Below are 144179 nucleotides of genomic sequence, written 5' to 3'. Positions count from 1 at the left end.
CGAGTCGACGTTCTCGTAGCAGAGGCCGCAGCAAGTCGAGATACAATAGCTCTTAAAAGTACTGCTATTTTCATTTTCGTCACGGCTAAAACTGCAGACCTGAGGAGTGTCGATGTTTTTGTTATACCAGCGTCCCCCAAGAATAGGGTTAAAGAGGCAGACTACAAATTTTATGTTGCAAATGGATCGGAGATTAAAACTTACGGATCAAAGTTATTGATTCTTGATCTGGGTTTAAATAGCAGTTTTGAGTAGCCTTTCAATGTGCCAACGAACATCACAATTGATAGTCTGAAACCTGCCTATTGGCAGCAATTGAGAGTTTTATACCAAATAAATTAACGAACGACGGAGCTGATCCTCCTTGGTACACAAAACTGGTTAGAACACTGTTGCAGAAACAACGAAACAATCATGCCAAATTTAAACAGACGCAAAATCTCCAAGATTGGCGATCTTTTACAGAACCTCGAAATTTAGCGCGGACTTCAATGCGAGATGCCTATAAGAGTTTCCACAACGAAACTTTGTCTCGAAACCTGGCAGAAAATCCAAAGAGATTCTGGTGTTATGTGAAGTATGTTAGCGACAAAAACAATCCTTGCCTTCTCTGCGCGATAGCAATAGAGATACTATCGAAGACAGTGCTGCCAAAGCAGAGTTACTAAACACAGCCTTCCGAAATGTTTTCACAAAAGAAGACGAAGTAAATATTCCAGAATTCTAATCGAGAACAGCTGCCAACATGAGTAACCTAGAAGTAAATATCTTCGGAGTAGTGAAGCAACTTAAATCACTTAATAAAAGCAAGTCTTCTGGTCCATACTGTATACCAATTAGGTTCCTTTCGGAGTATGCTGATGCATTAGCATCATACTTAACAATCGTATAAAACCGTTCGCTCGACGTAAGATCCGTACCCAAAGACTGGAAAGTTGCACGGATCACACCAATATTCGAGAAAGGTAGTAAGAGTAATCCACTAAATTATAGGCCCATATCGTTAACGTCGATATGCAACAGGATTTTAGAACATGTATTGTGTTCGAACATTATGAATTGCCTAGAAGAAAACAGTCTATTGACACACAGTCATCATGGGTTTAGAAAACATCGTTCCTGTGAAACACAACTAGCTCTTTATTCACATGAAGTGTTGAGTGCTATTGACAAGGGATTTCAGATCGATTCCATATTTCTGGATTTTCGGAAGGCTTTTGACACTGTACCACACAAGCGGCTCGTAGTAAAATGCGTGCTTATGGAATATCGTCTCAGTTATGTGACTGGATTTGTGATTTCCTGTCAGAGAGGTCACAGTTCTTATTAACTGAAGGAAAGTCATCGAGTAAAACAGAAGTGATTTCTGTCGTTCCCCGAGGTAGTGTTGTAGGCCCTTTGCTGTTCCTTATCTATATAAACGACTTGGGAGACAATCTGAGCAGCCGTCTCCGGTTGTTCGCAGCTGACACTGTCGTTTATCGACTGATATCAAAGTCATCAGAAGATCAAAACAAACTGCCAAACGATTTAGAAGATATATCGGAATGGTGCGAAAAGTGTCAGTTGATCCTAAATAACGAAAAGTGTGAGGTCATCCACATGAGTGCTAAAAGGAACTCGTTGAACTTCGGTTACACGATAAATCAGTCTAATCTAAAAGAGGTAAATTCAACTAAATACCTAGGTATTACAATTACAAACAACTTAAATTGGAAGGAACACACAGAAAATGTTGTGGGGAAGGCTAACCAAGACTGCGTTTTATTGGCAGGACACTTAGAAACTGTAAAAGTCCTACTAAGGAGACTGCCTACATTACGCTTGTCCGCCCTCTTTCAGAATAATGTTGAGCGGTGTGGGATCCTTACCAGATAGGACTGACGAAGTACATTGAAAAAGTTCAAAGAAATGCATTAACTTTTTGTATTATTGCGAAATATGGGAGAGAGTGTCACAGAAACGATACAGGATTTGGGCTGGAAATCATTAAAAGAAAGGCGTTTTTCGTTGCGACGTAATCTTCTCACGAAATTCCAATCACAAACTTTCTCCTCCGAATGCGAAAATATTTTGTTGACATCGACCTACATAGGGAGGAACGAACACCACGATAAACATAAGGGAAATCAGAGCTCGTGCGGAAAGATACAGGTGTTCATTCTTTCCGCGCGCTATACGAGATTGGAATAATAGACAATTGTGAAGGTGGCTCCATGAACCCTCTAACAGGCACTTAAATGTGAATTGCAGAGTATCCATCTAGATGTAGATGTAGATCCTTGTGAACTTAGACACCAGTGGTCTACAGGATGACCTATAGAGAATTTCACTTGTGCATGAGCTACCCACACCTCCAAAGATCTCATCAAAGAAAGTTATCCGGTTTGGTCTAGCTGCGAATTTCCACAAAAAGTGCAAGTAATTGAATAGATATTGAAGGGGGAATGATGGAAGCTACGTTTATGTTCATAACCTGCATGTCTATAAATAATTCTTCTTTGTGCTGGCTTTGTTTTTCTTCGAAAACAAATGTCGTTTTGAAATATGCAGAGTATGAAGTCTAGGTATCAGTTGTTGAGTGTGTGGTATTTGGTTTGTAACAGATAGGAGTTTTCAAATAATATTTTCGAATCTAGAATACTGTGTTTTGTGATTAGTTGTACAACAAGGCCAAAAGAGACAATGATTAAGCGAGAAAAAGGTAAAACAATATTATGAGAAGGAAAGTTTCTACTCTCCATATAGCGGAGATGCTGAGTCGCAGATTTGGGCAATAGCCTTTGTCAACAATAGACACACATACTCGCGCGCGCACACACACACACACACACAAACACAAACACACACACACACACACACACACACACACACACTCGCTCACGCAAACACAACTCACACCCACGACTGCAGTCTCAGACAACTGAAACCACGGTTCTTTCTTATAATATTGTTACATTCCATTCTGGATTTTCCATTGTTTGAAAAATGTAAAACATTTATTTACAGCATGCTTAAAGTGTCTTTATGCCTTGACTGCGTGTAAATTGCGATGTGGAAACTGATTTCACTATTTAATGGATTGTTAAAAATAATTTTGTAGTAATAAAACATGAATTTCCATCATTGGAATTGTAATTACGTTTTCTGATAATTGGACTTCAGTTACCTAGCATAGCGCTCACTGGTAGTGAAAACAGGTAGAATATTGGAGGGTTAGAGATGGTCGATCAGAGGAATTATCATACGTGTAACATAATTACAGAGGTTCTGAAACGTTACTAGAGTCACAAGTTCCTCCATTGCTAACGCCTTTCAACTAACACAGTCCAGGAGAACCTTCATGTACACTGTCAGAGAACTACAACGGATTAGCAGACTTGGGTAAGAGTCTGGGTACAAATACTGCCTGTATTTTTCCGAAAGCAATTCACTGTCCTCAGCTGCAGGTCGTTAACGGCACTGACACACAGCTTACGATTCCGGCGCCTATTTGCTTCCTCGTAACCTACCGTAGCAGACACACACAGATGGGACATATTTCGAGAGTATGACACATATACGCATAGAGAGTGCAGACGGCGCCGAACGGGTCTTCGCTTCCCAGGTGGGAGTAGTTCTGGTTTCAGCCGGAGAGATGGCATCAGAGTAACTGCACGATTTCCTGTATCTTATCTGCTCTCGCCGTTATTTATCAGCTCCTGACAAACGAACAACCACGTTGGTTTGGCGCCAGTCGCGTCTGCAACACTCAGTTCATCGGAACCAAATACTGCAAGCTGTATCTCTGGGACACTACGTCACAGCCATGAAAAAGGTACCGCCTTCACTATCGTGCAACTGAGTTACATGTGTCTGTCTATTTTCAGCGCTTCCACAGTTTCACGGTCCCCTTCTCTCTAAGATCCCTTGTAATTTAAACATTAGTTCACTTATGCAAGAAAATAATAAGTATTATGTACAATTTTATATCTGTATATACTCTTGAAATGATACACCATATTCGACAGATTTCAGTGCGAATTCTAGTTTTGAAGTTTTAGTGTTTCCCAATAAGGGTGATGAAACTTATTGACCAAGTTACCACTGTACTGTTGGTTACGCGATGCTCAGAATGTTATTCCTGTTTATAGTATAACGTTATTAAAAAGTACAAAACACCAAAACCGATTGTTCTACTAGTGTTTATTTGCTTGAAAAACGGTTTCTGACTTATTCTGGCATAACACGTAATAACTGACAACCATCCTCAAAGGCGCCACTGTTCTGCGAAACCAGGCTTTACAGATCACAGATATTAATGACTGCATAGACTCTTTGGCAGTGGTGCAGTAAGCCCGACGGAGTACCTGGGTGGGAAAACTAAAAGAGGTCTTTGTCTGCTTTGAAACTGATGTGTTTGAAGTGCACATTTTGTAAAAAATGAATAATATAGTTGCAACGGCTGATAAAAAAATATCAACGTAAAGTGTGTACACTACTCTCTAGTAATTGTAATATACATACTTAAAAGTGAGAAACGTAGAACACTAATCAGCATTTAACACAATAACCGTCAGGTAAAATGCAAAGAATCAATAAAGAGTATAATTTCATGGAATAAAATGGACAGATCGGCTAGTCGCTATTAATTTTTCGTAGAGCGCAGACAATTTTTTACGAGTTTCATTGCAGGAAAACTAATCTCGCATGTTGCTACGGAGACACAAATGGCCAAGAAGTGTTGGACGATAAGTGATATACAGGGTAATGACTCACTGAAGTCCAGTTTCCTTATAAATTGTAGGTTTTCTTGGGCTTCCCATCTAGCAGCTACGTCCACACTCGTTTCAGATGCACTTAGATGCCTACGATAACTGTTTATTTCTTACTGCATCTCCCCTTAACAGACTTACCTTGAATTTCTGCCAGATTCTCCAGTGTTACAGCCTGAGCGTCATCGGAACCTTCAAGCACAAAGTTTGTTTCAACAATTTAGAAAGCTTTGGTGATTTTCTTCACGGCTGTGTATCGTCGTGAGAATTCTTGTATAAATCGGTCTGTGCATTCGAACGTTGATCGATGAACTTCTTGAACCGATAATCCATTGTAATGAGGTAGTTCACCCGCCGTTGTTTTATTTACCCGGCTCTAGCTTTTTCATACAGAAATTTATGGATATTTAGGAACCACTGAGGTGATGCCTCATCCTGCTGGGATATGTCGTCAGGCCGAAAGCGTTCCAGTACTGGTAACGTGCTCAGGTAAACAGCATTGCTCACAGTAGAGTCGCGAAAAATTATGAACCAAATGAAGTAATTCTGCATCAGTCCAAACCACTCATCGACCTTGGTACTGCCTCTTTACATGTCACGTGTAACAAGAAAACACTCCGATCCTCGTGTGCAAATTTTATGTCAGTTTAGTTTACTGTAAACACGAAAAGCTGTCTCATCGCAGAAACAAATCGCCATCAAAAAGTCGTTGTCTGCATCAGTCTTGGTTAACATATCCACTACAGACTACTCGCACTGTGGTTCGTCAATCAGCTTTAGTGCTTGAAACGGCTGCAGCTTGTAAGCATAAAGACGTAAACTCTTATGGAAGACTTAGCGCACTGTTGATCTGGGATTTCGAACTGTCTCGCCGCCGTGCGCATTGATTTTGTCAGACTCTTTGCAAACGCCTGCCGTACCTTGTCAACTTCAGTGTTTGAAACATATGGGCAGTTCAGCCTCTTTGTATAGAGAAACTATTTCCATAACTAACGTATGGCAAACCCGATTTTTTTTGTTGCATTTGTTTATCAGACTTCTTTTCTATGAACTAGGCTACAGGCTGAAATTCCTCCTGTGTCATCCACATTTTTCATCAAATTTGCGGCACCTGAAATAGAAACAATAAATTTACGAGTTACCTTGTCAGATGTTGAAAACCAAGTGTTTTATTTAATATAGTTTTAAAGTAGTCTAAAGTTGTAAAGATAATGGACGGATACCCCATACATATTTCACAAAAAAATTAGTACGCTTGGGTTTAATGTTGATTCCACAGATCCTAAATAAAGTTGTCCTCAAATACATCTATCAAGCAAAAAAATTAAAGTTCTTGTACATCTGAAACTGAATAAAATAGCTGTCGTCAATATTACGCTGCATAAAATACTTCCAACGTTTATGCATCCAAACGTTGCTCACCGACAAGTGAATACAGTGTTTAAGTAATATGCAGATGACAAGCTGTGCCAAATTTACACCATACAATAGAACTAATAATACATGCATCAGTTAGCTCTGCTGAGAAACTCGTCGACGAAATAGAAGGTGTTGGCTACCAATAAATCCGCCACGTTCCTCTAAAAATGTTGCTAACAAGTTGCTGAAGATATGTGTTCCAGAATAATGGACACCATTTTTCATGAGAACGACTGACATTTACGCGCGGTGACTGGAAGCACCTACAGAATGGCACCCATTGCCTGGAGTTTACCTGGGAAAGTAGAAATGAGTCGTTTGAAGACAATTATATCACCGTAAACAGAAACTTGCCAAACGCAGAGGAAGCTGTAAGCTACCGCAATAGCATCGTTTTTCGAAGTAAAGAACGGCACATGTATTTCGTGAAATTCGAACACGTCACATTCATGTTGCAATTCGGTTATCCACGGGCCCTGCGTGTCTCTCGAGACTTCGGGTTATTAGCTCCTTCGAGAGTGTGACGCCATGATAAGGAAGTGACTCACTGGTTTCTGGAAGACAGGACAACGCTCAGTGTGCTACAATCAAGATGTCGAATCCGTCAGCAGAGAGGATCGGCAGGTCGTCGGTAAATAAATGTTCTATTGTCAATAAATACTACCAAAGTGTAAATCAATATTTCTTTAGAAAAAAGGCAAAATCTTATACTCAGCAGAGTTTTTGAAGTGATTAAATAAATCGTGTGGAGTAGGAATATGTCAGAGATGCAATAATCATTCGGAAATATAACTCAGGCTCTAGCTCTTCGAACTTCAGTAATGTTGATTTAAAAGCTCCGTGGTTTTAATGCTTACACTGCCAGGTCGATATACACTTGTGAGCGAATACGTGATGTCCACGTACATTATAGCGTGTTGGTCCATTTCAGCACCGGTACAGCTGCAATTCTGTGTAGCATTATAGCTTCCAAAAAGTCCTTGGTGTGCGGCACAAGATATCAACGTGTAGGTCACACAGTTACCACAAATTACAGACCGGTGGTTTCAGGACTCAGCGCTGACTCAGGATAACATCACAGATTTTTCCATCGATTCCAAGTCAGGTGAATTTCGCGGCCAAAACATCAACGTGGGTTCTCCTCAATGAACAATAGCATGATTCTGGTCTTGTGACATGAACAGTTATCAACCTGGGAGATGCCACCGTTGTCAAGCTATACATCAAGTATGAAGAGAAGCAAATACAGTAGTTCGAAATAATGTTCCCTGGGAATCCAAGGTGAACGTCTCCCACAGCACAATACTGCCCCCACCGGCCTGCGTCCTTGGCGGTGCACTTGTTTCCAGCAGCTGCTCGCCTGCATAACGGCGCATTCGGACACTACCTGGTGTAACAAGAACCTTTCCTTCAACATTGTTATGTAGTGTCCCGCGGATATCTGGTTTTGTGCATGAGTGTGATGAGTGTTTATACAGTGTAGTGCCGCAATTGTTGATATGCTTGTGTAGTTTAATGCGAAACTGTGTGAGCCAGACACGGGTCGAGTCCGCGCACGGGTTAACTATCATTGGTCTGGCACACTTGCCAGGAAGAGTGTCGTTTTTAGATGGTTTTCCACGCTCGTTTAGGCAAATGATTGTAGATGCCCAATCCCTGCCTCAGAAAGTACGATACAGAAACAGGTGTAAGTGGTACTAGACAAATGTTACGAAGGTTAAGAATGGCGTTCTACAATACACAGTTGTACTACCTTATTTTTATTAAAAATAAACTTTTTCTGTCCAGTAGCAGACCATCTTAGACTCTCCAACAACAAAAGGAGAAAGCCAGATAACATGTGTGTACAATTCTAACACAAGCCGTTATGCGTCATGCGTCTGTAGAGCGTCACACATTTATGTATTACAGGGTGACCTACTGGAGATAATACATCTCCAATTAGCCACACCGCTAAGATGTAGAAGTGCTTGCACTATCTACGGCATCTGATCGGATCTACTTAGTACGCCATTCAGTTCACTTTGGTACGTTGGTTAGTTCAGATGGATACTGAGGCAGTGGAGGACTTGTGTCGCGTGCAGAGCGTTGGGGCAGTCCAACGCCCACTGCATGTTCCAGAGCTAAGGACAGTATCAAGAAGGATAAAAAAAGTAGCGTGAGACGGGTTTTGTAACCAATGTGACGCATGAGGGACCTAAGATAACAATTCGGACGGCGGGAAATATCTAACGAGTTCATGCAGTCATCCAATCAAGCCCGTAGCGGTGCACCAGTCACCGTTCCAGGACATTGCAAATCCTTCGCACGTCTTTGCAGAATACTGTGAAACAAGATTTAAAATTTCATCTTTATAAGCTGCAAGTGGCTCAACAACAATGCTCGGCAGATTAAGCGAATGGACGTAATTTCTGCGTAACATTACTGGGCTGTATTGACTTGAGTGACGCGTTTCTGACATCTTTTGATGTCTGGTGAGACAAGCGGATCTGTCAATAAAAAAAATTCTGGTATTGCTCGGACACAAATCCGTTGTTCATTCACGAAAAGGCATAGGATAGCACAAAGGTCGTTGTCTAGGGTGCTACTGGACAGTTCATTGGAATCGTTAGGCCAATTTTTTTAAGAGAATGGTCGGCCAGTCAGTGAGAATTAAGCGGTATGTGGCAACGATTAACACATGACTAGCAATTTCTTTCATTCCACAGCTGTAGGGACATTGCCGACTAAACGCGATATGGTTACAGCAAGACGGTGCCACATCACATAAGAGTACGGCCCATAATTCAGTTGACTACAATGAGGCGTCACATTCCACATCGATTTCTCTCAAAAATGGTTCAAATGGCTCTGAGCACTATGGGACTTAACATCTATGGTCATCAATCCCCTAGAACTTAGAACTAGTTAAACGTTCTAACCTAAGGACAGCACACAACACCCAGTCATCACGAGGCAGAGAAAATCCCTGACCCCGCCGGGAATCGAACCCGGGAACCCGGGCGCGGGAAGCGAGAACGCTACCGCACGACCACGAGCTGCGGACCGAGTTCTCTCACGGTTCGGTGATGCCCCATGTCCATCGAGATCACATGAACTTCCAGCCCCTGATTTTTATTCTTTAGTTTCGCCTCAAGAACACCGTTTTTTCATGGTGATTCCACAATACTGATAAGTTGAAAGCAGCAATAAAGGAAGAGGTAGACGTCATTCCTCAAGAAATGACTGAGAACATAATGAGGAGCATCCGCTAATACATTGCCAATAATGAATTTTGTGATGTATTTTTTCAAAAATTAACTTGTGTTTGCCTTTTCAGAAATGCAAATGTGTGTAAAATAGGTATCCATAAATTACATTGGTGCAAATAGACACTGAATCTCGTAACAACCAAGGGATATTTATTTAGACCTTATATTGGCTGAAAAATTAAAAGTATAGTGAAAATCCGGTGAAGTTTCGTGCAGATGTGCTGGGTAGTTTCTCTAGCATGACTGTCTTTCGAGTCACGTCGCACTTCTCAGTTCTGAGCGAACAGAGAGATGCTAGAAAATAGTCGCTCACGCCAAATGTGAAGTCCTGCTGAGTTGTTTCGCCTCATTTCATGCCGCCCACTTAAAGTAACTCTCCTACATTTCCTTCTTCATGACAACTCTCGGCTGCATATTGCAGGTGCAATGAAGACGCTACTGCAGCCTTTTTAATGGGGAGTGTTTGATCGCCGACCGTACAGCCTGTACTTGGCTCCCTCTGATTTTTATCTCTTCGCTCACATGAACCGCTTGCTACGTGGGCAGCATTTTGGCAGAGACTATCTGCAGACCAGCGTAGGGAATTGGCGGAAATCACAGACGCTTCTATCACGATGGTACTGAAAAACTGGTACAATGCTAGGCAGATGTCTAACTCAGAGCGGCGACTACTTAAAGAAGTAGATGTAAGGTGCAACTGAAAGTTGCAAATAAAACTTTTTTATTTTCGCTGTGGTTTCCATCTCGTGACAGATTGGAGGTTCAAAAAAAAAAAAAAAAAAAAAAAATAGCCCTCGTAGTTCTCTATAGGATATTGTACCCCCGTTACCTTTTTTCTCCTATTACTGAAGGGGAAACGAATGTGGTCTCATTCGTACCGAAAGCGATTGTCTGTAGTCAGAATAAGGTATTACAGCTGTGTATTGTACAATGCAATTCTTAGCAGTTTACACGATTCACTGACAGATGGCTGACGTGACTTCCCAACTTTAGGTTAGCTCACGACTGTGGCGGCATAAAGTGTATCCGGTCACAAAGTTAAAATGAAATAAATTTGATACACGACGAAAACAGCGGACTCTGTAGGACATGATAAAAGCTAGGAAACAGAGTATTGTGATTGTGTTGTTGTGGTTGAAGGGGAAGGAGATGATGCAAAATCCCAGTGCCTATACACAGTTTACTGGTGTCGAAAAGCACGGAGGGGCCGCTGAGTTCAACATCCCTATCCGACAGATAGATCAGCATCAATAGGGTCACCTATAATACAGGGTGTTTCAAAAAGAATATGCGTAATTCGAATGCATATATTTATTCAACTTTAAGACATTCGAATATGAAACTTTACACACGTATTTACGAACCTCTCAAGTTCAGATTGCAGATGTCCAATATGTCCTCCATCAGCAACACGAACAATATCACATCGACACTCAAATTCCTCCCATACTCGGGCAAGCATGTCCTTCGTCACTGATGTTATGGCAGTACGGATCCGGTTCTTCAACTCGTCCAGGTTCTGTGGGAGTGGTGGTACATAAACGTTGTCTTTAACGAAACCCCACTGGAAGAAGTCAGAGGGTGTCAAATCCGGTGACCGTGGAGCGCAGCTGAGACTCGCTAAGTCGCCAGCTCCTTGAAGTAGCCATTTTAAACACATGACGGTTTCCAAGCAAAACAGATGACAACTGACATCTAGCGGCTATTAATATAAACTAGCCTATGTTTTCGTTTCTCCAATAGCCGAGCCGAGGCGTAGTGATCGATAGTTTGGACAAAATAATACTTCGTTATACATATATTCTTTTTGAAACACCCTGTATACTGGGTGTCACAGGATGAATATCGGGGTTTAAGGTTTGTTGCGTTTATTACATTCAACTTACTATTGTAAATAATACATCAGATGAGAGAAGAACTCAAACAGTTTTGTTTGTATACCCGTGCACATGCACATGCACTGTTTCTTGGGTGCTCCATTAGGTAGCGCTGGTAGCAAAGATGGCTACTTGTGAACGGAATGCTTTTTGTATTTTTATTGTTTGCAAGGGCAGTAACTTTTGTTACAGTGCAACGTAGTTCCATATTAAGTTCCATTGAAATCCACCAAGTGATAATAACATGGTCTCATCAGTTTTAAACTACCTGCTGGCTTTGCAAATAGAGGAGTATGGCACGACCAAGAGTGACTGTAGGACGTGCTGAACGAGTGAGAGAGTCTTTCATGCGTAGCCACAAGAAATCACTTCAGAATGTTAGTGTTGAGTTATCTGTTCCAGTGACGTCCTTGTGGAGACTTTTAAGAAGAGGGATCACAACTACGTCCTTATCGTCTGCAGCTGTTACAAGCTCTAAAGCGCTGGATGTGCGTATCTGGGGGTCAACAAATCCCCATGAAATGGTACAGTTGCAACAAGATTCCCTTCAAAGAAACGTGGTCGAGGGGTAGCATCTTAGACAAATAATCAAAATATTCCGTCTTCGATCCAGCTGTTGCTTAAATTTTGAATAAAAATCAGCAACAATGGCGGCCAAAGACTTCCGGTGTCAGAAGTCACGCTCGTTCTGCAGACGTGCTTGACAAAGAGCACGGAGGAGCGGACAGGGTTCAGGCATTCCATTGGCCTTGGTGTGGAAAACTGCCCATAAAATGCGAAAGAATCAGCAATCATCAACGGCATGAGGATGCAGTAGGGAATGGAAACCCCTGAATTAAAGATACGTAATGTGTATCCACAGGACATGTGGCCTGTAATTCAAAAAGTGTCATTATGATTTCCCCATTGGCAAAAGATTCCGGATTACTCCCATATTCGGAACTCTGGGAGGGGACTGCCACAAAAAAAAAGATGGAATAACCAACGATGGGATGACATTCCACGAGTAGGAACTTGGAATTTCAGAAGTTTGGACTCAATAGGAAAGCTAGAAAATCTGAAAAGGGAAATGTAAAGCTTCAGTCTACGTACAGGGGAGTGAAATGGGAAGAAGATACGGATTTCTGGTCAGACAAATGTAGGCTAATATCTACGGCAGCAGAAAATGGTATAACGGGAGTAGAACTCGTTGTGAATAGGAAAGTAGAGGAAAGAGTGAGCTAACGTGAACACTACAGTGATAGGGTTGTTATCTTCACATTCGACAGCAAACCGACACCGACAACCATTGTCCAGGTATACATGCCGACGTCACAAGCAAAAGATGGACAGATAGAAAATAATATATGAAGATATTGAATGGGTTATTCATCATGCAAAGGGAGATGAAAGTCCAATAATCATGAGGGACTGGAACGCGGTTGCAGTGTAAGAAGTAGACGAAATGGTTGCGGGAGAATCTGAGGTTGGCAGGATGAATGAGAGAGGAAAAAGACAGAGTTCTGAAATAATTTGCACATGGTAATAGTGAACACTCTTTTCAAGAATCACTAGAGGAGATATACTTGGAAAAGACCAGGAGACACTGTAAGATTAGGTTAGGCTCTGAGCACTATGGGACTCAACATCTTAGGTCATAAGTCCCGTAGAACTTAGAACTACTTAAACCTAACTAACCTAAGGACATCACACACACCCATGCCCGAGGCAGGATTCGAACCTGCGACCGTAGCAGTCCCGCGGTTCCGGACTGCAGCGCCAGAACCGCTAGACCACCGCGGCCGGCACACTGTAAGATTCCAGCTGGATTACATCATGGCCAGACAAGGATACAGTAACGAGATACTGGACTATAAGGCATTCCCAAGAGCAGATACGGACTCAAATCAAAATTTAGTAATGATGAAGACTAGACTGAAGTTTAAGAGAATCGTATGAGAGAATCGCTGTGGCGTACGGAATTATTGAGAAAAGAGGAGTTTGAAGTTCGCCAAGGATATGGATATTATGATAAGGAATATTACAGTGGGCAGTTCACTTGCAGAGGAGTGGACGTCCGCTAAAAGGGCAATCACGGATGGTGGACAGACAAATGTAGATACAAGGAAGAGAGCTGTGAAGAAAGCTTGGGTAACAGAAGAAGTACTTCAATTGACACCAAAATATTCAGGGAAAGACAGGAATGCAGCAGTACAAATCCTTCAGAAATGAAATAAATAGGAATAGCAGGGCAGCCAAGGCGAAATGGTTGTAATAAAGGTGTGAAGAAATCGAAAAAGAATTGATTGTGGGTAATACTTAGCATATATAAAAGTGAAAACAACCATCCGCAAAGTTAAAAACAGGTGTGGCAACATGAAGGGTGCAATGAGATTTCCACTGATGAATGAAGGGGAGACATCGGATGGGTGGAAAGAGTACACTAAAGGCCTCTATGAGGGAGAGGATTTGTCTGAAGTGATAGAAGAAACTGGAGTCGATATGGAAGACGTATGGGATCCAATATCAGAGTGAGAATTTAACACAGTTCTGGAAGACTTGAGATCAAATAAGGCAGAAGGAAATTCTGAAAACTGGAACTAAACGAGTACTCATGTTGGGTTGCAGAATCTCTCAGACTGGCAACGTACCATCGGACTTTCAGAAAAATATCATCCACTAAATTAGGAAGATGGCAAGGCCAGATAAATGCGAGATCTGTCGGGCAAACAGCTTAACGTCACATACATCCAAGCTGCGGACAAGAATAAGACACAGAAGAATGAAAAATAAAATTGAAGGTCTGTTAGGTGACGATCAGTTTGGCTTTTAAAGGTAATGGCACCAGAGAGGTGGTCCTGACGTTGTGCTTGATAATGGAAACATGACTGAAGAAAAATCAAGACACGCTCATAGGATGTGCCAACCTGGAAAAAGGGCTTGCCATGAAAAATGGTGCAAGATGTTCGAAATTAGGAGAAAAGTAGGAATAAGCTACAGGGGGAGATGCGTGATATACAGTATGTACTAAAACCAAGAGGGGAAAAGAAGAATAGATGATCAAGAACGAAGTGCCCGCATTAAAAAAGGTGAAGAAAAGTCTTTCGCCCCTACTTTTCAATCTGTACACCCAAGAAACAAAAACGGAAATAAAAGAAAGACACAAAACGGGTATTAAAATTCACGCTGAAATTATATCAATAATAAAATTCGCTGATGCCATTGGAATCTTCAGTGAAAGGAAGAATTCAAGATTTTGTTGAATGGAATGAACAGTCTAATGAGTATAGAATAGATTAACCGGAAAAAGAGCAAAGTTATGAGAAATAACAGAAATGAGAATAGCGATAAACTTAAAAAATGATGATCACGAAGTACGTTAAGGAGTTCTGCTACCTTGGAAGCCAAATAAATCATGACGGATGAAGCAAGGAGGACATAAAACGCAGATTGGCTCGGGCAAAAAGCGCATTCCTGGCCAAGAGAAATCTACTGTTATCAAGCATGGAACAATTTGAGGAAGAATTTTCTGAAAATGTACATCTCCAGCACAGCATTCTACGGTAGTGAATCACGGATAGTGAGAAAACCGGAACAGAAGAAGCTAGAAGGGTCGGAGATGTGGTGCTAGAGTAGAATATTGAAAATTACGTGGACTGGTAAAGTAAGGAATGAGGAGTTTCTCCACGGAACCGGCGAAGAAAGGAAGACACTGCCAAGAAGAAGAGATCTGCTAAGACACCATGGAAGAACCTCCATGGTACTATAGAGAGATATAGAGAGAAAAAACTGTAGGGGAAGAGATTGAGAACGTAGGCTGCAAGTACTAGTCTGAGATGAAGATGTCGGATCCGGAGAGTAATTAGTGGCGAGCCGAATCAAACAACCCAGAATACTGATTACTCAAGAAAAAGAGTCATCATATGTATGTTCCTCCGCTACCATCTACCCGACTTACGAAACACGATTGACGTAGTTGTTGCATCAATTACTCCAGAAATAGTGATCAAGGTTTAGGAAGAAGGAGAAAATTTGGAAAAGGAGCTCAAGCTGAAGACAAAAGCAAAACACTGAATTTTGCCGATGAAACTGTAATTCTCTAAAACCCTGCAGGAGACTAGGAAGACTAGTTGGATGCAACAGATAGTGTCATGAAAAGAGGTTATGATATGAATATCAACGAAAGTAAATTAAAGGTAACATAGTGTAGTCGAATTAAATCAGGTTATTCTATAGGAGATTAACAAATGATATACTAAAAGTAGTATGAAATTTTTGCCAGTTGGAGACCGAAACAACTGCTTGAAAAGTGTACAATGAAGCCTGGCAATGGGAAGGAAAGTATTTCTGAAAAAGAGCAACACATTAACATCAAATATAAATTTAACTGTAAAGAATTATTTTCTGAAGTTCTTTTTTTTACGTGTAGCCTTATATGGAAAAGAAGAACAGATACTTTTGAAATGTGGTGTTATAGAAAAACGCTGTATAAGGGCAGATCGAAAAACTAATGAATAGGAGAAAAATAAATATTGCCAATTTAAAAGAATGGATCGGTTGATGGTACACTTCCTGAGGCATCAAGGAATGGTCAGTCTGGTAATGGAAAGAAGTATTAGGGGTCAAAATTGTTGATGGAGACCGAGACTTGACTACAGTTAGCATGTTCATATACCTGTAGGTTCCAGCAGCTATGTGGAAATGAAGAGGCTTGTACAAGACTAGCTTGAGGAGCTCCCTCAAACCAGCGCGAGACAACAATGTTGTTGTTGTTGTTGTGGTCTTCAGTCCTGAGACTGGTTTGATGCAGCTCTCCATGCTACTCTATCCTGTGCAAGCTTCTTCATCTCCCAGTACCTACTGCAACCTACATCCTTCTGAATCTGCTTAGTGTATTCATCTCATGGTCTCCCCCTACGATTTTACCCTCCACGCTGCCCTCCAATACTAAATTGGTGATCCCTTGATGCCTCAGAACATGTCCTACCAACCGATCCCTACTTCTGGTCAAGTTGCGCCACAAACTTCTCTTCTCCCCAATCCTATTCAATACTTCCTCATTACTTATGTGATCTACCCATCTAATCTTCAGCATTCTTCTGTAGCACCACATTTCGAAAGCTTCTATTCTCTTCTTGTCCAAACTATTTACCGTCCATGTTTCACTTCTATACATGGCTACACTCCATACAAATACTTTCAGAAATGACTTCCTGACACTTAAATCTATACTCGATGTTAACAAATTTCTCTTCTTCAGAAACGCTTTCCTTGCCATTGCCAGTCTACATTTTATACCCTCTCTACTTCGACCATCATCAGTTCTTTTGCTCCCAAATAGCAAAACTCCTTTACTACTTTAAGTGTCTCATTTCCTAATCTAATACCCTCAGCATCACCCGACTTAATTCTATTACATTCCATTATCCTCGTTTTGCTTTTGTTGATGTTCATCTTATATCCTCCTTTCAAGACACTGTTCATTCCGTTCAACTGTTCTTCCAAGTCCTTTGCTGTCTCTGACAGAATTACAATGTCATCGGCGAACCTCAAAGTTTTTATTTCTTCTCCATGGATTTTAATACCTACTCCAATTTTTCTTTTGTTTCCTTTACTGCTTGCTCAATATACAGATTGAATAACATCTGGGAGAGGCTACAACCCTGTCTTACTCCCTTCCCAACAACTGCTTCCCTTTCATGTCCCTCGACTCTTATAACTGCCATCTGGTTTCTGTACAAATTGTAAATAGCTTTCCGCTCCCTGTATTTTACCCCTGCCACCTTTAGAATTTGAAAGAGAGTATTCCAGTCAACTTTGTCAAAAGCTTTCTCTAAGTCTACAAATGCTAGAAACGTAGGTTTGCCTTTCCTTAATCTTTCTTCTAAGATAAGTCGTAAGGTCAGTATTGCCTCACGTGTTCCAGTATTTCTACGGAATCCAAACTGATCTTCCCCGAGGTCGGCTTCTACTAGTTTTTCCATTCGTCTGTAAAGAATTCGTGTTAGTATTTTGCAACTGTGGCTTATTAAACTGATTGTTCGGTAATTTTCACATCTGTCAACACCTGCTTTCTTTGGGATTGGAATTATAATATTCTTCTTGAAGTCTGAGAGTATTTCGCCTGTTTCATACATCTTGCTCACCAGATGGTAGAATTTTGTCAGGACTGGCTCTCCCAAGGCCGTCAGTAGTGCCAATGGAATGTTGTCTACTCCGGAGGCCTTGTTTCGACTCAGGTCTTTCAGTGCTCTGTCAAACTCTTCACGCAGTATCGTATCTCCCATTTCATCTTCATCTACATCCTCTTCCATTTCCATAATATTGTCCTCAAGTACATCACCCTTGTATAGATCCTCTATATATTCCTTCCATCTTTCTGCTTTCCCTTCTTTGCTTAGAACTGGGTTTCCATCTGAGCTCTTGATGTTCATACAAGTGGTTCTCTTATCTCCAAAAGTCTCTTTAATTTTCCTGTAGGCAGTATCTATCTTACCCCTAGTGAGATAAGCCTCTACATCCTTACATTTGTCCTCTAGCCATCCCTGCTTAGCCATTTTGCACTTCCTGTCGATCTCATTTTTGAGACGTTTGTATTCCTTTTTGCCTGCTTCATTAACTGCATTTTTATATTTTCTCCTTTCATCAATTAAATTCAATATTTCTTCTGTTACCCAAGAATTTCTACTAGCCCTCGTCTTTTTACCTACTTGGTCCTCTGCTGCCTTCACTACTTCATCCCTCAGAGCTACCCATTCTTCTTCTACTGTATTTCTTTCCCCCATTCCTGTCAATTGTTTCCTTATGCTCTCCCTGAAACTCTGTACAACCTCTGGTTCTTTCAGTTTATCCAGGTCCCATCTCCTTAAATTCCTACCTTTTTGCAGTTTCTTCAGTTTTAATCTACAGGCCATAACCAATAGATTGTGGTCAGAGTCCACATCTGCCCCTGGAAAGATATAGAAAGATATAGAGAGCAAAAAATGTAGGGGAAGGCAGAGATTGAGAACGTAGGCTGCAAGTACTAGTCTGAGATGAAGATGTCGGATCTGGAGAGTAATTAGTGGCGAGCCGAATCAAATAACCCAGAATACTGATTACTCAAGAAAAAGAGTCATCATGTGTATGTGCCTCCGCTACCAGCTACCCGACTTACGGAACATGATTGACGTAGTTGTTGCAACAATTACTCCAGAAATAGTGATCAAAATTAAAGGTAACATTGTGTAGTCGAATTAAATCAGGTGATGCTATGCGAAGGAGATTAACAAATGATATACTAAAAGTAGTATGAAATTATTGCTAGTTGGAGACCGAAACAACTGTTTGAAAAGTGTACAATGAAGCCTGGCAATGGAAAGGAAAGTATTTCTGAAAAAGAGCAGCACATTAACATCAAATATAAATTTAACTGTTAAGAGTTATTTTCTGAAGTTTTTTTTTTTAGGTGTAGCCTTATATGGAAATGAAGAACAGATACTTTTGAAATGTGGTGTTATAGAAAAACGCTGTATAAGGGCAGATCGAAAAACTAATGAATAGGAGAAAAATAAATATTGCCAATTTAAAAGAATGGATCGGTTGATGGTACACTTCCTGAGGCATCAAGGAATAGTCAGTCTGGTAATGGAAAGAAGTATTAGGGGTCAAAATTGTTGATGGAGACCGAGACTTGACTACAGTTAGCATGTTCATATACCTGTAGGTTCCAGCAGCTATGTGGAAATGAAGAGGCTTGTACAAGACTAGCTTGAGGAGCTCCCTCAAACCAGCGCGAGACAACAATGTTGTTGTTGTTGTTGTGGTCTTCAGTCCTGAGACTGGTTTGATGCAGCTCTCCATGCTACTCTATCCTGTGCAAGCTTCTTCATCTCCCAGTACCTACTGCAACCTACATCCTTCTGAATCTGCTTAGTGTATTCATCTCTTGGTCTCCCCCTACGATTTTTACCCTCCACGCTGCCCTCCAATACTAAATTTGTGATCCCTTGATGCCTCAGAACATGTCCTACCAACCGATCCCTTCTTCTGGTCAAGTTGTGCTACAAACTTCTCTTCTCCCCAATCCTATTCAATACTTCCTCATTACTTATGTGATCTACCCATCTAATCTTCAGCATTCTTTTGTAGCACCACATTTCGAAAGCTTCTATTCTCTTCTTGTCCAAACTATTTACCGTCCATGTTTCACTTCCATACATGGCTACACTCCATACAAATACTTTCAGAAATGACTTCCTGACACTTAAATCTATACTCGATGTTAACAAATTTCTCTTCTTCAGAAACGCTTTCCTTGCCATTGCCAGTCTACATTTTATATCCTCTCTACTTCGACCATCATCAGTTATTTTGCTCCCCAAATAGCAAAACTCCTTTACTACTTTCAGTTTCTCATTTCCTAATCTAATACCCTCAACATCACCCGACTTAATTCGATTACATTCCATTATCCTCGTTTTGCTTTTGTTGATGTTCATCTTATATCCTCCCTTCAAGACACCATCCATTCAGTTCAACTGCTCTTCCAAGTGCTTTACTGTCTCTGACATAATTACAATGTCATCGGCGAACCTCAAAGTTTTTATTTCTTCTCCATGGATTTTAATACCTACTCCGAATTTTTCTTTTGTTTCCTTTACTGCTTGCTCAATATACAGAATGAATAACATCGGGGAGAGGCTACAACCCTGTCTCACCCCCTTCCCAACCTCTGCTTCCCTTTCATACCCCTCGACTCTTATAACTGCCATCTGATTTCTGTACAAATTGTAAATAGCCTTTCGCTCCCTGTATTTTACCCCTGCCACCTTTAGAATTTGAAAGAGAGTATTCCAGTCAACATTGTCAAAAGCTTTCTCCAAGTCTACAAATGCTAGAAACGTAGGTTTGCCTTTCCTTAATCTTTCTTCTAAGATAAGTCGTAAGGTCAGTATTGCCTCACGTGTTCCAGTATTTCTACGGAATCCAAACTGATCTTCCCCGCGGTCGGCTTCTACTAGTTTTTCCATTCGTCTGTAAAGAATTCGTGTTAGTATTTTGCAGCTGTGGCTTGTTAAACTGATTGTTCGGTAATTTTCACATCTGTCAACACCTGCTTTCTTTGGGATTGGAATTATTATATTCTTCTTGAAGTCTGAGGGTATTTCGCCTGTTTCATACATCTTGCTCACCAGATGGTAGAGTTTAGAAGTATTAAATATGTATTTCATTGTTATCAGTCATACTCCGAACAAATAGGATTACAAAAATACAGCTTGAATATCTAGATTAGGCAGAAAAAAGAATTAGATATGTTAGGAATGATACTTGCACCAAAGCAAGCAGAGCTGTTGAAACTTGCTACGTCTCGAAGTACATCTTATTAACAGTTCTAGACTATCCCGACAAGCAGGGAACCCCCGTGCTGTATTTCCTTCTTCAACCGGCCGTGGCTCAAGGGAGAGAGCGTTCCTCAGTAGTGAAAGCGTGGCGTTGTCACCCACACCACACGTCTCGCCAGGTGAAACATCGCACGAACGGCTGTTCGATAAGGAGACGCGTCGTGTTGCAATCTGCGTGATTCAAACGCTGCGTATCAGCAAAGGTATCTCCAGTGTGACATCTGAGTTAGAGAATGTCGCCTTCCTGTGAAAGAGGACTCAGTGTGCTTCACGTGTGTGCAGTGACATTTCTCTGGGCTGGAAGACCTACGGTAAGAGCGTTTCAAACCAACAAAAGATACACATGCTTAGTAAATATTCATGACAACTGTCACATACGGTTGCTTTTAAATCCTATACTAGCAACAGAAGAACCTTAAACATGTTAATGTATGTCACAACAAATTTCTTACTGAAAGTATTAAATAAAACCAGTAAGAATTTTTACGTTAAAGATTGACAATCTTCGAAGTCAAGATCACAAATAAATTTTTACTTTGATTGCTAGTTTCAGCGACACAAGAGCCATCTCCAGGTCATTAAAATATTCTCTATTAGCATAATTGCCATAACGGTTCAACACATCGTTCAAATCTTTTTTTTTAAATGACAACATCCATACAGAGCATATAAGTAAACCAAACACTTATCAAATAAAAAGAAATTTTTTAAAGTAAAAACTTTTCTACATCTACATCTACATATATACTCCGCTAGCCACCAAGCGGTGTGTGGCGGAGGGCACAATTCGCGCCAAAGTCATATTCCCTCTCCCCCCCCCCCCCTCCTCCTGTTCCACTCGCGGATCGCGCGAGGGAAAAACGACTGTCTTAACGCCTCAGTACGAGCTCTTCTTTCCCTTATCTTTGAATGATGATCACTACGTGATTTCAAAGTTGGTGGTAATAATATATGCTCTACATCCTCGGCGAAGATTGGATTTCGGAATTTAGTGAGCAGTCCCTTCTGTTTAGCGCGTCGTCTATCTGCAAGTGTGTCCCACTTCAAACTTTCTATGACATTTGTAGCGCTCCCGCGATGGCTAAATGTACCAGTCACGAATCTTGCCGCTCTTCTTTGGACCTTCTCAATCTCTTGAATCAGACCCAACTGGTAAGGGTCCCATACAGACAAACAATACTCTAAGACTGGACGAACTAACCTATTGTAAGCTATTTCCTTTGTTGAAGGACTGCATCGCTTCAGGATTCTACCAATAAACCGCAATCTAGAGTTCGCCTTACTCGTTACTTGTGTAATCTGATCATTCCATCTGAAATCATTTCGAATAGTCACACCCAGATACTTGACTGATGTTGCCGCTTCCAAAGACTGACCATTTATTTTGTATTCATACATTAATGGGGATTTTCGCCTTTTTTTAGGCAGTAGGTTACACTTACTAATATTGAGAGATAACTGCCAGTCATTACACCACGCATTTATTTTCTGCAAATCCTCATTGATTTTGTTCACAACTTTCGCGTGATACTACTTTCCTGTAGACTACAGCATCAAGGTGGGAATTTAAGGAGATGGGACCTGGATAAGCTGAAAAAACCAGAGGTTGTACAGAGTTTCAGGGAGAGCATAAGAGAACAATTGACAGGAATGGGAAAAAGAAGTACAGTAGAAGAAGAATGGGTAGCTCTGAGGGATGAAGTAGTGAAGACAGCAGAGGATCAAGTAAGTAAAAAGACGAGGGTTAGTAGAACTCCTTGAGTAACACAAGAAATATTGAACTTAATTGATAAAAGGAGAAAATATAAAAATGCAGTTAATGAAGCAGGCAAAAAGGAATACAGACGTCTCAAAAATGAGATCGACAGGAAGTGCAAAATGGCTAAGCAGGGATGGCTAGAGGAAAAATGTAAGGATGTAGAGGCTTATCTCACTAGGGATAAGATAGATACTGCCTACAGGAAAATTAAAGAGACCTTTAGAGACAAGAGAACCACTTGTATGAATATCAAGAGCTCAGATGGAAACCCAGTTCTAAGCAAAGAAGGTAAAGCAGAAAGGTGGAAGGAGTATATAGAGGGTCTATACAAGGGCGATGTACTTGAGGACAATATTATGGAAATGGAAGAGGATGAAGCTGAAGATGAAATGGGAGATACGATACTGCGTGAAGAGTTTGACAGAGCAGTGAAAGACCTGAGTCGAAACAAGGCCCCAGGAGTAGACAACATTCCATTAGAACTACTGACGGCCTTGGGAGAGCCAGTCCTGACAAAAGTCTACCATCTGGTGAGCAAGATGTATGAGACAGGCGAAATACGCACAGACTTCAAGAAGAATGTAATAATTCCAATCCCAAAGAAAGCAGGTGTTGACAGATGTGAAAATGACCGAGCTATAAGTTTAATAAGTCACAGCTGCAAAATACTAACGCTAATTCTTTACAGACGAATGGAAGAACTGGTAGAAGCCGACCTCGGGGAAGATCAGTTTGGATTCCGTAGAAATGTTGGAACACGTGAGGCAATACTGACCTTACGACTTATCTTAGAAGAAAGATTAAGGAAAGGCAAACCTACGTTTCTAACATTTGTAGACTTTGAGAAAGCTTTTGACAATGTTGACTGGAATACTCTCTTTCAAATTCTAAAGGTGGCAGGGGTAAAATACAGGGAGCGAAAGGCTATTTACAATTTGTACAGAAACCAGATGGCAGTTATAAGAGTCGAGGGGCATGAAAGGGAAGCAGTGGTTGGGAAGGGAGTGAGACAAAGTTGTAGCCTCTCCCCGATGTTATTCAATCTGTATATTGATCAAGCAGTAAAGGAAACAAATGAAAAATTCGGAGTAGGTATTAAAATCCATGGGGAAGAAATAAAAACTTTGAGGTTCGCCGAAGACATTGTAATTCTATCAGAGACAGCAAAGGACTTGGAAGTGCACTTGAACGGAATGGACAGTGTCTTGAAAGGAGGATATAAGATGAACATCAACAAAAGCAAAACGAAGTCGAAGTAGAGAAGATATAACATGTAAACTGGCAATGGCAAGGAAAGCGTTTCTGAAGAAGAGAAATTTGTTAACATCGAGTATAGATTTAAGTGTCAGGAAGTCGTTTCTGAAAGTATTTGTATGGAGTGTAGCCATGTATGGAAGTGAAACATGGACGATAAATAGTTTGGACAAGAAGAGAATAGAAGCTTTCGAAATGTGGTGCTACAGAAGAATGCTGAAGATTAGATGGGTAGATCACATAACTAATGATGAAGTGTTGAATACAATTGGGGAGAAGAGGAGTATGTGGCACAACTTGACAAAAAGAAGGGACCGGTTAATAGGACATGTTCTGAGGCATCAAGGGATCACAAATTTAGCATTGGAGGGCAGCGTGGAGGGTAAAAATCGTAGAGGGAGACCAAGAGATGAATACACTAAGCAGATTCAGAAGGATGTGCGTTGCAGTAAGTACTGGGAGATGATGAAGCTTGCACAGGATAGGGTAGCATGGAGAGCAGCATCAAACCAGTCTCAGGACTGATGACCACAACAACAACAACAGCAGCAGCATCGGCAAACAGTCTAAGGCCGCTGTCAATACCATCAACCAGACCGTTTATGTAAATCGTAAAAAGCAGAGGACCTATTACGCTGCCCTGGGGCACACATGAAATTACTCTTGTTTCTGTTGAAGTTACCCCGTTGAGGACGACATACTGCTCCCTGTCTGTTAGAAAACTTTCTATCCAACCACATATGCCATTGGATAGACCGTAAGCGCGCACTTTTTGTAGCAAGCGACAGTGCGGAACTGAGTCGAACGCCTTTCGAAAGTCGAGAAATATGCCATCAACCTGGGAGCCGGTATCTAGAGCTTGTTGTATATCATGCACAAAGAGGGCCAGCTGTGTCTCGCATGACCGCTGTTTCCTAAAACTGTGCCGGTTTCTGCAGATGAGCTTCTCAGAGTCTAGAAAGGTCATTATGTCTTAACACAAAATATGTTCCATGATTCTACACTGCAGTCCGGAACCGCGGGACTTCTACGGTCGCAGGTTCGAATCCTGCCTCGGGCATGGATGTGTGTGATGTCCTTAGGTTAGTTAGGTTTAAGTAGTTCTAAGTTCTAGGGGACTGATAACCTAAGATGTTAAGTCCCATAGTGCTCAGAGCCATTTGAACCATTTGAACCATGATTCTACAACAAATCGATGTCAGTGAAATTGGCCGGTAATTATGTGCATCCGATTTTCTACCCTTTTTATAGATTGCTATGACATGGGCCTTCTTCCAGTCCCGTGGAACTTTCCGCTGTTCCAATGATCTCTGATTGATGACGGATAAGAATGGTGCTACCTATTGGCAAGTTAATGCCTAGTCCGCAATTTTCCTATCACAATTAAATTCGATAACTAGTTTCGGCTGCTCTCTCGCAACGATCTTAAGATCGTTCAAAATATGAAAAGGCGGTGAATAAGCATATCGTTAGCTGTAGTCATGCAACAACATGCATTCATAAGTACCAAAACAATAACAGTACGTAGTTGAAAATGTCACCGCGAGAAAGCCGGGTTGTAGACGGTAATTTCGCAGGTTGACGGTCACGTAGGAAATAGTCCAGTTGCATGCCCTTACACATCCTCCAGACATTCGCTACCCTTCCCCCCCCCCCCCCCCTCCTTCTGGGGTCCACATTTCTGGGGCTCTGAAGAAAGACATTCACGGCGCCGTCGATTTGCTTCCGACGCAGAGGTGCCCGCCTGGGTACAGTCATGGATCCAAAGACAAATGCAAATGTTTATCCATGAATTAATAATGAATATCTCACAGCGGAGTAATGAATTAATAATGAATATCTCACAGCGGAATAATTGTATTAACAGTTGTGGTGATTACTTTTGAAATAATAAACAATTACCTTGTTTTTTTTTATCTGTCTCGCATTCATTTGACTGCCCTTACGTGATAACACGATTGCAGAACAATCGCTGGAAGCAGTCACACACATAGGAGTCGTCAGGAAATGTAGTCCACCCACAAAGGAGGTAGCTTACACGCAACGGTTCGGCAAAATTTGAATATCATTTAATATATGCAAATCTTCCAGTCCGGATTGTATACCAATTAGATCATACAAAATTGATCGTCGGTAAAGTAGATGCCAGACTGAGATTCATTAGAAGAATCCTAAAGAAATGGTTCAAATGGCTCTGAGCACTATGGGACTTAACTACTGAGGTCATCAGTCCCCTAGAACTTAGAACTACTTAAACCTAACTAACCTAAGGCCATCACACACATCCATGCCCGAGGCAGGATTTGAACGTGCGACCGTAGCGGCCGCGCGTTTTCCAGACTGTAGCGCCTAGAAACGCTCGGCCACTTCGGCCGGCCCCTAAAGAAATGCAATCCGAAAACAAAGGAAGTAGGTTACAGTACACATGTTCACCCACTGCTTGAATATTGCTCAGCAGTGTGGGATCCGTACCAGATAGGGTTAATAGAAGAGATAGAGAAGATCCAACGGGGAGCAGCGCGCTTCGTTACAGGATCATTTAGTAATCGCGAAGCGTTACGGAGATGATAGATAAACTCCAGGGGAAAACTTTGCAGGAGAGACGCTCAGTAGCTCGGTACGGACTTTTGTTAAAGTTTCGAGAACATACCTACCCCGAGGAGTCAAGAAGTATATTGCTCCCTCCTACGTATCTCTCGCGAAGAGACCATGAGGATAAAATCAGAGACATTAGAGCCCACACAGAGGCATACCGACAATCTTTCTTTCCACGACCAATACGAGACTGGAAATGAAGGGAGAACCGATAGAAGTACTCAAAGTACCCTCCGCCACACACCGTCAGGTGGCTTGCGGAGTATTGATGTAGATGTAGATTCCTTTCAGAGTATGCTGATATAATAGCTCCATGCTTAGTAATCATACACAGACGCTCGTTCAACGAAAGATGCCTAGCTGAAGACTGGAAATAGACGAAACAGGAGTAATCAATTGAATTACAGACTCATAGCACTGACGTAATTTGCAGTAGAATTTTAGAATATGTACTGATTTCGAACATGATCAATTATCCCGAAGAAAACGATCAATTGCCATATAGAACGGATTCAGAAAGTATCATTCCTGTATAGCACAACCAGCTCTTTATCCACATGAAGTAATGAGTGCTACTGACAGGGGATCTCAGATTGATTCCATATTTCTAGATTTCCAGAAGGCTTTCGATACGGACCCTCACAAGCGGCTTCTAATCAAATTGCGTGCCTGTGGAGTGTCTTCTCAGTTGTGTGACTGAATTCGTGATTTCCTTCCAGGAAGGTCACAGTTGGTAGTAATTGATGGAAAGTCATCGAGTAAAACATAAGTGATATCTTGCGTCCCCAAAGAAGTGTTATAGGGCCTAGCGGAGAAGCCTGATGGTGCTCAAGTATTTATTTATAACTGTGCGTCCACGCCCGTACCAAGCATCGTCTGGCCTTACGCTTAATGTTTATGACGCCATATCTTCTGAACTATGTGTTGTACAATTACATAATATTTTACGTACATTCAGCAACATATGTGTATACTGTCTGCGAAATTTGTTGCTCGTAGGGTTAGTAGCAGAGAAGTAATAAATTTAAATGTCATGCATGGTGCTGCAGTTTTTCACGCAGCTCATTGTTTGTGAAGACATATCTCCTGAACTATGTGTTGTACAATGATACATTCAGTGACAGATGTGTATACTGTATGTACAATGTGTGCGAATACAGTTAGTAGTTAAGAAGTATTAAATAATAACATCCACCTACGATGTTCTTTGGCTGCATGAACAGCGAGAAAGTACTAATCGATACACTTCTTTTTTTTTTTTTTTTTCAACATTCTGCAGGGGTTGTCCGCGTCAGCGAGAAGAATTTTTATGAAAGTTTTAAATTATGTGTAAAGTTAGTTGCAAGTCGCTAAGTGCTCTCATTTTCAAATATTGGATGAATGAAATCTGGGAATACACGGTCGCGAGCTACGAATCTATTTCACCCTCATCCACATCGCTTCGACAGGCAGGTGGTTCTTATCCCCCATAGAGATTGTTCTGTGACACTGAGGTATATGCGTAACAAGTGTGGTTGAAATCGGTTAAGTGGTTTAGTAGGAGATGTGGAAAACACACACACACACACACACACACACACACACCACACACACACACAAGCGCGAGCGCACACACACACACACACACACACACACACACACACACACACAAAGCGCGAGCGCACACACACACACACACGCATAAGTACGCACGAACACAGCCGTTTTTATAATACATTTGGATTTAGAAGTCAGTCAGCCACATAAGATTTTTTTTGCAGATGATGCTGTCATTTACCGTCTCGTAAAGTCGTCAGATGATCAAAATCATTTGCAAAATAATTTAGACAAGGTACCTGTATGGCGCTAAAAGTGGTATTCGAATCCTAAATAATGAAAAGCTGACGTCATCCTCATGACTACTACAAGAAATTTGTTAAATTTGGGTTGCGCTATAGATCACATTCATGTAAAGCTTGTAAATTTAACTAAAAACCTAGGGATAAGAGTTAAGAACAATTTATAATCGAATGGTCACTTGGATAATGTTGTGGGGACTAGGTTTTATTGACAGAACTCTTAGAAGATTCAACAAATCCACTATAAGAGATTCTCTACGCTAGGCTTGTCCGTCCTCAGCTAGAGTTTGACTGTGCGGTATGGTATCCTTACCAGATAGGACTGACTGAGGATATCGAAACAGTTCAAAGAAAGGCAGCTCGTTTTGTTCTATCGCGAAACAAAGGAGAGAGTGTCACGGACATGATACGCGAATTGGGGTGCCAGTCATTACAACAAATGCGTTATTCGTTGCGGCGAGATCTTTTCACGAAATGTCAATTACTAGCTTTCTCCTACTAAAGGTAAAACATTTTGTTCATGCCTACCTGCGTTGGGAGAAATGATCATTGTAATGAAATAAGGGAAATCAGTGGTCGCACGGAAAGGTTTGAGTTCCTTTATCCCGCGCGCTGTTCGAGAGCGAAACGGTAAAGACGTGGTGTCAAAGTGTCTGTATTTATTGTAGAACCCCTTCATCTCTACCGCATTATTTTTTTTTTTATAAGCTCTTATTTTTCAGACGAATGTGGCAGGACTACCGATTGCTTATGGCGTCGTATCGTTTAAGTACTGTAATCCTAAAAATTAGAACCTGCAGACTGATTTCTACGAAATCCGAACTAACCACAATTTGCCATCACACTTGTGATGTGTTTTACCCGAGCCAAACTTTATTCATCCATTTCCTATTTTTTGACGTTTTAAAATATATTCTCACTTTGCTATCTGCCAAGGATTGGTTCAAATGGCTCTGGAGCACTATGGACTCAACATCTTAGGTCATCAGTCCCCTAGAACTTAGAACTACTTACACCTAACTAACCTAAGGACATCACACACATCCATGCCCGAGGCAGGATTCGAACCTGCGACCGTAGCAGTCCCGCGGTTCCGAACTGAGCGCCTAGAACTGCTAGACCACCGCGGCCGGCATAACGAAATCGAAAATGAAGTTAGTCAGATTGCGTTCTTCTTCGTTTACGGGCCAGAATTCAAATAAAGGGGAATGTTCAAAGCACTGAAAACGGGGCTTATACTCTCTTATGGACTCACTGTTTAAATAATAGTGACAAGCATCAACTGAAACAGAACAAGACAAAACAGCTTCAGAACAGGACGACTATTACAAACATGTGACAAAAACCATGGGATTACCTTCCAATATCGTGTCGACGTCCTTTCGCCCGGTCGTAGCGCAGCATCTCGACGTGGCATGGGCCTAACAACTATTGAAAGTCCCCTGCAGAAATATTAACTCATGCTGCCCCCTACCAGCCGTTCATTATTGGGAAAGTGTAGGCGATGAGAATTTTGTGCACAAACTGACCTTTCGATTATGACCCATGTAGGGCGACCAGGGAGACCAAATCATTCGCTCAAATTGTCCAGAATATTCTTCAAAACCAGTTGCCTAACAATTGTGGTCCGGAGACATGGCGTATTGTCATCCTAAAATTCCATCGTTTTTTGGGAACGTGAAGTCCACGAATGGCTGCAAGATGGTCTCCTAGTAGTCAAATATCACTGTTTCCAGTCAATCATCGGTTCATTTAGACCATTCACTGTAAAACGCAGGCCCACACCATTATGGAGCCAGCCCCATCTTGCACAGTGCCTCGTTGACAAACTTGGGGTCCATGGCTTCGGGGCGTTGTGCGCCGCACTCGAACCCTATTATTACCTCTTAGCAACTTAAATCGGGACTCATCTGACCAGGTCACTGTTTTCCAGTCGTCTAGTGTCCAACCGATGTGGTCATGAACCCAGGAAAAGTGCTGCAGGACGAAGTAGTGCGTTAGCAAAGGCACTCGTCTCACCCGTCTGCTGCCATAGCCTGTTGTTGTTGTTGTGGTCTTCATTTCTGAGACTGGTTTGATGCAGCTCTCCATGCTACTCTCTCCTGTGCAAGCTTCTTCATCTCCCAGTACCTACTGCAACCTACATCCTTCTGAATCTGCTTAGTGTATTCATCTCTTGGTCTCCCCCTACGATTTTTACCCTCCACGCTGCCCTCCAATACTAAATTGGTAGATCCCTTGATGCCTCCAGAACATGTCCCTACCAACCGAATCCCCTTCTTCTGGTCAAATTGTGCGCACAACGTTCCTCTTCTCCCCCAATCCTATTCAATACTTCATCATTAGTTATGTGATCTACCCATCTAATCTTCAGCATTCTTCTGTAGCCACCACATTTCAAAAGCTTCTATTCTCTTCTTGTCCAAACTATTTACCGTCCATGTTTCACTTCCATACATGGCTACACTCCGTACAAATACTTTCAGAAATGACTTCCTGACACTTAAATCTATACTCGATGTTAACAAATTTCTCTTCTTCAGAAACGATTTCCTTTGCCATTGCCAGTCTACATTTATATCCTCTCTACTTCGACCATCATCAGTTGTTTTGCTCCCCAATAGCGAAACTCCTTTACTACTTTAAGTGTCTCATTTCCTAATCTAATACCCTCAGCATCACCCGACTTAATTCGACTACATTCCATTGTCCTCGTTTTGCTTTTGTTGATTTTCATCTTATATCCTCCCTTCAAGACACCAATCCATTCCGTTCAACTGCTCTTCCAAGTCCTTTGCTGTCTCTGACAGAATTACAATGTCATCGGCGAACCTCAAAGCTTTTATTTCTTCTCCATGGATTTTAATACCTACTCTGAATTTTTCTTTTGTTTCCTTTACTGCTTGCTCAATATACAGATTGAATAACATAGGCCATAGCCTATTAACGCCAAATTTCGCCGCACTGGCCTAACTGAGACTTTCAGTGTTACGTCCCACATTGATTTCGGCGATTATTTCTGAGCCGTGCTGTCCTTCCGCAGGCGCATCGCCAGAGGGAGTTACGATGCTCAGCGTCATCGCTGGCGGCTTTCGGTGAGAGAGGACGTAGTAGCGTACGGGCAGTTTGTGGACGGCCGCCTTCTGCGAGCGGGACTGTATGGTACGGTGAGCTGTTTTGAGGTGGGAAGCCACGCGTCGTCGCGTTGTGTTGCGACTCATCCAGAAGGGCAGTGAGGCGCTGAGCCTGGAGGCATGGTGTTCTGTCATTTGTATTATCAAGTCCCCCGACTTCTGGTGGTAAGATTGCTCTTTCCTTGTGCATTGTACCACCCCCCCCCCCCCCCAAATAAAAAAAAACAGGACGTGATAGTTTAAAACGTGTACGTTGGTCTGTGAAACTGTGGCCGTTGGTATTCGTAGCTGCCTCACGCAGACTCTTAGTTGGTAGTATGTGCTGTTATTTGCTGTTTATTTTGCTGCTCGCGAGGTTGCACCGATGAGTTTGCCTCCTGGCAGAGCGACAGAGCGACGCTCACTGTTTGACAGTTTGAATCTACCTGTGGTCGCTTGTGAGTGTTCACCGTTAAATGCTAGATGGTCAACTCGATCTGCAAGTTTGCATCTTGCGGATTGGTGTCGAGCCAGCCGTGGTGGCCGAGCGGTTCTAGGCGCTCAGTTCGGAACCGCGCGACTGCTACGGTCGCAGGTTCGAATCCTGCCTCGGGCATGGATGTGTGTGATGTCCTTAGGTTAGTTAGGTTTAAGTAGTTCTAAATTCTAGGGGACTGATGACCACAGCTGTTAAGTCCATAGTGCTCAGAGCCATTTGATTGGTGTCATGGCTTTCTTGTAGTCTTCTCTGATGCTTCTGTTGTCGTTAATGTACACCCTTGAAAGACAGTTTGTTTAACGGCAAGCAACAAGTGGAGCCTTTCGGCAGAGCGACGTTGAGTGTTCAATGAAGGTACAGTTCAAATGGCTCTCAGCGCTATGCGACTTAACTGCTGAGGTCATCAGTCCCCTAGAACTTAGAACTACTTAAACCTAACTAACCTAAGGACATCACACACATCCATGCCCGAGGCAGGGTTCGAACCTGCGACCGTAGCGGAGGCGCGGTTGCAGACTGTAGCGCCTAGAACCGCTCGGCCACTCCGGCCGGCAGGTAAAGTTGAAATCACTGTTATTACCAAATACGTCGTTGCTCTGTGGTTATTAAATACTGTTGGCAATATTACTACTTTCAGACAGAGCGCAGTTGATACTCCTGTTGTTAACGTGCACCGTTGAATGACAATTTGTTTAACGGCAAGCCACAAGAAGAGCCTTTCGACAGAGCAACGTTGAGTGCTCAATCAGCGTACAGTTGAAAATACTGTTATTACTAAATGTTTTACAGCCACTAGCAGTTGTACTCTGCGCTTGTGACTTGGTTGATTACATAGTTTTAGTTTTTAAATATATATATATATATATATATATATATATATATATATATATATATATATATATATATATATATATGTTGTTGTTTAAGCGCCTTTTATCTTTGTGTGTGTCGGGTCGCAGCAGGTCTCGCGATTAAGTATTACTGTTGTCAGTAACACCTGCTCCTTGTTGCTTCAACGATTATCTTGTTGTAGTCCTTTATCCATGTCTGTTAATATTTAAAGGGTAAAATAATTCTGACCATTTAATAGTCTTACCCGCAGCAGGTTTACCTGGTAGCTTACGACCATCAGCTGTAGTATTCTGGATTTGTTGCTTGGTTGATTACGTTTTTCTAGTTTAGTTGCGTACGTACTGTTATATGCTTGGTCGCAACAGGTCTGATAATTAACCTATCATTATTGCGAATTGTGCCCCGGTTGTTGGTTTGATTGCGTAGTGACCATAATTTTGGTATATCCTTTTATATATATTCTTCCGACTTAAGGTTGAGAAAGACAAGAAACGTCCGTAGTATGATCATTGCAGGGTCGACATTGGTTTCCGATGTTCCGCACCCAACCGTGATCCTATACCCTGTACCTTGGGCGCGTATTTGGGTTGAGAGAGCTGCCTATTCTGAGGCTCGCCACTCGCTGTCTCTGTCGGAGCCTGTACTGCTCGATCCCCCGGAACATGGCCTGGCCCTCCCCCTCCCACTCCTACTTAACGATAAATCCAGACTTGAGTAGGACCATATCAGTTTCAAGCAGTGTTATTTGTCTTTTAGCACTGAAAACCCTGCGCAAACCCCACTGCTCTAGGTCGTTAAGTGAAGGCCGTCGGCCACAGCGTTGTCCGTGGTGAAATTTGGTACTCTCGGCCCGCTCTTGACTCTGTAGATCTTGGAATATTGAATTCTATAACGATTTCCGAAATGGAATGTCCCATGCACCTAGCTCCGAGGCCGGCCGTGGTGGCCAAGCGGTTAAAGGCGCTACAGTCTGGAACCGCGCGGCCGCTACGGTCGCAGGTTCGAATCCTGCCTCGGGCATGGATGTGTGTGATGTCCTTAGGTTAGTTAGGTTTAAGTAGTTCTAAGTTCTAGGGGACTGATGACCTTAGAAGTTAAGTCCCATAGTGCTCAGAGCCATTTGAACCATTTGAACCTAGCTCCGACTTCCATTACCCCATAAAATTTTGTTAATTACTTTCGTGCGACCGTAATCGCGTCGGACAAATTTTCATTTGAACCACATGAGTAAAAATGACGGGTCCGCCACTACCAGTTTATACCTTGTACACGTGGTAATACCGTCATCCGTATATGTGCATATCTCTATCCCGTGACTTTTGTCAACTCATTGTATTTCCCCAATTGTAAAAAATCGAGAGAGCTACAGCGACTTCTCAGACTCCCCGTATATACCACTTCATCTACATCTACATCTACATTTACACTCCGCAAGCCACAAAACGGTATGTGCCGGAGGGCACTTTACGTGCCACTGTCATTACCTCCCTTTCCTGTTCCAGTCGCGTATGGTTCGCGGGAAGAACGACTGCCGGAAAGCCTCCGTGCGCTCTCGAATTTCTCTAACTTTACATTCGTGATCTCCTCGGGAGGTATAAGTAGACGAAAGCAATATATTCGATACCTCATCCAGAAACGCACCCTCTCGAAACCTGGACATCAAGCTACACTGCGATGCAGAGCGCCTCTCTTGCAGAGTCTGCAACTTGAGTCTGTTAAACATCTCCGTAACGCTATCACAGTTACCAAATAACCCTGTGACGAAACGCGCCGCTCTTCTTTGGATCTTCTCTATCTCCTCCGTCAACCCGATCTGGTACGGATCCCACACTGATGAGCAATACTCAAGTATAAGTCGAACGAGTGTTTTGTAAGCCACCTCCTTTGTTGATGGACTACATTTTCTAAGGACTCTCCCAATGAATCTCAACCTGGCACCAGCCTTACCAACAATTAATTTTATATGATCATTCCACTTCAAATCGTTCCACACGCATACTCCCAGATATTTTACAGAAGTAACTGCTACCATTGTTAGTTCCGCTATCATATAATCATACAATAAAGGATCCTTCTTTCTATGTATTCGCAATACATTACATTTGTCTAAGGGTCAGTTGCCACTCCCTACACCAAGTGCCTATCCGCTGCAGATCTTTCTGCATTTCGCTGCAATTTTCTAATGCTGCAACTTCTCTGTATACTACAGCATCATCCGCGAAAAACCGCATGGAACTTCCGACACAGTCTACTTGGTCATTTATATATATTGTGAAAAGAAATGGTCGCATAACACTTCCCTGTGGCACGCCAGAGGTTACTTTGACGTCTGTAGACGTCTCTCCATCGAGAACAACATGCTGTGTTCTGTTTGCTAAAAACTCTTCAATCCAGCCACACAGCTGGTCTGATATTCCGTAGGCTCTTACTTTGTCAGGCGACAGTGCGGAACTGTTTCGAACTCCTTCCGGAAGTCAAGGAAAATGGCATCTACCTGGGAGCCTGTATGTAATACTTTCTGGGTCTCATGAACAAATAAAGCGAGTTGGGTCTCACACTATCGCTGTTTCCGAAATGCATGTTGATTCCTACAGAGTAGATTCTGGGTTCCCAGAAACGACATGATAAACGAGCAAAAAACATGTTCTAAAATTCTACAACATATGGAAGTCAGAGATATAGGCCTATAGTTTTGCGCATCTGCTCGACGACCCTTCTTGAAAACTGGGACTACCTGTGCTCTTTTGGAACCTTCCGTTCCTCTAGAGACTTGCGGTACACGGTTGTCAGAAGGGGGGCAAGTTCTTTCGCGTACTCTGTGTAGAATCGAATTGGTATCCCGTCAGGGACATGAAAGGGAAGCAGTGGTTGGGAAGGGAGTGAGACAGGGTTGTAGACTCTCCCCGATGCTATTCAATCTGTATATTGAGCAAGCAGTAAAGGAAACAAAAGAAAAGTTCGGAGTAGGTATTAAAATCCATGGAGAAGAAATAAAAACTTTGAGGTTCGCCGATGACATTGTAATTATGTTAGAGACAGCAAAGGACTTGGAAGAGCAGTTGAAAGGAATGGACAGTGTCTTGATAGGAGGATATAAGATGAACATCAACAAAAGGAAAACGAGGATAATGGAATATAGTCGAATTAAGTCGGATGATGCTGAGGGAATTAGATTAGGAAATGAGACACTTAAGTAATGAAGTTTTGCTGTTTGGGGAGCAAAATAACTGATGATGGTCGAAGCAGAGAGTGTATAAAAAGCAGACTGGCAATGGCAAGGAAAGCGCTTCTCAAGAAGAGAAATTTGTAAACATCGAGTACAGATTTAAGTGTCAGGAAGTCGTTTCTGAAAGTATTTGTATGGAGTGTAGCCATGTATGGAAGTGAAACATGGACGATAAATATTTTAGACAAGAAGAGAATAGAAGCTTTCGAAATGTGGTGCTACAGAAGAATGCTGAAGATTAAATGGGTAGATCACATAACTAATGAGGAGGTATTGAATAGAATTCGGGAGAAGAGGAGTTTGTGACACAACTTGACTAGAAGAAGGGATCGGTTGGTAGGACATGTTCTGTGGCATCAAGGGATCACCAATTTAGTATTGGAGGGCAGCGTGGAGGGTAAAAATCGTAGAGGGAGGCCAAGAGATGAATACACCAAGCTGATTCAGAAGGATGCAAGTTGCAGTAGGTACTGGGAGATGAAGAAGCTTGCACAGGATAGAGTGGCATGGAGATCTGCATGAAACCAGTCTCAGGACTGAAGACCACAACAACGACAACATCCCGTCAGGTCCTGTGGACTTTCCTCTGTTGAGTGATTTCAGTTGCTTTACTATTATTTTGACACTTATTTCGATGTTGGCCATTTTTTCGTACGTGCGAGGATTTAGAGAAGGAACTCCCAGAAGATACCGGTAATAATGTGACCCGGCAGTGTATGTTCTCCTCACAGACTGGCGATCTTTAATGTACCGCCTAAACTAGTGCCCGTGGATCTGAGGTGTTGGTTTTGTTCGGTTCGGCAGACGGTGCGGCTGCAGTGCTGGCTGGTGTGCTGGGTGCTGGTGGCGGCCGCAGCTGCAGCTGGCGGCGCAGACGCCGGGGCGGCGGCGCCGTGTCCACCCTGTGGGCGCTGCCACTGCTGCGAGGTGCCGGCGGGTTGGCCGCCCACGCTGGGCCGGGAAGCCTTCGACGAACCGTCCCTCATCCTCAACTGCACGCGCGGCACCGGCCGCACCAAAGTCGGCGGGGTAAGTACCCACTGCCACACCATAAATTAGCTTTTTAAAGTAATTACCACTGAAATGGAAGCTGATCTGGTTGGAATTGACGGGCTAAAGACGCGAAATTTAACCGACAGGAAGAAGATCCTGTGATATGCAAATGATTAGCTTTTCAGAGCATTCACACAAGGTTGGCGCCGGCAGCGACACCTGCAACGTGCTGACATGAGGAAAGTTTCCAACCGAATGCTCATACACAAACGGCAGTTGACCGGCATTGCCTGGTGAAACGCTGTTGTGATGCCTAGTGTGAGGAGGAGAAATGCGTACCATTACATTTCCGACTTTGATAAAGGTCGGATTGTAGCCTATCGCGATTGCGGTTTATCGTATCGCGACATTGCTGCTCGCGTTGGTCGAGATCCAGTGACTGTTAGCAGAATATGGAATCGATGGGTTCAGGAGGGTAATACGGATCGCCGTGCTGGATCACAACGGCCTCGTATCACTAGCAGTCGGGATGACAAGCATCTTATCCGCTTGGCTGTAACGGATCGTGCAGCCACGTCTCGATCCCTGAGTGAACAGATGGGGACGTTTGCAAGACAACAACCATCTGCACGAACAGCTCGACGACGTTTGCAGCAGCATGGACTATCAGCTCGGAGACCATGGCTGCGGTTACTCTTGACGCTGCATCACAGACAGGAGCGCCTGCGATGGTGTACTGAACGACGAACCTGGGTGCACGAATGGCAAAAAGTCATTTTTTCGGATGAATCGAGGTTTTGTTTACAGCCTCATGATGGTCGCATCCGTGTTTGGCGACATCGCAGTGAACGCACATTGCTAGCGTGTATTCTTCATCGCCATACTGGCGTGTCACCCGACGTGATGGTATGGGGTGCCATTGGTTACACGTCTCGGTCACCTCTTGAATATGAACGTCCTATCTCCAGTCGTTCAGCCGGCCTCTGTGGCCGAGCCGTTCTAGGCGCTTCAGTCTGGAACAGCGCTACCGCTACGGTCGCAAGTTCGAATCCCGCCTCGGGCATGGATGTGTGTGATGTCCTTAGGTTAGTTTGGTTTAAGTAGTTCTAAGTCTAGGGGACTGATGACCTCAGAGGTTAAGTCCCATAGTACTCAGAGCCATTTGAACGAACCATTTTCTTAGCTGTCGTCTTCAGGTCTGTAAGGAAATGCAATACATGAAATAGTCTCATAAGTTAAGCTATAACATTTGATATAAAATTTTTAGTCTGGTATTATAAAAAGCCGGAAGTGGACCTGTACATTCACATACCTTAAACATTTTTTTGTAGTAGAACATTTTCATTTTACGCTGGATCTGATGTACGAGATACCAAGTAGATTTTTTCTTTTTTATTGTAATTACATTCCCCTGCCTCACACTATCAAGTAGATAAAACTCAGCACATTATAAACGTTTTGTCATCGCTAAAATACTTAAAAATACACAGCACCTTGTACAAAAGGCCTTGGCCATATACACATTGCTCACAGGTGCTTGTTACATGATACAGATACGGTACACAATAACACATCTGTTTACATTTGCTGGATACATACTAAACAGTGCGAATCCACTTTAAATGGCGTATAAGGTACAACTGATAGATATTATTGCAAAGATAACTTTTGTATAGTGTGTTTCAGCCACTAGATGGCTCCTGCATTGGAACTGTGTAACAGATCGCAAATACTTCTTTTGTTCATATTTAACATTACCTTCTTCAGTGAATGGCCCTTCAGAATAGTAAAAATAACAAAATTGTACTTAACCAACACTTGAAACCCATATTTGATACTCACTCTTATTACAGCATGCATAATAGGAAAATTACATTGTTTATTACATTGTTGTTGTGGCGCAGACGCAAACGCACCGCTGCAGGCGGGAGGGAGGCGCCGGCCAGCATTTACCTTGGAAGACACTATATGTAGCAAGCTTTTTTGTAAGGCTCTGTCCAACTGTGGAAACTTCTATAGGTGTCGCGCTTTGTTGGTGTCTGTTGATTCTGAGCAATGCGAATTTTGCTTTTGTGTTGCCTTGGTACAGGTTTGCCGTCGCCTCCCCCCCAACTGCGGAGGTGTGCTTGCCTGTGCGGCCCTCGAATTGGCGGTGGATGAGCGTCACAACAACAATGTAATAAACTATTGCTGAAGAAACGCCTTAATTTTCCTAGAATGCATTCCGTAATAATAACATGTAAAGGAGCGTATGAGAATCAAATATGTATTCCAGGTGTTGTATGTGTGTATTGTGTATTAAACCGGGTACCTAGAAACGACGGATAGGCTTTGTCCCGCCGTAGACCTCAGTTGTTCACAACCCCATAACAGGCCACAGAAGTCCACCCACCCCACCGCCGCCCCACACCGAACCTAGTGTTTTTGTGCGGATCGGCCCCAGTGGACCTCCCCGGGAACGTCTCACACCAGACAAATGTTTGCGTGGTAGAGTATTTATGGTGCACGCGTACGTGGAAACGGTGTTCCTGCAACAATTGCCGACATAGTGTAACTGAGGCGGAATAAGGGGAACCAGCCCGCACTCGCCGAGGCATATGGAAAACCTCCTTAAAAACCATCCACACCGAACCTCGACACTAATCCGCTAGGCGGATTTGTGCCTGGGACCGGCACGCCTTCCCGCTCGGGAAGCACCGCGTTAGACCGCGCGGCTATCAGGGAGGGCTTATTTCAGGTATTAGTAAAGTACAGTTTCGTTATCTTTAATGTTCTCAAAAGCCCCTCACTAAAGTAGTTAATTTTAAATACGAAAATCTCGTGGTCGTGCGGTAGCGTTCTCGCTTTCCACGCCCGGGTTCCCGGGTTCGATTCCCGGCGGGGTCAGGGATTTTCTCTGCCTCGTGATGGCTGGGTGTTGTGTGATGTCCTTAGGTTAGTTAGGTTTAAGTAGTTCTAAGTTCTAGGGGACTGATGACCTAAGATGTTAAGTCCCATAGTGCTCAGAGCCATTTTAACCATTTTTTAAATACGAAAAGAGAAGTATTTACGATCTGTCACATAGTTCCGATGCAAGAGCCACCTAGTGGGTGCAACACACTGTAAACATATTATCTTTGCAATAATACCTGTCAGTTGTAAGTGGTTTAGTATCTATCCAGCATATGTAAAAAGATGTGCTATTGTGTACCATATTTGTATCGTGTAACAAGCCTCTGTGAACAATAGGTATATGGACATGGCCATTTGGACAAGGTCCTGTGTGCTTTTAAGTATTTTAGCGATGACAAACGTTTATTATGTGCTGAGTTTTATCCACTTGACATCTTGTACATGAGATCCGGAGTAAAAGAAACATGTTATACTACCAAAAAAAAGTTTAAGGTTTGTAAATGTACAGGTACACTTCCGGTTGTTCGTAATTCCGGACTAAAACTTTGATATAAAATATTACACTTTAATTTATAAGATATATTGCATGTATTGCATGTTCTTACAGACCTGAAGATGGCAGCTAATATTGTTGGAACCGTTTGTGTTGGAGAAACTGTATTTTGTGTCATCTTGGTTTTTGAATGGTTTTTAACAGTATATTGGAAAGTTGAGTCTTTTGTTTCCGTCTATCCGCTGTCACAATCCACGATAGTCAACGACGGCCTCTGTCGTCAACTGCTCACGGTCATTTTGGTAAAGGCAGGTTTTCTCAGATCAAAGTACTTGTGATAGCCGACATACGTATCACGTGATCATCTGGAGAGCTCAGTTTCTACTCGGCCATGGGATCTCCGATGCGCTGGACATCCACTGTTCGACTGTGGTGCAAGCTCTCGAATGTAAGATCTGTAGAGAAATTTTTGCAAAAACAGTGGAGAAACGTGAAGGCTAAGAATCCAAGCTCCGTTAATCGATATTTAAACGATACCAGTTACAGAACTAAGCTTTGTGTCACGGTTTCCACTCACAATAAAACCATTTTCTGATCGTATCGTGGTTTTGCCCATCTTGTGCTCGATAGTCATGCCAATAGCCTCTCTCTCTCCCTCCCCCCCCCCTCTCTCTCTCTTTCTTTTTCTCTCTCTCCAACACAGCGGCCGTCGTAAAGGGAGTCTCATCTGTGAACAGGATGGATGGCAGAAATTCTAGTACCATGGTGGCCTGTGGGACGCACCAACGACGAAACTATCGCCATGGAGGCGTTTTCTACTTTTATCTTATCTGACGGTAAACAGCTGGCGTATCAGTCTTTGCCGATATTATCGAAGCATGCCTGGCCTACGCAGGTATGACACATTACAAGGTAACACCCGGACGGCAGGAAATCGTGTCGCCTGTATACGACCGATACCGAGAGCTAAAATTATTTTTCAGGCAGCAGTACCATCACAGTCTCCATTTCACACTGTGACTAGAGACACCACTACCTAATTTTAAAGAAGAAATTCGCGTTACCACCTTAATAAGCTGCTTCTAGTGAATAATGCTTTATTGACAACAATTTTCGGTAGGAAGTGCCATTAGTAAGCAGATATAAAAAATTATAATACACACGTTACTGAAAGAATAATAAGGGATCTAACAGAATTTAAATCTGACCCTCAGAAAGACTATCTACCCTATCAGTCAGCTGCAAAAGCAAATAATACACACTTGTTAATCGCCAAGCGCCGCAAATGAAGAAAACAGGAGAAATCCGAAAAAAAATCAAATGGTTCTGAGCACTATGGGACTTAACTTCTGAGGTCATCAGTCCCCTAGAACTTAGAACTACTTAACCCTAAGGACATCACACACATCCATGCCCGAGGCAGGATTCGAACCTGCGACCGTAGCGGTCGCGCGGTTCCAGACTGTAGCGCCTAGAACCGCTCGGCCACCCGACCGGCAGAGGAATCCGAAAAGTACAGAATAATTTTGGGATCTTTTAGAAACTGAGAAATCCAAACTACCGAAGATGAACATTATATTGCTTTTGGGTGACTTCAGTGTTCAAACAGGAAGAGAAAACAAATTTAGAAACGTAGTAGGACGTTACCCAGTCCACAAAAGAAACAACACAAATAGTATGAAACTGATCAGCCTATGTCAATATTCTCACCCGAAACTAATGTCGACCTTCTTCAAGCTCTCAAGAAAAGCCAAAATCTGGATATCACCAAACCCGATGTCAGGATAATTTAAGTTAGATCATGTAACTGTATTTCAAAAAAGTGCTAAGGAAATTACGAATGTGAAAGTAGGTAGGAATAGTTCATTTGATTCTGATCGCTGAGTAACTAAACTCCGTCCGAACAGGCCTCGGAAGACCCAATAGGACAGACCGATGGCCGTGTCATCCTTCAGCCCATAGGCATCACAGGATGCGGATATGGAGTGGCATGTGGTCAGCACACCGCACTCCCGGCCGCTGTCAGTTTACGAGACCGGAGCAGCAACTCCTCAGTCAAGTAGCTCCTCAATCGGCCCCACAAATAGTGAGTGCACCCCACTTGCCAACAGCACTCGGCACACCGGAGGGTCAGCCGTCAAGCGCTTGTCAAACCCGACAGTGCTTAACTTCGGTCATCTGGAGGGAACCGTTGTTAACCACTGCGGCAAGACCGTTGGCGATTCTGATCACTACTTCTCTAACATGTCCGCCCCCGGTAGCTGAGTGATCAGCGCGGTACAATGTCATAACTAAGGGCCCGGGTTCGATTCCATGCTGGGTCGGAGATTTTCTCCGCTCACGGACCGGGTGTTGTGTTGTCCTAATCATCATCATTTCATCCCCATCGACGCGCAGGCCGCCGAAGTGGCGTCATCTCGGAAGAACAGTCTACCCGACAGGAGGCTCTGGCCACACGACATTTATTACCTCTCTAACATTAAGGTTAAACTCATACTTCAGAAACGAAAATCACGGACACTAAGAAAATATAATACAGACAGACTTAATATACCAAAAGAATCAATTCTAATATATCAAGACGAAATTAGAACAGCTGAACATGTTAACTGGCCAGAAGTATCTAAAGAAATTGGTAACGCTGCATAGAAAATATCTGGTCAATCAGCAGTAAAAAGAAATTATGGTGGAACGAAATATGTGAAGTAGCTTTAACAGAGACGGTTAAAAATGAAAAAGTGGATATGCTAAGCAATTACTGAACTAAGTGATCAGTTTAAACAGCGAAGAAAATCAGAAGAACTAAAAGAGATTATGAATAGAGAGAACTTGCAGAAGTTTAGGAAAACTTGTAAAAAATAATCCCTTGATTTGAATCACTTTTAAGGACAGGCTAATGGCATATCAGATCTCAAGTGCGTGTTTGATAAATGAAAATGGCAGATTTGGTTAAACAACACTAAAAATTGCGGTATACTTACAAAATATTTTGATCAGCTTCTTAATTGTTCAGAAAAAATCCATAAGCTTTAGTTCTCAAACAGTCATGAAAATCTAGAAGTGATTTACCTCTGATTATCAAAGAAATTAAAGAAGTAATGAAAACGTTAAAAACAATAACAGTATTGAAGAATATTGCAGCTGAAGGTTTGAAATGGTGTCTACCAAAAATTAAAGTATGAGTTAAAATTAATCCTTGAGGTAATCAGAAAAACAGAAAAATATCCCAGAAGAGTAGAAGTTAGCCTTGATACATACACGACATAAGGATGGTAATAAACAAGAAGTTAACAACTATAGAGGAATTTCTCTGCTACCAGTTACAAATAAAATATTTTCCAAGACCTGTGTCTTTCGTGACCATTTGCTCTGCCGACTGAGATGCTTAAGCACGACGGAAGACTCCTTCACACACCTTTACTTCCAGCAATACGTCATATCCTATCTTCCAAATTCACAGAAATTCTCCAATGAAACCGTGAGGATAGCTCATGCGTCGTGCTTGGGTAACGCAGTCTGTAGAACGCTTGCCCACGAAAGGTAAAGGTACTGAGTTCGAGTCTCGGTCCCACATACAGTTTTAATCTGCCAAGGATCTCATATCAGTGCACACTCCGCTGCAGAATAAAAATTTCGTGCTGGAAATTTCGTATTACGTGAGTTAACATGTACGAGGGTAGACCCAAAAGTAAGATCTCCTATTTTTTTATAAGTACAGAACTCTGTGTGGCAGTTGGTCACACTGTTATGAAGAGTGCTTCACGCGCTGTGTGTAAACACGCGCACGCCGCGCTGAGGCGCTCAGTCTTGGCTTGGCAGCCGTTTAGAATGGAGCTCCTGTTGGATATTACCGCCAAGTGCGAATTGCGCGCAGTTATTCGGTTTATGAACGCAAAGGGCACTGCGCGGTTTGAAATCCATTGCTAATTGACGGAAGTGTATGGTGAGTCGTGCATGGCTGTCAAAAATGTTCGTAAATAGTGTGGAGAGTTTGCAGCTGGTCGGACCGAAATTCACGACGGACAAAGGAGCGGGAGACAGCCAGTTTCTAAGGAGACAATGTTGAAGGTTGAGCAAAGGATGCGTGAAGATCGGCAGATCACCCTGGATGATCTCTGCACGTTGGTTCCTGAGGTTTCCCGAAGCACCGCTCACAGAGGACACATTGAACTACCGGAAGGTGTGCCCAAGACGAGTGCCACGCATGCTGACTGAGGACCACATGCGGCAAAAGTTGATGCTTCCCGCGCATTTCTTCACCGCCTTGCAGCCGAACAGGACATCTTTCTGGACTCAATTGTCACGGGTGACGAAACCTGGGCATACCACTTTACACCTGAGACCAAGCAACAATCACGCCAGTGGCGGCATCATTCTTCGCCAAAGCCGCGGAAATTCAAACAAACACGAACTGCCGGTAAAGTGATGACAACCGTTTTTTGGGATCGGAAAGGAGTACTGTTGGTCGACATTATGCCCACTGGGACCACAATTAACGCTAACAGGTACTGTGAGACTCTGAAAAAACTCAAACGGGCAATTCAGAACGGGAGAAGAGGAATGTTGAGCAAGGGCGTACACATTCTCCACGACAACGCTCGCCGACACATCGCTCGGCAAACTGTTGCTCTCCTGCATCAGTTTCAGTGGAACGTAATCACCCACCCACCCTATAGTACTGACTTAGCGCCCAAAGACTATCACCTGTTCCCTAGGTTAAAAGAACATTTGGCCGGAAAGCGATTCAGCTCCGACGACGATGTGAAAGAAGAGGTTCATAACTTTCTGAACAGAATGGCGGCGAGCTGGTATGATACGGGCATACAAAAACTGCCACAGCGTCTACAAAAATGCTTCGACAGAAATTGTGATTATGACAAAAAATAGCTAAAAGTTCAAGCTGTAAACTGATGTAAACCATTGTAGAAATAAACAGGTGTATCTACTTATAAAAAATAGGAGACCTTACTTTTGGGATTATCCTCGTATAACGTCATATTCAAGTCAATCGCTGTATTGGTTACACGGAACACCAAGACAATTATTAAATTGGAGATGGCGTATTACATGTCAACCTATCGTCGTAAATAGGCGTTTTTATTATAATGAATTTTTACGTCGACCTGAAAATGCTGCTTCCTTTCACAAGTAATCGTCAATGAAACATTGTTCGCTATAAGCAATTTATGGTGGTAACATGAAATAACGGAAGGTATTTCTGACAACACAAGAAAATTCTGATTCTAAGTAAAATCATTAAGTGGGTCGAAGGCTTCTCTCCAGTCGGTCCAACAGTCTGGTGTGACACTAGCAGATAGAAAAGGAAAAGCTTAAGTGTTGATTTCGCGTTCAAGAGATCAATCACAGGAGAGAATTGTACAGATATAGCATCGGTTGACCGTCGCACAGACTCCAGTATGAAGGAGAGAGAAACAGGCATCCCTGGCGTAAAGAAGCAACTGGATGATCTGAAAACAAATAAGTTGCCAGGTTCGGTTTTACACAGTTCGGTTTTTCACAGCGTACCCTACCGCATTAGCCCCTTACGTAACTTTCATTTAACCCGGATCTCTCGCCCAGTGCAAAGTCCCGCCAAGCACCTGGAAAAACGCGAACGTGATTTTTGTGTATAAGAAGGGTGAGAGAATATACCAGGACAACTACAGGCCGATATCCCTAATATCAGTTTCCTGAAGAATTCTTGGGCGTGTTCTACGTTTGAATGTAACAAGTTTCCTTGCTTATGCCCACAAATCAGCACGGATTCGGAAAGCATCGTTCACGCCAACGTCAGCTTGCCTTTTTCTGACACGATATCCTGGAAACGGTTGCTGAAAGCCAAAAGGTGATTCAATATTCCTATATTTCCGGAAAGCTTTTGACACGTTGCCTCAATACCTACTGTTAACAAACATGCCAGAATAAGGAATAGGTTCCTAGATACGGGAGTTGCTCGAAGTCTTTTTTACCTAATAGAACCCAGTACGTTGAGCAGGACGGCGAGTGTTTGTCAGAAACAATCGTATCGTCAGTGGTGCTTCAGGGAAGTGTGGCAGTATCACTGTTAGTCTCTGCATACACACATGATGTGATGAATAAGGTGCGCAGCAATCTGCAATGATGACGCAGTAGTCCTCCACACACCATTAGGTGGCTTGCGTAGTGTGATGTAGAACTATCGTCGCTGTGTGGCTGTAGGAGGATACAGGATGACTTAGAATTTCTAGTTTGTGTGAGAAATGGTAGCTTGCTCTAAATGTGTACTGGTATCTACGGTAAAATTAAAACAACAAACCGCTATTTCCGCGTCTGGTGCCTAATCCACGATATAATCATACTAACTGTCAACCACATGTCCGTAAAGTCGTGCTCTGCACGGAAGATGGCATTCCGGCCAACGGATAACTATGCCAGCGATGACGTCAGGGCACCTATGAAAAATGGTTCAAATGGCTCTGAGCACTATGGGACTTAACATCTGTGGTCATCAGTCCACTAGAACTTAGAACTACTTAAACCTAACTAACTTAAGGACATCACACACATCCATGCCCGAGGCAGGAATCGAACCTGCGACCGTAGCGGTCACGCGGTTCCAGACTGAAGCGTCTAGAAGCGCACGGCCACGCCGGCCGGCGCACCTATGAAACGAGGTAGTGTTTGCCGGTTAGCCCCACATCCACAATCGCTGTGTACACAGTCACAGATGGTGTAGTGTGGCACAGAGAAGACGTCTACCAGACTCTCTGTGGTGGAGGGCCATCGAAAGAAAGGAAGCAGACAGTCGCAAACAGATTTGGCCCGATGGCTTAATGTGAATCGTTCTGTTGTTTCTCGGATGTGGCGACAGTTTATAGAGACCGAAACTCTATCCCGAAGGCCAGTGCAGGGCCGGCCACTTGTGACTTTAGAAGAGGGGACCGTCATTTGGCGCGACATTACCGCCTTAGTTGTGCACTGCATCTGGCATGTGAGCTCGCAGCATCCACTGGACGTGTTATATCGAGGCAAACGGTGTGCAGAAGGCTGCGGCAGAGTGGCCTTTATTGTCGGAGACGTGCTGTATGTCTACCTCTGATGCGTGTTCACAGACGGGAACTTTAGAGCGGTCTAACAGTGGGCCAATGTTGTTTTCACAGATGAGTCCCGATTTACTCTGGAGAGTGATACTCGGTGGATTCGCGTCGAGAGGGACACGATTTCGGGACCCAAACATTCTGGAATGATTCCAGAATGAGATTTTCACTCTGCAGCGGAGTGTGCGCTGATATGAAACTTCCTGGCAGATTAAAACTGTGTGCCCGACCGAGACTCGAACTCGGGACCTTTGCCTTTCGCGGGCAAGTGCTCTACCAACTGAGCTACCGAAGCACGATTCACGCCCAGTACTCACAGCTTTACTTCTGCCCGCGAAAGGCAAAGGTCCCGAGTTCGAGTCTCGGTCGGGCACACAGTTTTAATCTGCCAGGAAGTTTCATATCAGCGCACACTCCGCTGCAGAGTGAAAATCTCATTCTGGAAACATCCCCCAGGCTGTGGCTAAGCCATGTCTCCGCTATATCCTTTCTTTCAGGAGTGCTAGTTCTGCAAGGTTCGCAGGAGAGCTTCTGTAAAGTTTGGAAGGTAGGAGACGAGATACTGGCAGAAGTAAAGCTGTGAGTACCGGGCGTGAGTCGTGCTTCGGTAGCTCAGTTGGTAGAGCACTTGCCCGCGAAAGGCAAAGGTCCTGAGTTCGAGTCTCGGTCGGGAACACAGTTTTAATCTGCCAGGAAGTTTCATATCAGCGCACACTCCGCTGCAGAGTGAAAATCTCATTCTGGAAACATCCCCCAGGCTGTGGCTAAGCCATGTCTCCGCTATATCCTTTCTTTCAGGAGTGCTAGTTCTGCAAGGTTCGCAGGAGAGCTTCTGTAAAGTTTGGAAGGTAGGAGACGAGATACTGGCAGAAGTAAAGCTGTGAGTACCGGGCGTGAGTCGCGCTTCGGTAGCTCAGTTCGTAGAGCACTTGCCCGCGAAAGGCAAAGGTCCCGAGTTCGAGTCTCGGTCGGGCACACAGTTTTAATCTGCCAGGAAGTTTCATTCTGGAATGAGGCTGATATCGAGAAGGATCCCTGATGGTGTGGACAGAGGTTATGTTTGCCACTTGGACCCCTCCTCATGAAATTCTACGGGTGAATCGGCAAGATTTAACTGCTGTCAGGGATGGTGACGAGATCTTGGGACATCATGTGCGGTTGTTTCGAGGTGCTGTGGGCCCAGACGCCGTATTGGCGGATGATAGTGCTCAACCTCATAGAGCACTGGTTATTGATCTTTTCTTGGAAGATACTGCACGCATGGCGTGGCCTACTCGCTCTCCCGATTTGAGTCCCATTGAGCACGCCTGGGATGCCCTAGGGAGACGGGTTGCATCCGGTCAACGTCCACCAACCACTCTCCTAGACTGCGAGCAGCTCAGCAAGAAGAATGGGCGTTATTGACTCAACATGAGACCGATGACATCATTCACAGGATGTCCCGTCCTTGTTAGGCCTGTATTGCAGCCAGAGGTGGTCACGCCCTATACTGAGCACATCAGCCAGTTGTCGGAATGTGTGTGCAAATCCATTAAGTTGGAAAAAACGAAGAACAATTTTGTCTAGCGTTACGCATGTTGCGGTTGTTTGCGTTCTGTATTCACATGACATTGTTTCTAGTGTACTATCATCTGTTAATTCTGTTTTGTGGCAAAATAAAGGCAACCTTGCACTATTTCCTTTTGTTGCTTTAATTTTAGACGCCAGTGCAGAAAAATATAAGTTAATGCAGTTAAATAGAAAAAACAACGCTGTGAACTTCGAATACAGTATTGGTAGTGTAGTGCTTGGTACAGTAACGTGGATTAAATATGTAAGTGTAACGTTTCAAAGCGGTATGAAATGGAAAACGAGAACTTCAGGTCGGTTTTTTAGGAAAATTTATGGAAAGGAGACAGCTTACAGAACACTATTGCGACCCATTCTTGAGTGCTGCACGGTTCATGATGAGTATGAGAGCTTCAGCTGTATGATAAATCTTTATTTTTGATCCAGCTAGTTTAGCCACATCTTCAGGGATACTCACTTGTAATTTACTCCAAACGAAATGTTGTAGATGTCCCAGCACTCTTAGTTCCATTGTGATAAAACTGTTTAACCATCAAGAGGGCGGTAGTTCAACGTAGAATAAAGCAGAAATTGACCTACCGACCTCTTGACTGTTAAAAGTTTTATCACAAGCGACAACGAATGTTGAGTCATATTACTTATCGTTAGGAATAAATTATAAATCTATAACCATGAAGAGTCGAGGGGCATGAAACGGAAGCAGTGGTAGGGAACGGAGTGAGACAGGGTTGTAGCCTCTCCCCGATGTTATTCAATCTGTATATTGAGCAAGCAGTAAAGGAAACAAAAGAAAAATTCGGAGTAGGTATTAAAATCCACGGAGAAGAAATAAAAACTTTGCGGTTCACCGATGACATTGTATTTCTGTCAGAGACAGCAAAGAACTTGGAAGATCAGTAGAACGGGATGGACAGTGTCTTGAAAGGAAGATATAATATCAACGTCAACAAAAGCAAAATGAGGATGAAGGAATGTAGTCGAATTAAGTCGGGTGATCCTGAGGGAATCAGATTAGGAAATAAGATGCTTAAAGTAGTAAAGGAGTTTTGCTATTTGGGGAGCAAAATAACTGATGATGGTCGAAGTAGAGAGGATATAAAATGTGGACTGGCAATGGCAAGGAAATCGTTTCTGAAGAAGAGACATTTGTTAATATCGAGTACAGATTTAAGTGTCAGGAAGTCGTTTCTGAAAGTATTTGTATGTAGTGTAGTGAAATGTGGACGATAAATAGTTTAGACAAGAAGAGAATAGAAGCTTTCGAAATGTGGTGCTACAGAAGAATGCTGAAGATTAGATGGTAGATCACATAACTAATGAAGAGATAGTGAATAGAATTGGAGAGAAGAGAAATTTGTGGCACAACTTGACTAGAAGAACGGATCAGTTGGTAGGGCATATTCTGAGGCATCAGGGTATCACCAGTTTAGTATTGGAGGGCAGCGTGGAGGGTAAAAATCGTAGAGGGAGACCAAGAGATGAATACACTAAGTAGATTCAGAAGGATATAGGTTTCAGAAGGTACTGGGAGATGAAGAAGCTTGCACAGGATAGAGTAGCATGGAGAGCTGCATCAAACCAGTCTCAAGACTGAAGACCACAACAACAACAACATCCCTGAGGATGTGGCTCTAACTCCGCGAGACCAGTTGGATCAGAAATAAGGATTTATCATACAGCTGAAGCGGTCTTATTCATTGTGACTCAATTCTACAGCTGTGGATGCACACAGTACAAAGGTTGCTACTGCCTGAGTGTTTGGTCTTCCAACTCCGTGCCGTACTGCCACATTTGTTACCGGTACGTCCGATTAACATGTGAGTATTGCGGAGGATTTTTTGAGAACTCAAATGGCAGGCCCTGGAAGACAGACTACATCTTTCCGCGAAACACTACTGACAAACATTGAATAACCGCCATTTACGGCTGACTGCCGATCGATTCTACCGCCGCCAACGTACATGTCGCGTAAGGAACGCGAAGACGAGAGAAATTAGGGGTCGTTGGGTTGGGTTGTTTGGGGAAGAAGGCCAGACCGCGAGGTCATCGGTCTCATCGGATTAGGGACGGATGGGGAAGGAAGTCGGTCGTGCCCTTTCAGAGGAACCATCCCGGCATTTGCCTGGAGTGACTGAGGGAAATCACGGAAAACCTAAATCAGGATGGCCGGACGCGCTCACATGCTGATCACAAGGCTGGTAACGAGTACTTATGGTAGGGCGTTCCATCCGTCCACCTGCACGGTTTACAGCTGCTGGACGGTCGCTGGTGAATGCGGACGTGCTGCAGTACGTCTCCCTAACGAATCTCACACGTGCTCGAAGGGATTTAAGTCGGGGAAACGGGCGGGCCAGTCCATTCGCTGAACATCTTGTCGTTCAAACTTGAGTTTTGAGGACCGAGTGCACTCCTGAAAAGCTGCGAATGAGGAAGGATTACAGCGTCATAATAGCGTTGACCAGTGAGCGTACCGTGTTAAAAGTTTTGGAGGCTAGTAATACAACGTGATGCCTTCCCACATCATAACACATATACCACCAAAACGATCATGTTTAACAGAGCTGGACGCATCCTTATTTGGCCAGAGGTGCGAACGGTAATGCACTCAGGAACATTGTCAAACTTGGGGCATCTATGATCGCACGTGGGTTACAGGCTGTCTATCTTCAGCACAGTAGCCGGGATTGATTGTGGTCCTCTGGTTTGGAACAAAGTGAAAGCTCCATACTAAAGGCTCAGGCGACTCTGCGACGTATTGAACAGGAATTTCTGACCTCTGCTGTCGGGTGAATTGTAGGGTTCCCCTCAACAGGTCAGGCGTGCACTACACGCAGGAAGCGGATACTAGAGTAGCAGAGTACATGTGGCGTGCACATGGGAATTTTTTCGGTTATAGAAGCTCTCCCTTGGTATCAAACACGATTTGCCTGATAAATTAGTTGCCTGATAAATTAGCCACAGTGTCCTCAGAGAATGTTCGACCTCGCAGATAAGAGATATAAAAGTCACGTCGATTAAATATTTGGCCTTAACATTGCAGAGCGATATGAAGTGGGACAAGCATGTAATGGCAGTTGTGGGGAAGACGGATAGTCGTCTTCGGTTCATTGGTAGAATTTTGGGAAGATGTGGTTCATCTGTAAAGGAGACAGCGTATAAAACACTAATACGACCTATTCTTGAGTACTGCTCGAGCGTTTGGGATCCCTATCAGGTCGGATTGAGGGAGGACATAGAAGCAATTCAGAAGTGGGCTACTAGATTTGTTACTGGTAGGTTTGATCATCGCGCGAGTGTTACGGAAATGCTTCAGGAACTCGGGTGGGCGTCTCTGGAGGAAAGGAGGCGTTCTTTTCGTGAATCGATACTGAGGAAATTTAGAGAACCGGCATTTGAGGCTGACTGCATTACAATTTTACTGCCGCCAACTTATATTTCGCGGAAAGACCACAAAGATAAGATAAGAGAGATTAGGGCTCGTACAGAGGCATATAGGCAGTCATTTTGGAGTGGAACAGGGAGAGAAGATGCTAGTTGTGGTACGAGGTACCCTCCGCCACGCACCGTATGGTGGATTGCGGAGTATGTAAGTAGATGCAGAATATGATTTTAACAAACCGTAGATGTATCCAAGGAATGATCCCGGAATAACTGTCGCTTATTGAAGGTTATAATGCACACGCTATCGGGAGAGGAACAGGATTGGCGGGCAAACACGATTTGCCTGATAAATTAGCCACAATGTCCTCAGAGAATGTTCGTCCTAGCGGATCAGAGACAGAAAAGGTTAACATGATATTAGCAAACTACAGGAGTATCCAAGGAAAGATCCCGGAATAAGTGTCGCTTTTTGAAGGTTATAAAGCACACGCTAATCGCGAGAGGAACAGGGTTGGAGGGCTCAGTTTGTGGCACCTTTATGTGGCTTGTGGAGTATGATGGAGGTGTAGATGTAGATACAATCCCGCTACTGCCAGGGATGGGGACAGGAATGGAGGCACTCTGCCTCGCGACGCCAATTGAGGAGCTACCTCATCGACTAGCAGTGGCTTCGGTCACGAAAACTGGCAACGGCCGGGAGATCGGTGTGCTGATCCACACCCCTCTCTAACCCATGCAATGAAGCCATTGAGGGAGGATGACATGGCGCTCGGTTGGTGCCGATGTGCCTGCTAAGGCCTATGGAGGGAGCTATTATAAGACAGAGTAAATAACGTGCCTTCCATTTGAGGGAACATAGACTGTAGCTCATTACAGGTCAGTAATGATTCGTTAGTTGTGTCTCATTGCAAATGCGACATGTGTGCTACAACATGCAGCTGTATATCAATGCAAAGCAAATAAACTTGAGAACGGCCATCCTAAATAATAGTGCTGACTTGTGTGCTTTATCTCAATGGTTTCAGAGCTAAGAGTACAAACCGTGATTGGTAATTCAGGCTCTTTAGCCTAACATACATGACGGATACAGGCATTAGTGAACACAAGGTCATTGTTGCGAGGCTCAAAACCATATCAACCAAAACCACTAAAAATAAACGCAAAATATATCTATTTAAAACAGCAGATAAAAATTCGCTTGATGCCTCCTTAAGATAGGGTCTCCTTTCCCTTCAAGGTTGGTTGGTTGGTTTTGGGGAAGGAGACCAGACAGCGTGGTCATCGGTCTCATCGGATTAGGGAAGGATTGGGAAGGAAGTCGGCCGTGCCCTTTCAGAGGAACCATCCCGGCATTTGCCTGAAGTTATTTAGGGAAATCACGGAAAGCCTAAATCAGGATGGCCGGACGCGGGATTGAACCGTCGTCCTCCCGAATGCGAGTCCAGTGTCTAACCACTGCGCCACCCCACTCGGTCTTTCCCTTCAAGCTAGCTAGCAGACCAGATATGGCTCAAATTCAAAGATACAGTATCGACATCAATAGATAGATACATACCGCATACGTTAATAAGAGACGGGACTAATCCACCATGGTACACAAAACACGTCGAACACTGTTGCAGAAGCAACGAAAAAAAGCGCGCCAAATTCAGAAGAACGCAAAATCCCCAATACTGGCTAAGTTCCACGGAAGCTCGATATTTATTGCGAACGTCAATGCGAGATGCTTTTAACAGTTTCTACAATGAAACATTGTCTCAAAATTCGGTAGAAAGCCCAAAGAGATTCTCGTCGTATGTAATGTACACCAGTGGCAAAAAACAGTCAATACCGTCACTGCGCGATAGCGATGGAAATGTTACCGATGATGGTGCCACTAAAGCGGAGTTATTAAATACAGTTTTCCGTAATTCCTTCACGAAAGAAGACGAAGTAAATATTCCAGAATTCGAAACCAGAGCAGCTGTTAGCTGTCAGAATATGCAGACACAATACTGCCTTTCTTAGCAATTGTATACAACCGCTCACTTGACGAAAGGTCTGTTCCTATAAGTACTGGAAAGTAGCACAGGTCTCACCAATATTCAAGAAAGGAAATGGGAGTTACTGAATTACAGACCCATATCACTGACCTCAATTTGCAGTAGGATTTTGGAGCATATACTGTACTCGAACATTATGAATCACCTTGAAGAAAAGGACTTATTGATACATAACCAACACGGATTCAGAAAATATCGTTCTTGTGCAACACAGCTAGCTCTTTAATCCCATGAAGTAATGAGTGCTGTCAAGGGATCTCATCGATTCCGTATTCCTACATTTCCAGAAGGCTTTTGATAGCGTTCCTCACAAGCGACTATTAATCAAATTGCGTGCATATGGAGTATCTTCTCAGTTGTGCGACTGGATTCGTGATTTCCTCTCAGAGAGGTCAAGTTCGTAGTCGTAGACGGTAAATCATCGAGTAGAACAGAAGTGATATCTGGCATTCCGCAAGGTAGTGTCATAGGCCCTCTGCTGTTCCTGATTTGTATAAATGATCTAGGTCATAATCTGAGCACCCCCGTTAGATTGTTTGCAGATGACGCTGTAATTTACCGTCTAGTAAAATCACCAGACGATCAATTCCAATTACAAAATGATCTAGAGAGGATTTCTGTATGGTGCGAAAAGTGGCAATTAGCACTAAACAAAGAAAAGTGCGAGGTCATCCACATGGGTACTAAAAGAAATCTGATAAATTTTGGGTATACGATAAATCGCACAAATCTAAGGGCAGTCAATTCGGCTAAATACCTAGGAATTACAATTAGGAGCAACTTAAATTGGAAAGACCACATAGACAATATTGTGGGGAAGGCGAAATAAAGACTTCGTTTTGTTGGCAGAACACTTAGAAGATGCGACAAACCAACTAAAGAGACAGCCTACATTACACTTGTCCGTCCTCTGATGGAATATTGCTACGCGGTATGGGATCCTTACCATGTGAGATTGATGAAGGACATCGAAAAAGTGCAAAGAAGGGCAGCTTCTTTCGTGTTATCGAGCAATAGGGGTGAGAGTGTCACGGATACGATACGCAAGTTGGGGTGGCAGTCACTGAAACAAAGACGGTTTTCTTTGCGGCGAGATCTATTTACGAAATTTCTATCACCAACTTTCTCTTCCGAATGAGTAAATATTTTGTTGGCACCCACCTACGTAGGGAGAAATGATCATAATACTAAAATAAGAGAAATCAGAGTTCGAAGGGAAAGATTTAGATGTTCCTTTTTCGCACGCGCCATTCCAGAGTGGTACGGTAGAGGCACTTAAGTGTGAATTGCAGAGTAACCATGTAGATGTCGATGTAGATCTCCAATCCATTCGAAGTCCTAAATTTTTCTTTCGGAGCAAGGAGTCCAAGAGTAATATTAGGCGAAAATCAGACACCGTTTGTAAACTCACACACAACAACTTATTTGAGTGTCATGGTGCTACATTATTAATATTTAACTATCAAGTTAAAGTAAATAATTTAACAATAGCCACAGTGTTAACAGTTCCTTTCTCAAGTACAGACAATCGATAGCAGTCACTTTTATAACGAAGTTCGTATCATCGTTGTAGTTCATAATTTCAGTCTTTCAGGTGTAATAACATCTTTAACTGTTTCGTATCTACTCTGCATTAATGCAGGGTACACTCGCGTTTTGTAATAACGATTTCTCTCTTCTCGTACTTTCGATCTCTTGATTCTTCGTCTTGATAATCTTCTGTCTTCTGCACAATCCACTGCTGAATGTTCTATCTCGAATCTTGGCTCTAGCGAGCTTGTCTCCTGGTCTCCTCTATTCGTTGTTAGTTAAAAAAAATAGTGTTTCTTCTTAAAATATAGTAGCTCATTACAAGAATGTCTTATGACAATCTGCTCTCTAAAACTTTTTCCGCCATTTCCGTATTATATTTTTCTTGTCCATCATACAGCCTTCTACTATTACTATTAGTAAAACGGTCTCCTTTCCACTGAAATACTACTCTTTACCCCTTATAAAACGACAAGTCCCTTCTGCCCAACATTACACAGCCACGTCCCAGCTTCAGCTAACACGCTTTAATTTGTCGCCTCCATCTTAACAAAATTAGCACAGATTAAATTTTTCCTGTAGGACCAAAGCATTCTCCTTTTCCATAAGCATTACATGGAAGTTATACAGAACTTTGGATACAAAGGTTTATGGTACGTGGAACATAATAACATCTTTACAGATTACAATGAATTTGTTTATACCTAAAAAAGAATTTATGTTGTAAATAACATAAAATCATTACTGCATATATCGTTTATCACTGAAATCTACACTCTATGTCAAATAGATGTTAATGACATAAATGACTGGCTGAGGAACGGCAGTGATGCTGGCGACGGTATGATTATTGCTGAGGAAATAATCGCCATTTGTTTGTCTGGAGACAATGGCGACAGTGTTGAAGGATTAGCTCACGAAGTTGGCTCTTTGTCTGAATACACTATGACACATACAAGAGCGCTTATGCAGCTTGGAAAAACAGTGGCTATTTGGAACCCCAGGCGGAAGCAGTTCGAACTAATGCTGCTGGGACCCTTGTATGAACGTTTTTCCCATAAACAACATACGAATTTCGCTGAGGAGAAATTTAAAGTTTATTTCAGTGTACAAAAATCACTGTCATTTATTTCCTTTTCTGTTAAAAATGTCTGTGACATCGAATGAAACAACCAGTTTACTGTTACCAGTCACTGTTTATTTATCTTCATGACGCCTTTCAAAGGTTTAAGCCTCTGTCATCAGGTAGATTTACATTTGTTAGTATGACATATGTATCTGTTGTGTTATAATTTTTGGAGGAACTTGTGGCACTGTCTAGTAGAGAAACGAAACATTGTTTCAAAACACGGTTTTGTTTTTTCTTTTCTTTTCTTTTTTTTTTTTTTTGAAAAAAACTAAACGTCTATCTAAAGATAAAAATAAAATAAGTAGCATAGAATACCTCCAGTGGTCACAGATTGCTTTCACTGTCGTAAGGCATCATATGTATACTGACATATTTTATAAACAAAGATGACGCCTGGAAACTATTAAGTGCAAGGAACATATAACCAAACAGAAACATTACCAAAAAGGACAAAGTATATACAACATAACAACTTTATTATGGAGTAAGTTTTCAAGGGTTTTGGAGATCTTTGTTTTGAGATGTTGAACACATGCATTGGAATAAATATTTCATGTGGTATATAAATCCGCTTCTGTTAAGTTTATATAGCTTAAATTTCACACTAATTTATATAATGAGGTGACATGTTGCAAACTTGAAGTTCAATAATTATGTTGGCTACATTGCTGAAATTATACATAAATAACAATTTTGGTTGGGATTCAGAGATAGGGATGTAAGATTGGAGGCAGAGGGAGAGGTAAGGAAAGAGAAAGAGAGAGGAAGAGAGAGAGAGTGGAAGAAGTCGTTGGATAGAGCAAATTTTCCGAAGCAGGGGGTTCTAATATTACGAGTGTATCTGTTACATGTAATAACTAATAAAGGTTGGGGTAATACATTGATTAAAGCTTTAAAATATGCAGTAGATATACCATTTGCAGCATTATTTGATATACATATAATTTCAGGCTGACAGGTGTATATTTGCTAATGAGGTCAATCCATTGTAGATTTGGGAGATGTCATGCTAACATAACTAATTATTTACGGTAAACATTAAGGTGTGTGTATGTGTGTGTGTGTTTGTGTGTCTGTGTGTGTGTGTGTGTGTGTGTGTGTGTGTGTGTGTGTGTGTGTGTGTGATGTGCATTGTAAGTTTAATAACGTAGGCAGTTGCTGAAAACAGAGATGATCCTATTGTGAATATCGTCATTTTTGTCATTTAATGTAGATTCAGATTGTTTTGTTTGGTGTTTATATATTTGGAGTGTCTCAAGGATGTTTAGTTTTTTGCCTTTAGGTTGGCTGTGCAGGATGCTGATACATGTGATGTTAGCCTAGGGTTTTTGTTTCATAGTGTTTCAAGGATGTCTAGTTTTTTGCCTTTAGGTTGGATGTGTAGGCGGCTGATACTTCTGGTGTTAACATGGTGTTTTGTTTCATGCAAGTGGGTGGCTAATGCTAATGTGTTGTATTTTTAGTATTTTGTGCTACCATGTGTCCTTTGAATCTAATCTCAAATGATCTACCTGTCTCGCATATGGCGACGCAGTCGCAGTCCAATCATTCAATTTCGTACACATCTGTGAGATGAAGTGGATTTCGTGTATTGCTGTTGTGAGGTAACTTTAGTCCAATTTCGTCGTCTGTGGTGTTTTTTTTTTTTTTTAAGAGTGTTTATGCCTTTTCGTTTGAAGACACTGGCAGTCTGATATGAAATATAACATAGGAATGGGATTGTATGAAAGGTGTTGTCTTCTTTTATTTTTTGTGATGTAATTTCTTTGCCACTATTGAATGTTTTACATGTACTTCGATAGCTCTGTCGATCGTGGACCGGAATGCTGCCATTTTGAGGGTTGTGGGGCGACAGGAGGAGCTGTGTGTTGTAGTACGTGTTGAGGCATAATTCCAATAAATTTCAAACTGATATCTGTTATTCTTTCTTCTAATAGTAAGGTCTAAAAAATTTTGCGGTTGCCTATAGGACCACGATTGTACTCAGGCGTATACGTCTTCGTCTGAAGCAAATCAAAGTCCACAACTGTCTTTCTTCAGGGCTCAAAAATATGGAAGTCGCATGGGGAGATATCGAGTGTGTGTGGAGGATGTGTAAGGACTTCCCAGCAACATTTCTGAATTGTAGTCGAAACGACCTTGGCAACATGTGGGCGGGCACTTTTTGCTGGCGATTTCCATATTTTTGGAGCCCAGAAAGACATTCGTGGCCGTCAATTTGCTTCGGATCAAGACGTGCACGTGACGGTGCGATCATGGTTCCGTAGAGCATAGGCAACCACAAACGTTTTCCCATGAAGTCATTAAGCCTCTCGTCACATAGTGGGATAAATTTATTAACAGTTAAACAGTTTATTTACTTTTTTTCTCATCTGTCTGGCTTTCATTTGACTGCGCCTTATAATAAGTGTACAGTACTTAGTTCTCGCTTCCCACGCCCGGGTTCCCGGGTTCGATTCCCGGCGGGGTCAGGGATTTTCTCTGCCTCGTGATGGCTGGGTGTTGTGTGCTGTCCTTAGGTTAGTTAGGTTTAAGTAGTTCTAAGTTCTAGGGGACTTATGACCACAGCAGTTGAGTCCCATAGTGCTCAGAGCCATTTGAACCATTTGAGCCAGTACTTAGTATTACAAGTGGTGATACTTTCGACCAAGTACTCCATGGCCACTGGCAAGTAGAATGAGTGCTGATGGGCTGCACTTACGTCCTTAGACACTCTAGCTGCAGGCTGTGACGTCACTGGGGTCTATAGCATCGCCATATGTGGGAGTCAACGTACACCCTTATACACTCCAGGACACACACAAAAAAAAAGAAGCACCACGAAGGAATTATCCAAATGAGACGGAAATCGGTAGCTGTGGTGAACATGTACAGACAAATTATTACAGTTTCAGAAAAACTGAATGACTTATTCAAGAGAATGACCTTCACTAACTGAGGAAGCCAATAACCCGTTGGTCCATCTCTGGCCCTTGTGAAAGCAGTTATTTGCCTTGGCACTGATTGACAGATGTGCTGGATATCCTCTTGAGGGATATCGTGCCAAATTCTGTCTGACTGACGCTTTAGATCGTCTAGCCGCGCGGTTTGAGACGTCATGTCACGGACTGTGCGGCCCCTCCCGCCGGAGATTCGAGTTCTCCCTCGGGCATGGGTGTGTGTGCTGTTCTTAGCATAAGTTAGTTTAAATTAGTTTAAGTAGTGTGTAAGTCTAGGGACCGATGACCTAAGCAGTTTGGTCCCTTAGGAATTCACACACATTTGAACATTTTAGATCGTCTAAATCCTACGGCTGTGCAGGACGTCTCCAAACAAATCTTGAATCTCATTAACTTCAGTGATGAGTCGTGCTTCGATTTGAGCCCCTATAACTAACGAAAAGATGTATGGAGACGCCGTGAAGAGCTGTGGGATACCAACCTACCGCTCGCCATACGGCCCGACCACTAGGAGCGATGGTCTGTGTGCCATTTCTTTTCATGGCAGGACCCATTTGGTTATCGTCCGCGACACCCTTACAGCACAGCGGTACGTCGACGATAGCCTACGGCCCGTTTCGTTGCCCTTCATGGCAAGCCATCCGGGGCTTACATTTCAGCAAGATGATGCCCGCTCGCAAACGGCAAGAGTTTTTTACTGCCTGTCATCCCGTTTGCCAAACCGTACCTTGGCCAGCAGGATTGCCGGGTGTCTCTCCAATTGAGAACGTTTGGAGCATTATGAGCAGGACCCACCAAACAGCTTAAGATTTTGACGATCTGACGCGCCACTTGGACATAATTTGGCACGATATCCCTCAGGAGGATATCCTACAGCTCTGTCTATCAGTTCCAAGACAAATAACTATTGCATAAGGGCCAGAGATGGACCAACGCGTTACTGACTTGTTCAGTTTGTGAAGCTCTTTCTCTTCAATAACTTGAAACCTTCCCGTCTCCTCTATATCTCTTTTGTTACGCAACCTTCCCTTTTACAATAACCTATGAAACCTTCCCTTAGGTTTTCTATGTGTCGCTTAATAATAACAAATGAAATCTTCCCTTTGAAATTTATTCTCTTTCTCAATCTTCGCATACAAATTTAATTGCTGCTTATTAAAAGTGATTTCCGATGATTTCGACGAAACATTGAATGTGTCGTCGTCGTGACCCTCAGTCGTTACCTGCAATAACCCAAAACTGTTCCTTACCTTTTTTTACTGTTACTGGATCGCCACCTGACTGCTACATCGAACTGCGACATGAATGTACTTACTCTGTTTTACTATACTTTATTAGCTGCTGGTGGGCTGTCATAATAAGAGGCGGTATTTATCACCAAAGCTGGCGTTATTCTTTAATAGCAAAGCTGACGTTATTCTTTAATTAATATTCATAGTTAAACTTTTTCTTGAGAACAATAAAATTTTGCAAAGTTTTACGTTGATGGTTTTTGGGATGGATTATAATCAGTAATGCAATATTGCTGGCAAAAATTAATTATATTCTGAATGAAATGATTTTACAAACGTTCAAATGGGACTTACTTTTTACAATAATCTTACAACTAGCATTGCGCAAACATACCTTCAGTAGTCTTTGAGTTTCTCAAAAAAATATTTCAATAATATTAGTGCCTCTTATGATAATAATTAGCTGATGTCTCTGTACCTCCGTTTACAATATCTTGTAAATCGTAGCTGGTGGCTGGCAGGCACACCGCTCCTCTCAACCTCTCGCTTCAGACCTGCTACCGACTCGTTTCACTTCTCGCTTACTACTGACTTCCTACGAATGCCAAAGTGCGGTCTCTCCCGCCAACTATGCTTTCTGGAGCTGACAATCCCTGCTACCATTACAAAATGTATCAATGCGCGGTCTTTCCCGCTCTTTTCTTAAAATGTATCCACACGCGGTCTCTCCCGCCCTTTTTAAGATTACATAAATGTGCGGTTTCTCCTGCCAACAATACTTTGGTGCAGACATTCCCTGCTACCATCATTATTTACAACATGACAAATATTAATTATTCCTACTTAATCCTATTAATAAAATATAAACATCTTTCATAAACTGTGGTTTGACAATAGACAATAGAAATGTACACGTCTTACAAACTCATCCATTTTTTTTCTGAAATTGTAATTTTTTTCCTGTGCATGTACATCACATCTACCGATTTCCGTCCCATTGGGATAATTCCTCAGTGGTGCGTCGTTCCTTTTTTTTTTTTTTCTTAGAGTGTATGTTAGTATACAGTGACTTTCATTAAATGGCGATGTTGGAAGCTCTAATGACGTCACAGCCGGCAGCTAAAGTATGTAAGGGCGTATGTGCAACAGTCAGTCCACTTGCCAGTGGCCATCGAATGCTCGGTTGAAAGCTTGCTGCATTTCAAACATTTGACGTGGCGGGAAGCTGGAGAACATTTTATTGGATGTTACCACCACGAGACCCTGTACTCTTATTGCAGTGGCTTGCCTGGAGTTGTCATGTGTGTGTGTGTGCTGTTCCGACAGGAGACGCAGGCGGACACGTCGTCGTACTCCAAGGCAGGGTTCCACGGGCGCCTCCTGTGGGCGACGTACCGGCTGAACGGGCTCACCATGGTCTACCCGCTGGACCTGTACGAGGTGCGGCTGCTCGACCTGTCGGACAACCGCATCCGCTCCGTGCACTCGGGGGCCTTCTCCAACATGCGCCAACTGCAGCGCCTCTCCCTCGCCCGGAACATCCTTACCGAACTCAACAAAAAGGTCTGTCTCTCCCCCTCCCCTCAAAATAAATAACGCCTCGTCCGCTGTAGCTTAAATACCGCGTGTTTCAAAATGTTTCATCCAGGTTCACACGATTGTCTCCTCTACGCTTTGTTACTAAGCAAATAATTTGAAAAATTTATGGATATGACGTAGATCTCCACTCCATGTTTGTTTATTTTAAATAAGCTTTTAATAGTATCTACAGGCCAGCACTTAACTGAGCACTAAAAGAACTGGGCACCTATAACAGGATAAGGTTAGTTGCATTACTCGTTTCATATCACTTATTGTACACTATATGATCAAAAGTATCCGGACACTTGGCTGAAAATGACTTACAAGTTCTTGGGGCCCTGCATCGGTAATGCTGGAATTCAGTATGGTGTTGGCTCACCCTTAGCCTTGACGACAGCATCCAATCAACCAGGTGCTGGAAGCATTCTTGGGGAATGTCAGCCCAATCTTCACGGAGTGCTGCACTGAGGAGAGGTATCAATGTCGGTCGGTGAGGCCTGGCGCGAAATCGGCATTCCAAAACATCCCAAAGGTGTTCTTTTGGTTTCAGATCAGGGATGTCACTGTTGTGTAACCACTCCGCCACAGTCCGTGCATTATGAACAGGCGCTCGTCGTGTTGAAAGATGCAGTCGCCATCCCGGAATTGCTCTTCAACAGTGGGAAGCAATAAGGTGCTTAAAACATCAGTGTAGACCTGTGCTGTGATAGTGCCACGTAAAACAACAAGGGGTGCAAGCTCCCTCCATGAAAAACGCGACCACACCATAACGCCACCGCCTCCGAATTTTACTGTTGGTACTACACACGGTGGCAGACAACGTTCACCGGGCATTCGCCATACCCACACCCCGGCATCGGATCGCCTCATTGTGTACCGCGATTCGTCACTTCCCACAACGTTTTGCACTGTTCGATCCTCCAATGTTTACGCTCATTACACCAAGCGAGGCGTCGTTTGGCATTCATCGGTGTGATGGTCTGGATAGATGTCTGCCTATTACACATTACGACCCTCTTCAGCAGTCGGCGGTCTGTGTCAGCCAACAGATGACGTCGGCCTGTACGCTTTTGTGCTGTACGTGTCACTTCACGTTTCCACTTCACAATCAGATCGGAAACAGTGGACCTATGGATATTTGAGAGTGTAGAAATCTCACGTACAGACGTATGACACTAGTGACACCCAATTACCTGACCCATGTTCGAAGTCCGTGAGTTCGCGGAGCGCACCATTCTGCTCTCTCACGATCTCTAATGACTACAGAGTACCTGGCAGATGGTGGCAGCACAATTCACCTAAAATGAAAAACGTTTGTTTTTACGAGTGTCCGGATAATTTTGATCACATGGTGTACATTTAAAGATACGCTGCCTAATATTTTAAAAGCAGGTCGCACATTTTACAATTTTATATATAACACTACAGTGTTCCACATAACTAGCAAAAGTTGTTTTGAGCAATAAAAAGAAGAGTTGTAACAATGAGTTACAAAGAAAATTAAAGTAGGTGAAGGAAAGGGACGGTTAAAATAATAAATGTTAGTAATTTAGAAGAAAATAATAGAAAGATGAACTATCTGTTGATTTTATTTACTGTTAAAACGAATTATAATGTATAAATTATGGTTTGTGGTTTTGCTATCCCAGCTGTGAGGGTCTCGACGGAAACATTGAGACTGCTTCACCTGAAGTAGCGTTCAAAACTATTTCTTCTTATATTACGAAATCAAATACGTCACGTGTGACTCTGTGTGTATTTGTTTCTGTTGCCTAAAAACTAGAGCTGATTATTACTGTTTCACTTAACTAATGTAATAGGTGCCAGGGGGGCCTCGGAACTTAATCTTCGAGCCTGGTCTCGCTGTGTGGCGTAATACTTAGACTTACTGATTGTCTCATTGTTTACATTAGTCATTTCCTTTACATTACTTAGTTAGCATATTAAAAGTGCAGTTTAGATACATAAATCGATAATGTGGTGTGTCTGCATTTCCTATAATTATCTTATTGATCTATTTTAGGTTTTATATTCCTTAAGTAACGGGTCTGTGTCTGATATTACTGTTGAGTTTGTCTCATTTTCTGTGTCTGCACCTACATCAGTGTCTGTGTCTGTGTTTGAGTTTCTGTCCTTCCAAGGATCTTGTTGCCGTGTTTGTTTGGTGTCTGTTCGAGGTCTGCTGTACGGATTTTCATGTGTGTAGATGTCATGCAGTGTTCTTGGAACGTTATTAGCGATGTCGCCTAGAGTACACTATTTCTCTGGGTCTCACACTATTCTTTGTTGTTATCGTATTTTTTAAAGGTCTTACTTCTTCTTTTTCGATGCGTAGATTATATAGCAGGAGCGAAAGGCTTCAACCCTGTCTTATATCCTTTCTAATCCGAACACTTGGCCTTCTATTCGTTTTTTTCCCTCTTAGTTCTGTATATTATCCCCCTTTTCCCTGTAGCTTATCGTACATATTTTTGGAAGATTCACTCCCTCCTACATGGTTTTTTCTAGGTCGACAAATCTTATGAACATGCCTTGAATTTTCTTGAGTATTGCTTCCATTATCGAGTGCAGCGTAAGACCTGCCTCTCTGTGCAATTGATGGTCGTCAAACAAAGCCTTAGTTTTCTTTTTCACTCTTCTGCCTGTTATTCTCGTCAGCAATTTGGACGCTTTTAAGATTTTTATACGGTATTTCTCACATTTAGCTGTCCTTGCTATTTTCGTGAATGAGTAGATGATACTTTTCAGAAATCCTAATGGAATAACTCCATAATCATAGCTTCCGCAAACCAGCTTGAATAGTCGTTTCTTTACCACTGTCCCCTATCATTAAAGGATTTCAAAATGGTTCAAATGGCTCTGAGCACTATGCGACTTAACTTCTGAGGTCATCAGTCGCCTAGAACTTAGAACCTAACTAACCTAAGCACATCACACACACATCCATACCCGAGGCAGGATTGGAACCTGCGACCGTAGCGGTCACTCGGTTCCAGACTGTAGCACCTAGAACCGCACGGCCACTCCGGCCGGCAAAGGATTTCCAAAGGAATGTTATCTAACCTTTCTGTCTGACCGTAAATATTCCAAAGCTCTGTTAAACTCTGATTCTGATACTGTACAGTGTTCCCAATACTTTTCAGTATCGACTCCCAAATCTTCGTCTATCACGTTATCAGATATTTTCTTCACCCTTCTAGAGGCTTTCCACATATCCGCTCTCTCTTCTGAGTTTAGCAGTGGAATTCCTCTTGCATTCCTGAAGTTGACACATTTGCCTTTCTGGTTTCAATGAAGGTTGTTTTGAACTTTCTGTACGCTGAATCGAAACTTCCAGCGACCATTTTTTTATCAGTTTCTTCGCATTTTTCCTGCAACCACTTCGTCTTGGCGTCCTATCATTTCTATGTATTTCATTCCCAAAAGACTAATATTGCTGGTCTTTCTTCCCCCGCTCATTTTTAACGTCGTTATTTCGTCAATCAGTTGAAATATTTCTTCTGTTACACAAGATTTCTGCGCAGTTAGCTTCCTCGATAGTTTTCATAATGCGATAAAAAAGTAGGCAATAAACGTACAATAATGATGAGATACCATGCGTGCATTTACTAATATAATGCAATTGTGGCAAGGGATTTAAAAAACCTTATAGAAGTGGTCGAAATAATACAAGCAGAAGGAACAGAAACTGGACTCATTGTAATCGACAGTAAAACAAAATACACGATAATATCCAGTTTCAAGGCTAAAAGTACACCACGAGACCTGAACGCCTCTAACAAATATTTTAACTGTACCAGATGCTCCCATTATTAGAAGCCCTTTTAAACTTGCTAATAATATGAGGCAGTCTACTTAGGAAATGATACAAGCAGGGCCGGAGTAGCTGAGCGGTTCTAGGCGCTGCAGTCTGGAACCGCGCGACCGCTACGGTCGCAGGTTCGAATCCTGCCTCGGGCATGGATGTGTGTGATGTCCTTAGGTTAGTTAGGTTTAAGTAGTTCTAAGTTCTAGGGGACTGATGACCTAAGAAGTTAAGTCCCATAGTGCTCAGGGCCATTTGAACCATTTGATACAAGCAGGAATTAAACCGTATTGTGCGAACTCACAAGTATTTAAGGATTCTCTAATTACAAGATTAATAAAGTTAACAACAAACTGTTTCGTTGTAGGACCAGTTGTCAGAAATGTGGACGCTGTCAGAAGTGGATATAAAGTATCGAAGGGCATTTGACAGAGGAAGTACGGCAAAAAACTGCGGTCCTGTGAGGGAGGAAGAGAGTTGGCGAGTGAGATAAAATCATGAATTACAACAGATTGTAAAGGGGAAAGATGTAGTGAAGTGTTTTCATTATTTGTAAATTCACTAATTAGGACACATGGTGAGGATAGTAAATGACAGGATGTCGAAAAGAATAATAAAGGAAGATTACATTCCACCAGGAGGAAAGGCCGACCAAGAATAAGATGGTTCGAAAATGTTGGCTGACGTTACCAAGATAGAAATTCTAGGATGAAAGAGAAAAGCAGAGAAGAGACGTGTGGATGCAGATATTCGAGGAGGCTAAGGCACATCAAGTGCTGCAGTACCAGTGAAGGAAAAGGATAAGATGTCTTCTACAGGAATGAAGATAGAAAGTTACGGTAAATCAACTTATGCATCATACTTCAAAAGTTTTATTTTTAAAGCAACTTTGCTATTTCACAAGGGTATATCTTTTACATGTATGCACATACAACCTTGCGTATTTTTTACGAGGGGCACTCAATAAGTAATGCAACACTTTTTTTATCGGACAGTTTCGGTTGTAAAAATGCGAAATTTTTTGTAGGATATTTTGAAATATTCTCGCTTCAGCCACTATAATTCCATGAAGTTCCGATTGGTGGCGGTGCTATACGTAGCCTTCAAAATGACGACTACAACAGAGGTGCGTTCGAATCAGAGATCTGTCATAGACATTCTTTGGCGGAAAACCAGAGCATCGCAGATATTATTCATAGGCGCTTGCAGAATGTCTACGAAGATATGACAGTGAACAAAAGCACGGTAAGTCGTTGGGCGAGGCATCTGTCGTCACCGCAACAAGATCGCACAAACCTGTCCAATCTCCCACGCGCCGACTGGCCGCACACAGCTGTGACTCCTACCATGTTGGAACGTGCGGACACTCTCATTCGTGATGATCGACGAATCACAATCAAACATCTCGCTGCTCAACTGGGCGCCTCTGTTGGTCGTGCTGACACACTCGTCCACTACTTGGAGTACTGAAAGGTACTTGCCCGCCGGGTTCCTCGCCGCCTAACAGAAGACCGTGAAGAACCACGAAGGACCTTCTGTGCGGAACTGCTTGCGGGCTACAGCTAATCGTGATAACTTTTGTCGAACATGGTCATAGGCGATGACACACGGGTTCGTTAATTCGAACCAGAAAGGAAACGGCAATCCATGAAGTGGCGCCACAACATCTCTTCTCCGAAGAAAAAGTTCATAGCGGCACCATTGGCTGGTGAAGTCATGGCGACAGTCTTCTGGTACCCTGAAGGAGTTATTCTGTTTGATGTCGTCCCTCATGGTGCAACGACTAACTCTGAAATGAATTGTGCTAGCCTCATGAAATCGAAGAAACAACTTCAACGTGTACGTCACCACAGGAAGTATATGAACTTCTCCTTCTCCATGACAACGCAGGACCTCACACAAAACTCCGCACGAGAGAGGAGCTCACAAAACTTTATTGGGCTGTTCTTCCTCATGCACCCTACAGCTCGGATCTCTCTCATTCCGACTGCTATCTGTTTAACCCAGTGAAGGATACTCTCTGCGGGAAACTATCGTGGATAAAGGGAAAGTTGTTGATGCAGCAAGGCATTGGCCTCGACGTCGACCAGTAGAATTGCACCACGTGGTCACACACGCCTCCCCAGTAAGGTGGCGTAAGGCCGTTGCACTGAACGGAGATTGTTTTGAAATATATGGTTTTGCAGGCAAAAGAGTGGGTAATCCCGAAGAAAACCAACATACTTTCAGAAAAAAATTTGTTGCATTAATTACTGAATGCCACGCGTAGAATTATATTTAGGTTCAAAGGTTTTGTTTACCTCTCACAAATGTTCAATGTGCGCACAACCGTATGCACGACGTCATGAGCCCTATATTCACCACTGTTGCCATGCAGCTTCGCATTTCATCCAAAGTTGCTTTCAGTAGCCCTAAAAAAAATTTTAAATACATCCCGTGGGGTCAGACGACACTGAGGCAAGTGGTGCAATGTGAAGTCCTCTATGGATCATCCATCATTAAGGCAATTCACAATCAAGAAATGCCTTTACTTGCAGGTCCTACAGTGCCGGTGGTTCATTCTGTTGAAAAATGAAATTTTCGGCATGCTCTCAGAAGTTTGGAAAAAGCCGTCTCGACCCGACGTACAGTGGCCAGTGAACGAACGAACAAGCGAATGAGACACTTAGCTGTCCCAAGAGAACTCCCTGCCGATTACCACATGAAACGGTAACTTAAAGTAGCGTAACATAAAATTTACCCTAATTTCCTGTCTTCGTTCATGTAGAAGATAGTTTTGTGAAATATGGTGAGTCTTCTGAATGAATTTTTCACTCGGCAGCGGAATGTGTGCTGATGACGAAACTTCCTGGTAAATAAATACTGTGTGTCGCACAGAGACTAGAAATCGGGACCGTTGCCTTTCGCGGGCAATGGCTCCACCGATTGAGATACCCAAGCTCGACTCACAACCCCTCCTCACAGCTTTACTTCCACTACTACCTCAGTGGTCCCGAGTTCGAGTCTCGGTCCAGCACGCAGTTTTAATCTGCCAGGAAGTTTCAGGATGAGTCTTTTCGAAACATCCTGTACTGTGTAGAAATCGCCTAGCAGTAAGTAAAGTCGTGTAGAAGTATACATTATTCATTGTATTGCATTTCAAGATGCACTGGACAACTTCAGTTAATATGAGGCGTAGATATAAATAAAGCAATATTGTTGTCTTTCTTTCCTGTGTGCTGTGCTGTATGACACGTTTGCGTCCTAGGATAGTGACTGCTAGTCGGAAGTTGCTGTACTATCTGTTTCTACAATATCCGACCAATGCTCTGCTCGCCGTGTACGAGAATTGGAACTTTAATAGTGGCCACTACTTACGAAAAATAGATACATGTTTCAAAGTTTTACTGTCCTTAAAAGTAGTCACCACTATTGCGTGTAACCTGTTGTCGGAGACGTGGAAGTCGTAGGATATTCTTAGCAGCGCGAGTTGTGTTGATACTTCCAGTGGACCAGTCTATTGCCCGTCGAATCTCTGTAACAGATCTGAAGCGAATGCCATGAAGCGCTTTCTTCAATTTAGTAATCAGGTGAAATAGCAAGGACTTAAGTCCGGAGAGTGTGATTGATGGTACGGCACTTCCCAGCCCAAACGATCGACCTAATCAGTCACAACGTGCGACGTAAGCGTCCGAGCGTTGTCCTGCAAAATGATCAGCGGGTCCTGCAGAAAGTGTCGACGGTTCTTTTTCTAAGCTGTGTTCCAAAAATTAACGAACCATAGTCCCCGGACTTCAGAAACTCCGACTTCAACTTGATTCCTAAACTGAAGGAAGCATTCGCTTCAGAACCGTTACAGAGATTCGTCGGGCAACAGATCGTTCACTCAAACCATCGACACAACTCGCACTGCTAATGGTATCCTACGACTTCCACATCACAATACTGGTAGCAACTCTGAAGAACAGTACAACTGTGGAACATGTATCTATTTTGCGTAATTTGTAAATAATTAGTTGACACTATTTAAAGTTCCAGCCGTCCTATGCAGATAATATGGCCAATAATTAAGAGATGGTATTTTCCTTTTCTAACAGGTGTTTTCTGGCCTCAGTTCGCTGGAGTTCATCGATCTTGCTCAGAATCAGCTCAAGTCCTTGCAGGTTGATTCGTTTACCAGCGTCGAGAGCCTGCACTTTCTCAACCTCTCTGGCAACGCTATTGAGAAAATTGAGCCACGAGCACTGTTCGCCTTCGCACCGAATTTACAGGTCAGTTCTCACACAATTCGTGATCATCTTGTTTAAAAAACTTTTGAAATAAAAGAAAAAACTGCAGGAAGTTTGGCGAAGCATCTCTGGGAAGCATCTGATGAACGAATGAATCGAAGCGATAATAACGACGCCGGCCAGGGTGGCCGAGCGGCTCTAGGCGCTACAGTTTGGAACCGCGCGCATGGATGTGTGTGATGTCCTTAGGTTAGTTAGGTTTAAGTAGTTACAAGTTCTAGGGCACTGATGACCTCAGAACTTAAGTCCCATAGTACTTAGAGCCATTTGATAATAATGACAGACCACCCGTAAATACTGAATAATTCGAAGTTAGCGTCTATTTTACACTGGTCAATTCAAGTTGTTTTGTCAGTTGTTTGTGTATTTGTTTCGCCTTCAAATCTTCACGACCTTCCTCTGTTTACTCAAAAATTCATAATGTAATTAATACACAGATCAGTTCCAACAATGACTCAAAGATGTGTAAGTGTTTGACTCTCACAGAAAAGAAACTGTTTGTTACGGTCTTGGAATGTGGAGTGAAAACAAAAGGATGCGTCGAAAAATCTCGGGATTCCACCATCCACGCTGTCAATAGTGCTGAAGCAGAAAGATCGGACCGCTGAAAAAGAATCATACAGAGAGAGGAAATGGACCTAACCTCGCCGTTTTTAAAAAGGAGAAACAGAGTCATCTCTGATTCTAAAAGAGGCAAAGTCATCATTGGAAACGTTGGGCACGTATATGCTTATAACAGTAGTAGATATAGATGTGTTGCGGCCCTTATCACATTAGAAAATGCACTTGATCAAGCCCACTGGAGGGCACTAAATCAGAAAAAGTACATTGACTTTTTTTCGTTGCAAAATAAAACAAATTTGTTATTAAGTGTTTTAGGAATTTCTATGTGCTTTTCATTTTAGTTGTTAAAAATAAAACAGTTTATGAAACTTAAAAATGGATTTCGGTTTAAGTTCTAGTTGTTGCTTTGTAAAAAAATACAGAATTAATTTTTAACTTCTGTATTTGGATGGGAAGCCCCTTCTTCGACTTTTTCCTGCTGCTCCTAAATCAGTCGCACCTTCGTTAAACCGAACTGTCAACTATCCAAGCTGAGGTCCCTTGAACTTCGAATTATGGGGGCAGCCAGTCAACGGAGGAGGATTGAAGCACCCGAAGTGAGAGGCTACAGACGCGTAGATTGGATACTACGGCCGTTAATTGTACTGCCAGTAGCAGACAAACTATGTGCTTCAGCTAAATGCTAATCCGATGACTTAGCTGAAAACATCTCGCACGTGTCACACTGGCTGCCTTAATTCACATGCAGTAGCAATAAATAGTAATTGCGCTGTTGGGTTGTAACTGTTTAGTTTAATACTATGAATGTTAGGTGATGGTGATTATTCCAGTATGGTTGTGGGTTCACTCGCGGATACAGGCTTCGGCTCTTAGGTAGAGGGGGGGGGGGGGTAAGTTGCAATTCATTACTGTGGCTCCGCTGCCCCCCCCCCTCCCCCAAATTGGAATGCCCGTCTCCTCCAATTTTAAATTGCCACAGACTCCTATGATTTTAATAATGATAACAACAAAATGTATAAAATGTTTTAATATTGTAATAAAGTGTCCCTACTGCTCAACTGCATACTAAAAGAGACAATCAGGGAAAGGAGGAAAAGAACTGAAGCAGAAAGAATTTTAAAAATCATAATTTGGAAAAAGTTTGATAATCTGAGAATTGATTATATGGCAGTAGTAAACGCTCTTGCAATATAAGCTGAATCTATAGAAGATGCAGCAATGCAGATAAATCCTCTACAAGAGACACCTTCCAAAACATGTCTATGGACGTATTTTGGAAAAAACAGAGTATATGGCAGACACATAGGAGGCACAGAAACACATGGAAACTGACTACAGAAGCACAAAACTGACTACTAATTTTTCTAGGTGAGATAATACAGCTGAATGCTTTGGGCAAAGATTCTAACTTTTCAGTTCAAAAAAAAGTTGTACAAAAAGAAATCATCATTCACAAATGCCAAACTTCGACGCTACCACATTGTCTTTACACAAGAATGCCTTGCTTCAGGATGCCTTTTATTAAATGCAGCCAAACGATTTGGTGAAGCAGAAAACAACGAAAGCAAAATAGTTAGGAAAATCTTGGGACCAAAATATGACAATGGGAAACGGAAATTAAGAAGTAATAAAGAAATTTACGAGAGAATAGAAGGATAATTAGACACATGAGATGGAGAAGAATTTATTGTTTAGACACCTAAAAGAAGCGAAATGAGAAAGAAAAACAAAAAGGGATTATAGCTATTTTGACAGAAACCAAAAACATCAATGGTGTGGATGAAAGGATTTAAAACAGACATGATAGAAACTGAAATATCAGAGAAAAAATAGTAACAGGGAAAAGTTCAGAGGAAGACGAAAAATTTTCAAGGGCTTCCAGGGCAAAACAAAGAAGAAGACAGGCGAAATATGACCAGAAGAAAGAAGCGAACAACATAGAGAAAGAATGAAAAACTACTGGAAAGCAAGGAAAAAAGAAAGAAGTCATAAGTTATTTTATGTGCCCCTCAAGAGACCAAACCCATGTAAATTGTTTAGTTACAATAAAATATATTAAAAATTGAATACGATAACACTAATGATTTGTTTACATCAGTCCTCAGTACATCGCTTTAGCATAACGTCCAAGAAATTGTAATCGAGAGAAATGGCTCAAATGGCTCTGAGCACTATGGGACTTAACTAATGAGGTCATCAGTCACCTAGAACTTAGAACTACTTAAACCTAACTAACCTAAGGAGATCACACAGATCCATGCCCGAGGCAGGATTCGAACCTGCGACCGTAGCGGTCACGCGGTTCCAGACTGAAGCGCCTAGAACCGTACGGCCACATCGGCCGGCTAATCGAGAGAAATAAAGAATTTGAAAGCAACGTGTTCGGAACATGAGAATTACATCCGTCATGAAATTATTTTAGGAACGATAGCAGCAACAAACTCACAACCTTGGCCGGCCAGTGTGGCCGAGCGGTTTTAGACGCTACAGTCCTGGTACCGCGCGACCGCTACGCTCGCGGGTTAGAATCCTGCCTCGGGCATGGATGTGTGTGATGTCCTTAGGTTAGTTAGGTTTAAGTAGTTCTAAGTTCTAGGGGACTGATGACCTCAGAAGTTAAGTCCCATAGCGCTCAGTGCCATTTGAACCATTTTTCTCACAACCTTGACAGTGGCATAATTTACACAACCCAGAATCAAAACGTCTACTCATCACAACGATTGTGATTACGGTTCTATGGCAGTCCGAGCATCTAAATGAAGGGATGTTGTCATTTACGTCAGTGTAGCCTCCGGGCAGCGACTAGCGCAGAGGAAAGAGTGAGGAACGAAAATCCGAGGCTCGTAGTTCGAGTTTCTATGCAGAATGTTTCTTTTACTTACAATTTTTACTGTTCTTGCACTGAAAATAAATCGAAATAACGCTCAATATGCTGTATTTATTAAGATCTTCATAAAGTGCATGAAAAGGAGAGGTAAAGGAAAATTTGGTATTGCAAATAAATTTCCAAGATAGCATTCCCCTCAACTGCACTTCGCTGGTGGACTCATGCGATGACTATTTTTATCTTCAGGTGAAGAATTTGTCCAGAAAGCTTCAAATCAGCTCTTATCTCATCGAGAGGGAAAAGTAAATCACATCCCGAGAAGACTACATCAGAATAAGGGACCGAAGAAAATTACACCACCAACAAATGATTAATGTAGAATAATGGTATTTGGAAGGGAGAAAGGAATCAACGGAAATATTACCTTGAATGGAGAAGCCCTCAAAGTGGTAGAAAGTTTCACTTATTTAGGGAGTGAAATATCTAGGGATGTAAGAATAACTAACGAAATTAATAGGAGGTTACAGAAGGGAGGCAATTTCTACCAAACAATAAAACATCTGATTTGGAACAATGAAGTTTCAGAAAGAGCAAACCTCCTTATGTATAAGAATTATTACATCCCTATGGACAATGACAGAAAGTGATTGGAGCAGACTGCAAGCAGGGGAAATGAAATTTCTCAGAGCAGTTAAGGGAAAAACAAGAATGGACAGAGTAAGGAATGTAGAGATTAGAAAGGACCTCAAACAAAAAAGTATGAGAGAAGAAATTGAAAGAAAGAGATGAAGATGGTATGGGCATGTTAAGAGAATGCATGGGCAGAGACTCCCCAAAATTATGGAAGAACTAAAGATGGATGGGAAAAGACCTAGAGGGCGCCCAAGAACACGGTGGAAAATGGGAGTGAGAATATCTGTTGAAAGAAGAGGTGTGACCTGGCAGCAAGTGAAGGAAGAAAAGTGGTGGGAGGACCGAGCCAAATGGAGAGGACTCGTCAGCACCCAGACCCGGCAGTAGCTGGAGCGGGATTCGGATATAGATAGATAGAATAAAATTTCGGGAATACATTTTTCTAGGTAAGATATATAAGTGGCTAACATTGCAAGATTACAGATTAATGTAAGCACGAGGTAAGCCATTGCAAATGTGAAATGCTGGTACTTTCATAACCGGTGTAGCCACCAGAATGTTGAATGCAAACAGGCAGACTTCCATGCTGTGTGCTGTACAGGTGCCGGATGTCAGTTTGTGGGACCGAGTACCATGCCTGTTCCACTTGGTCGGTCAATACAGGGACGGTTACATTCATTTGCGGTCCCAAATTCCCTTGCCTTTGCACCTCATGCCATTTATAAAAATCTTGATAAAAACAATACATCGAGCGTTATTTAGATTTATTTGCAGTCCAAGTAAGATAAAAACTGCATAGGAACTCGAACCCATGTCTCTCGGAATACTCTGTGCTTCGCTAACGGCTGCCTGGGAGCTAACCTACCGTAAAAGGCTCATGCCTCGCTGGACCAGCACCAAAAATGCTATTTTTTTAAAGAAACTCTCGGCCATCTGCAACTCCCACTTTCATTTGTAGCCAACGATTGCATTTACAGGGGACAATTATTGAACTATATGACACAAAATCGTCATAACTTTTGAACGGTTTGTGTTACGACGTTCAAACTGCACGGTTGGCTACGGAGCACGATGGGAATTAGTAAGTGCATGCGCACGCGCCTTGTTGTTTCCGGCCACTTTCATTTGGATGGGTACGTCAATAAGCAAAATTGGCGCATTTGGAGGACTGAGAATCCGTATTTCGCAATCGAGAAGTCTCTTTACCCTCAATGGGTGACTGTGTGGTGCGCAATGACCAGTCACGGAATAATCGGAGAGATATTCCTTGATGGAACGGTGACTACCGAATGGTACGTGAAGATCTTGGAAGATGATTTCATTCCCATTATCCAAAGCGACACTGATTTCGACAAAATGTCGTGGAGGAGCACTTTGGGGACCGCCTTCTGGCTCTGGGGTACCCCGAGGCCACTGGCATGGGCCTCGATTGGTCGCCATATTCTCCCGATCTGAACACTTGCGATTCCTTTTTGTGGGTCTGTATTAAAGGAAAGGTGTACGGCAATAACCCCAAAACCATTAATGGGCTGAAAACAGCCATTCAGGAGGTTATCGACAGCATCGATGTTACGACACTTCAGCGGGTCATGCAGAATTTCGCTACTCATCTGCGTCACATCATCGCCAATGATGGCAGGCATATCGAACATGTGAGAATCTAAATCCGAATATCTGTAGCGACCTTTACATGTCGAATAAAATGTGTGCAAGCAGTAGTTTGTAAATAATTTACGTTTGTTTTTATGTAGTTCAATAATTGTCACCCTGTATCATAAATTTGGACGAAATCGGTAATGAGTAGGAGCGATCCCCCTGTTATGTTTCTCGTGTACTTGGACCTTACATTTTCATATCTAATAGTTTCTGTAATTTTTCAACGTTGTTTGCACACATACATGAAACATACATGTACGACACCTCCATTATTTAGAGAAGACGAAAACAGTTTAGGAACTTTAGTTAAAATACTTTATTTTCTCTGTCTTTAGTATGTATTACGACTGGTTTCAACTGGAGGCTCTCTTTCGTGTCCATTTCTGGGCCTCTTCTTTCATGTGTTTGTATATTCGTACATTTCTAATGTCGTCCGTCATTCTTATTCTCTTCCTAATTCTTTTTCTCATCTCTCCCAACATTCCCTCTATAATTCTTTGTTGCAGACAATTCCTGCGGAGCGTGCGCCCAGTAATATGTTTTTCCTATTTCTGATCGCTTCAAATAATTTTTTTTCAATCACTGTTTTCTTCATCACTCCTTCATTTTCAAGTCTGTCAGTCCACTTCACATCAATGACTCTTCTCCATAGCCACATTTCTCAACACTTTCTAAGCAATTTTCTTCTTTCTTTTTAACTGTTCGTCATTCACTGTGTATAACACTACATTCCAGACTTAACATTCAGCAAATCTTTTCTTCAACGCGACTGAAATACTTTTAGCTGTTTAAGTGATTCACCTTTTCAGATGCTGTCTTTTCCATAGATATCCTGCTTCTTACTTCGTCCGTACATCTTGCATTCCATGCCATTAACCTTTCCAGGCACGGGAAGATTCTATCTTTTATCCGTCTAAGAATATGTTAACTGACGCTTCCTTCTTGCTTATTCTAATTCTATCTTTCTTTATTCCATACTTCTTACCCCTCCTTTGAATTACTTTATCTTCATTTAACACTCCTGAGTCCTTCTTGGACTTGTTTTTAACATTTGCTGCAGTTTCTGTTCTGATTCCACCAGCAGTGCTTGATCATACACATATGTTACAGTCTTTCTCCTCCAATTACTATGCCTCTTGCATCCTCTATGGCCCTACTTACCTGTTCTTCTCCATATATGCTGTACAGCTTGAGTGACAGTGAGTACCCCTGACTTACACTTCTTCCAGTGTTCATCTCTTCTGTCTACTCATTACAACTACTGAACTGTCATTGCATATATCAGGATTAATTTTTAAGCTCTACCGAAACAATTAAAGAGAAAAATTTTCTGGTACATATCTTATTATGTTTCACAAAATGTTCACCTTTTTACGCAGTTTTGTATTTGTTCAAAGCGATCCCGAGAATACTCTTTCCTCTCTAATGTTGGTACCTAAACACACGGTTTTAGAATTCTTGAGGTGATGAAAATCGCTCTACATGCATTTTTTGCTTAATATAAGGAAATAATAAGAATGAACTTTGTACAGACACTATGAATCAAATGTAAGCATATTAGCCAACAGTGGGGTATACAAAATCACCTGTTCTGATTGTGACAAAATTTTACGTTGGTCAGTCAGGCAGAGACATATCAACTAGGCTGGCTGAACATGAACGCAGCTGGAGGTTGCAGAATTCAGACTCTGCATTTGCTGAGCATGTACTGAGTGAGGATCACAACTACCAGCTAGTGTCCCATGTACTTCACTTAGCAAACAAAGGCCATAAACTCAACCTGCTGGAAGTCCTGGAAATTAACAAATATCTTGCTCACAGTCCAGATCTCATCCTAAATGACCAGACACAGCTCAACACTTCCCCTCTCCTAAACTTCATACAATCATCTTTGTTGTTCATTACTTCCCACACTCTCTCTTCCTACATATTCCCATTTTCCTGTATTCATTAAGTTGTTTTGTTTGTCGAAGCAATGACACCAGCCAGTTTCTGAGCTTTGGTAAAATGTGCGGAATCCTTAGGGAATATATCGTTCCCGCCGATAAATGTTCGTACAAAATAGAATGTAGTGCAGTTTCGGATTTGTCTAACTCTATTTTTATATCGCCGTAGATATGCCGACCCTCATCACCCACGTTGCTCAAATCGCATCGGTTTTTTGGAACAACATCCGACTTTTTGTCAGCGCTCACGAAAGTACGAACACGACGAAATTCTGTAAACCAGTTATGAACATTCTTTTCTGAAGATGATTGATTACCAAAAGTTGAACGAAGGAAGTCATGACATTGTTGCTCTCATGAAAATAAAAAAAGGAGTTGGCATTAAGTCACAAACTTGAAGCCGACGTTCGCCATCTTATATAACCTAAAACATTAGTTACACCGCATTTACACCTCCATGGTTCACTGCCATGCCCCGACGTCGCTTTGACGTGCCTGTGCCCAGTTCCGGCCGTTGAGGATGTCTGTCGTCTTCGAGGTCGCATTCCAGATAGCATCTGGTGCTTTGATTGTCTGGAGACGTTGTTGTTTCATCGCAAAAGCCAACTTCAGACGTTTATGGATATACTAATGAACTCATCGTAATCTAAAGTTTAAAGAAATCACAATTCATTTGTAAGTGGAGCCGTTCAAGAAACATTTTCCTTTGTTTACATGAATTATGGTTGCGCTCTTTACTTTTATTGTAGTGGTTTATTTACCCTGTAAATTTGTATTATTGGTCACATACTGGATGACGTATCGTACGTAACATTTCAAAGTGAGGAGTTGTGTAAACCACAGTGAGACTAATGTAATGTACTGACAACAAGAACTCTAAAAAAACAACAATTCTATTCTGTATGGAGGTATACCTCTATGCTGTTCTGTTTCTTTGACGTTTTGATAAACTTTGACATGCACAAGATAGGATTGCCTGCCTTGCTTCTTTTCTATTGTACATGTTTATGGACTAACAAAGAAGATGTACGAAAGTTTTCTGCAACCGTGAACCTTAAAAATGTAGTGCATTCGAGCTGAAAGCTGAAAATGTGACGAACACAATGGAGTACCAGTAAGCAAACAAGCATTTGTTTCGGAATTCCAGCTGCATTTGCTATAAACAAACAAGTATTTGTTTCGGAGTTCCATCTTAGTTTGTTACCGATAAAATACAGTAAAAGTGGAATTAAATGGATTATGGAAGCATTATTTTCACATCACACCCTACTCTTCCTGCTTATTCAAAATATATCAGCAAAAAACAAGTTACATCAATTGGTCTAAATGTGTCGTATTACTAGAGCAAATACGCACTCAAGAACAGAAAAACGTTCTAAATAACGTTTCTGACACTATGTTGTTCGTGTAAGAACTGCAGTTATTAGTATTTAAAATAATTGTTGCGTGCACACGACAGAAATAATGAACAAATGGCAATCGTAAACATTAGTTAATGTTTTGGGCTATTTAAAATGGCGGCAGGCCTCGCCCACTCCCGTTCCAAAACGTGGTACAACGTAAGTCTATAGACCTATCTCCGTTCTTTTTTACACCCATGTTAAGCCTATTGCGCCACCTCCCTTCTTTTTTTCCTCCATGGTTGCTCTGTTAGCCCTTAACGCAAATCGTAAACAAAAAGTATTCGATTGATCCCTGCAAGTGCAATTTACGTTTTTTCCACGACACTTTCTCTTGAAGTGCACACTGTAAGCAAAATACTTGGCCAATTTCGGAGCTGTCATTTTATAATCACAACCACAAACTGAAAACTTTACTTTATATATTAACCTGCGAGTGCGTAAGAGACTGTGACTACGATTTTAATTGTCTGGCAAATTATTCATTTGTATGAAATCTGATCCATGGACTCAATCTAGCTAGCTGGGTTTTTTAAACTAGCGACAAGTGCACAACGGAATAATTAGAGGAGAGTTAACAGAAGTTAAATTAGGACAAAACTAAAATCATAATCCTTACAAAAGACCACGTGCAACTACTAATAATAAGTGTCTGTGAATTACGCCTTATAGATATGACTCGTGCAGTGCAAATGTGTTTGCAGTCTGTATCCTACAACACCTAGTAAATGGGAAAGATCTGAACTAACTTGACAACAGAAATTTATTTCGAAGTTTCGTTTCCGCAACCAAGTACACTCCTGGAAATTGAAATAAGAACACCGTGAATTCATTGTCCCAGGAAGGGGAAACTTTATTGACACATTCCTGGGGTCAGATACATCACATGATCACACTGACAGAACCACAGGCACATAGACACAGGCAACAGAGCATGCACAATGTCGGCACTAGTACAGTGTATATCCACCTTTCGCAGCAATGCAGGCTGCTATTCTCCCATGGAGACGATCGTAGAGATGCTGGATGTAGTCCTGTGGAACGGCTTGCCATGCCATTTCCACCTGGCGCCTCAGTTGGACCAGCGTTCGTGCTGGACGTGCAGACCGCGTGAGACGACGCTTCATCCAGTCCCAAACATGCTCAATGGGGGACAGATCCGGAGATCTTGCTGGCCAGGGTAGTTGACTTACACCTTCTAGAGCACGTTGGGTGGCACGGGATACATGCGGACGTGCATTGTCCTGTTGGAACAGCAAGTTCCCTTGCCGGTCTAGGAATGGTAGAACGATGGGTTCGATGACGGTTTGGATGTACCGTGCACTATTCAGTGTCCCCTCGACGATCACCAGTGGTGTACGGCCAGTGTAGGAGATCGCTCCCCACACCATGATGCCGGGTGTTGGCCCTGTGTGCCTCGGTCGTATGCAGTCCTGATTGTGGCGCTCACCTGCACGGCGCCAAACACGCATACGACCATCATTGGCACCAAGGCAGAAGCGACTCTCATCGCTGAAGACGACACGTCTCCATTCGTCCCTCCATTCACGCCTGTCGCGACACCACTGGAGGCGGGCTGCACGATGTTGGGGCGTGAGCGGAAGACGGCCTAACGGTGTGCGGGACCGTAGCCCAGCTTCATGGAGACGGTTGCGAATAGTCCTCGCCGATACCCCAGGAGCAACAGTGTCCCTAATTTGCTGGGAAGTGGCGGTGCGGTCCCCTACGGCACTGCGTAGGATCCTACGGTCTTGGCGTGCATCCGTGCGTCGCTGCGGTCCGGTCCCAGATCGACGGGCACGTGCACCTTCCGCCGACCACTGGCGACAACATCGATGTACTGTGGAGACCTCACGCCCCACGTGTTGAGCAATTCGGCGGTACGTCCACCCGGCCTCCCGCATGCCCACTATACGCCCTCGCTCAAAGTCCGTCAACTGCACATACGGTTCACGTCCACGCTGTCGCGGCATGCTACCAGTGTTAAAGACTGCGATGGAGCTCCGTATGCCACGGCAAACTGGCTGACACTGACGGCGGCGGTGCACAAATGCTGCGCAGCTAGCGCCATTCGACGGCCAACACCGCGGTTCCTGGTGTGTCCGCTGTGCCGTGCGTGTGATCATTGCTTGTACAGCCCTCTCGCAGTGTCCAGAGCAAGTATGGTGGGTCTGACACACCGGTGTCAATGTGTTCTTTTTTCCATTTCCAGGAGTGTATCTTGGACTTCAGCTGCAATACGAACTTACCGCGATAGTTGAAAATTTCATGTAAAGAAAAAAATATCATCACTGCTGCAGGCAGTTTACTCCCTCTCAAGTGTAGTTAAAGCGAACGTAGTACATTCGAGAACATATGTAGACTTCTGAATACAGGTAAGAGGAGTAAACGATAAGTTTGTAAGAATGCTAGATTATATGAATAATTAACGTATTTTCCAAAAACTGAATGCAAAACCCTGTGTTTTGTGTATAAATCCCATTCAACAGACCACTTATCTTTATATAACCACGCCTGTAGAAAAGGCAAAGAAAAATCACCATCTGCAAGTGTTAATGGTCGAAGTATTATATGATGTGTGGAATACCAACGAGATAAAAAATCTGAAGAGTCGGATAGCTGAATTAAAACTGGGTACTGACTGCCACATGCTCTTGCCAAATTAAAAATTCGGTCAAAGATATTATATTTCCCATGTTAAACACGACTGCAAAGTACCAGGGTGGTTTAATAAGTCTGGTAAATTTCCTTCAAATAATGAAAATTTTTGTTGCTTGATTATTCCAGGTATCGTATGAAGAATCTCAACAACGTGCAGCGTATAGGTCTTTTTTACAGCCAGAATTGATCATTGTGACGATTGTGATTCAGAATGGAGACAAGCTAGTTTCGTGCTGTTACTAAACATTATCATTTGAAAGGTTGGACTGGCGCACAAATCAAAACAGAACTGGATGAAGTTCACATGGATTCCGCACCACAGCTTTCGGTTTAATGAATTGAAGTGTGGTCGGACAAGCACGAGCCGTCAAACAGAAGTCATCACGGAGGAAAGCATTGACAAAATCCATGACATGGTAAAGCAAGACCGCCGAATAAAAATTCACGTGATTGTTGAGACTGTACACATCTCAAGTGAGCGAGTACATAATATCCTAAACTGAGAATTGACTATGAAGAAGCTGCGTGCGATGTAGGTGACGCGACTGCTCACAGTCGACCGAAAGCGCACCAGGCACAACATTCCAACACCATGCCTGGCGATATTTAATCGCAATTCGCAGACTATGTGCACCGATTTCTGACTGTTGATGAAACCTGGATCATCATACACCAGTCAAAATGGACAAAGGCTGGCGAAAGTGCACCGAAGAAGACGAAGACCATTTATCAGCTGGTAAGTTGATGGCAATTTTTTTTTTATTTCCAAGAAGGAATCCTCATAAATTACTTGGAAAAAGGAGACCTGTTTCCGGACCCTATTATGCTTCATTGTTGGATAGTCTGGACCTTGCGTTGGATAAAAAAAGACCAAGACTTGTAAGCAAAAAATTACTCTTTCACCAGAATAATGCACCATCCCACACATCAGCGATGACAATGGCGATAGTGCATGAACTGGGTTTTCAATTGGTTTCTCATTCCCCCTATTCACCAGTCTTAGCCCAAAGTGACTTCGTCCTGCTTCCTAACTTCAAACTTTGGTTTACTGGAAAGAATTTTTCATCAAATGAGGAACTGATAGTTGCAGTCAACGAGTATTTTGCAAAATTTAACAGAACTCATTTTTCCTGTGGTGTGGATAAGCTGGAGGATCGCTAGATCGAGTTTATATCCCTCAAAGGAGACCACGTGTATAAGTAAGTGAATTGTTTACGAAACAAGTGTAATATATATTTACCCGACTTATCAAACCACCTTCGTATCTCGCGGAATGGATTCCAATGTTTTGTTACCTTAGAGCTGGGCCTTACAGAGGGCATGGCGAGATAGGCACCCTCCAAGGGCCCGTTCACAGAGGGGGCAAAAAGTGACTGAAAAAAACAAACATACAAGAAATGTTATTTAAGATTTAACCCGGAGGAATACGTGTTCTGCTACTTCTCATGTTGCTTTCTTCTATCTACGAGAAGAAGCCTTTCCCTTGGCCCGAGACTAAACGTACGCTCTTGTCAGAGTGTAATTTCATCCAAGTGGCCTCATAAACAAATGATCATTACTGAACAGGCCTCGCATCTGTCATGTGCCCAGAGTACGCTTGGTTCACTCAGCTGCCACCCACGCAGTTATCTCACGTTCAACAATGGAGTTTTTGTTGCTATTTCACTGCGACTTTGTAGGTTACCAAAGGTTGGCGAGCGGATGCCGAAGCAAATATGCTATATGACTCGAGCCTTCCGATTTTTGCCGATATCTGCCAGCTGAAGAGTTGAATGAAACTGTTTATGGTGTAGTGCTTCAAAGTGCCGGGTGATCAAAAAGTCAGTATAAATTTGAAAACTTAATAAACCACGGAATAATGTAGATAGAGAGGTACAAATTGACACATGCTTGGAATGACATGGAGTTTTATTAGAACCAAAAAAAACAACGTTCACAAAATGTCCGACAGATGGCGCGTGATTCTGGTTTTGTAACGGCTACCGTGACGGGTGAGAGGTACTCCGATATGTTACACAATCGCATCATCCCCAGCCTCGCTGATAAATACCTGCTGGAACGTACGATGTTTATACAGGATGGCGCTCCACCCCATATTGCTAGACGCGTGAAAGATCTCTTGCGCGCGTCATTGGTGATGATCGTGTGCTCAGCCGCCACTTTCGTCATGCTTGGCCTCCCAGGTCCGCAGACCTCTGTCTGTGCGATTGTTGGCTTTGGGGTTACCTGAAGTCGCAAGTGTATCGTGATCGACCGACATCTCTAGGGATGCTGAAAGACAACATCCGACGCCCATGTCATTCCAAGCTTGTGTGTCAATTTGTACCTCTCTATCTACATTATTCCGTGATTTATTCAGTTTTCAAATTTATAATGACTTTTTGATCACCCGGTATATGAAACAATACTAAGTGAACTGGGAAACACATCTCACACATAACTAACCATTTCATCTCCGTTTCATTTACTGTGGTAAATGCCTTCAACTTATCTCATTCTGAAAAATACACAGAATATTTTGATCCTAAATACAGCAGAAATATCGATACACCAGCCGGCGGGAGTGGCCGTGCGGTTCTGGGCGCTACAGTTTGGAACCGAGCGACCACTACGGTCGCAGGTTCGGATTCTGCCTCGGGCATGGATGTGTGTGATGTCCTTAGGTTAGTTAGGTTTAATTAGTTCTAAGTTCTAGGCGACTGATGACCTCAGAAGTTAAGTCGCATAGTGCTCAGAGCCATTTGAACCATATCGATACACCTGAGCAAGTTAACGAAATAGTGGCTTTGGAATTCTAGTATAAAGAGCTGATGAACATCTCTGCTGCGGCTTACCGTTTCGATATTTTGAAATTGCATTTAAAGTATGGGTTACGTTATGCTCACCCAACCATCGAAACACCTCTGAGGATGTTTATGACAACTCCAGTCACTAGAGCATCTCATCAACGGAGTGTCATCAAGTTAAAAGTGATGAACTACTTAAGGTCCAGCAGCTTATCAAATTCAGTTTTCCTGACGGTAGAATACGACACAGCTGCTAAACTTGACTTCAGTTAGATATTCCATAGGTTTGCTTCGCTCAAAGGCAAGGGCAAATAAAATTGCCTTAAGAACCCAGTTCTTCGAAAGGAATGTGTTCTCCTCACTTAAATACAGTGCTGTTTCTTTTGTTTGGAATTGATAATTTATGTACAATAATAATTGATGAGAAGGAATTATTAAGAGTAATCCACCAAATTACAGGCCCATATCGTTAACGTCTATATGCATAAGAATTTTAGAACATATATTGTGTTCTACCGTTATGAATTACCTCGAAGAAATTTTGTCTATTGACACACAGTCAACATTAGTTTAGCAAACATCGTTCCTGTGAAACACAACTGGCCCTTTATTCACATGAAGTGTTGAGTGCTATTGACAAAGGATTTCAGATCGATTCCGTATTTCTGGATTTCTGGAAGGCTTTTTACACTGTACCACACAAGCGGCTCGTAGTGAAATTGCGTGCTTATGGGATATCGTCTCAGTTATGTGACTGGATTTGTGATTTCCTGTCGTAGAGGTCACAGTTCGTAGTAATTGACGGAAAGCCATCGAGTAAAACAGAAGTGATTTCTGGCGTTCCCCAAGGTAGTGTTATAGGCCCTTTGCTGTTCCTTATCTATATAAACGATTTGGGAGACATTCTGAGCAGCCGTCTTCCGTTGTTTGCAGATGACGCTGTCGTTTATCGACTAATAAAGTCATCAGAAGACCAAAACAATCTGAAAAACGATTTATAAAAGATATCTGAATGGTGCGAAAAGTGGCAGTTGATCCTAAATAATGAAAAGTGTGAGGTCATCCACATGAGTGCTAAAAGGAACTCATTAAACTTCGGTTACACGATAAATCAGCCTAGCTAAAAGCCGTAAATTCAACTAAATACCTAGGTATTACAATAACGAACAACTTAAATTGGAAGGAACACATAGAAAATGTTGTGGCGAAGGCAAACCAAAGACTGCGTTTTGGTGGCACGTAGAAAATGTAACAGACCTACTAAGGAGACTGCCTACACTAAGCTTGTCCGTTTTCTTTTAGAATACTGCTCCGCGGTGTGGGATCCTTACCAGATAGGACTGACGGAGTACATCGAAAATGTTCAAAGAAAGGCAGCACGTTTTGTATTACCGCGAAATATGGGAGAGAGTGTCACAGAAATGATACAGGATTTGGGCTGGACATCATTAAAAGAAAGGCGTTTTTCGTTGCGACGGAATCTTCTCGCGAAACTTCAATCACCTATTTTCTCCTCCGAATGCGAAAATATTTTTTTGACGGCGACCTACATAGGGAGGAACGTTCACCAAGATAAAATAAGGGAAATCAAAGCTCGTACGGGAAGGTATAGGTGTTCACTATTTCCACGCGCTATACGAGATTGGAATAATAGAGAATTGTGAAGGTGGTTCGATGAACCCTCTCCCAGGCACTTAAATGTAATTTGCAGAGTATCGATGTAGATGTAGATATGTAGAATGAATTACACTCCTGGAAATTGAAATAAGAACACCGTGAATTCATTGTCCCAGGAAGGGGAAACTTTATTGACACATTCCTGGGGTCAAATACATCACATGATCACACTGACAGAACCACAGGCACATAGACACAGGCAACAGAGCATGCACAATGTCGGCACTAGTACAGTGTATATCCACCTTTCGCAGCAATGCAGGCTGCTATTCTCCCATGGAGACGATCGTAGAGATGCTGGATGTAGTCCTGTGGAACGGCTTGCCATGCCATTTCCACCTGGCGCCTCAGTTGGACCAGCGTTCGTGCTGGACGTGCAGACCGCGTGAGACGACGCTTCATCCAGTCCCAAACATGCTCAATGGGGGACAGATCCGGAGATCTTGCTGGCCAGGGTAGTTGACTTACACCTTCTAGAGCACGTTGGGTGGCACAGGATACATGCGGACGTGCATTGTCCTGTTGGAACAGCAAGTTCCCTTGCCGGTCTAGGAATAGTAGAACGATGGGTTCGATGACGGTTTGGATGTACCGTGCACTATTCAGTGGCCCCTCGACGATCACCAGTGGTGTACGGCCAGTGTAGGAGATCGCTCCCCACACCATGATGCCGGGTGTTGGCCCTGTGTGCCTCGGTCGTATGCAGTCCTGATTGTGGCGCTCACCTGCACGGCGCCAAACACGCATACGACCATCATTGGCACCAAGGCAGAAGCGACTCTCATCGCTGAAGACGACACGTCTCCATTCGTCCCTCCATTCACGCCTGTCGCGACACCACTGGAGGCGGGCTGCACGATGTTGGGGCGTGAGCGGAAGACGGCCTAACGGTGTGCGGGACCGTAGCCCAGCTTCATGGAGACGGTTGCGAATGGTCCTCGCCGATACCCCAGGAGCAACAGTGTCCCTAATTTTCTGGGAAGTGGCGGTGTGGTCCCCTACGGCACTGCGTAGGATCCTACGGTCTTGGCGTGCATCCGTGCGTCGCTGCGGTCCGGTCCTAGGTCGACGGGCACGTGCACCTTCCGCCGACCACTGGCGACAACATCGATGTACTGTGGAGACCTCACGCCCCACGTGTTGAGCAATTCGGCGGTACGTCCACCCGGCCTCCTGCATGCCCACTATACGCCCTCGCTCAAAGTCCGTCAACTGCACATACGGTTCACGTCCACGCTGTCGCGGCATGCTACCAGTGTTAAAGACTGCGACGGAGCTCCGTATGCCACGGCAAACTGGCTGACACTGACGGCGGCGGTGCACAAATGCTGCGCAGCTAGCGCCATTCGACGGCCAACACCGCAGTTCCTGGTGTGTCCGCTGTGCCGTGCGTGTGATCATTGCTTGTACAGCCCTCTCGCAGTGTCCAGAGCAAGTATGGTGGGTCTGACACACCGGTGTCAATGTGTTCTTTTTTCCATTTCCAGGAGTGTATTATGTAGCTCAGTGGTCAGAATGTCTTGCTGCTATGCAGAGGATCCGGATTCGATTCCGGGTACTGCCAGGCATTTTCCGCGGTGGGAGGACAGGAATGGGAGGCTAACTGAGAAGTAGCGGCTACAATGTATAGAAAGCTCAGACGGCCAGGAGAGCGGTGTGCTGACCCCACGCCCCTCCATACAACACCACTGGCAGAGGACGACACGGTGCTCGGTCAGCCCCGATTGATAACTCCAGCACAGAATGCGGAGATTTGCTTTATTTTTATAATATCTGTGAGGATTCGCAATGTTTCAACTGAATAAAAGGAAACTCTATTGATACGATGGGCAACGGCCTTGCCGCAGTGGATACACCGGTTCCCTTCAGATCACCGAAGTTAAGTGCTGTTCCCATTTTTCTGGGTGCACCCAGTCTCGTGATCCCAATTGAGGAGCTACTCGACCGAATAGTAGCGGCTCCGGTCAAAGAAAACCATCATAACGACCGGGAGAGCGGTGTATTGACCACACGCCCCCCCCCCCCCTACCCGCATCCTCTGTGAGGATGACACGGCGGTTGGATGGTCCCGATGGACCACTTGTGGGCTGATGACGGAGCGCTGTTGATACGATGATACACAAATGAGGACTTTCATCAATATTACTTGCTGAAAAGATGTGACAGTTTAATATGTTTACTTCACTGGAACGTAACCATGTCATTAATTACTCGTGGCTGAGGTTCCCACTCATACGACTATAAAACTTTTTGAAATTCATCATCGTCGCCTTTGACTATTAAAAATTATTTACGCTTAAAATTCATGGTTACATTTAAGACGTTTAGCGATTTTGAAGCGGAGGCAGGAAAACTGCAGAAACAGCTTGCATATAGAATTTAACCATTTCAGTGACATAAGGTCATGCATTTTGTAGTTTTACTCAACTTGAAAACGGCTGAAACTACAAGAGTAAAATTTTATGAATAAGTAGTTCTAACCATGAAAGAGACGAAGTAGTGTTTCAAAAAGTAATCAAGTCAGTCACTTTTTTTTTTCTTTCCAGTATCGGACCGTGATAATCGTCACGGTGCCCAGAGCGATGTACTGAACTATTGCAAGATACATCCCATACACTTTACCTTTATAAACCGGTTCTTCCACTTGTGAACTTTTAGACCTAATAAGTAACTATATTTTTTCTCATTATGATATTCAACTAGCTAACTAGAGGTTTTTTTTTTTCTATCAGGTGTTGGACCTGTCCCACAATAAGCTAACCACTCTGGAGGAGAAAATGTTCCACGGGCTGTCTGGACTTACCGAGCTCTACCTCTCCGGTAATAGTCTTCAGACACTTGACCTCCAAATGTTGTCTCCAGTCGACGCTCTCCAGGTATGTAACGAGCCTTGCTGTGTTCACACTTCCAATGATACCGTATTGCATCTTTTCTGGGTCACCAGTCCCCTGACTGGATTTTTCGAGGTCCACTAATTGTAAGAATTACTTCCCTGTGACAGACTCTTCGTCTTCATATAACAATCAGTTATTTATTGAATATATTCGAATCACTGTCTTCCCCCTTCACTTCTTATCTTCTACGGCTCCCTCTAGTATAACTGAAGTTAATCCCTGATGTCTTCATAAATATCGTATCATCCTGCCCCTTCCTCCAGACAGCGTTTTCAGTCCACTTAATTTTCGGCATACTTCTATAACATCGCATCTTGGACGTTTAATTATATTTTTTTCCCGTTTTTCCACAGTCCATGACTCAATAAAGTGCTGTGCTGCATACGAAAATTCTCAAAATTGTCTTCCTCACATTAAGTTGGTACTCTAGTTTGATAGTACACGGTGCAGTCACTTTAATGAGACCACCGCCTTTCCACGTCAACGTGTAATAACCATTCACGTGTGGCAAGTGGCAGCACTAGAAGTAGGGTAAATAAAGGGCGTCGAGGGAACGTGGAAAACTGTGCAGTCGTTGTTGTAATGTGGAAACGGAGCGATTTAAGAGTATCCGACGTCCAAATGGGCATGATCATTATCTTTTGAGCGAAGGATTGAATCATTTCCGAAACGGCTAAGTTTGTAAACTGTTCGCGTGTCACCATGGTTAAAGTAAACTGTGCATGAGAAGATGGCACAATCCAAATGCAAAACAACACTGAGGCAACTGTGATGTACCATGGGGCATAGATGACAGGGGGGAACGACGGCTTCAGAGACGTGTACGGGCAAATAGATGTACAACTGTTGAACAGCTAATCGACCAGATAAACCAAGGAGCTACCAACTGTGTATCCTCAACGACTGTTCAGTGAACGTTGATATACTGACTGCCGTTCATCGTCGATGAAGACTGGAATTTGCACGCCTCTACCGCAGTTGGATGTCCACTAAACTGCGAAAGGTGAGCTTTTCGTATGAATCGCGTTTTATGCACCATCGGACAGATGGCATGTTGTCAATACTGACTCACCTACCTTGATACATAGGGTTTTCAACTGTTACCCTGGCCAACATGTTCTCCATACCTAACCCACTTAAAATATTTGATCAAGGATTGCAGAACGATTGACACACCATTGTTTGCCATCCACTGCAATTCATGAACTCTGGCACAAAGTTGAAGCAGCATGGAATTACGTACCTTATCTTATCCACGCTTAGCTTGACTAGATGCCCAGCTGGGTTAGAGCCATTGTTGTTCCCCAGAGTAACATCCTGTATACCTTCAAATTTAGTCCTGTACTCTTCCTAGCAGGAGTCATATACACAGTGAGTACAATTTCTTTATTTGTTACCCTTCCTAGTGTTGCAGTTTTAACGGCCAGCAGTGTATCATATTATACACAGAGATTTTGCTAAATGGAGACAAACTCTGCAGGCAATGATCCCTGAGGGAATAAGGAGCAAAGAAGGTTATAGGGACAAATGGCTGGAAATGCATTATAAGGGAAGTAAATTCTCTTTAGGGTGAAGGTAAAGTCTCTCCGACTATGAAGGTTTCAATGAAAGGAAGCAGTCATGAGAACACATCAGGCAGTTGGAATATACTATCTGTACTAGTGGTTTAGTTCCACTCTCAAGATGGCAGTAATGTTCTCCACGATGCTGGTGTGCTCACACAGCCAGGAGGCATCTAACTCACAGCTGTAGATGACTCCCTCTGGTGTGGACGTGTGTCATATGAAAGATGGTGGCTTGGTATACCAAAAATTAACAGGCCAACATGGTTTTATATGCAGACAGGTAACTGGCAGTGGTTGGTGGCAACACATCTCTACTGGGAAAAGTATCCCCATCAACAGCAACTGCATAGTGAACTGTTTGCAACAATGTTTCGTCATGTGCGCGGGACAGGTTCGTTTATGAGAATGGGTAACTACAAAAGGCGGGTGAGCCCCGTATGTACACAGGCCTTGGAGGAACAGGTGTTGAACACTGTAGAATATGACGTGGGTCTCCGCAACAGACAGTTGGGCTGCCAGCATAATGTAAGCCAGACGATTGTGTGGAGCATTCTTCACAATAACTGCCACAGTCGAAAACACTTACAGTGCGTGCAGGATTTTTTACCTACAGACTTACCTCCATGGCGACGGTTTTGTTGTTGATTCGTCACACAGGCCACCTTATTCAGTGATGAGGCTACCTTAATGAGATGTGGCATCGTGAACCTTCACAACAGCCACTTGTGGGCTACGGAGTATGCCCCTGGTATAGTGGCAACGAACTATTAACACTGACTCAATCTCAGTGTATGGGGAAGGGGTCTAGAGGTCTTCCCTGCTGGAACGCATCTGGTGGTACAAAGGCTAACATGGCTTCCACATGTTGGTACTCTAGCTCACTTCTGTTTTTTCGTGCTTATTCATCTCAACAACATTTGACCTGGCAGATAGTTCGGGTTAGGTAATCCAGTTACATAGCGTGCCTAGTCGCCAAACCTCATCCCTTTAGATTTCTTCCTGTCGATGTACCAGAAATAAATCGTGAATGTGGAGCCCATCCTGGACATGTAGACACTGGAACAACGCTTTCATTCTGCCTGTGACGCCATTCAGATACAGGATGGCTGATTTGAATGTGTGTCTCAGATGCTGCTGTGTCATGTTTGTACATGCTTAGAACTCTTCGAAGACTGTCTAGTGGTGGTCCCATCGCATGACGTCGTGCCTGCATTGTACTGTACAGATATAATGAATTAATAAATGCCCTGTAGCATACACTATCTGAGACAGTATCCAGACATTTGTTGTGGCCGATTATATAGGGTGTATCCACTCTTTGCCTTCATGATGGCTTGGACTCTGCTGCGGACACTTTCCATGAGATTTCTGAATGTCTATGGAGGAACGGTAGCCCATTCTTCCTCTAGAGCCGAAATATGAGAAAGTTGGACGCTGTGCTCTGGCGTGAAGCCGATGTTCTGAATCACCCGAAAGGTATTCCACTGGGTGCAGGTCGGGATTGGGGGCAGACGCGTCTGTTTCAGAAATGTTATTGCCCACAAATCATTTCCTCACTCACGCTGCTTTGTGAGAGCGTGGATTGTCTTGCGGATACAAACACTCATTGTCTCAGAATTTTTTCCTACATACACAGTACACAATACCGTAGAATGTCTTTATTTCCACCAGTATTCAGCATTTTCTTAAGTGCAATAAGGGGATCACACCTTAACCTCAAAAAGCATCGCTATGCTGTAACACCACCACTTCCATACGTCACTGGTGGCACTACACATTGTGGAAGGTAAAATTCTCCAGCCATTTGCCAAACCCAACCCCTTCCATCGCAGTGCGAAAAGGTGTAGCGCGATTGATCCCTCGATATTATTCGTTTCCAGTCATCCACTGTCCAGTGACGTTGCTCTTTACAACACCTCAAGTGTCACTTAGGATTTATTGTAGAAATGTGTGGCTTATGAGGAGATGCTCGACCGGTGAACCCCATACTTTCTAACTCCTTAAGCACAGTCATTGTACTAGCTGGACTGCTTGCTGGTTGTGCTTTGTAACTCACGAATGAGGCCTTCCTCTGATTTCATTCGATTTTGTACAACAATACTTCAGAGTGCTGACAGTCCCTTGTCGTCAGTACATTAGAACTGCCTGACATTGGTTTGGTTGTGGTTGTTCCTTCACGTTTCCACTTTACAGTGACATCACCGACAGTGGACTTGGGCAGCTTTAGAAGGGTTGAAATGTCCCTGCTGGATTAGTTACGCACGTGAGATCCAATGACTGGTCCACATTGAAAACCACTGAGCTCCCCTGAGTGACCCATACTGCTGTAGTTAATGCCTCTCTACTGACAACACAGTACTTCCTGCCTCCTTTTATACTGGCTAGTCCACCACTCTTGAGATCTAGTGACGAACTCTACATTGAATAGGGGTGCCCACATACTTTCGATCAGATAGTCTAAACATTATGAATTTCTGATTAAAAGTGCAAATGACCTAAAAGCTCTTTATACTCTGAAGGATCGTCTCCTGCAGTTAGTGCTCATGTAGCGGAATCACCGTGTATAACCACCTGATTATACAGCATAGCTCGATTACTTATTTATCACGGTCTGGTACTGGATAGGAAACACATATTGTATACAATTGTGGTCGCCCCGACAGGTGCTGGACGTATCGGGCAACATGCTGGACAGAGTGGTAAACAGTGGCCCCAAGTCAGTGCGCGACGTGCGGGCAGGCAACAATCGGTTGTCGGAGGTGCAACAGTTGCTGGCTGGCTTCCCGTTGGCCACCATCCTGCGCGTGCCCGACAACGCCATCACCAGCCTCGACGGGGTCGGGCTCCACAATCTCGTGGTGAGTATCCACACAGCGTCAGCTCTTCCCAGTCGCCGGTAAGTCCGACGCCAACAGTTTAAGGTGTTCACATTTGGAGGTAGTTCTTTCAAAACTCCCAGATCCCAGCCTACATTGTCTGATAAAAAAAGTGACGTATCCTGAACGGGAGGAGGAAAGGAAAGGAACCTTCACAGCTTGAGAGGGTATGTCATGTTAGCCGGCCGGTGTGGCCGAGCGGCTCTAGGCGCTTCAGTCTGGAACCGCGCGACCGCTACGGTCGCAGGTTCGAATCCTGCCTCGGGCATGGATGTTTGTAATGTCCTTAGGTTAGTTAGGTTTAAGTAGTTATAAGTTCTAGGGGACGGATGACATCAGGTGTTAAGTCCCGTAGTGCTTAGAGCCATTTGAAATTTTTTTTTTGTATGTCATGTTATTTCAGTGATTACAATATCGAGACAAATCTACAAACAACTTAGCAGTATGAGCCCACTTATTAGTATGATAGTGCACCCTGCCTGACATGGATCCATGCTCTGATGCGGTTCGGAAGGATGTCATTAAGCCGTGGTATTAATCCTGAATATCTTTATATTGGCACAAAGACAGAGCTAACATTCCAGGTGGCCAACACACGTCCTACTGGGGTCAACGGACCTTACTGGCCACGGGAGTACTTGAACATCGTGCAGACAGTTCACAGGACACGTACAACATGTGGACGAACATTATCCTGTTGAAAATGCCACCACGACATTATCATATGAGAGGGAATGCATGAAGATGCAGGATGTCTGTGATGTACTGTTATGCCATCAGACTTCCATAAGTCACTGTGAACTATGGCCTAAACTTACACCCAACACCAGGAGTAACATCACTGTGCTTCTCCAAAACACTGGAAGAGTGGGACCCCCTCCCAAGTCACTTCCATACTCCCCACTGATGGTCATCTGGGGCACTGCGAAACTGCGATTCAAAGCGATGCGTAGCGAAGCATAGCGATGCCATTTATCAGCAGGCCCTGTTTCCTGGTCTAAGCACCAGTCCAAACACTGCCGTTTGCGTTGTGATGTTAACGCCAACCTACACGTGGAGAGGCAATTCCCTATTCCGACTGCTCCTAGTCTCTGATCAACGGTGCAAGATGACACAGAATGTTGCAGAAAGTCCATTACTTGTTTTGGGATGGCAGGCAGAGGCATGAAAGGTTTTCGATGTGCCTGGTGCACTGTATAGAGATCCTCCCTTGTGGTGGTATGACGCGTTCGACCAAAACCTGACGTTCTTCGTGTTTAGTGTTGTTACCAGGGCTGGCAGGGTATATAAGGGGAGTTAATGGTGTCAGATGTTGAGTGATCACTGTGAAGGACACGGAGATGTCACGTACGCATTTGATACAGCGCTATCAGCACCTGCTACACGCCGAAGGAACGCGAACAAGCTTGCCCTCACGTTCTTACGCAGCCCAATGACAGGCCACTGTCACATAGGACTGTCCCACAAATCTGGTTACTGCACGATTAGACTAGCCGGCCAAATGGAGACCAACAATGAGGCCCTTTTCAATCTGTATCAGGTGCTGATAACGCCATCTCAATGAGTACGTGCCATCTATTCTCGCCCCTTATATACCCTACCAGCCCTTGCAACAATACTAAAAACGAGCAACACTGGTGCACTATGGTGGTCATTCTACCTGTCAGAGAGAATTAAAGTTCTAATCACTTACATGTACAGTGCTACAATGACATTTGGCCATGTCTTCTAGGCGCATCATTTTTTTTCTTAGGAAATGTATTTAGATGATAGATCCCAAGCTTAATTTACTCCACAACTGTCGTAAATGTATTGTGCAGGAAACAAGCTACACTGATTAAATCAACTGTCATATCAGGATTAATACGGTCATTCAATAATTGAACAGATAAACATATGTAGTGAAGACAACGCGAAATGCAGGGAACAGTAAATTTTGTGTTGGTTGGCAACCTCGCGAAGACTGGTAGCCATGTAATCGATTAATATTTTCATATGTTTTCGTAGAAACGACGACGTGTTTGTTCGCAGAAAGTGCTTTTTGAAGTACTTCTGAGATCCGATTTTTACTTTCGAGAAGTGTACAGCCATCAGAAATGTTCTCTTGGGTGAACATTGACAACTGAAAGAATATAAAGTTTTCTGCGCTGTATTATGCAGTAACAGGACGTTTATTGTAAAAATCAACAGCAACTCAGGGATACTCGGCGCACTGTGAAGAGGTGCGTGATGTTAATTACTAACAGAGAAGGGTAAACAAATGAAACTATAAGGATCAGGGGAGAGATTATATTATAATCGGTAATTATGATTGTAACAAAAATTAAATAGTATTGAGCATGTGCACTGCTAATGACCCTCGAGGGCTGGCGCTTTAGCATCTTGTAAGTGATGTCCTTTACAGATGCTCCGCTTGTCCCAGAACCCTCCAAAAAATATAAATCTTCCATTCACATTCCCCGTTGGCGATGTATCGTGTTCATACCCATTTCATATCGCTTTCTAGCGTTCTGTACCCAATCGGTGAAAACGGAACCCTTATAAGACCACTTTTTGTCTGTCTATCTCTGTCTATCTGACCCTTATCCTCAGGGGAGGTTAGACGTATCAGTTCACATACTCAAGTCTACGACCCCTTGGCGATGTAAAAAATTTAAGCGACTGCGTCAGTGAAGTCAAATGGTGCTGCCATTTATGACACATGTTTTGATAACTTGCCAGTACCCATATACACTCCTGGAAATTGAAATAAGAACACCGTGAATTCATTGTCCCAGGAAGGGGAAACTTTATTGACACATTCCTGGGGTCAGATACATCACATGATCACACTGACAGAACCACAGGCACATAGACACAGGCAACAGAGCATGCACAATGTCGGCACTAGTACAGTGTATATCCACCTTTCGCAGCAATGCAGGCTGCTATTCTCCCATGGAGACGATCGTAGAGATGCTGGATGTAGTCCTGTGGAACGGCTTGCCATGCTATTTCCACCTGGCGCCTCAGGTGGACCAGCGTTCGTGCTGGACGTGCAGACCGCGTGAGACGACGCTTCATCCAGTCCCAAACATGCTCAATGGGGGACAGATCCGGAGATCTTGCTGGCCAGGGTAGTTGACTTACACCTTCTAGAGCACGTTGGGTGGCACGGGATACATGCGGACGTGCATTGTCCTGTTGGAACAGCAAGTTCCCTTGCCGGTCTAGGAATGGTAGAACGATGGGTTCGATGACGGTTTGGATGTACCGTGCACTATTCAGTGGCCCCTCGACGATCACCAGTGGTGTACGGCCAGTGTAGGAGATCGCTCCCCACACCATGATGCCGGGTGTTGGCCCTGTGTGCCTCGGTCGTATGCAGTCCTGATTGTGGCGCTCACCTGCACGGCGCCAAACACGCATACGACCATCACTGGCACCAAGGCAGAAGCGACTCTCATCGCTGAAGACGACACGTCTCCATTCGTCCCTCCATTCACGCCTGTCGCGACACCACTGGAGGCGGGCTGCACGATGTTGGGGCGTGAGCGGAAGACGGCCTAACGGTGTGCGGGACCGTAGCCCAGCTTCATGGAGACGGTTGCGAATGGTCCTCGCCGATACCCCAGGAGCAACAGTGTCCCTAATTTGCTGGGAAGTGGCGGTGCGGTCCCCTACGGCACTGCGTAGGATCCTACGGTCTTGGCGTGCATCCGTGCGTCGCTGCGGTCCGGTCCCAGGTCGACGGGCACGTGCACCTTCCGCCGACCACTGGCGACAACATTGATGTACTGTGGAGACCTCACGCCCCACGTGTTGAGCAATTCGGCGGTACGTCCACCCGGCCTCCCGCATGCCCACTATACGCCCTCGCTCAAAGTCCGTCAACTGCACATACGGTTCACGTCCACGCTGTCGCGGCATGCTACCAGTGTTAAAGACTGCGATGGAGCTCCGTATGCCACGGCAAACTGGTTGACACTGACGGCGGCGGTGCACAAATGCTGCGCAGCTAGCGCCATTCGACGGCCAACACCGCGGTTCCTGGTGTGTCCGCTGTGCCGTGCGTGTGATCATTGCTTGTACAGCCCTCTCGCAGTGTCCGAAGCAAGTATGGTGGGTCTGACACACCGGTTTCAATGTGTTTTTTTTTCCATTTCCAGGAGTGTAGATAACAAGCAAAAATCGTCGATTCCTGGAATGGATAAACTATTTATTCACATAATTAAGTTTGTACGGAGCCCTCGGGGATCGAGTTCTGCTCGCACTTGTCCGGAGTTTTTCTTGCCACCTAATATTTAAATGATATGAAAGGCTTCAGATGTTTGCCATTAATCTTTTAATCATATACTAGTGTCTGCTTCCTCTTGGTTTTAGGCTTTATCTCGCTTTTATCCACCTTTGAAAGGCCTATACTCGAATCTCGGTCTGGCATAGATCTTATTTATCATAAAATTACATTTTTCACGGACAAATACACGTATTTACAGGCATGTCAGTTTTTTGTCGAATTACAGGATGTGTTATATGCTCACGCATTATTATGTTTTTGGAGAACGAAAATTTCGTTAAAAACCAACATAGACTCTGCAAACAGTGAGCTTGGAAAACTCAGTTTGTTCTGTTCGCCCATGAGGTTCAGAGGACCGTAGACAGCGGCGACCAGTAGATGACGTCTACTTTGACTGGCATTCCATACAGTTCCGCGAATAAAATACGAGCTTACCGAGTATCGGATAAGATTCGTGATTGGATTCAGGACTTCTTCGCTGATACAGCTCATCTCGGTCTTAACAGAACGAAATCGACAAATGTAAAGTACTTCAATGGTCCACGGGCGTCGCGTCGGATAATGTTGTGGAACCTGCACAATATTTCGACGAGAGAGCTGCTCGTAATCTTCAGGTGCACTGCATGTCGCCGTGCTCTATGATTCGTCTACGATGACGTTACAGCCTTAACCCTTGGCGCCTGCGCTCTTCTAGCGAGTCAGCTTATACAGGGTGGTCCATTGATCGTGACCGGGCCAAATATCTCACGAAATAAGCGTCAAACGAAAAAACTACAAAGAACGAAACTTGTCTAACTTGAAGGGGGAAATCAGATGGCGCTGTGGTTGGCCCACTAGATTGCGCTGCCATAGGTCAAACGGATATCAACTGCGTTTTTTTTTTTAAATAGGAACCCCCATTTTTATTAAATATTCGTGTAATACGTAAAGAAATATGAATGTTTTAGTTGGACCACTTTTTTCGCTTTGTGATAGATGGCGCTGTAATAGTCACAAACATGGCTAACAATTTTAGACGAACAGTTGGTAAAAGGGTGGTTTTTTAAATTAAAATACAGAACGTAGGTACATTTCAACATTTTATTTCGGTTGTTCCAATGTGATACATGTACCTTTGTGAACATATCATTTCTCAGAACGCATGCTGTTACAGCGTGATTACCTGTAAATACCACATTGGCTCTGAGCACTATGGGACTTAACTTCTGAGGTCATCAGTCCCCTAGAACTTAGAACTACTTAAACCTAACTAACCTATGGACATCACACACATCCATGCCTGAGGCAGGATTCGAACCTGCGACCGTAGCGGTCGCGCGGTTCAAGACTGTAGCGCCTAGAATCGCTCGGCCACCTCGGCCGGCCAATACCACATTAATGCAATAAATGCTCAAAATGATGTCCGTCAACCTCAATGCATTTGGCAATACGTGTAACGACATTCCTCTCAACAGCGAGTAGTTCGCCTTCCGTAATGTTCGCACATGCATTGACAATGCGCTGACGCATGTTGTCAGGCGTTGTCGGTGGATCACGATAGCAAATATCCTTTAAGTTCCCCACAGAAAGAAATCCGGGGACGTCAGATCCGGAGAACATGCGGGCCATGGTATGGCGTGTTGCTGCAATGGTTCACCAATATTCAGGGTGGTCCATTGATCGTGACCGGGCCAATTATCTCACGAAATAAGCGTCAAACGAAAAAACTACAAAGAACAAAACTTGTCTAGCTTGAAGGGGGAAACCAGATGGCGCTATGGTTGGCCCGCTAGATGGCGCTGCCATAGGTCAAACGGATATCAACTGCGTTTTTTAAATAGGAACCCCCAGTTTTTATTACATATTATTGTCGTACGTAAAGAAATATGAATGTCTTAGTTGGATCACTTTTTTCGCTTTGTGATAGATGCCGCTGTAATAGTCACAAACATACTGCTCACAAATTTAGACGAACTGTTGGTAACAGGTAGGTTTTTTAAATTAAAATACAGAACGTAGGTACGTTTGAAGATTTTATGTCGGTTGTTCCAATGTGATACATGTACCTTTGTAAACTTATGATTTCTGAGAACGCATGCTGTTACAGCATGATTACCTGTAAATACCACATTAATGCAATAAATGCTCAAAATTATGTCCGTGAACCTCAATGCATGTGGCAATACGTGTAACGACATTCCTCTCTACAGCGAGTAGTTCGCCTTCCGTAATGTTCGCACATGCAGACACGATGCGCTGACGCATGTTGTCAGGCGTTGTCGGTGGATCACGATAACAAATATCCTTCAAGTTTCCCCACAGAAGGAAATCCGGGGACGTCAGATTCGGTGAACGTGCGGGCTCCGACGACCAATGCACCTGTCATGAAATATGCTATTCAATACCGCTTCAACCGCACGCGAGCTATGTGCCGGACATCCATCATGTTGGAAGTACATCGACATTCTGTCATGCAGTGAAACATCTTGTAGTAACATCGGTAGAACGTTACGCAGGAAATCAGTATACATCGCACCGTTTAGATTGCCATCGATAAAATGGGGGCCAATTATCCTTCCTCTAATAATGCCGCACCATACATTAACCCGCCAAGGTCGCTGATGTTCCACTTGTCGCAGCCATCGTGGATTTCTCGTTGCCCAGTAGTGAATATTATGCCGGTTTACGTTACCGCTGTTGGTGAATGACGCTTCGTCGCTAAATAGAACGCGTGCAAAAAACCTGTCATCGTCCCGTAATTTCTCTTGTGCCCAGTGGCAGAACTGCACACGACGTTCAAAGTCGTCGCCATGTAATTCCTGGTGCATAGATATATGGTACGGGTGTAATCGATGTTGATGTAGCATTCTCAACACCGACCTTTTTGAGATTCCCGATTCTCGCGCAGTTTGTCTGCTACTGATGTGCGGATTAGCCGCGACAGCAGCTAAAACACCTACTTGGGCATCATTATTTGTTGCAGGTCGTGGCTGACGTTTCACATGTGGCTGAACACTTCCTGTTTCCTTAAATAACGTAACTATCGGGCGAACGGTCCGGATACTTGGATGACGTCGTCCAGAATACCGAGCAGCATACATAGCACACGCCCGTTGGGCATTTTGATCACAACAGCCATACATCAAGACGATATCGACCTTTTCCGCAATCGGTAAAAGGTCCATTTTAACACGGGTAATGTATCACGAAGCAAATACCGTCCGCACTGGCGGAATGTTACGTGATACCACGTACTTACACGTTTGTGACTACTACAGCGCCATCTATCACAAAGCGAAAAAAGTGGTCCTACTAAAACATTCATATTTCTTTACGTACTACACGAATATGTAATAAAAAGTGGGGGTTCCTATTTTTAAAAAACGCAGTTGATATCCGTTTTAGGTATGGCAGCGCCATCGAGCGGGCTAATGATGGCGCCACATGGTTTCCCCCTTCAAGCTAGACGAGTTTTGTTCTTTGTAGTTTTTTTCGTTTGATGCTTATTTCGTGAGATATTTGGCCCGGTCACTACCAATGGACCACCCTGTATACAGACAGACCGACGGACGGACAACACAGTGATCCTATTAGGTTTTTACCGATTTAGGTACAAAACCTTAAAAACAGTTACTGATATTAGGTACTCGTCTGCTGGAAGTTATGTCACATGTTAACGTAGTGATACATGTATGAGAGATGCAGATGTTGATTCGTCACGGGTAATGGAGTTGTGAGCTGTGGTGATGAGCCAGACGGCACGCCGGCAGGAGCTGGACATCTCGGGGAACCCCCTGTCGTCCCTGCCGGCAGAGCTGTCGGCCCCGTCGTTGCGCCGCCTGGAGGCGTCGCGCTGCAGCTTCGAGTCGGTGCCGCCGCAGCTGACGGGAGACCGCCTGCCCAGCCTGCAGGTCCTCGTCCTGGACGGCAACAAGCTGCTGCGCAGTGTCGTCTTCCCGAAGGACGCGGCCTTCCTGCACCTGCGATACCTCTCCCTCAGCAGCCTGCCGCTTCTGCATGGTACCTTATCTTCTCTTGTGATACACAGAGGGGTCCAAAAAAATGTATCCATTGTTTAAAAGTCCATAACTGGCAAACTAACTGACAGAGTCGTATCATCTTTGGTAGTGTAATAGTCTGTAGTTCCGGCAATCGCCACACGAGCGTTGTATTGCGTTGTTTTGTTTTGTCAGATGACAGTCGCCAGATGGTCAGTGTTTTGTTCTTAGTTGCACCAAGAGTGCATGTCATTTACGAAGGCGGCCGAGTTTAGGTTCGTTCTGCGCATCTGTCGTCACAAAACACAGTCAGCCAATGAACAGAGAACGATGTTGCCAGATCTCGACTGCAGTGCAGAGCACGGACGAGTGTCTTCAGTTTTAGAAGCATTAAGTCATAAAGAAAGTAATTGAACAAAAGCAATGTCTTGATAGCAGACTTTCTATAAAAGAAAGTTTGCAAAAGGCATTCTTTATACCAACTGCTTCATATTCTACAAATTAAACCAAACAAGCAATAAGCCTCCAAATTCAGGCAATAGCAAGGAAATTCATTCTCACTAACCGCTTTTTTGCAATAAAGAAAGTGGTAACTGTTTATTTCCTATTGTACTTCGATGAAACGTGAGTAATTCGTACTAATGCCAACAGTGTTTGTTGGTATTTTGCGTGATTCTTTAAGGAACTCCAGGCATTCTGTTCAACGCCGATCTGCGTTAGCGTAATGGTTATGATGTTAGGCTGCTACGCAAAAGGTTCAGAATTCAAATCCTGTTCGATGTTTAATATTTTCTTTATTTAAAAACAATATCGAAGTGTCTTACTTCATGAATTTTATTCATTTGAATGTATTTTTTTGAAATTTCTAGTGGCAACTAAAATCGACTATACAGAAAGTATACGCTGTGGACTTTTACCTCTGCAAACTCTTCAAAATTTCGTGCAGTGGTTTACTACATTTAATGCTGCACAATAACTGCGTTGAACATCGAAACAAAATTAAGTCATTTATGTGGGGAAGGTATCAGTCAAGAAGATGTGTAAAAACCAAATTTTTGGGGCAAATAGTTTTTATGAAATCGAATGATAAGTGTGTCAAAGCAGTCGGAACACCATGTGTCTGCACAGGCGAGCAGTGCAGCGATGACAAAATCGCGCACAGTGCGGAATGTGGGGAGCACGTCTCGGAAGCAGCGAAAGGGTTAAGGCGGCCGTGGTGGCTACTTCATAAACTGCGCGCTCCCCCCTAACGTAAGTTTGCGAACTTTACTATACTGTGGCGCTGCTTCTCTTGGCGCGTGCAACTAGCAACACAGTAACCTCCCATGTCTGGGCGGGCATGCGCAAGCTGCCAAGATAAAAGAATTGAACTATAGTTACTCGAGTAAACATGGCTGGCGCAAGGCTTACATTCGAAGAAAGGAAGTCAGTTTTGAAGTGGTATTTTAAGTATGAAAACATTAATGAGGTTCAACGGCAATTGCGAAATGAGTATCAAACAGAGCCACTGACACGTTTAACGATTCATCGCATTCGAGACAAATTTGAAGCCGAAGGCTGTGTTACAGATGTACGCAAACAACGATTTGGACGACTTGTAACAGTAACAAGTCCAGCTAACTTCTGTCGTGTGTTACAACAATTCACTCGCTCACCACAGAAGTCTATGAGACAGTGTGCCCATGAAACTCGAGCGAGTCTCTCAAGTGTTCGGCGAATTTTGAAGACAGCAAAGTGGAAGTGCTACATCCCACGATTGCTGCACGCAATGAACGAGGACGACCCAGATCGTAGAATGGAGTACTGCGAGTGGTTTACTAACATGGTCCGCAACGATGAAGGGTTTGTAGATTGTGTGGTCTGATGAGGCAGAGTTCAAACTCAATGGTACAGTAAATCGCCACAATTGCCTCTACTGAGCCGCCGAAAATCCGAACGTCGATGTACACAAAGCCGTGAATTTGCCAGGGGTCAATGTGTGAATGGCTCTGAGCACTATGGGACTCAACATCTTAGGTCATAAGTCCCCTAGAACTTAGAACTACTTAAACCTAACGACATCACACACACCCATGCCCGAGGCAGGATTCGAACCTGCGACCGTAGCAGTCCCGCGGTTCCGGACTGCAGCGCCAGAACCGCTAGACCACCGCGGCCGGCAGGGGTCAATGTGTGGCATGGGTTGTCTTGCCGGGGCTTGATTGGGCCATTCTTCTTCAACGGTACAGTTACCGGTGAGGTGTACCTTCAGAAGCTTCAGACATCTCTTTACCTGCCATCCGAGCCTTGTATGGAGACGGAAGAGTTTACTTTCAACAAGATGGTGCCCCAGCCCAGTACCAAAATCGTGTTAGGGCGTATCTCGATGAAACTCTACCAGGAAGATGGATAGGCCGTAGACGTGCTGTGAAGTATCCACCACGTTCCCCAGACCTAACTCCTCTGGACTTTTACCTGTGGGGAACACTAAAAGGGCGTCGTTTATCGACAAAAGCCACGCACATTGGATGAACTTCGAGAATCCATCGTGCACTCATGTGCAAATATCCAACTGAACACGTTACAGTCAGTAGTTCGTGCTGCAGTTCGGCGGCATCGTTTGTGTGTGGATGTTAACGGTGATCATTTCGAACACCTACAGTGATATCATTAAGTTGGACTTTAAGCTACACTTTCACCAAAAATGAGACAACTCCGTCAATTAGTTTCCAAGTTACGGACTCTTAAACAGTGGATAAATTTTTTGGACCCCTCTGTATGTATGCAAACTGCAGCGACGCATGGGAACTTGTACCAAAAGGCAGGGATTCTGGTCTGATCTCCCGCTCACTAGACAAATGTGCTAACCACTACGCCACTCTGCTCTGGATTGAGGAGGGAGGCGCAGCTGGATAGTCCGTGCAGCTGTGCAAAGCCACTGTGGCAGGGTGGCGTAGTTGTTAGTGCGTCTGCCCAGTGAGCGGGAGCCGTGGTTTCAAATTCTAGCATTGGCACAAGTTGAGACCTTTCATTCTTCACTTCAGTCTGCATGTATACATCATAGATATCTGAAACTTCAAAAGGTCTCTGGAAACATTGGAAAAGCACCTATGCCTGAGTTTCAGGCTGCGTCTTCTGCTTTTTCGATACTAAGGTGCTATTCCAGTACAGCTGGAGAGCCTCTGCAGTGCTGTTGGAGTTTAGGAGGAATTCTGATTCAGCTGAGGCATGAATGAGAATTTGGATTGTGGGAGAACACATGCTAAGGTAGTCCGCTCAGTCTGCGTAGTGAGGAGGATACCTGGGATCGAATCCCGGCCTTGGTAAAAAAATTTCATTCATCACTTCATTCTGCATATGTACATCACAGATGTTTGAGACTTGAAACGGCCTCTGGAGCCGTTCTCATAATGGCCCCTGTGCCAAAAAGGTGCTAAAAAACGTTTTACACCATCTCCATAGCCGAGTGGCCATCACGACAGAGCGTCATGCGGGGCACCTGGGTTCGTTTCTTTGTACTGGCAGGAATTTTTCCTTGGTGGGAGAACTCGAACGGTGTCCACTAAGCATTTTGATGCGAACTGAGGAGGTAACTGATTGAGAGGTGGCGTCTCCAAGGTCAAAACTTCGGCAACAGGCGAGAATGCGGTGTGCTGAATCCTTGCCCCTCGAGCCGGCCGGAGTGGCCGTGCGGTTCTAGGGGCTACAGTCTGGAACTGAGCAACCGTGACGGTCGCAGGTTCGAATCCTGCCTCGGGCATGGATGTGTGTGATGTCCTTAGGTTAGTTAGGTTTAGTTAGTTCTAAGTTCTAGGCGACTGATGACCACAGAAGTTAAGTCGCATAGTGCTCAGAGCCATTTGAAGCATTTGAACCATCCTTGCCCCTCCATACCGCCTCTGATGATGAATGACTGAGGGTGACACAACTATCGCATGATCTCGAGGGCTTGAGCACCGGGATCCCTTTTTTTACCACTTGCATAAGCAAACCTGTAGGAGATGTCACGCAAACATCATGTAGAACTGTCTCCAGCCTTGGTAATGGCCTCTTTTTGGCGAGGAAGAGGGTCCACAAGTTTCTTCAACTTTGCCATACTCATATGATGCCACTCATTGATGAACAGATCCCGTGGGCCTACTCATTAGTGCGATGTTCATTGATGAGTTTCACTCGCTGTTTCAGATAGTCCTGACATTTCCTGTGGGATTAAGCGGGCCAGTCTAGATGCGACAGAGTGTCTGTCAAACCAAGAACGAGTACAGTGTTTGACTATTATTGGTACAAAGAAAGGGGCGAAACAAGCAAATAATCCTAAAAATCATAGGTCCAGAAACCACTAGTTCCCTAGATACGACGTATGCACACGTGCAGTCATGCCAGTGTTACAATACTGTTAATACCTAATGCTGTGTTTATGCTGTGGCTTTACTGCTGGCATATCGCTGTCCGCTAGATTGGTACGCTACTTTCATTAGTATGAAATAAACAGTGACCTTGAAGCAATCTATCATAGCTCCGGTTTTGGCCCGTGTCAGTAATAAAAGTGAACAGTGACCATGTAGTGTAAACATGGCTTTATCTTCCAGGTATCAGTCCCCACAGTGAACAGGAAATGTATCGTGCACATGCACAGGTGAGTCGAATGAAACATTAACTTTTTAAAAAAAATTTATTGGACGAGAGGCAGCAAACGGAATGTGCACATGTACGAGGGGCAGTCAAATGAAATCTTAAATATTTTTTTTAGAACAAAAGTGGAGTACATCGTCTTTTGGCATAATCTCTCTGGCGTCCAACATAATTCCTCCAGCGCGTAGGAAGTGCACGGATTCCTCTGACAAAAAATTCTTTCGGTCGTGTGTGCAGCCAGTCGTGCACTGTCTGCTGCACCTCTTCATCAAAACGAAATTTGTTTTCTTCCATCGTCTCTTTGAAGTGGTCCAAACAAGTAGGAGGCGTGTTCTGTAAGTAAGTACCGTTTTGAAATTAAAAAAAGACTTGCTAAGATATCTCAATAATTTTATTTTTACATGAAAACCTGTACCTTAATCTACGCACTGACGCAATTACAGTCTGATTCTTCCTTGTTTACGTTGTGTACTGAGTGTTTAAGATGCCTCCGATAATCGTTAAGTCCCGCCGACTATGAAGTACGGACTGTTATAAGATTTCTTAGTGCTAAAGGCCTAAAAGCGATCGATATTCATCGTGAGATCTGTGCAGTTTACGGAGAAAACATTATGAGTGATGGAATGGTAAGAAAGTGGATGAGAGCATTTAAAGATGGCCGCACAAATGTGCATGATGAACAACGGAGTGGGCGTCCTTCGGTCGTTAATGAAACTTAGGTGCAGGAAGTGGACAATAAGGTGAGAGAAAACAAACGCTTTACGATTTCCTCCTTGCGTGATGACTTTCCTAATGTTTCTCGTAGTGTTTTGTATGGCGTTGTGGCCGAGCACTTGAATTACCGAAAATTGTGCTCACGTTGAGTACCGAAAACGTTGGCGGATGTGCACAAAACCAAACGTTTAGACAGCGCATTGGCTTTCCTTGAGCGGTAGCACAACGACGGTTATGATTTCTTAAACCAAACTGTTACGGGCGATGAAACATGGGTGGCCTACGTCACACCAGAATCAAAGTAACAGTCAATGGAAGTTCAGCAAGGGCATGGTTTTGCTGCAAGACAATGCCCGTCCGCAAGTGGCGAATCAGACCAAAGATCTCATCACATCTTTTCGATGGGAAACTCTAGATCATCCTCCGTACAGCCCTGATCTTGTGCCCAGTGACTTACCATCGGTTCCTGCACTTGAAGAAACACCTGGGCAGTCAGCGTCTTCAAGACGATGACGAAGTCAAAACAGTGGTGATACAGTGGTTAACAAGTCAGGTGGCAGACTTCTATGAGGAGGGTATTCAAAAACTGATATAACATTATGACAAGTGCCTCAATATTGACGGAAATTATGTAGAAAAGTAGATTAAGGTACAGGCTTTCATGTAAAAATAAAATTATTGAGATATTGTAGCACGTCTTTTTTTAATTCCAAAATAGTACTTACTTAAAAAACACGCCTCGTATTAATCATTCGGTACAAGGTCTGCAGAGTATGACGAATGTGGCAGAGTATCAAAGTGCAGGTCATCGATGTTTGCAAATGTTTCATGGGCAATATGAGCCGAGCATTGTCATGTTGCAAAATGACACCTGTAGTCAGAAGTCCATGTCACTTTGATCTTACTGCAGGCCGAAGCCGATTTTTTGACATATTGAAATATACCATACTGGTGATGTTGTCTCCCCGAGCCTTGTAGCGTTCCAAGACAATGCCGTGTTCATCCCAAAAGAGAGTCAGCAAAACCTTCCTTGCATATGGCTGCATCCGGAACTCCTTCGGTTTTGGTTATGAGGAACGGCGCAATTCCTGACTTGCTCTCTTTGTTCATGTTGGTGGTAGTGTACCCACATTACGTCTCCTGTAACGGTTCTCGCGAAGGAGCCATCACCTTTTGCTTCAGAGAGCCGCAAAAGTTCTTCACAGGTGTCAGCGCGTTGCTCTTTCACTTCTGGAGTTAGCTGTCGTGGCACCCATCCTGCAGACACTTTTGCGAAACTTAAGCACTTCATGAATGATGTGTTGAACCATGACTAATGTTCACAAAAAATGGTTCAAATGGCTCTGAGCACTATGGGACTCAACTGCTGAGGTCATTAGTCCCCTAGAACTGAGAACTAGTTAAACCTAACTAACCTAAGGACATCACAAACATCCATGCCCGAGGCAGGATTCGAACCTGCGACCGTAGCGGTCTTGCGGTTCCAGACTGCAGCGCCTTTAACCGCACGGCTACTTCGGCTGGCTAATGTTCACATTTGTGGTTTTTTCATCCACTGTCGCAAGATGATTTTCTATCACAGCAGCTTCAACTGCTGCAGTAGGCTCCAGTGTCACAATGAAATGTGCCTGATCTGCATGTTGACCATCTGTCAGAGAAGGCACGTTGTTTTGGAACTTTCTGTTCCACTCATACTCTTGCTGCAATGACAGACATGCACCATCATCTGGACCTCCATTCGACAGTAGATTTCAGTAGGTTTTGTACCTTCATTGCCCAGAAAACATGAGACAGAACGCCGTTCTTCCATCGAGCATGTAGCAAGCAGGGCTGCTATTTTGAATTGGTATTGTGGAAGCATTTCGCTTGTCTGTAGTATACTCCACCTGTATTGTACTCGTTACATCACTGGTAACAGTACTGCTAACTTACAGAACAATAGTGTGAAATGTCGATATTTAAATACACTTTCAGGGTCTCCATTTGAGTCCCCCTCATAGCATTTGAGGGGGTTGCCATGTCTATACACACATTTTCAAACGAAAAAATGGCTGACATCCATTTCAGGCATGGGTGTGCTAACGGCAAAGCCTGGGAGACAACACGATTGGATCATGACATGTCCTCATAGAAGACAGCCAGACAGCAAAGTGTTCACGAGATCCTATCAGCAGCTATTTTAAGACTGGTTCATTTAAACTCAACATGGAAACTCGCAGGTAGACCAAGAATAGGGTCAACACAACGAAAGGAGGTGCATGTGTTACAACAAGTGATTGCAATGCTGGGCACAAGTACCAAAAGGATTGTTACAGCACAACCCATTTCACGCTCCACCAAATGGTGGATGTTGCACAAGGGACAGTTTGCAAGCCCAGGCTGCACCTGACTTTTCAGTCTTCTTATGGAGATTTGAGCTCTTATCAGCTGCGCGTATCTAACTGAAACTTCGCTCGCGCGACACAGAGGCTCTAGTATTACTAAGCCTCTGTCGCACTAAATTCAATTTTAGGTTAATGTAGGCATTTAGGGTAGATTATTAATTGACCTCAATGAATTAAAACCTCAAAGTCCTTCTCAGACACACAGCCGTAGGCCATCCTATGAAATGCCAATGGAGCCTTAAACAAAGTGGGAATAATCCACTGTTCCTCATGCACGTGCTATTTACAGATGAAATATTCTTTACCCAAAATGGTATTAAAAACATCCACAACACACATATTTGGGTTTATGAGAACTCACGTACTACCAGTGGAGATTTTCCATTAACATTTGGGCAGGTGTCATTGGTGGTCAGTTGATATGACCACTTTTCCTAACTGGCTGGCTCACTAGCCATATTACCTTAACTTCCTGAAGCACAAGCTAATCAACTATTCAGATTGTGTTCCTTTGGTGAATGGAAGTGTATGTCCTACATGCATGACGGTACACTGGCACACTTCCATGTTGCTGCTTGAGAATACATAGCACAAATCTGTTCTGGCATAACGATAAGTGCCAGCACGTAGATTAAGAATGATACAACAGTACTAACAATTTGATCTCCTGGAGGTAAATATTTGCCAGCAGTTCTGTGAGAAGCATACTGACCCTAGCTTCTAAATGATGTACTGCATCACATGAATACATCAGCATAAGCTTGATATAGTGTTTACATATAGCAAGAGCTCAAGGAAACAAGGTACCAAAAGATATGATTCGTATATGTGAATTTCTTTGCAAAAATGCTATGTTTGAAAGAAACATAAACAGATGCACATCATAAAAATCTGTTCCTGTTAATAACAAGACTATTGTGTTACAAGTTAGCAGAAAATAAATGGTTTCTGGATGCAGGATTCTTTGTTAATGGAAAAAAGGTTTGTTTAAAAGAGGGTCTGCCTGTATTTTAATAAAAACTTGCTCTCCGGAAAGATGTATATCATTACTGCAGTTGATAGCATGACTACATACTAAGGTAGCAATTAAACCAACATTGCACAAGAGAAGTAAGGAGTAATTTGTGTGTTATAAAAACTGAGTGAGGGTTATGTGTGGAGGAGGTTAGAGGTAGGAGAAGTACAAAATGACAATACCTGAAGGTTAATTCATCCTAATATAACAAAGAAACGATATACACAAAGTCCAAGAAATAAAGAAACTACATACACAAAGTCCAAGAAATAAAGTTGTATGATTTACACAGATAAGGAATTATGGTCTCAAATTTGTTTTCTATGTACAAGTACTTAGAGCATATATAGCATGTAAGTTAATCAGTAACTATCACAGCTATTAATTATACTGTGTCAGTGATCAGTGAAAATCCTTCAAGAAGGAACTGAAAGCAATTTCTGTTTGGCTATCAAATATAGTAGAAGATGGGGTTTGATTTTCTCTGCAAATTTCTAATTATTCATAGAGATCCATTTTCATATCGTTTAGAGCAACAAAGAGAATCTGGAGTGTTAATTCACTGTATTTTAGTGCATCATGATATACAATAATATCATTTAAAAAACTTTGATTTGTTTAAATTTTTATTTCCAGGAATATCCATGTATTGTTCATACGTAACTACAAAGCTTTTAATGGTCTGGTCAGTTTAGGAGTGACATGTATCACACATGATTTTGTAAGCATTTTGTGTGGGATTGGATGCTGTGAATGATCTTACAATGTATTTTGTTACTTTGTTTGTTAGTAAGATGCACTTCCTAAGAATTTTAAAAGAATAAGTCAGCCTTAGCTATTTGAAAAGACATATGATCTGACTATATGAAGATGAGTGCTTGTGTACTTGAAATTAATACTATCAATATCATTTAACAACTGACTATCTGAAGATGAGTCCTTGTGTACTTAAAACTGGTTCATCATCATTGTCATTTAACAGAAACAGTTCCCTCAGTGCATGTACAAGCCTCCTTCATCTTTTCCTCTGCAAATATATAGTACTGTTCATAATGTCATCTAGTGTTCCTCCTCTCCTGCAATGTCCATCTTTATACCATCTTTCAGGTGTGTTCTTTCTCTTCCCAAGTCTCTTCAATTTTTCTGTCTGGCTTTAGTCAAACTGTCCTTGTTGGTTACGTCATTAACCTGATATATTCTGACTCACTGTAGTAGTGCTTTTTTAATCCCAGCCATATCTCTTAGTGTTTTATTTCTCAGTTTGTCTAGTTTTGTCTTATATTATGGTATGTAAATAAAAAGTAACAAAAAGCAACAGCTATTGGTTCCAATAATTATATTGAATACCTAAAATTTTATTTGATAACCATGCACTTTAGTGTAATTTCATAAAGGTAACAGTAGCTTAGTACAATAAATTTTAATTATTTTCTTGGAATGACTGTTAATAAAACAGTTCTATCAGAAGGACAGACTATTATTGCAAATCTAATGAAACTGTATTTGATCTTCTGCTAAAAGAGGTGACTGCAGGATCATTTGATGGGTTACTGAAGGCAGAAGCAGGTGACGTTGCAGAGAGTTCCACTGGTGGTAACAACTGTAGAACTGGTACTCTGCAACTGCGACTCTCCCACAACAACATGCTGAGCAGTTTGCAGCCAGACTCTTTTCAGGGATTGCCTCTGTGTACGGTAGGTTCCCAGTATATATAACATAATGCCATGCTCATAAAAATATGTTATGGATTTTCAAACAATTTATTGTGCACTAATAAAAATTAATATTAATTCTTCTGAAGCTGTGATGTAGAACCATAGTATTTGCAAAGCACCACTGATAGAAGGCAGTAAATGCAATGATTACAAGCACGAAGCTGTATGCCACAACAGCAAAACACATACTGAAGATGAATATCCTGAGATGGCCCTTCAAATTACCACATCATGCTAAACATGAGGTGTCAGCTATATTTCAGTGTCACTGTGAGATGCTAAAAAACCATGCAAGTTGACCATGCCAGTTCAGAATACCAGCAGTGTAGTGACTCACACATGGGCCACCACATTAGGTGAGCCATCTTTTTGGTGACACAGTAGTCACAGAATAAATTAACAGATAAATTGCAGCCAGAACATCAGCTAGTATCATCAGGAATGTCATGATGGAAACTGGTCTATGAGAGAGACAGCCACTCACGTGGTTTACCATTGCTCATTGCAGTTTGTCACCATGCAGCAGGCCTTAAAACGAGTAGCAGAGAGGTGAAAGGAGCATTCAACACAACTTTCAAGTGAGACAAGTGACAGCATTATAATCACATCTATGGGCTGACTGCAAAAGTGCATTGTAGGTAGTCTACAAAGAGTGTTCCAAAAACTTTAGGATAAAAATTACACACATTGCAGAGAACTCTAAGCTGTGTATTTTGAGATAAGGAGGCTATGATCACAAATGAAAATTTTAGGCATATATGGTACTGAATGAGCATTGCGTGTGAGACACATGGTTTTAAACTGCTGATGTTTTGTAGCAAACACCTGCTTACCACATCAACTCTGGGTGTGCTACTTTAAAAAACAATACTTAGTCACCTCTGGTGTGTACACTGTTCACTATTGATTGTTAAAGGTGAAGCATTACTTGTTAAATGAGCTTGCAATCATGTTTAATATATGTTTCATCAAGCTGAATTGCCCAAAACGTCAATGAATGTGCAGATAAAAGTTTCAATACAGGTATCATCCTAACTGAAAGACATTTATTGTTGTGGACAGAAAATTATGATAAACTGAACCATTCAAACTTTACATGACTGATCAAGGTGCTTAAAAAAAGAATTGTTTGCATCAGAAGATGATGATGTACTGTGTAAGAGGAGAGTCATCAATAAGCAAATGTCAACTTGGCAGTCATCACTTTTACAGGGTGGGACAAAAGTCATGAAAGGTTCATTACTGTGAATAACTTTTTATTTACCATTACTTTCATCAATACATCACACACTTAAAGACCAAGGATTGGTGAATGTTTACACTTCACCTGTCAGAAACTGAAACAAAAGATAAGAGGAAAGAATAATCAAAAAGTTATTCACAGTTACAAGCCCTTTGTGACTTTTGGCTCATTTTGCTATGAACTCAAGTTATTTCATAAGGTGTAAGTTGTCTGTATGTCTACAAATTTGTGTTTTATAGTTGCAGTGCAATAGGTATTGATATCATAATATTTTCATTAATGTTCTTCACAGCTGGATTTGAGTGGCAATGCCCTGGAGACCCTAGATCAGACTACAGTTCAGTGGGAAAATCTAGAATGGATTGATCTTCAGCACAATCCCTGGGACTGCCAATGCTCCCTGCAGTGGATGGTGGACACTGTCGTTACACTTCTATACCCAACAACTCATGCTGACCTTCTGTACGAGCTCAGGTAATAAGCAGGACTAACAGCCATAATCAATTATGTTCAATGATGTTTGATAGTATTTCTAGCTCCAAACTCATACTTTCACAAGGCTGAATTACTATAGCAGTAGTAGTAGTAGTTTATTCATCCAGAGACAATATACATTGCAAGGATTTTATCAGAAAATACATAGTGTAAAAAAATGCAAGACAAAGGTGCATAGTACCAGAGCCCTACCAATACTGCATACATGCCTCTAAGTACGAAAATGTATTTTATGTGGACAGTATCATACAAATAAAATCTCAATTACAAAATGTATGAAAAAGGTATTTTGTATGGAATACATAGTTGCCATTTACATACAGATAAAATGTGAGTTCTAACACTTTTGTCAAAAATTCTCGTTCACATTATACCGAACACTTGATTAAAAATACTGTTAACATATAATAAACAAAAATAGTTACTTGCACCAATAGTTATATGGTGCAACTTTATTGCCAGCATTCATTTAGACTGTAATGACAGTTGGTCATTAAAAATTAAATTGCTGCTTTTTTAAGTGGCAACAGTTTTTTTAAAAATCTGTGTCGGAAGTTTGTTATACAATATAGTATCCAGAATGTTGGATTGTTTTTGTGATATAACCTTGCTTATCCTCTTTATATGGATGTCACTGCATATTCTTGTATCAGAATAATGAAGATCAAGTTAGGTTTAAAACTGCGGTACACCTGTTTATATTGATTACACTTTTTTGTATATAAAAGCATAGCAAAGGTAGAATGTTTGGCTGTTAAAACAACTGTTTGAAGGTTGATAGCCTTGAACTGTTGATATTTATTCAAAGAGCTTGCTTTTGTATAGTGAAGATGGTTTTTAACATTATGTCCTGGATTTTCCATTGTTTGAACATTGTTTTTAGTTTCCCTTATTATGACCCCAGAAAGTGAGGCTACAGGTAATAGCAGAATGGATGCAATGAAAGTAGATTGTTTTGCATACTGTCTAAATTTTTTTCAATATGCAAACCTAAAAATTTGGTGACAGCTACCTTCTCATTGGGGTTATTTTGAATTCTGAGGCTCAGGTTTTTCTACAATTAATATAATTAGTTTTTGAAATGTAAAAATTAACTTGTCCATTTAAAATAAATTTTGTATACATTCCAAAACTCTGGTTGCAGAAAACATTTGTATTAGCAAACAGAGTTAAATGAATGGCATTGATTGGAATTTCAATATCATTTACATAAATAAGAAACAAAGTAAGCCCAGTAGTTTGACAAGGTTATTTACTATTGGTATCTGGTCTGATTTATTGTTACTATAAAATCTGAAATTATAAGCAAAATGAATCAGCTGTTACTCAAGGTATCCTCTGTCACCTCTCAAAGTTTGTTTCTTACCGATAGTGCTTTTTATACTCTGTGTATCATCATCCGCAGTGGCATAAAGGCCTCTCTTGAACTTTTACTTGTGCCCATTGTGCTCTTACAAGTTTTCTGATATTATCTATCCCATTATATTAGGTCATCTCTTTGGTTTTCTCTTATCTCAAATACTCTAGGAAATAACTTCCATCATTTGACAATCATCCATTCCCACCAAACACGATTTCATTTTGTTAGCCATAATTATGAAATCCATTCTAGTCTGTAGCTAGATCCATTTGTGAATTTTTCTATTGCTTTTAGTAATACTCAAACTGTATATCTCCATCACTCTTTGAACAGATCTCAGATCCAATGAGAGTAGATCCATTAAACTTAGAGAGACATTGCATACTCCACCAGCAGACTTTAGTATTGCCAAACTGTCTGTAGAGAGGTCACAAAAATCATTGTGTCACTCTTGCAGCTGTGATAGTGTTGCAAACAAAGTGCTAAAATCTTGTGCTGATCTGCTAGTCCCCCCTACCCTCTTCAGTTACATTACCTTCATAACCAGTTACATAGTCAAGGTACATTTCTGTGAAAGAAAAGAACGCAATAGGAGTACCCATTTATATAAATGGCAATACTCAACTGACCTTTATTGATAGAACTATCTCCTTCCTTCCTGTGTTCTCAAAAATTCTGGACAAGATAGCTTACAGAAGATTATTGGGAGTATATTATTAACAACAGCTCAGTTTGGGTGTGTAAAAGTCTTTTTTAGCACAAAAGCAATATATTATCTAGCAAACTCAGCTTCGATAGAATTAAACAAGAAAAATTACCTTGTTGATAACTTCTGTGATCTTTCCAAGGCCTTTGATTGTATGACCATGAAATTTTACTAGGATAAACTAAACTCATAAAGGCAGTCCCCTTGCATGAATGGAATAATATATTAGCAACAGAAAAGAGCTTGTCACATTGGCAAGTGATGCAAAAGGAATAAGACTCAGTTCAGAATGACGAAATATTAAATACAGTGTATAGCAAGGTTTGGTACTTGCCTCACTCCTGTTCTTGACCTATACAGGGTGAATCATCTAAAGCTTGGACTGCAAATATTGTAGAAATAGAAAAGTGCTATTGAATTGCAGTTTTCACAGAATGGACTGGTCATCAGGGGGTCATATTGTTGCCCAACAAACAGATTGTAATAATAGTTAGAAAGCATATTTTTTGTGCAAACATAACACTTTTTGAAATGGAACAATACCTATTGACATTAGCATATTATAAGTAGGGTAAATTAGAATGTCAGCGATGTCTGTTACAGGATTCCAGTGCAAGTCATTTACAGGATATCATATTTTGAAAAGTTTCCACACTGACACTTGTTTTTGACATTCAGCTTGCATAGGTGCTACGTATGTTTGTTTACAGTGCACTTGTGTGTTCCTTGAGTAAATTGTGACTGACTGGTCAGTTAATAGTGTGACATCCAAGCAGTAGGTCATCAGTATACCAAAGCAGAAAAAGCCAACATACTTATGGTGTATGGAGAGTGTAGGAAGAATGCAGTTTGTTCTTGTACTGTGTACGTGGTAAGACATCCCAAGAGATATCAACCCTCTTGGCAGTTTTTATCAACCTCTTCAAAAAGTTACATGAAAGTAATAGTGCAACACCTAGACAACATAAAAGAAGCAGACAAGTGAAGACAGCAGAGGAGAGAACTAATTTTCTCACTGCTGCTGCTGTTGATTCACACATTAGCTCTCATGCAATTGCATGAGGAAGTGTCATGAGTCAGGCAAGTGTCCTATGCATTCTCCATCAACGTAGATTCTATCCCTATCACACCTCTCTCCATCAAGAGTTGAATGGAAATAATTATGACAATTGTGTTAACTTTTGTACGTGGACATTGACACAGGATACTCCAGATGTATCATGTACCTTGTTTAGTGATGAATCCACATTTACCAATCATGGCCAGGTAAACCACCAAAACATACACTATAGGTCTGTTGACAATCCCCATTGGCTTTGTCAGGTAGAATGTCAGCATCCATGCAGCATAAATGTGTGGTGAGGGTTAGTGAACCATAGCCCATGTTTCGTAGATGGAACACTGAATGTGCACAAGCACCACAGCCTTCTAAAAGACTATTTTCCAGACAAAGAGTACATGTAGCTTGACCGGCACATTCCCTGGATTTGATGCCTGTAGACCTTTTATTATAGGGGCAGCTGAAGGACACTGGATATAAGGAGATACGAGCTACATCCAATGATATACAATGACTTATTACTGCAGCATGCTTGGACATCTCTGCTGAAATTTTAGTACTTGTGTAGCAGTCACTACATTGCTGATGCCAGTAATCATTTTGAACACAACCTGTTATAGTCAGTTGTCTCATCACAAGTCAGAATCCACATAACTATTGTATGCACTTGTGTTGTTTTCTAGTGTGTATTACACAAGTGTCAGAGTGGGAAATTTTCAAAATATGTTATCTCATAAATGACTCATAGTAGAATCCTGCAGCAAACACTACTGACATTCTAATTTACCCTACTTTCAGTTTGTTTCTGCCAATAAGCATTGTTTCATTTAAAAAAGTGTATTTTTTGTACAAAAAGTAAACTTTCTAAGTATTACTATAATCTGTTTATTAGATAACAATATGGGCCCCTGACTACCAATCCATTCTGTGAAAACCACACATCAATAACACTTCCCATTTCCACAACATTTGCATCGCATGTTTTAGGTGAATTGCCCTGTATTAATGATTTGAGGACCCATTCAAAACTTTACTGTTTTTGTTGACATTAATATATTGATAAAAACCCTAAACACATCCTTTTCACATTACACAATTCCAAACAAGTAAAAGTGACTTACTGGTAACAGAAATAGAGCTCAATGGGCACGCACTGGATATGGCTACAAGTGTGCGATTCCTAATCATGCATATTGATATTAAACTGGTATCATACCAGTGCATGAATAATTGATCTAAAAATCGCAATTCTCTGTGCTTTGCATTCAAATATCTCTCTCACTAGGTTGACCTGCAAACAGGATTCTTAACAGACTGCCACTCAATACTGCCCAACAACATACTACTCTGGGACACTGCAGCTAAGGTCAAAAAGGTATTCACTCCACAGTAGGGTGACCAACTCTCCCACATCTCAAATATTCTGACAATTTTTATTTTTAATCCTGCTGATTCCCTTATTTACTGCCTATTTCTCCCTTATATTTTGTTAGTGATCACTTTTATAAATATTAATCTCACTAAGTATTGAGTGATTATAATTAAACTGTCTGCCCCCGGTAGGTGAGTGGTCAGTGCGACAGAATGTCAATCCTCAGGGCCCGGGTTCAATTCCCGGCGGGGTCAGAGATTTTCTCCGCTCAGGGACTGGGTGGTGTGTTCTCCTAATCATCATCATTTCATCCCCATCGACGAGCAAGTCGCCAAAATGGCATCAAATCGAAAGACTTGCACCCGGCGAACAGTCTACCCGATGGGGGGCCCTTGTCACACGACATTTACATTTTTATTAAACTGGCATTGTCTCGAATGCTGCAGTGCAGGCTGTTCACATTGCAGGACACTGAAACATTGTAGAAATGTTCATTAATTGGTGTGCTGGGGGAGTATGCTGAAAAAATAATAGTTCCACTTTCTGCCACCAGGTGAAAATACGGCACTTTAAACACACAGAATGTGATGAGAATGCAGGAAAAGGAGAGGAATGATCAAACACCTGATAATGGTGGTTCTGGTATATTTCTTAGGATATGATCACAAGTTACAATGCATTTTCAGATGGTCTTCTAACTCAGCAACATGTTATACCCATAACATGGTTTGTTCGACAGTTGCTAGCAGCACATCTTGTGTAATCAGAGAATTATGTCATCATGTGCTACCCTTAAAACTAGGAAGAGTCTGGATATATCCCTGATATACACAATCTTTCAGATATCCTCACAACCAGAAGTCACATGGATCTAGGTCAGGGGATCTGGAAGGCTCTAGAAGAGCATAGCGTTCCAAAGGATTGGAAAAGGGCACAGGTCATCCCCGTTTTGAAGTAGGGGCGTCGAACAGATGTGCAGAACTATAGACCTATATCTCTAACATCCATCAGCTGTAGAATTTTGGAACACGTATTATGTTCAAGTATAATGACTTTTCTGGAGACTAGAAATCTACTCTGTAGGAATCGACATAGGTTTCGAAAAAGACGGTCGTGTGAAACCCAGCTCGTGCTATTCGTCCATGAGACTCAGAGGGCCATAGACACGGTTCACAGGTAGATGCCGTGTTTCTTGACTTCCGTAAGGCATTCGATACAGTTCCCCACAGTTGTTTAATGAACAAAGTAAGAGCATATGGACTATCAGACCAATTGTGTGATTGGATTGAAGAGTCCCTAGATAACAGAACGCAGCATGTCATTCTCAATGGAGAGAGGTCTTCCGAAGTGAGAGTGATTTCGGGTGTGCCGCAGGGGAGTGTCATAGTACCGTTGCTATTCACAATATACATAAATGACCTTGTGGATGACATCGGAAATTCACCAAGGAAATGCAATCCGAAAACAAAGGAAGTAGGTTACAGTATGCTTGTTTGCCCACTGCTTGAATACTGCTCAGCAGTGTGGGATCTATACCAGATAGAGTCGATAGAAGAGATAGAGAAGATCCAACGGAGAGCAGTGCGCTTCATTACAGAATCATTTAGTAATCGTGAAAGCATTACGAAGATGATAGATAAACTCCAGTGGAAGACTCTGCAGGAGAGACGCTCAGTAGCTCGGTACGGGCTTTTGTTAAAGTTTCGAGAACATACCTTCACCGAAGAGTCAAGCAGTATATTGCTCCCTCCTATGTATATCTCGCGAAGAGACCATGTGGATAAAATCAGAGAGATTAGAGCCCACACAGAAGCATACCAACAATCCTTCTTTCCATGAACAATACGAGACTGGAATAGAAGGGAGAACCGATAGAGGTACTCAAGGTACCCTCCGCCACACACTGTCAGGTGGCTTGTGGAGTATGGATGTAGATGTAGATGCATCTTGAAGTTGCTTAGAGGTAATTTGGTCATTACAGAAGGTTTGTCAAAGCAAATCTTTCACTTGGCCAGCGATATGTGGTGTCACCCCATCTTGCAAGAAAATAGTGGTGTGGACACAGTTGCGTTCTTGCAAAGCTGGAATAACATGTTGGAGGAGGAGGCAGTCCTTATTATGTGGAGATGTCACTGTACACCTAACAGACCTGCGAGGTGTCATCTGCTTGAAGAAAAATGGAACAAAAATGAAGGGGCTTGTGAAATGACACCACACAATCATGTTAGCTGAGTTCAATGGATATTCTTGCAAAGCATTTGGTGGAGTAGAAACCCATATGCAATAAGAGCACATTCACCATACCATGCAGAGTAAAATCTCCCTCATCTGTCCAAATAATATTCCACTGTCACATGTCATCCATTTCCTCATGTGCCAAAAAATTAAGAGCAAGTCACAGCATTGTAGCTTATCTTGGGGTTTCATTTGGTGCATATTTTGAATCTTGTAGGGATACTAGTGTAAAATGCACCACAAATCATTTGAACTATTAATCTGTGGAGAGAAAATTCCCATGACACAGCTCAAGCACTGTCAGCAGAATTTCAGGCTTGTGATGCATAGTCGTCTATAGCTACAGCTACTTCATCTATAGTTGCCATGGGAATGGACTGCTTCCCTCTCCCTGCTGTACCAACTAATTCAGCTCTTTCCTCAAATTTTTTGATCATATTCTTTATCCAGTTTATTGACATGGGGCCTCTTCTCAGCTGTTTTTGTTGGCAATATTTCTGCAATACAGCAGTGCTGTTGCTGCCATTTTGATAAAACAACTTTGCCAATAGTACACGGTCTTTATTCTCAATTGCCATTAGACTTGTACAAAAATTTCAAACCTTCATAATCCTTTACACAAACAGTCACTTTACAAAAGAAATCAACATGGGTCACCAAATGACAAACAGAATACTGACATCAAAACAGGAAACATTTTCACATTCTGACTGCTTACAGCACCTGGTGGGAGAAAGTGGAACTGTTATTTTTTCCAACATACTCCACAAGTTATCAATTAATGAATATACCTATAATGTTCCAGCATCCTGAAATGTGTACAGCCCATACTGCAGCACTTGCAACACCATCAGCTTAACTATAACCAGCCAGTATATAACATATATAAAGTAATGAAGAAGTAATTGTCATAATTACTGTCATAAATAGATTAGCACTAGTTATAATTTGCTATTAGTCTGTTTTATACAAGTAGCTACTTCTGACTGTTAATGTATAACTTAACTCATTCCACATCCCCAATCCTTCATGATAGGATTTATGGGACACAATATGTAATTGAGTAAATGAAAAATTTTGAATGGTTTTCGCATTTAAGTCCATGTCTCATTGCCAAGGCTTGGCTGGTATTCACACCAATTGTATGGCACATTTCAAACTGCATGCTTCCTCCCACTACATCCCTCCCCCCACCACACCCCTCTCCAATGAGCTGTCACTCCAATCATCTTCAACTGCCCCTAATTTTCAACTGATTCGATGATGTAGCCGTTAGTTTGTACTATTTTATTGTAGTCTTATTGTAATTCATTTACAGGGCCACTTACAAACTTACTCTGTTAAGTGTACTCTGCACTAGACAATAACAATACAATGTCACGAGCCAAAAGAAATATGGTTCACACACGTTCCATCACAGTTATTGAGTTTTCATTTTCCCAGTTTAAGGATGTAAAAGGTACTTCTAGGTCTGCTAAAAATAGTTTTGGCAATACATAATCTCTTTGACTGGCTCCTCTACCAATTCTGAATTTCTTTACTCTCTTGATCAAGAAGTTGACTGCCACAAGAATGCAGGTGTAAACAGCAGAGGTTCATGCTTAATGCTGTTTGCCCACCAATGGCCATGCAGCCCACCATGTTTAGTACATAATATAGTGTGGTCTGTACATTAATTTATATTTCTGTATTGAGCTGGCACCAGTGTACAGGAAATCAAGTACAATTTCTCAACATTTTGAACATAGGTTTTTTGCAACTTTACACACCATCCAAAGATACTCTGCATTAAACAGAGGGGAGTGTGTGGCCACCGGCTGGCACATGTCAGGCACAAGCCTCTACTGCATTCGCTGGCAGCTTCATAGCCATCAATATGTTAAATCTAATTGAATCTGTAACACTGACATATATAATCATCACTGTAATAACAAAGGTGGATTCAGTATTTTATTTCCCAAGGGCTGTTACTACTAAAGTGAACCAAGAGCTTTCTTGAAATTTGTTCAAGAGGTACAGTAATTTAAATTCATTTTTGTGTTTTACAAATTCATTTATGTCCTGTATTTATTTCTTTTCCTTCCTTCTTTTTCTGCCTTCTTCCTTGTAAAGATAAACAACATTACAACATTGTTCTCGTGTTGTGAAGCATCTCCTTTTTTTTTTCAAATATCTTGTAAATAATTTTGATAGTACCTTTTGTAATATTTTTCCTTCAGTTTTAAATATTTGTACAGAAATTTAGTGATATCACAGTGTCTTTCCTTCCTTCATATGTTGTATGTTTCATAACCCTACCTGGCATATTTCTGATTTGTCTCTAGAACTTAATAATCATTTAATCGTTGTATGATTTACTCTGGTTTTAGTTACTGCACTATCTGCCATCTTAACTGATGTGATGTGATGGATGGCACACACAGTATGGGATTTGCAATGTAATGTGTTCTGCAGACTATATTTAAGTCCAAGATCTTCACTGACATTTGGGATCATAACAGTAACAATGAACAGTTTACTGTAATTTTTGAGAAAACAGAAAGAGAATTTTCAAGTATGTGAGTTCTAACCACTATGTATAGACAACACTGACATGTCTGTATCTTTAAATTTGAAATTTTCTCTCCTTTCAAATGGTCAAAAAACATTCAAGACATTTTCTACTGTCAGTTGTGACCTTGTGTGAATGCCACAACTTTGGAATATCACCATACTGTCAACAAGGGAACATATGATTAGGGATTTGAGGAACATGGATTAACCTCCTTCATAATTAGTTTAACAAAAATGTTTTCAGTTTTTGTAAGGCATGGCATCCCCCCCCCCCCCCCCCTCTTTGACCCACTAAAGAAGGCTGATTAGTATCTGCTGAAATAAGCTCCACTGCTACCTGCTTGCTTGCATTTAGAAAACCTCTCCATCAAGTATGGAAGCAAATGTCACACATCACTAGCCATCTCTGCTTAGCTGCCACCTGGCCCTGGTCAGTCCTAAGACCGATGGGCAGAAAATTGTCAGTATCATAGTTGAAAATCAAGGAATCAATAATCACAAAAATAAAAATGCTCGAGTTTCCATGGAAACAACACATCTGATTGCCACCTTAATGAACCTTGCCCGATCCATTCCCTACATAAAATGCATTTTCCAGTGTGTCTTACTGGTCACCATGCTACTGCTGGAAAGTAATGCACTTCCCAGTTTGCCATGTATAACTTACATGGGTTGTCAAGAGCAAACTGCTGTCTCCACACCCTTCCACCATCTCTCCCTCATTTGCAGCTCCTGAAGTGCATTGGAACTGCAAATTCCTGCTACCATTCCACATAAACTGAATATCTACAAGTACTTCTAGGCCAGACTCTCACTTTCACAGTTAAACTTCCTGAAACACTGTGTACTTCTTCTTGCCCCACAGGATGCCAACCCTGTTATTTTTACTCCTCAGCACACTGTATCAGTAACCTCAACTATATAGCAGCTTACATAATTATACAACTTCGTCAACAAACACGACAATGGCTAATTGACTGGCCCTTGTTTCATAATGAACTCTGTCACTGGTGCTACTATCCTAACATGAATTACACTTCTCTGCTTAGTGCTCTTTCCTGGCAGAATCTTTCATTGCCACTATTTCTACCCTGAAATCAGGATATTAATATACAGTTAACATCACATAAAACTTTTCAGCATTTAAGCTGTGCAGAATCTCCAAATAGAGCCTTCTGCAAGAACTGAATCCTTCCCAAGCCAACTGTGCTCAGCTTAGAAAAATCTATTTATTGCTAACAATGAACAACTACAGGCAGTGCTTAAGTCTGAAGTGTCTGAATACTCTCCTCCTCTGGTGGCTTTCACTGCTAATCCTGCATCCCCCTGCCCACACGTACACAGACAATTGCCTCTAGCCTGATTAAAATTAGCTGACAGTTGACACTTCAAACATTGTAGCTCATTTCCTGTAATCAGAGTGCTCAGCGTCATGCCCGAACCTTTCACCATTGCCAAACTGCCACAAAACACACACACACACACACACACACACACACACACACACACACACACACACACACACACACACATGTTGATGCTGATGAAATCAGACATTTCATTCACAGCACTAACCAAATACTACAGGATCCTTCCACACGAGACACAGTTCAGCATTACATATGTAGCTATTATAATCAACAGACTGGCTTACGTTAGGTAAGCTTTGCATGTCATTGCATGAAGCTGTATTTTTGAAGGTTGTAATTAATCATTGTGACTGCATCATGAGAGTCATAAACACAACAATATTTTGCACTGTAATGGCATAGCACACTGAGTAGGATATAAACCTAATGTGTGGAAGGTCATACGTTTGAATCTCATCAAATACAGCAATTTATTTTTTTTAATCAAATCAAAAGACTTTCATTATTATTTTTTCAGTTAATTGGTTTAAATGTAATTTTATTTCCTTTCTAATGCTTTGCTGTGGCATTTTCATCATCGTTTTGACCTTTTTATTTGCTCTTGATTTTCTTCCTGTCATTCTTTTTTTGTTTGAAATCTGCTTGTGTCACCTATAATCTGCATCCAAGTGCCAACGAGGACTGCTAATCAGTTGGTAACATGGCAGCCCATGTAGCCAGCTTGACAATAGTTTCAGGTAATCACTGACAGTGAGAAATTACAGTCTGCTTTAATGGCTGAAACTGAAACATTTCTGTCTTTAGTTTGTTCATAGAGATTAGCCTTAAATGCTGTAGACAAAGCAATCACGAATTTAGTGCTGCTGCAGATTCTTGATCACCATTTTCTCAGATACATTGCACATCATGAGGTTCAGGTTAGGTTAGGTCACGAGTTTAAATTCAGGGCTACATAACATGTCATCTGCTGCAATTCTGTTATTGGTCACTGTCAACAGAGCATCTCTCATACCCATCATACCTCACAGTGGCCACTTCCAACATTGCTCAAGTGAAGTGACCTATCATGTTTGTATTTGTATTTCTAATTGTATTTGTATATTTATTGATCCACTCAATGTACAGAAGTGTACAACATGATACGGGTAGACACAGCACTGTTTCTTATCGTGTACATCTTACTGAAGGTATATTAGATATGTATTCATAATAAAACCAGAGAAGAATAAGCTCAAATAATAATGCTGGTCATAATCAAGCAGCAAAAGTTCATTAACGGACAATAGGTTATTTCTGATGAAATTGTTTGATAATACTTCCTACAGCCTTCAGGAGATAATTGTAGAGCTTGATTCCCATACATTAAACACTATTGCTATACATTTTATTAGAATGGGGAACTAGTCTTAAGGATTTTCTTGATCTTGTGTCATGATGTTGACTGTCCAGATCCCTGTGCAGTCTATTGATGTTTTGTTTAATAAAACAGAGAAGTTCAAGTATACAGGGTGGAGAAAAATTGTGTCATGAAATTTTAACCCTGGATAGCTGATGCCAGTAGGAACCAAAATTACTAATGTTGTGTAGGTTGATAACGAACCATTTTTAAACTATGGAGAATTGGCGCCACACGCTCTGATTGGCTGTTGGATTGCCCTGTTGCCATTTGTCAGTTGACAGACAGTGCTAAGGTTGTCATTTCACACATAAAACTGTCCCTCACCCCATTACTGCCCCAATTTGATACGCACTCATGTCAAATAGGTCTTGGTGTTGGTCTCCACCTCATGTCAGAGGCATTCACACATAAGCTTCACTTCAAATCACACACACACACGTCACCTGAAATTTAGTCACACAGTAAGCATGGCAGCGTAGTATTTGTTTGAAGAACAACAAGATATGGTTTTTGTTTATGGACTAGCCAATGGTAATGTTCATGAAGCTTGACAGTTGTATGAGGAATGGTACCCAGCTAGATGCCACCCTCACCCGCAAATGTTTACAGCAGTTCACTGACAACTTGGCGAAACACTTGTTTGCGGGATATCATGGTGATGCTGCATGTTTGTAGCTGTCAAAAGTAGTTTAAGTTGTCGCGAAATTGAAGTAGATACTTCTTGTGAGTTACTATGGGCAGAGGTCATTGTTGGCAACTGGAATAAAATAATAATTGGATCCTTTTACTGACCTCCAAATTTAGATGATACAGTTGCTGAAAGGTTCGAAGAAAACTTGAATTTGATTTCAAACACATACCTGACTCATATGATAATAGTTGGTGGTGACTTTAATTTACCCACAATATGTTGGCAGAAATACATGTTTAATTCTGGAGATACTCATAAAATATCATCCAAAACAGTGCTAAATGCAATCTCTAAAAATTATTTCGAGCAGTTAGTTCATGAGCCCACTCGAATAGTAAACGGTTGTGAAAATACACTTTACCTCTTAGCAACAAATAATCCTGGCTTTAATAACAAGCATCAAAACTGATTCAGGGATTAATGAACACAGGGTTGTCATAGCCAGATTGAATATTGTAATCCCCAAATCCCCGAAAAATAAGTGAAAAATATACCTATTCAAAAAAGCAGATAAAAATTCACTTGACGCCTTCCACTCATTCCAAATTAATAATATAAGTATAGACCAGATGTGACTTAAATTCAAAGAAATAGTATCACCAGCAATATAGAGATTTATACCAAATAAATTAACAAACGATGGAGCTGATCCTCCTTGGTACACAAAATGGGTTAGCACACTGTTGCAGAAAGAACTAAATAAACTTGCCAAATTTAAACAGATGCTAAATCCCCAAGATTGGTGATCTTTTACAGAAGCTCAAAATTTAGTGCGGACTTCAATGTGAGATGCCTATAACAGTTTCCACAATGAAACGTTGTCTCGAAACCTGGCAGAAAATCCAAAGAGATTCTGGTTGCATGTGAAGTATGTTAGCGGCAAGAAATAATCAATGCCTTATCTGTGCAATAGCAATGGAGATACTATCGAAGACAGTCTGCCAAAGCAGAGTTACTAAACACAGTCTTCCAAAATGCCTTCACAAAAGAAGACGAAGTAAATATTCCAGAATTAGAATCAAGAACAGCTGCCAACATGAGTAACGTAGAAGTAAATATCCTCGGAGTAGTGAAGCAACTTAAATCACTTAATAAAAGCAAGTCTTCTGGTCCAGACTGTATACCAATTAGGTTCCTTTCAGAGTATACTGATGCATTAGCTCTATACTTAACAATCATATACAACCGTTCGCTCGACAAAAGATCCATACCCAAAGACTGGAAAGTTGCACAGGTCATACCAATATTCAAGAAAGGTAGTATGAGTAATCCACTAAATTACAGGCCCATATCATTAACGTTGATATGTAGCAGGATTTTGGAACATATATTGTGTTCGAACATTATAATTACCTTGAAGAAAACTGTCTTTTGACACACAATCAACATGGGTTTAGAGAACATCGTTCCTGTGAAACACAACTAGCTCTTTATTCACATGAAGTGTTGAGTGCTATTGACAAGGGATTTCAGATCAATTCTGTATTTCTGGATTTCCGGAAGGCTTTTGACACTGTACCACACAAGCGGCTCATATTGAAATTGCGTGCTTATGGAATATCGTCTCAGTTATGTGACTGGATTTGTGATTTCCTGTCAGAGAGGTCACAGTTCATAGTAACTGATGGAAAGTCATCATGTAAAACAGAAGTGATTTCTGGAGTTCCCCAAGGTAGTGTTATAGGCCCTTTGCTGTTCCTTATCTATATAAATGATTTGGGAGACAATCTGAGCAGCCGCCTTTGGTTGTTTGCAGATGATGCTGTCGTTTATCGACTAATAAAGTCATCTGGAGACCAAAACAAACTGCAAAACAATTTAGAAAAAATATCTGAATGGTGTAAAAAGTGGCAGTTGACCCTGAATAATGAAAAGTGCTAAAAGGAACTCATTAAACTTCGGTTATATGATAAATCAGTCTAATCTAAAAGCCGTAAATTCAACTAAATACCTAGGTATTACAATTACAAACAACTTATATTGGAAGGAACACATAGAAAATGTAGTGGGGCAGACTAACCAAAGACTGTGTTTTATTAGCAAAAGACCTGTTTCAATTCATCTGGCCAGTCATTGTTGATATTATCTCATCACTGTCGATACGACTTTATTTGGCAGCTCTCAGTCATCTTTCTTCAAGTGATTGTAATTTCATCTGTATATAAAAACTGGAAATACACACATCCAAAATCCATTCTTCTTCTGCAACAGACAAAACTTCATTATCAGTCAGCATATCATGGCTGACGTCCACATTTGTAATCTTACCCTCCCACACATCACTATTAAAATTTTCTGTCTTACTCTCTTCATTATTTTCAAAAGCTTTGAGAGGCATAAGATATTTAAAAGAAAAACTTTTTACTTATCTTCATTTTCTCTTCTTGTTGGCTCCAAGTCTTGTGGCTAGGGGTACACTCTTGTGGCTGAAATTTTGATTGTGTAGGTTCTTGATGACTAAATAACTGATGAAGATTTGCCTGTTGCTATGAATACCTTTTTATTTTATCCCATTCTTATATATCACATTTTCTTCACAATCTTTATTTCAGAACACTAATTCACATTGTCATCAACAGTATTAGAAATATGCAAGCATTTCCATCAGAGGCATGCCCACTACTACTCACATTCTGCGGTACTCACAACATTCCAAAGAGTTTACAAAGCAAAAGAGTTTAAAAACTTTCTTGACAAAAGAAGAATCTTTAATAAGCCACATCATTATATTATAAATGAATCCAGAAATAAATTTGATAATTAGTGTTAGATTGTGCAATTAATAATATTATAAATTTCAAGTATGCCAGGTATTTCTTAATTTCAAATATTTTAAAAAGAACAATAATTTTAACAGTTAGTACATATTGATTGTAACAAATTATACATTTTAGCCTGAAATGTAATACATCATATACTAATGACATGAATATAATACACACATATGTGCGGATGGATATATATATATGTGTGTGTGTGTGTGTGTGTGTGTGTGTGTGTGTGTGTGTGTGCGTGTGTGTGTGTGTGCGCGCGCGCGCGCGCACGCGCAAGTGTATACCTGTCCCTTTTTCCCCGTAAGGTAAGTCTTTCCACTCCCAGGATTGGAATGACTCCTTACCCTCTCCCTTAAAACCCACATCCTTTCGTCTTTCCCTCTCCTTCCCTCTTTCCTGATGAAGCAACTGCAGGTTGCGAAAGCTTGAATTTTGTGTGTGTGTTTGTGTTTGTTAGTGTGTCTATCAACATACCAATGCTTTCATTTGGTAAGTTACAACATCTTTGTTTTTAGATACATCATATACTAAATTATATGAAATTTCTTTTGTTAAATAGCTGAGATAATGTTCACCTATACAAGAATCAATAGTATACATATTATCAGTTATTTCTATTTAAAAAAAGGTAATATTAGAAAAGGGTGTCCCATTACAGACAGACTGTCTTTTTTGCATTTGCTGCTAGTAGTAGTCTATTTGATGAAAACCATGAGTCTAGTTGGGTTGTATTTCTATTACCTGTTGGCTGAAGAGATTCATTGGTATTTGATATGAGGATAATAGTACCATCAATGAAGAGAAATGCCTTGCTGCGTGTAGGTTGGAAGGGAGGTCATTTATATAAAGTAGAAATAACAAGGGCCATAGAATAGGTGGGTCACCATGTTTTATGGTCTGTGTAGATGAGTGCACCTCATTTAGAATTCCTGATTGATTGTCTTTTTATATGAATGTATCATGCTCAGTCTTTGACATAGCTGGTGAGCCAGCCATGAGTAATTCCCCTTATCCCATAAGAATCCAATTTTCCACAAGTATGTTGTGATTAACCATGTCAAAAGCGTTTTCAAGGTCAAGAACGACACATACACCTGGGCATTTCTTGTCAGCAAGGTGTAGAGTAGTACCATTGCATCAGCAGTGGTTTTATTTTCTTGAAAACCACACTAAGCAGAATTAATGCTATTTTTTCTAATAAATGATTTTAGTCTGGCAGTCATTGCATATTCAAATATTTTGCTGAATACAGACAGCTCTGCAACTGGATGGCAGTTGCTAGGATCTTCTTTAGGTCATTTTTTATGTGTGGGTATGACTTTTGCTATTTTAAGTTTTCTTGGGAATACTGCATCTGAAAATGAAGCATTTATTTAATGAGACAGTGGTTCATTAATAATTTGACTGCCATGGTGGAGGGAGGAAGAAAGGGATCATGTCTTTTTGTGCTGATGATTCTTTTCTTTATTTTACTATGAATTATCTTTTCTGTCTCTGCTCCCAATGTGCAATTGTGCTGGTGAAGGTATTGAGAACTGGTTGAGGGTGGCAATTGCTTTTTAGATGTTCTGTTACCTTTTCTACAGTTTGTATGTCACCTGTAACTCAATTCAGTTCAATTCAATTCAACTCAATTCAAATCAATCTCTTTACTCACCTGCTAACAATAAACATTGTATGGATGTAGTCAATAACAATAATTTCTTATATTTAATTTGTTACAAAAACTTGGATAATAAATATAAATATTTCATATCAGTATATATAAATAATATTACTTTTCCATATTCAGATATTCTTCAATGTTATAAAGACTATGTGTTAGTAAAAATTCTTTAAGATCTACCTTGATATATGAAATTCTTTAATTTTCTTTACTGTAGAAAGCAATGCACTAAAAAGTATTATGTGCTGATAGTTTACACTTCTTTGGTAGAGCACTCCTTTGCGAGTGTCTCTGTGAAAATCATCTCTGTTCCTTGTTTCATGGTTATGAACCTGATTATTTAATGTTAAAAATTCCTGGTGAGTTTTCAGGAAGCAGACACATTCATAGACGTATAAGCTGGCAAGAGTCATTATTTTAAATTCTTTAAATATTTCCCTGCATGACACTCTACAGGGAACTCCTTTCATTATTCTAATAGCCCTTTTTGAAGTTTGAAATCTTTTTTTGCCATACCTGTATTTCCCCAGAAGATCACACCATATCTAAGCAAACTGTTCATATAAGCATACTAGTCACACAGCAATGATTCAGTGTTGCAACACCCGAAGTATTCTTAGCACATAGCAGCATTTACATAGTTTTTTACTCAAAACTTCTAGATGCTTTTCCTGTCTCAAGTGCTCATCCACCCTTATACCTACAAATTTTGTGTATGAACCATGTGCAATAACATAGTTTCCTAACTTAGCTTTTACTCTTCTTATAGCTTTACTTTTAATATTATTGAAATTCGTCAATACCGTTTTATCCTTATTTATGATCAAAGCATTATTGCTAAACCATTTTCCTGTCTCATTTACTGTCCTAGAAACACTCTGCTGTAGATTATCCTTGGTGTATCCTTTTATAAAAATGCTAGTGTCATCAGCAAACATCACTGCAACAACTAGTAGTTGACAGTGGATGTGACAATACTGTAGCAGCAATTGACAGAAGTCAGCAGTCAAGTAATTTTAATTGGCTTATAGCTGTTGGTAGTGTTCCCTTGTGCAATAATTGCTATATCCAAAAAGTTTTTCCCATAATTAAAATTCCAATTGAATAAATAACTGTAAAGGAGGCATATTGTATAACACTAGGAAACAACACTTTACTAAAATACAGTAAATTATTCATACTCTCAGAAAAGGCACAGTAAGATGTTCTTAGGCCCACATGACTTATTGTTGACAGTTTTACACTAACTTCAGTTACATCTTATTTTTATTGCAGATGTAGCACACCTGCAGCATTGCGAGGAAGGCGATTAGTACATTTCTTCAATCAGTCAAGGCCTGCATTGTGCGGGGAACCATTCAGTCGCATGACAGCAGCCTCAGACGGAGATGTGAGTGTCAGCCTTACTATGGGTGGCTCAGGTGTGGCACTTGGTGTCATACTAGGATTGTGTGTGCTGCTTATCATCCTGGTTGTGATTGGTGTTGCTCTCACATGGAGACGACGAACTGCTGTGCGCAGGCGAAACCGCCGTTTCTAACCAATGAAAATGGTATGATTGAGTAAGGAGATGTCAAAGTGTGTGGTGCATGAGACCACATGACTGGTATATAGTCTGATGCTTCATCACTGTCTATCAGTAGCGATCAATTTTTTAAAGACCATGTTTATTACCTTATATATGTGACAACCAGGTACATTTCATGATTAGATGTATCTGAAGAAATTGCTAAATTACAAACAGGGGAATGGTCTACACAGTAGTTGGAGAAATATTCCATATTTCTTATGTAGGTCTACATCTTTTCTCCTCACTTCTCTGGGGATAAAAACACATAAAATAAGAGCTTTCTATTGTTGAAAGTCCAGCAGCAACCATTATGATATACAATTATTTCACCAACATTATTTACAAATTTTGAGAAGCTTCTTTAATTACTCACACATTTAACATACATTGTGGCTTTCTTTCCATCTTCATATCCATTTCTTCAACCTGCTGAGAGGCACAAATATATTAACAATGGCTGTCATATTGATAAGCCATCAGTAATGGCAAAAAAATTAGGAATGCTAATTCAACATTATTGTATCTCCTTATAAAGCTGAAGTACCATTAACCCTGCATCCACATAATTCTAATATACATTTCACATCTAAGTTTTTGAAACTTATCATTTCCCTCTTTGGTGTCCAGCATAAAACAATTTGAATCATACAGCGTAATATATGTATTTCAAATTCTATTTACTGTAACAAAGGAGCACATGTGTGTTAGATTGTAATGTGAAGGATTCAGCTTAATTGTGGAAGAAGAAGTATGTTATTTGCAAGGAGGTGGTGCAATAATATGATAGATGTTAAACAGGAGGAGTATAAGTGAATTAATTTTTACTACAGATTCTAGTGTTATCACATTGAGTATTGAGTGTTATGACATTGAATATTGCAACAAGATGTCAAAATAATATCAACTTAGTTGTACAAACCTGTAGTGCAATAATTAATTATTCAATGGTGCTTATATTTGATCTTTTGTAGATTCATATTAAGCAACAACATTACTCCATACATCATGTTATCTACCATCACCCACTCACTGTTGGACTTCACTCCAGACGATAATTACCAAAGGTGGATCTCCCAGTTGTTCTGTAGGTTATTCTGTACAGAATAAATTATCCTCTGTTAAGTACTGCTACATACTGTGATTTTTGCATATGTTCTGAGACATGGGGCTTCCCAGAAGTCTCAAAACTACGTGAATTATTCTTGAGTTTTCTGAAAAGTAACTTCGTTATTATCATTCTCTCAATGATTTTGTGAACTGTCATTATTACATCCTCCATCACAGTGATCTCATTATTTTAACACAGTAAAAACATTGCAGCAGCGAAAGTAGATTTTTTTCTATTCTGATAACATTGCAAAGTTAATGAGAAAAATATTCACCTGCTTGTCATTAACCCTTGAGTGGGTCTGCCATTTTTCATAATATGGGTGGACATGCAGCATGTTTTTCACACATGTAAAGAATAGCTGTCTTTATGTTACCAAGGTAAACACACGTTAATAAAGTCACTGTTTACTCTTAGTATAAATAAACAGCGATAAGATAAACCTACATAATACAAGCTAAGCACTGTTTGGTTAAACAGTGATGTAATAAACTCTCATTGTATCACTCTATTGCCACGGACAGGAGTTACCCCACAATAATTACCCACTCAAAGCATTCAACAGCACAGTTGCATTAGATCTCAGCCAACTGCTTGTTTGGTTACTAATTATCTTGTAGATAAATGCCTCATAGTGGGATTGTGCAGTTGGCTGGGATGTAATGGAACTGTGCTGTTGAATGCTTTGAGTGGGTCAGAATAGTTGTTTACTGCACCTTTGCATAAAGTAAATTTTGTGCTTAAGAAAGCTGAAATAACATTCCACAATAAATGTGAATTATAAAATTGTGAATGCATCATGTATATCATTACATTGTACAATCATGAACTGAATTCACATTTGTAATTTTTAACTTTTTCACAAATAAATTTATTTATTTAAAGACTTAAGCTTTACTTTTGTTAGCTTACATTCATTTCATCAAAAAATAATTTGGCAAAATGCATTAATGGTGAGTACATATAATTAGAAGGTTGATTACTAACAAAATTTGCAGAACCATTCAGTTTGTTTTGGGTATTACAGTGTAGCAGTTGTGCATTGTGTATCAAATATGCTCAAGACATGAAATCTTCATGCTAAGTGACATTATCACTGATGCTTGTTTATTCTTTGGCTTTTTGGAACTATACCATGTATTGATTGTCACTTGTTACTCTCAGACAGTTTTATGCTTTGGATGCTTTGTTATTAAATGTTTCAATAAAGTAGATTTACTCCAAACAACAAGATTTTCCAAAAATATTGAGGTTCAGAGTAAATCTGTTTTAATCCAACATTTAATAACACAGTGTTCAAAAGCATGAAGTGGTCAAATGACAATCAACACAGGAAAAAATTATAAAAAACTGAAGGATAAATGAACCTCAGCAATAATGTTGCTTAGCATAAATGCTTTTTATCTCGAGCCTATCTGATACATGAAGCACAATCACTAAAATAATTTCATACAACATGCATATGTAAAACAAGTTTTGTAAAGGTGGTATTGATTTTTATTATTAATTACAAAATGGACACTAAGTCATATGTAAAATTAAAGTCCCAGTCTTACAGATTAATCAATATTAAGCTGAACAGAATGTTGTCCCACAATAGTGGTATGGGTACACATAATCTAACTGTGCTAAGGCCTTACCTATCACCTGAAGAAAATCTGTTAATATTCATTATGTAGTTGGAGATTAATAAGGCTTTGCAGATTTAAATGGAGGTTCACAATCTGGAGACACTATAACGTTGATTTTCAGGTAGGCAGGCATCTTGAGTTACTGATGTTCAATTTTAGATTACTTTAGATAGCAAACTTCTCAACAAGAATTGATGGGAATAACATGTGGCCACTTATAACTTATTTTGAGGTCCAACAATGATTTACCAATAAAAATTATAGTTAATAGTTTATCAGGGCTTGATGGTCAAATGCCAACAATAAAACTTTTTGGGAATTATGTTTAGGTATAAAAGATACATGCTGTATAACATGTTTCCTTTGCTCCCTTTTATATACTAAGCCATTATTGCCCTGGTTCAGATACACATTTTAAAATAATTAACACATTCATTCTTCTTAAATAAAAAGTATAAAGGTGGCACAAGTCTACAGGAACTCAGCAAATAACCATCACTTGTATCAAAAGGAAAATTTCCTAAAGAAAATTATAAAATTATGATATAGAATCGTTGGCCAGTAATCTCAGTGCTGCCAATAGTCACATATATAAAAGTACATACACCATCATCACTTTTGGAACTGATAGTTCCTAATTTTGAGGAGTTGGGGGGAATAAATTGGTGAAGGTTTACAATTAAGGACAAGTCACTTTGACCTCAGTACAAGGAGAGAATATAATCACAACAGGTGGGTCCTTCCTTTTTAAGCTTCCACAATCTATCTCTTTCTCCTCTCCAAGGAGGAAACTATTAGTGTGTCTATTGGCGTTATTGATACTTCTCATGAAGGTAAGGACTGGCCAACAATTCTCTCACAAAGTTTATAGGTAACAGACAGATTTGACTGAAACTTCAGAGATCTGAGGAAGTAGGAGATTCATTCATTCATCATGCTCCACAGATATTATCAAAAATGGGGACCTTCAATGGTATGGAATACATTAACAAAAAGCTAATAAATCGTATAAATTGCTTAATGCTATTCGTGTATGTGCTACCTAAATTTAACCAAGTAAATTAGAAAGAAAGCTGCTATTTTGAAAAAAGGTGCTGCGGTGTCATTTATACTACATAGCTGCTGTGTATCTTCCATTACTAGATTAATATTTCCTTGACTACATTGGTATTTTCAAAGAACATAGTCATGTACATTTGTAAACACTAACAAGGAACCCCTTCAACGCGAGTTCACAAAAGGCCAGTGATGTTTACAGCATTCAGTGCCCCACATGTTGTTTGCCATGCAATGACAATACTGGCTACTAACGGCAATAGGGCATGGGATTGGAGGTATCCAATGGTGAGCACAGCATGAGGCTACAGAGCATAGTTGAACTGCTTAGTCAATGCGTAATTTGCAACACTGCTACAATACTGGTGCTGTTGATACAAAGCAAAGCAGTGGCACAATGAACAAAGTAAACATTGCATTACATCTACATCAGTTGCTGAAATTGACATTTTGTGAGAAAGGACTGCAAGGAATTTTGCAGAGTGAGAAAGAAGTGACAAATAAAATATTAGCATACCTGCAAGATGAGTCAGTGGAATGTGCAGTGTCATACGCACTCAACTGTGTGAACAATGTACAAGAAGAGTAAAATGATGACAATACATGCTTAACAAGTGAAAGTGATATTGAAACAGGTGTCAAACCATGTAGTTTATTGTCCTTGTCAGACAGGGAGCCACATATACTGTCTCCTGTGAAACATAGTGAAGGACTATCATTGTCCATGGAACAGGTACTAAACACAATTATGCACATGCAACATCATCCACATCATAGTAAAGAAATAGTTATGAACACATTTTGAATAAATCTGCAGCAATATTACCATAACATTACCATAACATAGCAATAATACACATAAGAAGAACTAGAGATATTCAAGGGAGGACATGGCACACTTGTTACAAAAACTTGTGTTTCCATGCTTCAAGGATGCTTGATACAACTGACAGGATATGCATGATAGTAACCTACTATGTTATGCATATCAAATAGCACAAGATAGATTACAGTGATTTCAAGGGAAGCAGTGGATGGTTGCATAACTTCAAACAGTGCTACAGAATTGGAAGAGGTAAGATTACAAAATTTCGAACAAAGCATCAATTGGCAATGCATAGCAAACTGTAGAATCAACCCAAAATGAGATAAACAAACTAATCCCATCATTTCAACTCCAATCAATGGGAGTTTGAAGAGGAAATGCATATGAAAGGAACCCTGGAAATTAGAGGTACAAAGTTGGCTGCAGAGTTATTTCTTGTGCTGCGAAAAGTTGGAGGTGCTTTGCCCCTTAAGATTCTTTCTCATGTGTGTGATCTTGCACGGAAAGTAGGGAATATTTTTGTCACAGCATGCAATAATGGGAAACTGGGTGTAAGAGAACTACAGCTATAGAATGAGCACTGGTTCTGGCCAGTAGCTGGTCAAAATAACTTGCTTTAGCTTTATTCCTGACGTGCATATAAAAACCATACTCCTTTAGAGTAAACTGTTCCTCCTGAAAAGTGTGTGACATTCCAATTCATACCATCTGCAATCACTGGACAGATTCAGCCTCTAGTTGTTTATTTACTGCGCCTGTAAAACATATCATCACACTATCTGCAGCTGTGCCTTAAGGGATAGCCTGTTTCACGATGAGCTCCATGAGAAACTGTTTTGCATTTTGTTGCATGCTATTACGTTCTATCAGTTCTCATCATCTCATTACACCAATATGATTCTACATACATTCTTTAAGACTAGATACCCAACTGAATGTTCAGCCTGGTTTTTAACTTCCAAGGAGTTTGCCTTTGATCTTAATGGTATGAACCTTTGTGATCACTGTGGCAAGCCATTTCTTGTTTGGTGTTCATGGTGCAAGTTAATGGTTTGTTTTGAACAAATCTTGAATGTCAATTATGTCCGTTTTGTGAAGTGTAATACACATATCCCATAGAAGGCTGATCTCTGGACCTCCTGGACATTCATTTTCTGCCACCCTTTTGATGCATGTGGTGAGTCATTGGTAGCTAATATTTTTCCTCTCATGATTTTTAATACAACACTTTCAAATGAGCCTATAACGATACAGCCTTCTCCAAGAATCATATGAAATGTCTGATACGACTTTTTTTTACATTCATCCGGAGAGTTATTGGACAAGTCAGTGCTTCCCAGGGACTTGTATGTGTGTCATTCTGTCCAGTTTGCTAAAATACTTGATATTCATTGTGAAAGCATATAGACTGTTCTGGAAGGGCGTATATTATCATGATTGTCAGAGGATTGTTGTCATTAACAAAATTATGTGCAGGTGCTGAATTAGATGTTTAATCAAGAAACTGAAGTGTTAAATTTCTGGCGGCAAATATTAAGAGGCTGTGGAAATGTTGGCATAAGCGGTTGGCGCCTGTAATTACCTTAATTGCAGTTGATTGGTGGGTCAACACAGAGAACATCATTATCTTGAGAAACGGCTTAAAAGTTATTACCAAACAATGTATTTTCAATTGTTATCTATTTTTGTGTCCTCCTCTGTAATTAACATACCTTGTGATTACATTTCTACCTATTTCTCCAATTGTTTACATCACACAACTTTTCCATTTTTTGAATTTGAGGCCTTACTTGTAAATTTTACATATGTAGTCGGATAAAGCATGAGATTTGTACTGTAACTGAATGTTAGTTCATATTTAAAACTAGTGACGATACTTTAAAAGTTATGTCAATTTATATTGTATTTTGTACCTTATTTGGCTGTAAAATCAGTTTCTCTACATTTTGTAAATTTTAATTGTAACATCAAAATTGTACAAAATTAATAATGGGTTATTTTGAAATTTATTGTTAAAATTCTATATAAAGCAAAACAGCAATGCTGCGAGGGAGTCAGTGGTTGAGTTGTTTTGTCAGTCAGTCAAAGAGATCTGTGAAGTATGTCAGTCAGTGTTTTTGTTAATGTGATGAGTATGCAGTTCAGTTGTCAATAAATTTTATGAAGTTGGAAACTGTTATATTCTTTCATCAAATGAACACCATGCTATAGAAAGTTAGTTAAATTAATGATCCGTGCAGAACGATGTAGTTGGTGGAGCTGAGCTGGGATTTGATTATTGAAATGGGAACTGTGTTTAATGAGTGATTGTTTCAGGCTATGTAAAAAACCAATACAAGAGATAAACAGCGACAACTTTTGCCCAGAGAATTATTTGTGGCAACAGATCTGAGGAAAAGATTTGCCAGATCTTACATCTGGAGCATTGCACTATATAGTGTGGAGACCTGGACATTGAGGAAGGAAGATGAAAGAAAATTGGACGCACTAAAGATGTGGATATGGAGAAGAATGGAACGAGTGAAATTGGAAGACCAAGTAAGGAATGAGCAAGTATTAAGAAGAGTTGGAGAAGAAAGAAACATGCTGAAAGTCATCAGAAAGAGAAAATGGAACTGGATTGGACATTGTCGTTGTCGTTTTTGGGGAAGGAGACCAGACAGCGAGGTCATCGGTCTCATCGGATTGGGGAAGGACTGGGAAGGAAGTCGGCCATGCCCTTTCAAAGGAACCATCCCGGCATTTGCCTGGAGCGATTTAGGAAAATCACGGAAAACCTAAATCAGGATGGCCGGACGCAGGATTGAACCGTCGTCCTCCCGAATGCGAGTCCAGTGTCTACCCTCTGCGCCACCTCGCTCGGTGATTGGACTTTGTTTGAGGAGGGACTGTTTATTGAAGGAAGAAATAGAAGGAATGGTGAAGGGGAAAAGGGGAAGAGGGAAAAGAAGATATCAAATGCTGGACAATATCAAAGGAGGCAAATATTCAGAAATGAAAAGACTGGCTATTGACAGAGAAATGTGGAAGAGGGTTAACCCTTGACAAGACCCGCCGAGAGGCAGAATACCATACTACTACCACAGTGTATGGTAAGACCAAAGGGAAAAAAAAAAATCTTCGCCTGCTGTGGGACGATTGCAAATCATCTTTTGAATATCATTACCAGATGATTATGGACCAAATTCTCAGACTGCACCACTGGAATTTAAATGAGTAACTGCTTTTAATTTTCTAATTTTTAATAGTGTTGTGTGATTTTCACACACACACACACACACACACACACTACTGGCCATTAAAATTGCTACACCATGAAGATGGCGTGCTACAGATGCAAAATTTAACTGACAGGAAGAAGATGCTGTGATATCCAAATGATTAGCTTTTCAGAGCATTCACACAAGGTTGGCACTGGTGACGACACCTACAACGTGCTGGCATGAGGAAAGTTTCCAACAGATTTCTCATACACAAACAGCAGTTGACCGGCGTTGCCTGGTGAAAGTTGTTGTGATGCCTCGTGTAAGGAGGAGAAATGCGTACCACCACGTTTCTGACTTTGATAAAGGTCAGATTGTAGCCTATCGCGATTGCGGTTTATCGTATCGGGACACTGCTGCTCGCGTTGGTCGAGATTGAATGGCTGTTAGCAGAATATGGAATCGGTGGGTTCAGGAGGGTAATACGGAACGCCGTACTGGATAACAATGGCCTCATATCACTAGCAGTCGAGATGACAGGCATCTTATCCGCATGGCTGGCTGTAACGGATCGTGCAGCCATGTCTTGATCCCTGAGTCAACAGATGGGGACGTTTGCACGACAACAACCATCTGCGCGAACAGTTCGATGACGTTTTCAGCAGCATGGACTATCAACTGGGAGACCATGATGGCAGTTACCCTTGTCACTGCATCACAGACAGGAGCGCCTGTGATGGGGTACTCAACGACGAACCTGTGTGCACAAATGGCAAAAAGTCTTTTTTTCAGATAAATTCAGATTCTGTTTACAGCATCATGATGGTTGCATCCATGTTTGGCGACATCGTGGTGAATGCACATTGGAAGAATGTATTTGTCATTGCCATACTGGTGTATCACCCGGCGTGATGGTATGGGGTGCCAATGGTTACACATCTCGGTCACCTCCTGTTCGCATCAACAGCACTCTGAACAGTGGATGTTACATTTCAGATGTGTTACAACCCATGGCTCTACCCTTCATTCAATCCCTGCGAAACCCTACATTTCAGCAGCATAATGCACGACCGCATATTGCAGGTCCTGTACGGGCCTTTCTGGATACAGAAAATGTTCGACTGCTGCCCTGGCCAGCACATTCTCCAGATCTCTCACCAATTGAAAACGTCTGGTCAATGGTGGCCAATCAACTGGCTCATCACAATACATCAGTCACTACTCTTGATGAACTGTGGTATCGTATTGAAGCTGCATGGGCAGCTGTACCTGTACACGCCATCCAAGCCCAGGCGTATCAAGGCCGTTATTACGGCCAGAGGTGGTTGTTCTGGGTACTGATTTCTCAATTTGTCCAATGAATACCAGCTTATCATCTGCGTTTCTTCTTGATGTAGCAATTGTAATGGCGAGTAGTGTGTGTGTGTGTGTGTGTGTGTGTGTGTGTGTGTGTGTGTGTGTGTGTGTGTGTGTGTGTGTTTTGTATGATCAACAACGAGACTACGAAAATGAATGAAGAGAAGTGTGTTGGTGGTGAATCTTCTGTAGAAAACACTTTGGACCTAGGATCAAGTATCAGTGAACTATCATCCAACAGTAATTCAAGTATAGATCAAAGTTTTGGTGGAGATGGTTCCAGTGAAAATGTCACCACGAGTACTCCAATTGCACAGGGAAGAGTAGACGGAGATGAATTGTTAATGTTATTAATGCAGCATATGAAAGAAGCAAAGGAACAGATGGGACAGGTGAGGCAAGAAGCGAAGGAACAGATGGGACAGATTAGGCAAGAAGTGAAGGAACAGATGGGACAGATTAGGCAGAATACTAGTAAGATAAGGGAAATCCAGGATGGTTTGGCAGCACTAAAAATTACCATTGAGACAGGGCAGGGTGAACCCAATACTCATGTAGGAGCAGTAGAAGGAAGGTTAGAGATATTACAAACTAATTTCACACAAGAATTGTCCAAAAATGAGGAAAGATTTGAAAAACTAGATAAACATGTGGAAATAGAAAATTCTAAACTTACATTAGAGGTTGCTCAGACTAGGAGAATCTTAGAAGAAAAAGTAGAAACTTACAAAAGGAACTTTGAGTTAAAACTTACAGACATTTCTAATCAATTAAGTAATGTAGAACTGAAATGTGATGAAAAAATAGATTTATGTAAAAATAATGTTGTAGATTTAAGTAACAAAGTTGTAGAATTGCAAGAAGGTGAAGCCCAAAGAAATTTTGTTAGCAATATTAATTGTGTATGGGGTGGCATACCTTTAAAATGCTTTCCAGGAGATGGGAAATTGCATCCTGTTGATTTTTTACAACATTGTCAAGATAATTTTAATAATGATGTGACAGATAATGTTAAAATTAAATTTGTTAAGCAATTTTTGGACAGGGAGAAAATCTCATGGGCCAATCAGAATGTAAATTCTACCATGTTATATGATGAATTTGAAAGAAAGTTCTTAAATATGTTTTGGTCAGAAAATGAGCAAGCTGGGATTAAAAGTGAGTTTTTGAATGATTGAATGTATAGGGAAGGTGATGGTAGCATGAAGTGTTTTTTTGAAAGCCAGTTGAGGAAATTAATACACTTAGACAAACCTTCTGATGAACTAATACAAATAGATGCCTTAAAAAGGAGATTACTGAAAAGCGTACAGTGGGAGTTGATTTATGGACCAGACGACTCTGTAGATAAGTTCTTGAGATATGTAGATAAATGAGAGACTAAATAATGGCAGATTTGACAATCAACCATCTGGGGGGTGGAATCAGAACAGGAATCAAGGCAGAAATGATAATGAAAATCAGAACAATAATAGTGGTTACAATAGAAGTGATTACAGATGGATCAACCATAGTAATGGGAATGGAAACAGAGGACATGACAACAGGGAGAGACCTTGGAAGAATAGTAATAGACAATTAGATAATCACCAGTCAAGA

General features: G+C 41.9%; 1 protein-coding gene across 1 annotated transcript; it reads left to right on the top strand.

The window, feature by feature from the left end:
• The first annotated feature begins 36748 nt into the window (after window positions 1-36748).
• Window positions 36749-135299, top strand: LOC126092184 (slit homolog 1 protein-like). Its single transcript, XM_049907660.1, has 9 exons — window positions 36749-36828; window positions 62402-62638; window positions 70538-70711; window positions 89612-89755; window positions 94002-94196; window positions 102240-102489; window positions 112713-112885; window positions 114442-114623; window positions 133106-135299. Exons 2-9 carry the CDS (start codon window positions 62489-62491, stop codon window positions 133368-133370), a joined length of 1533 nt encoding a protein of 510 aa, XP_049763617.1. The 5' UTR covers window positions 36749-36828; window positions 62402-62488; the 3' UTR covers window positions 133371-135299.
• Window positions 135300-144179: the final 8880 nt, after the last annotated feature.

Source organism: Schistocerca cancellata, chromosome 7 (assembly GCF_023864275.1).
Source record: "Schistocerca cancellata isolate TAMUIC-IGC-003103 chromosome 7, iqSchCanc2.1, whole genome shotgun sequence".
In the NCBI taxonomy this organism is placed as follows: domain Eukaryota; kingdom Metazoa; phylum Arthropoda; class Insecta; order Orthoptera; family Acrididae; genus Schistocerca; species Schistocerca cancellata.
This window is presented reverse-complemented; position numbering and strand designations above follow the sequence as displayed.

Bases quoted from the DNA above. Each gene is read 5' to 3' on its own strand.
- LOC126092184 (XM_049907660.1), top strand. From the start codon at position 62,489: ATGGTCTACCCGCTGGACCTGTACGAGGTGCGGCTGCTCGACCTGTCG. The intron at 70,712-89,611 runs GTCAGTTCTCAC...TTTTTCTATCAG, and splicing joins CCTTCGCACCGAATTTACAG to GTGTTGGACCTGTCCCACAA. The intron at 112,886-114,441 runs GTAGGTTCCCAG...TGTTCTTCACAG, and splicing joins AGGGATTGCCTCTGTGTACG to CTGGATTTGAGTGGCAATGC.